Genomic DNA, 114,119 nt, shown 5'->3' with positions numbered 1-114,119 from the left:
CCATGTGCAAGAAGCAGGTTTTCCACTGGTTAAATTCAGATAGCTCCATTCACAATATTAGAGAGAGGCAGATCTATCCCAAGTGAATGCATGGTGATGGGGTCTTTCCAAACCAACCTGTCAAATTATAATACTATTCTAATGGTAATGACAGTTTTAGTCATGAGGAGAGCTTCTATATACCAGTTAAAATTCCCAAAATATCCAAAATGCACCCTTATATAGCTTTCCAATATGCTGAAGAGTCGGTGATAAGAAAGGACTAGCTTCCTTAGCCCTCAAGCCTGATACCTGCATTGGCAGTCTCAAAACCTTCAGTGTTTATAAGCAATATTAAACAACCTTTGTGTTTCCACCGAATTTCTTTTGCTACCTTTCTTCTCAAGTAACTGGTTTAATTTGTCCAGAAAGAACGTGCTCTTATCACAGAATCACAAATCCTTTAAGCACTGTAGTCCTGTTAATTATGACATAATGAGCAATAAAACTCACAGCTATCACATATGGGTAAGGTGTGGGACATTTTGATTTCTTTCATTATACACAGGTAGATAAAGCTCATGATACAGGAACAGATACAGAACAAGCAAAACAAGAAAAAAGACTACCTTCTTGCTAAGAATTTGGAGAAATTTTGTGAGCATATTTTTACTATAGCTTTCAATTTGAGTACTCTCTTTTACCACTGAAGATTAGCAACTCAAAAGGTAAGGCCTTTTACTTGGGTTTCTGAATTTTTCTCCTTTATAAAATAAAGACAGGACCAAAAAAAAAAAAAAAAAAAAAAAAGATTTTCTTCACTACCATGGACTGCAGCTGATGATATGCCTATATTAGGATGGGTAAATTTATGCAGTTACAGTTATGCCCGAGGAGAATGTACTTTGAGATACATCTACTCAGATGTAGAATTTACATCTACTCAGACCATGTTGGTCTGCCATACCCATGAATTAAAAAAAAAAAAAAAAAAAAAAAAAAGTGGGGTGAAGATAAGGGTGATAGTACAACCCTCCAGCTGTTAAAAATTTTATGTACCCTTTGGGGTTCTTATAGCTGGATGTAATTTTTTTTTAATTACTTTTGAACCCTAGTGTATCCTAAAACAAATACGTGCACTAAAAAAGAGGCATAGTGTTGGATTGCCACTAGGGTGGATTTTCCGGGGGGGGAAGGCGTAGTTGTTTGTTTTTTTTCCCAAGCACTTAAAAAGTCACAGAGATTACGTTATCCCAGACAATTACTTCCTAATGTTTATGGCTAGTTGATGGCCTGATCAAACAAAAATGCAACCCTGATTATTCAATACCGATGGCCGTTATTTAATTTCCCTTCTGGTTTCTGTAAACTGAGAGTTTTGTGCTGCCAGAAATCCTTTATTTCTTTGTAGTCTCCATTTATAGTGTATTATTAAAAGTAACGAATTATTTTATTGGCCTCATTATCTCCATAAGAGGTATGCAAATGCTGTATGCTGCTCTGACTTCATCTTTGCCAATCAGCATGTTCTGCAGAAAATGAATATCCAATCTGAAACACGAGCTCCAAATAAGGAACACAGTATCAACAAGTCTATGTACATTTCCAGAAATACATAAATACATGAGTAGATTTAATGTCTAAAAGTTGTGAAGTTCCGTTTTTCTTCATCTGCTGACACCTCTTTAATTTACCATACCTAGCATACATTTGATGCCAGAGCTAAACAGAAAACTAACAAAATGTAAACTATATATTAATACCCCTGTAAACTTCCAATGTCTGTCCAAAGTTCTCCCAAGGAATCAGGAGTTTTCTATATATTGCTCTTGAGAAAACTCTACATGTCTGAAAAGGACCAAACTGAAGAAAAATATCCTCTTCGTACTCAATGGGCAGCTACAGGAATGCGGTTGTTTAGGAACTACCAGTGGGGTTGATTCACAGAATCAGAGAAAATGTGCTGTTCAGTGTAGAATTGCTTGTGCAGATCAAGATAAACATTTTTTTTTAATATTTATACAATTGCTGTCACATGCACAACTCTAAAAATCCATTCTCCATCAAACAACAGATTTAAAAGAATATCTATAGCAGTTACTCTTTTTCCTTCTCATTTTGAATCAGCTCTGAATTAAGGTCACAGTTAGAAGCTGAGGTAAAAATAGACTTAAAACACTTGAAAATCTGTTGTTAGGACCATTTTAAAACACATAAAGTAAAACCTCTGCATTTTTTGTGCAATGCAATCCACGGGGTTCTGTACTGTCACTGTAATCTAACTGTATGGCTGTGAGGTTTTTGGTGTAATATACTTACTGTCCTGACCACAATCCTAGAATATTTTACTATGAATCCACTATAATAGACAGCAGTGGTCCAACAGTTGTAAGTTCAACCTTGCAATAGTTTCACCTCATATCTAAGTTCTATGTATGACAACAGCTTTGATGCCCTAATTTAAGTAGCAATGGAAATAAGTCCTTCATCCTCACTGATACTTTGCTGATGTTAATTTTTGTTCCTCATTAACCCATCTCAAACCTCAACAGAAATTCCAGCATCTGTTCAGCTAAAGTTTCTTCCTCACACTTTTATCAAGTGCTGTAGTAAAAAGAACACTTTTTTTTCTTTTTTTTATAATTTTATTTCCCACAGGTACATCATTTAAATTGTTCAAACATCATCTCCTTTGACCACTTGGTCCTCCTCTTCCATCACCACTTGGAACGATGTCCACAGCCCTGCTGCACGTCTCTGAAGGACTACAGATGCCTGCAGAAGTGGCCGGCTCCTAACAGAGGCTGCGGCACAGGCCTGAAGTGGAAGAAATTCCTCTTGCGAGGGTTTTTATAACTTGTGTTGCTTGTATTCAAGAAACAAGTAAAGGAACCAGATAAGGGAAGTTTTACTGCAAGGTAAGCGTTTCCAAGAAAGTAATACCTTGATTCCTTCAAAATATTTTTTTTTAAGTAACAGGGCACTTGTTTTATTGCAATTAATGTGCCTCATGTCTTTCTAATTGTTCCTCTAGTATCTCCCTATTTTCAGTAGCAGATTTTTTGTTAATTGATTACAATCAAATTTCTTCAATTTATTCCACATTCCTCAAAGTCTGCTAGTCTGAAGAATGATCCTTTTGAGCTACTACCTTTTGTATCAACCCTCAGGTGGATTTCAAATATGATGATATGATTACTAGACCCTACATACTCACCAGTTTCCATCATATTTATCATACTTGCTTCATTTCCTTAGAGAAAAGGCCTGATTCATTAAAAATTATATGCCCCATTTAAGCAGTTTTTCTGCATACTTTACTCAGGAAAAATGCTGAATGCATTTTTTTCCACATAGAAATATGTCTTTTTTTGTGATTTATCAACCTTTTATACCCTGTATATAAGTGAATGCCTCTTGGTGAGGTACCCTAGTGCTACAAGACTCCTGGAAAGGGTAATGTTAGGTGGTAACAAGCATTTCCAACTTCCAGCTCAGAAACCACAACCTATTCAGACAGAACAAGTGGCGTGTGTTTTTACTGTTGATGGTATTTAATTGTGTGTTTTTGTTCAGACACCATGACTCAACTTGAATTTCCTGGAACAGTTAAATTCACACTAAGTTTCATTTCAGTTTTGAAAGATTCCTATCCAAGTATTTGTGGGTCAGATGCAATCCACAGAATACTAGGGGATTTTTTTTGCAGAAGCACAGATTTTCATATTACTGTAATTTATCTATCTTTATTACTTTGGAGATTTAAGTGATCATTTGCTGTTAGCTATGCCACAGTTAAGCACAGGAACTTTTAATAATATCTAGGATGAAATTCACTCTTGGGCACAGAACACAAACAAGGTTCTCTGGTCCGCTTGAAGGCTTCAACACGGAGTTTACACAGTGAGGCACCTTTGCATAACCTCTGTATTATGACAAATTTCATAGCTGAGAGAGAAAGTCTTTTCAACGCTTACCTCATGAAACTGTTTCTTCCTTTTAATTCCTTTTTGGCTCAGGAGGGAGGGGTTATGGGCTGAGGAAAGGGTGTTTGAGGCAAAACAAGCATCAAGGGGCAAGTATCTCTAAAGAAACTGATAACCAGAAAGCATGAGAGAAGGTTGTTCTCTTATCAGCGTGCTGTTGTTTTGGAAATACGGAAGCTGATCACTGCAACAATACTTCAGTATCTCATACATCGGCGATCTGAGACAGAAAGTTGGGTTTATAATGAATGTCTCAATAATGACTACCAGAAAGCTTAGACATGTTAATAATGACTTTTTTTTTTAGCATATTAGTGGGTTAGAAAGCCACAATATATGTGAAAGTGTTTCCTACTTAATGACATCTTGTAGAACTCACCATTAACCAAAACACCCCGGTATTTACCAGGTCTTGCTGATATTCAGCTCACAGGAAGATGAAGGTGGCATCTGAGAAACAGCTTCTGGAAGAATTAATAAAGACTGCCTTTAAGTAGTGAGTGACCAAGACCTGAGCATTTTCATAACAGAAGCTAGTACTGACTTCAAAGAACAACCACTGATGTTACATGTAAGAGTTACCCTATCCTCTCATGGTTAGTACATTCAGGCATAAATAAAGTATAGAGAGAAGAGAGGTTCACCTGTAGTTCAAACCAAAAAAGTCCAAAACAGTTTCAGGTTTCTCAGGTCTAGATGTTTATGACATTTATGACATAAGAGAAAATACCTCAACCAAAATGTCAGGAGGAGAATAAATGCAGAGACAAAGGGCAATTTTCAACGTCACACGATTCAAACAAATCTCAACAGAGATTCCACAGACACAGCAAGAAGCTCCCACCGACCAAATTTTGAGTTGCTTCTCAAAAATACAGAAATCACAGAGGTAAAAAGTTCAGGGGAGGGAAAGGTTTTGCAATACTCTCTGGGGCTGTCGTGAGTTTATTCATATTAGTCTTCATCTATGTTAATCCAATAGGCTTCTGCAAAATCACTTTGCCTGCCATAGCAGGGAAAGTCTTGAAAGGTGACTTCCTAGGAGCAGTTAATTTCTAGTGCAGTGTGAGACAATCCCTGGGCTTCTCCAAACTGTGCTACAAGCAGCATGATAACCTGTGAGTGCTACAGCTTGTTTCCTCCTCCACATTCTGTACAGTCTTGTTGGACTCCGTTAAAAAAAAAAATGATTAGTGATGTAACGTGGTTTCCTCTCTTTTCCTTGCTCTGCCTGTATCTCATTTGGCAGAGGAGACAAGTCCGAGACTTCTGCTGCTCATATCATTTTGATAGGGCTTTAAATCAGCATCACTAAACAAACCCTTCCTTTACAGAATACCCAGGGTAAGAGTGTGTTCCAATCAGTGTGCTTTTTTCCAAAAAAGGAGATAAATTGTCTTTTTTTTCCTGCAATCTGAAGTGACAAGGTTTGTTCTGAAACACAAACAATTTGTATTTCACATGACAAACACATCTCATACATCCAAATGTGTAATTCTAAGATTATATTAAATGATAAAAAGATTACCAATCTGAGTAAAACATTGCATCTCAATCTTGCCCATTTTTAAAATGCTGTACTTTGTACAATTGTCATTTTCAATAATTTCGGCTCAGCTTGAGAAAACAGAGATCTGGTTAATACAGTACTATTTTACAGTGCTCTTCCACCAGGGGAAAAAAAAAAAAATTGCTTCCAATGCAAGGGGTATTTATCCTGTAATACACTTTTATAATATCTTGATCTTTTATACCATAGAACCAATGATAGAATCAGACAGTTTCATGGATGTTCTTGCAGAAGACATTCACTTGCTAACCTTTACTAAAACTGTAGAAATAACAATGAATCTGCAGTCTCCGTCTCTGTGGATGTCATCGAGTTTTATATGCATTAATTACTGATGAACTAGACATTGCCCAACAGAAAAGAAATGCACATACCAATAGGGAAATAAATTCTTATGTAGCTATATCAAAAACTACCAAATAGGCATGCCTGGGATGTTAGTATGGAGAATAGGTTTAGGGGCTGGCCAAATGCAGCTCCTCACAAAAGCTCACCCCTTCAGAATTTCAGTTGCTCAGAGCTGCACTATTTGCACTGTTATGTGCATGTTTTTTCAAAAGCAATCTATTTGACAGGCTGGCAAAAACAAAGCATAGTCATGACAAGCTTTTGCCTTGACAAAGGCAAAACTTTTCCACTGTATCTAGCAAAAGAGTAAAAAAGGCTGATTTTGATTTTATATGGAATAATTAGATAAACTAAACTGCAACCAAATATAGTTAAAAAATAATAATACTGGGCACAAAAATCTTCCATATGTAAGTGCCATGATAAGCTCTCATTTCCACATGCTAATTCCTTATATGGGTGGGGGTTTTTAAACAATTTATCTGGATCCTCTTTTGTTAGATCTATAAATGAATATTTGTGCAAGTGTTTTTGCAGGATTTGCCTCCTCTCACTTTAACATGCTCTTTTTGTGCATGCTTTCCACTTATTTTACTATCTAGATCACTGATGTCCCCCCTCAAAATCTTAAGATTTTGCAATTGTTCTCAGCGTCCCTACACTTTAATCTATAGTGTTTATTTTGCTAAGCATGTCATAGTATAATACATCGTTATGCAGACACCTTTTCAGTCTGTACCTACCTGATCAATCACGTTTGTTCTTTTATTTTTTTTTTTTTGTATTATTCTGTATGCATAGCTTTGCATTTGTGTATTTTGGGTTATACCCTCAAAATATTTAATTATGCTTAGATGAAAGAAAAAAGCCACTTAAATGTCTACCGTATTTTTCCCTCCCTTATGCTGAACATGACATTCATCCCAGCCAAATCATGGAGGCAAGATTAAATTGTCCAGAGTGTTTATTGGGAGAAGTGCCTCTGACAGGGAATAAGATCCTGGAAGGCACGGGTGGGAGGAACTAGAAGAGCTTTAAAGATTAGAAGGCCTAATGGAGTTTGGAGGGGACGCATTTTGAATCTATCAAACTCTGACATTTGAGGTAGCTTTATATTTTGCTTTTAGAATAGTACAGACCCCAGTGAATTATATAATGGAATATGTCTCCCCGATGTAATCAAAGTTGACCTAACAGATTTGTCTTTCTGGCGATACAATCTACCAAAAATCTTTACTGTAAGGAAATCAGAACCAGATTCTAATGACAAAGAGAAAAATCACTTTTTAAAAACATAACAGGCCTAGAGAAAGCAATTCCTACCAATTATGAATACCACAATGAAACACACCATCAGGAAACCAGCAGCTCTCCTCTCTGTGACTTTTGAGGAACATGTGAAATGCGAGACTTCTGATGTGGTTACAGCCAGCAGGGCTCGCAGAGCTCACAGCCCCGAGGCTGGGGCTGGCAGGAGGGAACGCACGGAGTTACCTGCAGGACGTTACACGCTCCGAGCTACTGCCTACCAACACACTAAAAGCAAGGACCAGTCAAATTTTAAAGTCTCCCAATACAGCACTTGAGGAATTTGCTTTAATTCACCCTCAGTATTTACTTTCAGGTTACCAGGATGGCCAGCAGCAAAAGGGTGGCTCCTGGCTCTGGCGATCTGAAGCACTGAGCGGAGAAGCCCCTTTCTTTTCACTGCCTGTATTGCTCATGCACTTCAAATAAGTCCTTGTGACAGGACACCTGATGGCACGTGTCAGGAATGATGCTGGCACTGCACTTGGAAAACCCTACAGCTCTTACCTAAACATTGCATGGGATGCTGAATTAGTACATCTGATCTCAAAAGTGTATTTGTTAGGCTTCAGAGCGTCACTGTTTTCATACAGAGGAATAAAAAGAATAAGCTTCAAGCTTGTATTGTAAATATATTTCAAGAGGCTCTTTTCTGGGTTTAAGTGAAAAGACAAGGTTCTGATGATCCCTGCAAGACAAAATTAACTTTATAAATCCCTGCATAGAAAAACATATGAATGATTCTTCCAAAAAACATGGTTTAATCATAACCAAAGTCAAGTTTACCTGCTGCTAAATAACATGGATTATAGAATTGCTGTTAACTAACAAAAGTAATACTGGTATCTAAGACGTTAAGAGCAAAGAATGAAATTCCAGAAGTGGATGCAGAATTCCAAATTTGTATTACCAAGTAACTGAGCGTGGGAACCTAAATCAAAAGACAGAGCCACTGCTAGTGTTGTGAACATGCAAAATAAAGCCAGTCAGATTATGTTTGTTAAAACATGTTATTCATTTTAATCTGCCTTCTTTACTGAAAAATGTACTTGATGAATCAATTCTTCTGGTAACCACTTCTGGATCACATCAATGTCTGTGTGAGCAAAACTAATCCTGTCCTTCTTTTGGTACTAATGGTGTTTAGTACAAAAGCAGAGGAAAAGAAAGCCAGGCTGGGTTAGTAGGTAAATTAAGGGAAACCTAAAAAAGCATCTGGCACTGACAAATTAGTAGGGACTAAGAGCCTCTTACAGTGTTCAGGGGTTTGGCTACTATGGGAAAGCAGGTAAGTAGGGTGTGCAGGATACGTGTCTTACAAGTCACAGGGAACATGGATGGATTTCTGCAGAGCGCAGACCCCAGTCCTGGACCTCTGCTGCCCCACAGAAGGCATCCTGATGGTGGGGAAGGGCATCCTGCATCGCTCTTCCACATTCCTTCATCCCTGCCGAGATGGCCACGATGGAGGTACCACCTGCCTCCACAGCGGAGGGTGTAAGCCAAGATCAGCAAATCCGCAGGGCCACAGAGCAGCCCTGCTAACTTTCAGCTGCGAGTAACCTACACTAATTTAAAGCAGCAATATGGATGATGACGCATTTGTATGTTTCCCCTAGTTTGGTTAGTTACCAAGATCCCCCTTGGATATTAAATGTGAAATGGAAACTATTAAGGCCAAATTTTTATTTACAGATAGTTACATGACTAGTGAAAAATGTTAACATTTTTAAAAACGAGGCTTTCCTGTAAGCACCATCAATTTCCTTAAAATGTTTGCTGTGAAACCATTATCTCAGATAAAAGCTAAACATAAGGATACAGAGACAGAGAGGAGATATTTCTGCATCTATTTGAAGAAATCTCATCCATAAAGAAGCAAATTGCCATGGTAATTATCACCATCTTTCTTGTAATTGTAGGAATAACCGTACATGGTTTATACATATGGACCTTTCTCATTCCGTTTGCTTTAATTCTCCCTAGAAAGAAATGATCTTTTATGGAGCAGAAGTATTAAATGTGTTCTGGCAACCAGGAAGCTGTGGCTTATTAAGGTTCTTTGCCACGAAGCAAGCCTGGTTTGCAGATTTTGAAATGTTCCTGGTCGTGCTTCAGAGCAGTATCACCAAACAGTAAAGCACTGGAGGTTCTAGGAACACCAATTCAATATTCACCAGAAAGCAGAGAACTGCCTGCCTGTTTACCAGGACAGTACTGTCAGAGGAGTAACAGACACAACATGTGTTATAGCAGAGTTAGTTTACATTAGAGCACCTTTCAAAACTAATTACTACAAAACAAGACAGGGTCTGTACCTACCTTATGAATTATTTAAATATCTAGGGGGTGAGTAGATCGGGGGTGAGTGTTGGGGTTATCCTGTTGATTTTGTTTGCTTTTATTTTTTAAAATGTGGCAAAGCACCATGTAAAACTAAAAACCAAATTTGCTTTATAAAGCTATACATGGACTAATATTTAGTTCTGCTAGCCACTGCAGATAATCCATTCTGAATGGCTTACATGTACTTGTATTCCTAGCCCAACTGGTCAGCAGAAAGAAATTGTCAAATTCTTCTAAGTGATAACCTATCAGGAACAACAACCACCCATCCATTCACATGGTCTTCAGACACAGCAGGTGATAACGCACAAGCAAAGTCCTATCTCCAGTGTAATTAAATAATGCTCAGGTTATTTATTTCCTAAATGTTTGTTAAACATTTGTAGGCAAGAGCAGGTTTAATTCAAAGAAGGACTTTTATACAATTAGCTGAAAAAAAAAAAAAAAAAAAAAAAAAAAAACAGTAATGGTCTGGCAGAGCTGTGCATGGAAGGCTGAGGCTCCTGGGCTGCCTGAGCCGAGCCAGCAGAAGCAAGGCTCAGCAGCCCTGTGAATGGGAGGACACAGTCACCACTTCCCACGAGTCAACTCCACAACCAAGCATTCAAGAGAGGAGTCACACACGTGCCAGGCAGGAATCTGACACCAACACCGATATCTGCCTCAACTCATTTCCCCCGAGTGATGCAGGCTGAGCATTTTACCAACTGAGCAGGCTAGGAGCTCCTGGGTGCTCTACAGGACACCACAAAGGAGGACAGCACAACCACAGCATCGACCTCCTGCACAGTGTCTGCACCCAGCCTTGAAATATGTACTCTAGGAATTTAAATTTCTAGTTACAGTCTAACTTTTGTGTGGTGTCTTACGTACATCCTGCCACGTAGGTACAGTTTCCTCAGTATTCTTCCATAACTCTTTGCATCCTCAAATTAGATTCTAGGCAAACAATATGCAATTTAATTTGTGCTTAAAGACAGGGAATTAAGAACTATAACTAACTTTTAAAGAGTTTCTATCAAGCCAAAACAAAAGGATGCAAGACTGTGGAAGAGTCAGCCTTTTTGCTTTTCTAGGATGCAGCTACAAATATAGCCATATATTAACTATTTAAAGGCTACTCTTTCACATTACATACATCTTTCTTGGAGGATGCTATCTCTAAATATATGGAATTTCAGTGAGTACATCTCTATTTCCAAACAGCATTAACCAGGACAGAGATTACCATAAGGAATGAGTTGTTGAAAATAAATCCACCTGCTGCTGATGGAGGACAAAAGGAGAAGCCAGGCCACTGAGGGAGGACCACTTCACCTCGTGATTGGGGTTTGTTGCAAAGGGGTACAGTTTTTCACTTGCTAAGTTATCCCTGCTAAGGGGATTGGTGTACGGAGCTGAGAGACCAACTTTAATGAGTCCTTAGAGGAGAGCTGAGTGATGAGAAAGTGCCTGTAATAATTTAGAAATAACAAGACTGATGGTTAACTACTCTGAAATTTTCAAATTTCAAGATCTGCACTAGAGAGCTGGCATTTATGTCTTAAACTTAGTGATTTTGTGCTTATAATTTGTTCTCTTAAATTTGTATTTATTAATCTCAGGTATTAATAAATTATTAATACTCCCCTGGAACAGAGCAAAATCAGACTCCAAAACTTCCACTATAATTTATTCACTGCTGATGCCCGTTCCTACTGAAGCTGAAGACCACCTGTGTTAAGAATCAAGTATGTACTCCCTAATGTAACCAAGCATGGTACAATAAACCCAGAAAAAAAAAAAAAAAATCATGTTACTAGTCACTTTCATATTACTAGTTACATCCCAGCTTTGCTTTCATTGGTTTTCATTACTCATTTCAGGTTGGCCCACAGCTTTGAACTTGATACATTCTGGAAAATAACAAGAGTATCTTGCCAAGTTAAGGGCAATATTTGCAAGGAGATTAGAGACAACAACTCCAGTCATTCATTAAGTGGAATTTTTTGATATTTTTAAAGATGGTACTGCTATATGTCTGATTTTGAGCCCACAGCTACAGCGTATACAGGACATATAGATGCGCTCATGTTATCTGTGACAACAGACAGAACAGAAAACACATTTATGTGCTTGCAGGGTAGATAGTACAAATGCTGACCATAAGGCAGGCTGCTGCGTGACTGTATCTGAAAAGTCTGCAGTTAATTTTTGGATATTCTGCGTGTACTGAGGCATTCCATCATTCCTGCAGACATCCAGGCTATGAGCAGAAACACCGTCCTCACCTACCCGCATGGACCTAGAGCCACCCGCCATAGACTCATTTAGCTGCATCCAGTCCTGGGCTTGGCTTCATTAACACAAACCCTGAACTGCTTCCCCTTAAGATTGATAGTATTAGGATTGAACAAGCCACGCCTTGAGGAGCCTGTGTACACACACACACAGGTCTAAGGAGCCACGTGTGCCCTTTAGTATCCAAAAGGCGCATTCAGCAGACTCGTGCGTGCAGTCAGCAGAATCACTCACTGCTCTCCCAGCACCAGCCTTAGCTGTCAGGATGAAGTATCAGTGGTATCAGGAGGCAACTGCTACCAGTCAGTCAGGTCCAACAAAACAAGGCCAAACTTAATACACTGGGAAACTTTACAACCAGCATAGAATATCTATACCTTAACTTTGGCTGCAGGTTTAAACAAATTGGGCATTGAAATTAAAAAAAAAAAAAAAAATCATTTTGTAATCTGTGCTTTTCTACTGAGATAAAGGAGATGGGTAGGGCAGAAATTTGCCAGTCCTACCAGGGCTTCATCTTATCTAAGGAATTCATCTTACCTATTCAATAGTTCTAACACTGAAAGTACTGCCTGGGATTCTTGTTTGTATCTGTGCAGAGTGTTTCCTGGCTTCTCAGTTCAAAACCTTAAAGCACTCAGAAGTATAGTTTGTAATTTGTGTTTAATTATTTTTGGCTCACAGATTTTTACAGCAATTGCCCTTAAGAAATCCCTATTTAGAAATCTCAGATTTTTCTCCTTCTGCATAGAAATGCAATTGTTACTGTAGTATTATTTATGAGTAGTGAAAAAAGTAATTGATTTCACCTACATCATCAAAAAAGAAAGATTGTTATAATGACTACTGCAATAGACAGCAGGTTGGAGAAAAGTGCAGGACTACGAAACATCATTGCATCTGCAGCAATAGCATGGTTTTCATTTACAGAGAGGTTCCTTGGGAATGAAACTGCATGAAATGGGGTTTCACCTGCACAATGCACCTCCAAGGGAAGCTTCCTTGCAGATGGATCTGGATGAGAGGTCTTGGTAGCAGTGTAAAACCAATCGGGCAACAGGTAACAGCAGCACTACTTGTCGGTACCTCCAGTCACTCCCAGCGTTCCCCAGCTGCAAGAAACCTCAGGCTGTGCTGCAGTTACAACCTGAAGTTTCTGCTGTCGTGGATATTATGGGCAGACAAGCAAAACATTTCACCTCCTGAGTTCGGGAAACCTTAACACCATGCCCTCCCCACCGCCATCACAGCCTGCCCCTGAAGCATCTCACTGCAGCTGCTCCCCAGGAGTACAGGGAGCAGAAGGTAAATGGACACAACCTCACAACTCCCTGAATTTACACCAGAAGCCTTGACTACCCTAGAAATGCAGGGACTACGAAGGTATAAAAAAAAAATAAAACCACACTGTGCACACACCCTACCTTGCATCCCTGATGCACATACATGCATTAGGAAAACAGAAGCAAACTTATTTTAGAAGTTTTTGCTGAGATTTTTGGTTTCATGTTTACCTTATGTGTATATATATATACGCACACATATGTATATATATGGAGCCTCTAACTGTAGTAATAAATACAATTTAACTTCAAGCTAGAAAGTTAATTTTGAGTCAGAGATATAATTAATCATAAATAATCTGCTGTTTTTTCTCCAAAGACAGGACTAAGCTGTTCCAGAGAACCTGCACACAACATGCTACAGCAGGCATCCAAAATCTAACAAATTTCATCATCATCCATGTCCTTTGTATCTTCACCTACCATAATAATTTTGAAAGCTTTTGAAGTCTTCTAATGGTGTCTCTCTCTGTAATGGGATTGGCAAATCAGAATGTTACAAGAGAGCCATAATTGCACTGCACTGTATCACTCAAGTAGTAAACGTTCATCCAGTTACCGTCCAGGTAGGGGAATCAGTAAAAGAAAAGAAAAAACGTTCTTTCTGCCCCTGAAACAAAATAGGCTTCCTTTCCTAGCATGCATACCATATGCTTCTCAGACACATTGCAACAGTGGGTAAACACAAATGACTTCAGGAGAGGCATCAGTTTTTCCCCTATAAATGCTTCAGGAACCGTGGCTTCCAATGTTTTGGGGTCCTCAGGGCACATTTCATATATTTGTTTTTAAAGCTTATTATGGACCCTAGGGAGGAAAACTTAGATCAAATAAAGTTTGACAGGTAAAGGGCATTCTGAAGACTCCATAAGCATACCTGCTACAGGGGGAATGTGTTCACAATGTAGAAAACCCTTTCTATGCCATGCAGAAAGATGTCTCCCTTGCAAATGTTTTTTTCAGGCATTCCTTACTACCTATCAGGAAAAATATCACTTCACTTACTTTAAGTATAAGCACCACCTTACTCCTTTTGTGCTGTCTTCCTCATTGTCACCTTGTTACTGTGCAGATCAGCTGCAGAAACTGCAGACTAAGGAAAACAATCAAATAAACAACAAACAGTATCACAAATATCTTCCTCATATTTGAAATAATGCACTTAAAAATAAATCCTTTTGTATAGCCATCAAGGTACTTCATAGTAGCTCCAGGAAAATCTAGAAGCATTTTAAAAAGTCTTTCTGCTTGTTCATCAATCAAGATGAAAAGTTTACATTGTCTTGAATGGTGAGCATTTTTATGCACGTAACTTCAGAACATATTATGGGGAGGATTTCCTCCAAGAAACTACTTTATCTCTAGTACATGGATGTCCAGATGCAAGTACCTAGAGTCTTTACTCACTTTCAAGAAAAAAAAAAAAAGTCTATGTCAACATGTTATATATATATATTTTGTAATTAACAATTCTCAACAAAAGACGTTTTTATTCTCTTCAAGACAATATCTGTTAGGCTAACAAGGGATCCTGCAGTAATAGCGACAGTAATGAAAACACGCTGTAAAGCAGTTAATGTTCTGAACATTATTTTTTCAGATACATGAGATTATAAAGTACATAAACCTGCTGCTGTAATAATTTCTGTTTCTACAATGCCATCTAAAAATCTCAGAACTTTCCACTCAATATTTGCGGTATTCGTGCATATGTTCCGTTTTTTTTCATGTATTCAATGACAACTGTTCTTTAACAGCAGAAGTCAGACTTTTACTGAGATATTACAGAGGACATTATTACAGGAAAAGCTGTTGAAAGCAGTACTGAAAATAATTCAGAGGTCAAATTTATGTTATATATTAGTTTTATGTAATCAAACTCTGCTCAGCTGAAGTAAGCCAAGAAAATCTAACGCGGGGAAGACAGCCACAGGCACTCAGCCTCCACAGGCACCGTCACACACCTCGACGTCAGGGGAGCTTCCCTCAGCCACGAGAGGCCTGGGGTAATGGTTTTATGCCATGTTTTACACCAGTTTACATAACCCACCCCAAACAAGCGTCCCTTCCCCAGGCCTTCTCCAGGCCCTGCCTTGCTGGCAGGCCGAGGTGCTGCAGCCAGATGCTCATCACACACCAAAAACTCATGGGGCACTACTCACATACCTCACCTCGTACTGAAAGAAACTGAAAAAGGGTGGCTAGATATATAGGGTGATGAAGGTAGAGCAGTTGCATCCCACATGTTAATTGGGCTGATTCTTCTAAACAGCTATGTGAAAAAAAAATATAAAAAAAAAAAAAGAAAGAAAGAAAGAAAGAAAGAATAACGACTGGGAAACAAATAGGAAGCAGGCAATTACACAGTGGTAACCAAGATAAATTCAATATTACCACCAACCAAATAAGCTTACTATTCAAGCCTCAGCAGTTCTTACATTCATGATCTCCAGCTTAGTAGAAACAGGACAAATAGCAGGTGTTCTTTCCCGAGACATTTTCTCAGGAGAAAAAAATAATAATAATTAAAAAAAAATAAAAATTACTCTCTTAGTTAAAGTTACACTGGCTTTACACAACCAGAACCAGTGTAGTTACAAGGTATCTCTGCAAGTATACCAGAAAACATCTGATTTCAGTAACGCTTTATAAAGAAGGCACTCAAAGCGAAAACATTCCATTTTCCCGGTTTACAAATATTTAGAACAGGAGTTATCTAAACAGACAGTTCTCCTGTTAGTTCACTATCAGGAGCCATGTGGTCCTAGTGAGGTTAATGTAAGCTACGATGTGTTTAATTCACTGAAACCCAAAGTTCAAATACTGCTATGTCTGCTTCAAGAAGTTAACAAAATTTCAAGTTTCTCAGCCATTGCTGATTTGTATTTGCTTAGCTTTATCGACAGTTGTTATTGACAGCTACGTAGCCTTACTGTAAATAACTATCTAAATATGAGAGGGACCTAGCTGGGGAGTGGAGAATGAAGCAGGTCAGCACTTCTGGTCAGCACATCCCCAGGCTGGCTCTGGCTTTGGCAAGGTGTTACTCTTGCATTGAACTGAAAATATCAAGATGAAATCATTAAAGCCAGTTTGCTTAGGTTGGTTCTCTGTTTTTCTTGTTGGTTTTTTTTTGTTTTTTTTTTGTTTGTTTGTTTGTTTTTTGGTTTTTTTTTTTTTGGTTGTTGTTGGGTTGGTTTGTTTGGTTTTGGTTTGGTTTTTGTTTTGTTTTGTTTCAAATGAGCCTTCCTTAATATTCTGAATTCACTCATGCCCGTATCAAGAGGTATTCACAGGTCATCTCAAAACTGCAGCCAAACCAGCTGGCTTTCATAAAGACTTGCTGCTGATGCTTATGTTGATGAGCATTTTTTCCTGCTCCAGCTTTCTTTTCCCTACAAAGTTGATATTTTGCACGGCTTTAACTCAGGAATTGTAAAGGATTTTTAGATATATTTGACTGATTTTTTTCCACACTGCTGTCTGTTAGGAATATATAATTTTTCCTTCAGACAGTGTGCACATCTACAGGCAATATAGGGAAATGCCAAATGGTAAACTTAAATACAGATATACTCTCCCAAAACCTGAAATTAAGCTGTTGTTATTACACCGTTCAAGGAATCGAATGACTACTAACCACAATTTAGCTAAGATCAAGTGTAAAATCTGTTTAATAATATCCGATACATCCTCTATCTAGGAGATTATATCCTGCATTTGCAGGGCATTGACTCAATAATCTAATAGGTCTTTTCCATCTCTGACTTCTATTAGCCTATGAATTATAACAAAAGGACCATTAGGCAAACCATAATTGTGGAAACAGCCTTTGACACATGAGACTAACTACTGCTGTGGTACAGGGGGGAAAAAAAATAAAATTAAAACATGGACAGACAATTGAAAGTAAAGCTTTCCCTTTATCCAAGTGTTAACTCGCTTGATTAAAATCCTGAAAAAAAGCTCAGTGAGTCACAGAGAAAACACTTTTTCTCCCCATCCTGCTGGGTAAAATGCCTTGCTTCCACAGCACAGCAAATGCTACTTCATCACTGAAGGAGGAACTGGGACAAGGGGGTTATGTGGGACATTTTCCTGAACAACTATGTCTGTCCAACCAAACTTGCCCAAGTCGAAACCAATACTGGCAGCCTGCCTTTGTTCTGTTGAGGAAAGTCACATGTCTCAGCTTTCAATGAGATTTATCTGAGAGAAAATAAGAAAAAAGGAGAAAAAAAAAAAAAAAGGTACATAGCGTAATGCCAAGTTTCGCTATCTGTGAAGGATTTTGAAAATGCAGGCATCCCTTAGCAGCAACGTCTATCACACATTTCCGTAAGGAAGGTCATCAGCTTTGCAAATATCTTAGAGAAAGAGTAGCAGATGAAGTCACATTTTAATACATTAACAGGGAGCACAAACTTTACAATAGCCCAGCAGTGTAGATACATGCAAAGAAAATAGAAAATAAATAAATAAATAAATAAAATAAAAAATAAGATTTTTAGCTCCCTTCTGCTGGGGCTCATTTAGATTTCTGAATTTAACCTGCTCGCTGTGTTAGCAGTGGCCAGTATCGCTCTCCCTGGATGTTGCAGGAGCTGCCAAAATCAACGCAAGACAGAAGGGCTGCCTACACAGAAACATTATTTCTCCTGAGCATCTGCCCTCTCCTGACAGCACGTACAATACCAGGCATTCCACTTCAGCCACTGCCAGCACATCCTCCTGCAGGGACACACGGCACCATCGGTACCAGTAAGACTGACCGAAGACCCGGGATTCGCTCCGTGTTTGGGAACAGCTGAACTAATTGCAGCAGAGATATTCACTGAGCATGAAGGCAAACAGAAGTCTGAGTTTCTGTATGAAGGCCTTGATGACAGGTGTGTGGAGGTTTAACATCACAGAAAAGGGAAAGAACACACCGTTAATTTAAGTCGCCGTGGCTCCATGCTTTCGTAGCCCACAACAGCAGGTGGGTGGCCCCTCCACTCAGAAAAAGGGCTAGAGGAGCACATCGGCACTTGGCATTACAAAGCTCCGCTGGCACTCGAAGTCAGTCATCATCAATACACTTATGACAAAAATCACAGCTTTCAGTTTTCCATAAAATTATAAGTTTAATTAATAAGCACTTTTAGCATGAACAACTGTTCCTTTTTTTCCTATTACCTTCTAGGATGCATGTTTCTGCAAAACACGTTCATTAAAGACAGTTCTACAGTATCATCTGTTTATGCTGTCGCTATTTGCAAATACTGCAAAGAAAAAGCGCTGGCCAATATCTTACCTTTATAGATTCTACTGCTTACAAAAGCAAGATGTCTAGCTGTAGGAACTGCAAACGGGAGCCAAGCCCATGCATTCATTTGTTGTACAGGCTTCCTCACACAGCTGTGCCACTGCACCATGGAGCAGACTTGCAACACATCTGCTCATCCAGTCCCAGCCCTCTGCTGTGCAGGAGCTGCCAATTGTGCCTCGCTGTGCCAAACCATGTGGCAGAGAGTTTTTATTATTATTTATGAAACAGAGGGATATCCAGTAGGGATTAGGAGGACTCTCAAGATCACTTCTGTTTGTGACTCGAGCAGGATTTGAAAACAGGTCTTTTCAAATGGCAGTGAGTAAAATTATACAGTTCTACAACAACATACTTATAGCTATATTAACACTTTCATTTAAAAATCAGTTTTCCAAGGGTTTTATGAGTTGGCAGTAAATATTCTCCATGAGCTCATAGCAGCCTCACCTGAATTATTTTTCTCATTAAAATCGGATCCTATGAAATATCCAAGCAAAGAGTCTGTTGACTGAACAGAATCCATTAAAAAAAAAAAAAAAAAATCATACAGGCAAAAAACACTTGGGTTAAACAGGAAAGTTTCACCAGCCCATGGTTATGGCAGGCTTGTTTTCCTCACCTTCTGTGCTTTATAGCCACTGGCTTCAGCAAACACAACGACAAACAGCACAGGAAACAATCCCGCAATAGCAGGAGCTTGTCAGAGTATGAGTTTAACAGAAATGTTAATATTGACTCTACCTCAAATACAACACCCACGTTTAAACGGGTTACTTGGTGTTTCATTCCGCAGCTCTGCTGGACTTCCACTCCATCATATCAGGATTCATCACACTCCGAAAGAGAGGAACGGAGTCGGCTGGTCCATCTCGCCTTTCCACCTCAAATCACACTTCCAATTTTAATTTTGCCTGTGCATCCCATGACAAATTCATTGAAGTGTTACATTTCCTTCCAGCTCTGATTTAACATTTTCTTTACAGTTGCTTCCTTCTCACCAGTAGCTGTGTTCTGTGTGATTTCCATACTAAATGGCAAAGTACGAGTTAATCCATCAGGGGAAAACAAAGTCATGCTGACCCTGGCCCCAGTTCCCAGTCCCTGCTTGTCACAGGGGGAACCCTCCCAACTTCTGCAGGGCCCTATATATGCTGGTCATCTCTAACCATCTTGATTCCTTGGAAAACATTCAGTCTAGAAGCATGATGCTTTTGCTGTTTATCTTCCAAAGCACCTTGCTCAAACCCAGGGAGCTCGATGCCAGGCACGGCAGCAGCTCGCCCCGGACACCCGACCCGAGCTCTGTGCCAAGCAGCCAGCCCCAGCACCCTGCTATCAGCCCTTCAGCTGGCCCTCGGCCATGCCAGGCTGCTGCTGGCTCCCCAGCTTTAATGAATCTTTCAGGAAAGATTTTGTGAAGCACGGCATTAAATGATCAAATGTATTGCTGTCTTCTGCTTTTTCATGCGCTGCCTTTGTAATTCAGACCACAACAATGATTGGATTTGATAGCATAGTTGCTCTTACACTAAAACCTAACTGTTCTTTTAACGTTTCATGTCTTTCTGAAAAAGGAGCACTGCTGCATTAAACCTAGCTAAATATTTGCTTAACTTTCAAGGGAATCGTGAATGTAAAAATAAAAACACCCACAAGGTTTCTTTTTGAAATTGTGCTCAAGTGCGGTAACATCTGCAGGCGTTCTCGGGGACTGTACATCCCCTGCTCACCGCTGAGAATGAACCTGGCCAAAGTTCCCACAACAGGTATTTCTCACCTTCCAGAAGTAATGGTTTCCATCCTCGCTTACTGAAGCTGAGGCTTTCTTTCCTATGATTTTAACAAAGGAATAGATAGCAGATGATCACAGTTTATTTTAGCTAACAACAACCTTGCCCTGTTGTCTCTGATACCAAATAACTATGCCATTGTTTCACATTTGTTCTGCAATTCTGCTAAAGTACAACTCTGAAACAAATGTAATGTGGAAAATGTCTATTTCTGAGTCACAGCCATATTGCTCACTTACAAAGGATTATGGAAGTAATGTGAACACATGAAAATGATTTGTTTTTGTTAGAAAATAAAGAACTAAAATTTTTACTTCAAGTTCTAAAAGTTCCATTAGAAATTACCACAAAAAAAATGATTTTTAGAAAGGTTTTTCATTAGTATGTGGCTTGAAATTAATTTGTAATACACGTAACTGTTTTATTATCCGTGCTTATGCCCTCAGTCACATAGTAGATTATTCTCACCATAAACCTCATAGGTTGCTGTTATTTGGGAGCCTCTACTATTTACTACACATACACATTATGGGATGATGCTGCTCTGACTAACAAATCCTTAGCTTTAGAAGTCTATCAGTGCTAGTATGTTCATCTGCCCAAGGTCTGCACAATCAGACTCCTGTTGTAAAGCAAAGTTTGCAGGAGGTCTTATCACAGCACTCGAGAATCTCATCCATGCTCGCCAGAAGCACCATACAGGGAAATATCCAATTTTACTTTAAAAAAGAGAAAAGGGTTACTATCGTATCTAGTCATTTGTCTTCACAAAATGCTTAATTGTAATTGCAGGGAAATATTGTTTTGAAAATGATAGTCCTGAACCTTCACTAAATGCCTGCAGTTACCAAACCAAACAGAAAGCAGCGCTTACAGGAGCAGTGAGTTCTGCTTCAGCGGACTCAGCAGATTCCCACTTTTACACTTCTCCTCTTGCTATTTCTTACGGCAGTAAAGTTGTCAGAACTACAGACCCTAGCGTACAAAACCCGCTCCGAAACACAATTACCCAGCAAGTTAATTACTGCTACTGCTGCTTACAGGGAGGATTTTTAAAACTGGATGCAGGTAGCAAAAAAAAAAAAAAAAAGAGTTCATGAGGACACTTCCCGAGTCCGTGGCGATCCCTTGATGCCAGCAGCCTGGCTCAGCCAGCAGGCAGGCAGGCAGTGCTCCTCCCCGCAGACGGCGGGTGCACCCAGGACCCCCGACCCCAGGCCACCGAAGCCGGGCACGTCATTGCGGTGATGCATCCCACCGCGGGGAGCGCGGCCGGGTGGCACGCGGAGCTCCCACTCCCGGCAGCCCCGTGAAGCAAAGCGGCCCTGACACCACCGCCGGGGAAAGCGGCTCACCTGCCCTTCCACCCGGGGGGACGGAGCTGTCACGGCGGCTGACAAGAAGTAAGAGGAGATAAAACCAGGAGAAATATCTGGGACGAAAAAATGTCAGACCTCACAAACTCGGGAGCAGTCTTAAGGAGAATAACATTTAGAAGTAATCCTAAAGAATTAGCCGTGTCAGTGTTAAGGAAGAGTGATCGCTCCGTTAAGGTACCGAATTACCTGCAGAACTTCCTGACAGGCCTCTCACAGCGACAGGCACTGGCATCTGCCCACGACGAGCCTGGCACGCTGCTTCTGTGCAGCAAAGGGACAAAGATTGCACTTTTTGTTTCAAAGTGCCAGCACATCTCGGTGGCACGCAGGCACAAGCACCAGCAGTGCACAGGCGCAGCCCCTGCACACCACAGCCGTGGTTGGGCCAAACCTGGGGGCTCGTCTGCTGGCCCCAGGCCCGATCACTGTGACCGCTGCCACATCCACCACCCGGAGGGTTCACCCCACTTCGCTTGCCAAATGTCCCGGCTCTTCTCTGCCTTCCAACTTCATGCTGAGGCTCACTGGGCTGAAACTAGGGCACTGCTAGTGATCTGAAAGGTGGGCCCTGCGTATTTCGGCAGCCGTCCCAGTCCTCCCGCCACAACCCGAGCCCATCCCAGGCTCAAGGTGACTTTCCCTCCCTGGAGTCGGGGCATTTCCAGAGGGGCTCACGGCAGCACTCGCTCTGCCCCCAGCGCAGCTTCTCCTCGGTGGCCTTTTAAGCTGTGCTGCAGAGCTTGTCGCTTCTCCTTAGTTCTTCCTGAAGAAGCTTGAGGGTTTCTTGTTGTAAGGTATGTACCTTAACCATTTAATAAGGACGGGCAATCAACATAGGCCTAACGTTTTTCCTTGCCATACGCTGCAGCATGCATCTGCAATATCTCACCTTTGGGCCAAACACAAGCGTGTTACCAAATCCAAATCAAGAACTGGGTATCTGTTTCGGTAAGTAAATACAGGCACCTTCTCAGCATTCAAGGACCACAGGTCCCGACTGTTTTTACACGTTTTGTTGGAGGATGGGAACATACAGATGAACTTTTTGCCATTTATTTTACAGCTGGATTACAGCTGCATTTTATTGTCTGTAATTCTGACTGGGTTATCAAAGTATGCCATGTAATTCACACGTGACATTAAAATGATAGAATAATTAAAATTTCAGATTGATGTCTCCGTAAAAAACTAAGTTGGCTAAGAAAAATTAGCTAAGTAATATTATTTATTATTTATTAACATGAACAAGCCCATATGCCTTTAATAAGATATGCAGCAAGCATTAAACACTATCTGAGCCAGTGCAGTAGAATGGATTCGTTCTATTAAAGCCATTACTTCCATCACCAGATCTGAAGCACTGCGATTTAGAGCATTAACCCAGCATACACATCAACAGCCTCTGCCTACAGAAAAACAACTGCAATAACCACAACTGCTGCGAGGCAGAGGAACCAGGCTTCAGTCCCACCGAGGAAATTTACATTAGAAAGCTGTGTGTATCCACACAAAAGTTGTTCAGGTATCATTTCTATTAAATAGAAACATATATCTATATTAAATTCTATCTGCATCCCGACAACCACTTAATTGTTAAAGAGGAGTAAAACGATGTGTAACCACAACACCTGCCTGTCACTGTGAAAGTTCTCCTGCCACAGAGAAGGTCCTCTCAAATTTACCAACGAGACTGGCTTTCATACAGAATACGGTGTACAGATGCAGGTAAAAAATAAAAATAATCCAAGTATGAGGCCTACTCAACAAATGAATTGTGTACATTTATCCAAAATTTGCTGTAGCATCAGTCATTCAGTAGTTTGGCACACTCTCCATCTTGCAGAAAACATTGCATAGGAAAGTCAGGCAATCACAAGTCCTCAATTTCCAGATATATAATCACCTTGCTGAATTAAGTGCCGCTGTCTTGCTAGTACTGTAATAAGCCTAATATATTTATATTGCATCTACATTAAGTCCTAGTTATGCAGAAATCCCTTGCCTTCAGATTTTTACAAATCTGTATGCCAGACGTGCCTCTTTTGAAAGAGAACACAAATCACCTGTTTTGTCAAAATGAGCTCTTCTGGTTATAGTAGCATCACATTAAAATGCAATAATCCCATTATTTACCCAGACACATACTTTGAAATCAAAAACCAAAGCTTAAGTTTCTTTGCAGACGTAGCTTTCTGCCTCCCACCCACCAACCCACACCCCAGTGATGTGGCAGAGGCTACTATTTACTGCAAAAAATTGGGGAGGGGGGAAGACAGGAGGAAATCAGAAAAACAGAGAAAGAGCACACCATATATAAAATGTCAAATATGTCAAAACATTCATGAATACCAACATCTCCCTCCGCACCATAGCCAGCTATAAAGGTTACTTAGGGCTAACGTTTCAGCAAGTGCAGATTATGCAGCAGTGGGTTTACTAATACATAAAAAATCACCTACAGGTGCGTCGGATGTGCTTTTATGTATGCAGCCAGAACAGGGATTTCTACCACTATAGAAAAGTCAGAAGGCTAAAATCACATAAAACGCGCATTTTCTAGCTTTGACTACCCCAGACATAAATTCCTGCTGGCTGTTCTCTATGCATGTGACATATGCAATGAGGATAATTAGGTAAAGGGCTAAGAAAGCAAGTGTTGCTGATTGCATTCCAAAACTAATAAAGCTCTGCGAGGGTGTCATGCCTACAGTAATTCATCTTTCCAATACTACGTTCAGAAAAGGCAGTTTCAGAATATGTCGCGACACTTCCTTGTCCCTAAGTCACCAATTGTGAATTCCATCAGAATAACTGCAGACGAGTACAGTTTTATGGAACGTGAAGCATAACACATGCGAGGCATACATTATACTAGCCAGGCCCTCAGATAAATGAAGCTTAAATTAAATGTCAGAAGATGAATACAGTGTACTGTATTAGCAAACACCTGACCTGAATTCACCCCCAGTTTGTTTGTCAAGTTTGTAAACTCTAACATGTTTTGGAAAATTATACTTTAGCCCAGTCCTCTCACCTTTCCAGATTAGACACAGGAAGGTGTCCAGCACTGGAGAAGGGAAGAACAATGAGACGCTCCGCAGTGTAACTGAGCGGGCTCCACTGGAAACAGAAATAGGTCTTTTGGATACATAAAGCGAGCAGGATCCACTCATAAGCATTGGTGCACTGAAGGAGTAGCTCCTGGAAGTCAGTGCAATTGTACGAGCAGCAAAGTTAGGTTCAAACCAACCCAGCGGCCTGACAACAAACTAGAAGAAAGGAAATGCTGAGGGAACAAAGCAAAACGGTTTTGTCTGCCTTCCCACGCAAGCCATGCAGAAAAGGCAGTAACAAATTTAATGATCAGCACGGAGCGAAAATAATTAATACAGTTCCTAATCTGGAACACTCCGCATCTAAAAGTGAAATCTTTTACTAACAAATCCTACCAACACTGCCGTTTCACAATTCCTCCTTCAGCTCCATACCCTGTGCTGAACTTCGCTCCCCTCGCCAAGCTGTTCCCCCGCTGTCCCCCAATCCTTCCCGGGAGCGCAGAGCAGCCCCCGCCGCCCTTCCCAGCCCCGGGGGCGCCCAGCCCCGAGCAGCCCCTGCCCGTGGCCGTGCCCCCACCGCGGAGCCCGTTCCTCCCGGCCGCTGCCCGGCGCAACATCGGGACCGCTGCTGCCCCTGCCCCGGCGCGGGGGGCTAAGCGGCTTAGGAAAGTTACTGCAAACCCCCCTGGGAAAGTATTTAGCGAAAGCCTGAAGACCAATTTCGAACAGGTGGAGCCTTCGCTGAGGTGTTAAAGCCTCCGCGGCCCCGGCCCCTGCAGCCGGCCGGGCAGCGCCCCGCCGCCTCCGCCCCGACGGGACCCCCGCCCCGGCTGCAGCCTGCCACGGGGCTGGGATTTCTGCCCGCGGTTACCACGAATCCATTGCCCCTCGCCTAACCGAGCCGTAACATCCCTTCCCCGACGAACCCCACGGGTCCGTTTCATCGCTCACGCCAGCACCAAACACCGCCGGCGGTCCCGGAGCAGCACGGCACAGATCGGGTCGGGGCAGGGCACACCCGGGGGTGGGCTCGGGGAAGCATCCCCGCACGGCGGGGGGCTGCGGGGCTCCGGGAGCGGGCTGCCAGCGGCGGGGAGGCAGCGGGGCCGGGCTGGGGCAGGCCGGGGGCACGGTGCCCACCTTGGTGGCCCCGGGCACGGCGGGGGGAGCCGCGAGCAGCCCCGCGGCTGACTCCGGGAGCCCCCAGCTCCCCACCGCTCCCGGGGCCGCTCCCCTGGCTGGGGCCGGTCCCCGCGGGCGCTCTCCCCGGGCCGCCCCTGCCCGCTCCCGGAGCCCCGACGGCGCGGCCGCCTCTGCCCCGGAGCCGCCCGGGGCCGGGCAGAGGCTCGGGGGCTGCTCGGGGCCGGGAGCCGCCGCCCCCCGACGGGCAGAGCGGGGTGGCCGCGGGGCCCCCTCCAGCAGCCGTGGCTCGACGGGGGCCCGGACCTGCCCCCTCCCGCTGCTCCTGCGGGGCCAGCACCGCGGCGGGCGGCTTCGGGGCGCATCTCGGAGGAGAGGTTTAGGAAAGGCTGCGGGGTGCGGCCCCGCGGGCACCTCTCGTTTCCCTGACGCAAGAGGCAGAAGTTTCCAAAATTCCCAGGCGGGCCCCCGGGGGTTTCATTTCCGCCTCCCCCCGGGGCCCGCCGCCGCCCCCCCCCCGCTCCGCGCCCCTCCGCAGCCCGCAGCGCCCCGGGGCCGACACCGCGGGGGCCGGGACGCGGCCGCCGCCCGCCCCCGGCGGTCCCCGAACCGCTCGGAAAGTTTGTAAGCACGAGCTGACCGCAGAGGATCCCTGCAAAGCCGGCTGCGAGACAAGCTGCCCTCCGCCCCGAGCAGCTTCCCCACAGCCCGAGGCCGCCCCCCCGGCCCCGCGGAGCCCCCCGAGCAGAGGCGGGCGGGGAGCCCGAGGGGCTCCGTGCAGCACGGGCAGCCCTCGGCTTCTGCAGCGCAGGGACCTGCCGCGATAAAAATCCGCGAAAGGACCGACCTTGGAGTCTCAGGCGGTCCTCTCCGTCCTCCCGCAGCCGGCGAGCTCTGCCGCACGCGGTACTGAAATGAAACCGCCCCATCCATTCTCCTCTGCAGTTTACTACTACATTGTCAGAGTCTACTCTCCTTTATTTGCAATGGATGCTGGTGTTGGCGCTTCTCACTTAGACAGAAAGAAGACGAAATTCTATTCGTTTACATGTTTTATTGTTGTAAACATTAAAATTGTCTTTCTCAAAGAAAGAGTTATCAGGAAAAAAAAAAATCAGCGTTTCTAACTGTCATACACCATAGAAAAAAAGGCAGTGACTTGTATAATGTGCCGTACTGGGAATATACAAAGAAAAATACTACAGAATATGGCAATATTAAAAATATTACTCGAACATAAAATAATATATTAACCGACAATTTTAGACATAAAAAAAAATAAATTCAAAGTGCTCAGTAATTTCCAGGGAGTTATGTATATTATAAGCACTCTGGAAACAGTCAAAAGCTGCTGCATGCAAGATTTGTTTAGCTTTAGACAACAAAATAATCAAGATATAAACTTCTTTTTTAATCAACATCAACAGTACATACAACACTTACAAACAAGGAATGTCGGACGGTGTTTACAAACACTATGTGTCCCTTTGTCGAGGATTTCGGGTTTTGTAATACTTGTGCCCACCTATTTTACAATTGAGAAAATGTTTGAAGCTTAGATAACTACCAGTCTTTATAAAAGCTAACAGACTACATAGTGTCTGAAATACTATTTATAGAATATAGACATTACTGAAATAGCAAGTGCCTATAACATTGTCACCCTAGAATCATCATGCCTTCCTTGTACGGAGTCATTTACTTTTCTTTCTCTTTATTCTCCTTTTATTTTATTTTATTTTTTGCAAATGCTTTTAGATTTTCTCTGTAATTCTTTAGAATTGTTTCCCGTATTTATTCATAAATAGGCACAGAATAATTTTTAAAAAGCCAAACTGCATCTGATAAATTTACAAGCCTTTGCCTTCTTTAATGACATGCCACCCACAGAACATTTAGGTTTTGTATATATTACAGCTTTCTTTTACAGCAGAAAACTTTAGTCTTTAGGAGGGTGAGACTTGTGGGTCACCTTAATACTTTGTCACCGTTACGAGTCTTAGCTGCGCACCTGGCGTTGCCAGATAGGGTCATCTTTTTAATCAGAAGTCCTTAATAATAAATTCATTTATAAGCTGATAATAAAAAGTTTATACCATGGTATTTGTGTAGTCCATGATCTGCATCCATGATGCCCCAGAGCCAAAATGCCCCTTCACGTTCTGCCTGCAGGAAGTTAGCAACACTTTTTGGGATGGGAATCTGGCACCCAAAGGTGCTGCCTTGTGCCCAGATGAATTCCCCTTCAGACAGGTGAAGTTTCTTTTAAGTTCAGTGTAAGTGCATGGGAAGAGTCTTAAAAAGGTAAAGTGTCCAGAAAAAGTTTGTCGATTATTGCTGGTGGTGGCACCAAATCTTCCAGTTTCAGGTAGAAAATGCGCTGCAGCCCCTGCGTGCAAAGCGTGCGAAGTTCAGGGAGCTTCCCCAAGAGTTTGGACAAATAATTGGGGCGATTCAACCCCCCGTTATTAAAAGTCACATGGTCTTTGAGACAATTTACAATCTTGTTTTGAAGTTCTTCCACCCTCTTGGGTTCTTTAAGCCCATGCCTCTCTGCAAAAGACAAGGATGCAGGACATTACAGGTCTGACACTGCGGGGAAGGCAGGAGGGGAGAGGAGCTGCCTGGTGGCGCTGAGCGAGAAAGAGAGGGCACTGACCTGTCACCATAGCCAGGGCAGCGATGCAAGAGAACGCGGAGATGTCGATGTTCATGTTTTGCAAGTTGGAGGAAAATTCAACAATGGAATCAATCCATTCCCCAAAGCCCCGGACGCACTGCAACCGGTGCAGGACCACCCCGTTGCAGAAGATAAGCTTGCCCTCCACGGGATTTGACCTGGAAGGAATATGACAACCCCAAAATGAACAGATGAATGAGTAAAAGAAAGAAACAGATAGAAAAAGAAAGGAAAGAAAAACATAAAGGCAAAGAGAAGAGAAAAAAAGAGAAAGCAAAAGGAGGTGGGGAAAGGGAGAGATAAGAGAAGAAGCATGAGAGAGAAAGGTAAAAAATAAAGAAAAAAGAAATGGACACGTTTAAAAAAAAAAGAAAAGAAAGAAAAGGGAAGATGGGGGAGAAAAGCTAAACAACTAATTACTTGAGGAGCAATAAATGAAGGATTTAGGAGGCACCTAATTACCGAGGAGTTAATAAAACGCAGATCAGTGGACCTTGAAAGGATCTGATTTCATAATCGCCCAGAAGTTCCCCCCTCGGATTTTGGCCGCTTACCTGTAAGCCAGCCGCAGCACGAACAGCTCCAGGAAGGCGGATTCAAAGAGCAGGTCTTGGTCTGTTTTGGGAAGGTCGGTGAAGCCGGGAATTTTTTCTGCCCATCCTCGGATGATCTCCATGGAGCCGGTCAAGAGATCATAGAACTGCTGGATGTGCTGAGTGTCGTCTCCGCTCATCTGGTAGTCAGGGTTAGCCTGGAACTGGAAATTCATTTTAAAAAGCACTTAATGAGGTTCTCCAAAGTATATAACCCGTGAAATTGCTAACCCCATTTCTAGTAGGGGAGCCAGATTTTTATAACAATTAAACCTCTCTCTGACCAGTAAGGAAATTAGATGTTCCAGGGCAATTAATTCAATTAGGAACGGTGCTACGAGGTCGCTGCTTTAAATATGCAAATCGCCGTTTCCGTGCAGGCTGCAGCCAGGGCCGCCCCGCGCGGGGAGACGGCCGCGGCTCTGCGCAAAGCGAGCGGCAAAGCCAGGGGCGGCGGCGGGGGCCGCGGGGAGCGGCGGCGGGGCCGGCCCGGCACGGCTCGGCCCGGCTCGGCTCGGACGGACCCGGCACGGCTCGGCCCGGCCCGGCTCCCGCCCGGCGCCCCGCGCACCCCGGCGGGCAGAGGCGCTGCCGGGCGGGGGCCGCTCCCCGGGCGGGCGCAGCGAGAGGTGGCTCCGCGAGCTCGGTCCAGCTTACCCTGGAATAGTCCAGGCTGGTCATAGCCGGGTTGGAGTCGACATGGGCTCTCACCAGCGCACTGATCAGACTCACCGGGGGAGAGGGGGGAGAGGGCTCCTGGGGGCTCTTCGGTTTGGATGGCAAGCGACCCCTCCGGCCTTTTAGGCTGTCTGTGCGAACCACTGCAAGAGAAGCGGTGCTCAGCCCCCCGCCGGGCTCGGCACGGCCCGGCCCGGCCCGGCACGGCGAGGGGGTCGCCCAGACTCACCCTCCTTGACCATGCCGACGGCGAGGCACTTCTGGAAGCGGCAGTACTGGCAGCGGTTCCGGCGGCGCTTGTCCACCGGGCAGTTCTTGTTGGCCAGGCACACGTACTTGGCGTTCTTCTGCACCGTGCGCTGCGGGACGGGACCGGGGGGACGGGGGGGACGGGACGGGACGGGACGGGACGGGACGGGACGGGGACGGCGGCGTCAGCCTCGGGGGCCGCAGGTGCCGCCGCCCCGCCGGGCTGCCCGGCCCCGCTCCCGGCCCCGCCGCTGCTTTTTTCCCTATTCCTTTATTTCCTTCTCCTTTTTTTTTTTTTTTCTCCTTTTTTTTTTTTTTTTCTCCTTTTTTTTTTTTTTTTTTTTTTTTCCAGGGCATTTAACGGGAGAAAATTGCAAGCGTTAACATCTGAGCTAACCCCGCAGCTCCTAGCAGTGTTTTATATGCCAAGAGAAGGGAAGGAGACGCTCAGTAAATACAAATCCGTGGGCATTCATATTATTTACATTCCTTGGAGACCTCCTCTATTTAAAATGATAAGATTATTCAATCAGGATGGCGAAATAAAGAGATCACTTAATTTGACCACAGGGAATTCTGTTCCACTCGGTTAGCTCACACACGGCTCCCTGTCCTGGCCAATCTCGCTCCAGCGGGCAGCAAAGCGACCCACACCCCCGGCTCCCCGCGCCCCCGGGCTCCCCGTGCCCCCGGTCCCCCGCACCCCCTGCCCTTAGCCCTTAGCCCCCCGGTCCCCTGGCGCAGCTCACCTTGAAGAAGCCCTTGCAGCCCTCGCAGGTGCGCACGCCGTAGTGCTGGCAGGCGGCGTTGTCCCCGCAGACGGCGCAGAGCCCCTCGTTGGACGGGGAGCCCCGCGAAGGTGGCGAGGGCACCTGGCTGTCCAGCAGCTGGGGAGCGTGGCCCAGCTGCAGCCCGGGGAAGGCCATGGAGGGCTGCTTGCGGATGGGGTTGGGCACGGCGAAGGCCTGCCCGTCCACGCCGTGGTGCGCCCCGGCCGGCTCGGGGTTCATGGGCACGTGCAGGGGCCCGTCGAAGCGCATCTGGCAGCTGGAGACGGGCGTGCCGGGGGGCGACTGCTTGAAGGAGAAGAGCGAGAGGCGGGAGACGGGCGTCTTCCGCTGCTCGATCATGTGCGTGGTGGCCACGTAGTTGGGGTGGAAGTTGTGCAGGGAGCCGGGGTCGTCCCACATGGGGCCGTGCTGCACCTGGAAGCCGGGCGTGGAGGGGGTCGGGGGCGACGAGGGCTTGTAGTACACGGAGCCCGAGTGGGACATCATCTCCTCGGACTGGGGGGGCAGGTGGCCGTGCTGCTGGTAGCTGTGCATCTGAATGTCTTCCACCTTAATGGAGGACTGCTGTCCGGACAGGGGCATTTGGTACAAGCAAGGTGGCTTCACGTCGTAGCTTGTGTTGTAGTTGTCCATAAAGGTACTGAAGCTGGGGAGAGAAGTGGTGGCAGTGATTTCAGTGTTGGTGAGGTCCATGCTAAACTTGACAAACTCTGGAGTTAAGAAATCGGAGCTGTATTCTCCTGAAGAGTGGTAACTGTAGCTCTGGGAGGCTGGGCTGGCTCCTTGCGGCGAAGACCCATACTGAGCCTGAACACAGGGCATGGCTGGAAACGAAACAGGGCAACACAGGCTCAGCCCGGACGACTGCGCGCCTCGTGCCCGCGCCGCGGGCCGCCCGCCGCCCCCGCCCCGCGGAGCGCGCAGCCCGCCCGGCCGGGGGGAGCCGCGGCTGCCGGCGGCCCCGCTGCGCGCCCCCGGCCCGCCCCGACGGCGCGGACCCCGGATCCCTCCCCCCCCACCCCGGGTCCCCCCGGTCCCGCTCGGCCGCGGGGCTCCCGCGGGCAGTGCCGGGCAGGGCGCTCACCAACCTTCAGCCGAGGGAGAGGCGTTTCCGAGGGAACTAAAGGCGGACAGCGTCGGAGTCCGGCGGGGAGCGAAGTTTCCGCGATTTTAGCAAACGGAGGCGGACTCCAGCCTGCCCGGTGCGCTCGCTGCAACACACACACGGGGCGCGCGGGTCAGGGCTGCGGGGGGCGGGCGGCACCGGGCTCCGACGGCACGGCCCCGGGAGGAGCCCCCAGCCCCGCACAGCGCCGGGAACGGGCTCGGGCAGCGGCGGCCGCAGCCGGGGCTTCCTCGGGGCCCCGCCGAGACTTTCCCAGCGGGAGGAAAACTTTCCGGAGGCGGGCCGCCCAGCCGCTCTGCCGCTCCTGCCCTCCCGTTCTCCGGCGGAGAGCAGCCGGTGCGGTACCGCGAGGGGCAGCCCCTTGGGGCGGGCGCGGAGCGGGGCCCGCGGCACCTTCCCGTGCCACCGCGGCGCCCCGGCGAGGCTCGCAGCCGCCGCCCGGGGAGGGCACGGCTGACAGCAAGCGCGGATTAATTCAAACCAGACGGGAGCCGCAGCCAGGCAGCCCGGGCTCTCGGCGTCACGCCGCCGGGACAGACAGGGGGACGCGCTCCCGGGGGCGGCCCGGCCCGGCCCCAGCGGGATCGGGGCTCTGCCGGGACACCGCGGAGCCCCCCCCGGGGCCGGCCCCGGCCGGGCGGGCGCCGGCCCCCGCGGCACGGTGCTCCCACGGGCGCTCCGCGGGCGGGACACGCGTGCGGGGCGCGGAGCCGCCGCCACCCCCGCGCCTCCCCCGGCCGCCCCCGACGGCGGCGGCTCCGCTCCGCGCCCCGTGCGCGGGATCCCCGCGGGCAGCGCCCGGGCGCGCGGGGCCCGTGCCGGCGGCGGGCGCGGGGCCGTGCGCGGGGCTGAGCGCCGCGGGACTCACCGGAGAGCGGAGACCTGCGCGGGCATCCAAGTGCCGGGCGGCGGTGGGCGCGGGGCGGGCGGCGCGGCGGGGCACGGCGCGGCTCGGCACGGCTCGGCACGGCCGGGCACGGCGGGACTCGGCGCGGGGCAGCGGCGGCAGCGTCGCGCCGTGCGAGCGAAGCGGTCGGAGTGGCCCTTCCCCGCAATGTGCCTTTGTTTATGTGCGCTCCGCATCGCGAGCCAACATGCACCTAAAGTCCCCGAGCGTCAGCGCGCGTCAGCGCCGCCCGCCCAATCAGCCCGCCGCGGGGCCGGCCTCCCCGCTCCGTTGGCCAGCGCTCGCTTTGGTAAATTTCCGACGTGACATCACCGCCCGCCGCCGCTTAAGGTGGGCACGGCCGCTCGCGGCGCCCCGCGGGCCGCCCCCCGACGGCACGGGCTGCCCGCCCGCCGGGCGGCGCTCCCGGGGGCCGGGAGGGGGGAGAGGGCGGCGCCCCCCGACGGTGCCACCCGCGGCGCTCCGGGCCCCGCCCGCTCGCTCCGCCGCCTCCCCCCGACGGCCGCCGCCGGGGCCGGGCGCTGCGCGGGGCGCGCGGCCGTCGAGGAGGCTCCGGGAGCGCGGCGCGGGGGGCGCCCGTCGGGGGGCGGGAGGCGGCGGGCGGGGCCCCCGGTGCGCCCCGTCGGGCCCGCGGCACCTTAAGCGGGGGCGGGGCTGGGGGCGGGGCTGGGGGCGGGGCTCATTTGCATGCGCTCGGCGGCGTCACCCGCCCGCGGCCGGGGGAAAAAGTGAGCGCGGGGCGGGGCGGGGCGGGGCGGCGCGTGACGCAGGGGGACGCCGCCATTGACGCAACCGCGCGGCGCGCCAAAAATAGCCCCGGCGGGGGGGGGGCGCGGGGGTGTCCCGGGACGCCCCGTCGGGGCTCCCCGCGCCGCGCCTGGCGGCCGCTCGCTGCCCTCCTGCCCCCGACCTCCACCCTCATCCTCATCCTCCTCCTCCTCCCGACGGGTCCCCGCTGCCCCAGGCCCGCAGCTCCCCCCCGGTGCCCCCCGGGCAGGCAGGGGGCTGCTGTCCCGTAGGAGCGCCCCGGTCGCCGCAGGCACGCAGAGCCGTGTGTCCGTTCAGCAGCGCTTTATTCAGTGCCCTCGGTACAGGCCCCTCGCGCTACGCATGCCCCGCGCCCCCGCATGTCCCCGCACCGCGGTGCCAGCTGGCGTCGGGGCTCCGTGCCCACCGCGCGCCCGCTCGTCCCACGGAACCGGCACCCCCGGAGGGGTTGGTGGGGGCCGTGAAAGGCAACAGCGATGCGGACAGGTGAGGTCCATTCAGTCCAACAACAGCACCACGCTTGCCCCCAGCCCAGCACAGCCCGGTCGTGCAGGTGGGTGCGATGGCACGCTGCGATGGCACACCCCAATGGCACACCACGATGGCACACCGCGATGGCACGGGGCTGCTCGTCAGGAGGCAACAGGAGCAGCGAGGGTGCAGAAGCACGTGGCCACGCCAGGGCACCTCGAGGTCATTGCCGCCCTTCCTCAGGCTGCATCCCCTGCTGCAGTTCTGCCTGGAAAAAAGAAAGAGCTCAATTAAGTCCGGCTCCCTCTCCACGGCTCGGGGAGGAGGCGAGTGGCTGTTACACCAGGTCCCGCCGCAGGGACTGGCAGGGGTTTTACAAAGAGCAGAAACCTGCTCCTTGTTCAGGAGACCTGAGCGTGCAAGAGCCCTGCTCCGAACTCCTTTTCCGAGGGCTGGGAGAGGCACTGCCTGCACACACAGCCTGCCAGCACCACCCCGTACACAGCTCAGGTTAGGACCTGGTGCACCTGAAGCAGCACAGCCCGGCCACACAGTGACAACATTTCAGACACAAAATTCTTCCTTACATACAGCTCTGTGAAGCACTCACACATGAATGGCTTATGCAAAACTCCAATCATTCCCTCTCAGGTAAGTCACCGTGCTCACGCTGGGGATGCTTCGCCCTTTGAGCTCAACCTACACAACCTCCGTGATGCCCCAGACCGACCGCTTTGCTCAGCACACATCCAGGAGGATCATTTGCTTGTGGTGATGCTCCTGCCCCGATAAGTGTCTGCCAAGGCGTGCCAGGAGGCAGCTGGGGTGGCACAGCCGAGCCAAGAAGCCACAGGCTGCAGGAGCCCCCAGCCTGCTGCCCGGCTGGGGGCCGGTGTCGGTGCCACCCCACGGTTAGTCCTGGCTGTAATTTCAGCACGGTGAAGGAACCTCACTGCACAGACCCTTACAGGGACAAGAAATACATCTAATTACCATATCCTTAGAATAGATGTAATATAAATTTCATTACTCACTTAAAAGTTCTAAAGTTAACAGCATAAACTTGAAGTTGAGTAATTAAGTAATCCTTATATAGACACTTATTAAAGTATTTATACATATTATCTTAAATCTACATCTATCATTTTGCCAATTAAAATTAGGACTTTAATTGCAATTAAGTAATTTAATTGCCAATTGAACAGCAAAATTGCTAAGTGACTAATTTTAATGCCTATTTTAATTACCAATCATGACTGGGGAGGGAGCTAATCAAGCGGTATCAGAGTAATGATGTGAAAAAAAACGGAGAACAAACATTCAAGACTACATGCTTTTAAAAAAGAACTCTAAATTAAATAAATGCAAACACAATTTTATACATGCGGCGAAATGCTGTATTTCGGTGTCTAAATACACGAGCACAAAGGACACATTTAATTAAAAGGAGCCGTCACTCTTCCCCTAAAGTACTGAAGGGAAGCGCCCCGCGCTCCCTGCGCTACCTGGGGCTCCCTGAAACGCAGCCCCCTGCCCATGGATGGCCCCGAGTCCTGCACAGGGCACAGGGCACCAGGCTGAGCTGTCCTGGCAAAGCGATACTTGGGGAAAAATAAAATAAAGCAAGGCACTGAAGCAGCCCCAAAATGCCTCTGATGGTTCCTGCAAGGAGAGGCGGTGGCGTTGCAGGCCAGGGGCACGTCTGCACCTCTGGGCCCCCGATGGCCCCCCCAGGGCTGCAAGAGCCTGGTACAGCAGGATCATACCACACCGCTAGCACCCCACGCTGCTGTCCCTTCCCATCCCGCTGTCCAGCTCCCTCTGCCCCACGGGGAGCGCAGGCGCACACATGCACATGCAGGCACACGCGTGCACAGATGTGCTGTCACCGTTCCTGCTCCCCCCAGCAGTGGTTCCACAACAGGTGGGTTGCAATCACTTCTGACATGCCAGGGAAGGGCCAGAACCGAGCGTGCTGCAAAAAAATAAAATCCCACGTTCCTGAAGGGATTCGCCTACCACTAACGGGGTTTTTCAGCTTGCAGCTCATCAGAACTCCCGCAGAAGGGCCACCCCAGAGCCTGCATTTTGGGACACTCCTGACAGAGGCCTGGCTCAGCCACGGGCATTTCCAATAAAGCACAACATTCCTGTCTCTGCGGTGTGTGAGCACAGACAGGAGGCAAACTGACGAGGTCTAAGGGGAAGTTACGGTGCTTGTCTAAGATGAGGAAGGGCACGAAGCGACTTGTGGGTGCTGCACTCGTGCCTCTATCAGCAGAAGGAGCGCACTGGGTCAGTCCCAGTGACGAAGCTCTGGTTGCCCTGGCTGTGACAGCAGCAGAAGTAGTGGCCAGGCCCTGCTGGCAGTGCTGCAGCTGGAGCCAGCAGCCCGCACGGCAGCACACGGTCAGCGCTGCAGGAGCACCAGCAGTGACCACAAAGCACCATAAATCCCGTGAGGTGCCTACCCCAAAAGATGCATGAATGCATAAAGAGCTCTGTTATGTGCCTGGCAGTCCTGGGCTCTGCATCATCGCAGGGATGGGTAATGCAGGAGGTGACCGCTCGTTCGGTCTGTGGGCAGCTCCACCTGCAGCTCCTCTGCCCCATGGCAGCGGGGCACAGCTTCGCTCCTTGCTTCTGGAGGCTGTGGGGCAGCACTGGGGGCCTGTGGGCATGGGGGCTGATCCTGGCAGTGACTGTGCCTCCCCTGCTCGCCAAACCACCTGCGCCCCATCCCAGCCTGTGTTTTGGGGGAGGCACCGTGCTGCCCCTCAGCAGGGCAGGAGCTCAAGACCCCCCCAAGGTACCTGCCATGGGCGGTGTGATGTGGGGCAGCAACCGCTGTGCACCGTGCCAGAACACAGCCAGGGCCAAAATCACCACCCTGCGACGGGGGCAGGTTTGTGGCAGGGCCCCCAGAGCCACCCCACACCTTGCTGCCTTTGGGGTGCACGCACCCTACAGGCACTGGGACGTGCCCTACAAGCACGGGGACACCGGGATGGGCCCCGGGCGTTCCTTGGGGGGCTCCCACAGCACAGGGCGAGGGGTCACAGGGCGAGCCCTGACGCCGGGGTGAACGCTCCGGGCTGTGTCCCACGGGCACCCCCCGGTTTCCCTGCAGGTGCTGAAGGAGCGACTCCTCCTGCCTGCCCTCGGAGCACACCTGGCACCGGGATGGGCAGCGCCGGGCGCTACGAGGCTACCACGGGGCTACCACGGGGCTACCCCCGGGTCCCACCGGCGCTCCCCCGGCGGCGCGGTCCCCCCGGCAGGGGCTGGTCCCGGCTCGGTGCCGCCGCGCACCGGCTGCGTCCCCGTCCCGCCCGTGCCCGAGCTGCCGCTGCACCGGGACGCGCCCGGTGCCGGCCCCGTCCCCCCCCCGCGTCCCCGTCCCGGTCCCGCCGCTACCTGCCTGTGCCGCCGGTTCGGTGCCGGCTCCGTGTCCGTGTCCGGGTCCGGGTCCGTGCCCGGTGCCGGTTCCGTGCCCGGTGCCGGTTCCGTGCCCGGTGCCGCCGCCCCCGCCGCGCGTCAGCGGCCGCCGGGCGCCGCGCTCCGTGACGTCACGGCACGGCCCCGCGGGGGCGGTGACGTCACGCGGGGGCTGCCCGCGCCCCGCCCCGCCCGACGCCGCCCGCGGCCCCGGGACCCGCGGGGACCCCCCCGGGGCGCGCTGCGGGGACCCGGCCCCGCGTCCCGCACACGCGTGGGACGTGCCTGGGGGGGGGCGCCGGGACCCGCAGAGCCTGGATCCGTAGCCCCGAACCGGGCGCAGGTCGCTGGAGCCCCCCCCCCCGGGCAGCTCCCCCGACGTGGGGGGCTCGGCCCCGGGCTGCAGCTCGCCCTGCGGCCATAAACCAGCCCCGTGTGGGATGCAGCACCTCGGGGGGGCCCGGTAATCCTCGGCACGGGGCCGTGCCCACACGGGGCATCACGCCTCGAAGCCAGGGAAAAGCTGAAAAAAAACTTGTGGGAGATGTGAACTTGCAAAACTCTTCGCCCGTGTGACTGTGGCTGTTATGAGAGGTAAATGGCAGGGAGAATAAGCCCATTAATGCAGACTGTTAATTGAAAACAGGACTTGTGGGGAGAATGTAGTTTGTAATTATGAACATAGTTATTAAAATATCAGTTTGCTTTTTAAAACGCCTGACTCTAATACAGAGTACGGAGCAGTTGCATTTAAAGAAGTTAATTATTTCCAGAGCTTCAAAAAAGGAAGTCTATGCTGAAAATGATTTACCAATTGTTAAGTCTGTTTTCTAATTATCAGTTTCACCAAGCTGCTGTGGAATACCAGTTTAAACTGATTCTTACTTCCAGGAGGAAACGTGTTACTTGTGTGCATGTTCTGGTCCCTCCCTGGTGGTTTGCTCTGGGTGTTTCTGTGGCACTGGCTCACACCTACAGGCATTGCTCCTGGATAACATTTCTCCCATTTCGGCCTCCCCGGGGCTGTGGCCGGCTCACCCGCAGCAGCTCCTGGTGGTCTGCCCGTGGTTCCTGGGGGCAGCCGCTCGCGTGCCCGAAGCGGTGCCAGGCGCCTTGCGAGACCCAGCAGAAAACAAAGGGGAACATTTTTGTGGGGAGCACATGCTGGTAAGAGCTGGGCATGCGTTACGCAGCCAGCAACGCCTTTGGCAAAGGACCCGCATGGCAGCGTCTGCAGCACCAGCATCTGGAGCTGTGCATGTGGACTCCCACGTGCTACCATCAGCGTGCAGCGAGGGGCTTCTGTGCCTGGGGCTTTGTGCACCGGCCCCAGCATCCCGGCAGCTTCGGCTTCCACAGCCAGTCCTGGTGGGCCCTCTGGTAGCACAGAAGCACCGTATGGAGGAGCCGGGCAGTCTGTCTGTCTGTCTGTATGTCACCAGCTGACCGTCAGAGCTCCAGCCCTCTCGCCATGCCAGCAGCGTGCCTCTGCGTGCAGCAAGGCGCTCCTCGTGTTTAGTGCGAGTGGAGCACATCACAGATCCAGCGGTACACAAAGCATCGCTCTGCCTCGCTCAGTCACTGAAATAATGATGGAGAAACGGGCACGAAATGACACGCAGGGAGTAGTGTAAGCTCCTTTGCAACACTTGAAGCACAGTAAGCAATAAGCACTGATTTGAGAAAGAATGGTATTAAATAAAAATATTTGAACTGTAGTTTAACCTGCAAACAAAACAGAGGAAAAGCTGTTTGTTTTTTCAGCTTTAACTAAATGGGATCCAGTTCTTCAAAAAAAAACCCAAAGATTAAAACTGAAGTAAAAATTGAATCCCATTAATATTCCTAGTGAATAAAAATGTGTTATTTTGTGGATGGCAGAGCTTTAATAATAAAAGGTATTATAAAAAACCTGGATTGAATATTTACCAGATGTTCAATACAAAAGCCAACAAAATCAGCCCATATCGATGCGATAAGCAGGAAGAAATATAATAGTTTCCAGATCACAACATTCCGGTACAAGAAACCATTGGAAAAATAGGTCAATTCTTATATTAGTCAAATTCCTATTAAAATAGCCCATACATTTCAGCAGGAAAATCTGCAGGAGTAGCCCTATCGACATATTGACAGGAGACGCAGACACATTGCTTTCTGGCTCACGGCAACCCAACGCCCCGCAGAGCTCGCTGAGCGCGGAGCTGCTCAGACCCTGGTGAAGTCGGGGTGGGCGAGCTGTGCACAACATTTTGTGGGATCAAAGCCTTCGTGACAATATCCCCCACTGCCACAGTCACTCAAGGTATTACCTGAGTAAGGCTACACTGTGGTAGGACAAGCTACAGGGAAGGGAACAAACCCGCTCTTGCAGAGGTAGGCTCTGGATAAGGCAGGGTTTAGGCAGGCTTTGGCACCCTTCTCACCCTGTGTCACACACGGGGCAGAATCTGCACTCTCACTGATGTAAAATCTGCACTGCTCTAAGTTGAATTAGCCTGGATCAGTAGCAGAGCAAGGCAGGGACAATTTTCTGTTCCCAAGTCTCCGGGCTGTAAGGCTCAGATGTTTCTTTGGAGTCGACGACTTCAACATAAAGGGACAAGTACCAGCCCTGCTCTTCCACAGGAACCTAAAATTGCTTTATGAAGGCTTTTGAAGAAATAGTTCTAGTCCTCCCCACTTGCTTAACATCACGTAGTGGCTTTCTAAGAATCTATTCTCTGTGTTGTAAGATCCTATTTAACGCAGGCTGTTACTGTCTTGTGTGTCTAATTATTGTTCAGCCTTCTGTCAAGATGCTTTGACACTGCAAGCTCCCAGCAAACACGACTAGCGTGTGAGAAAATGCATAGACCGGTGAAAACCTCTTTGATAAACCTGAACAATAAAGTATCTGCTAAAGTAGTAAATCTGCATGTCTGTTACACTGTCAAATTTACAGGTTAACATCTGGAAAGCGAGTTTGGGGAATTTATTCAGGGGAAATCAGAGCAGGAATGAACTGCATACGCTGGTATATCAAAAAATGCAAACAAAACAAAACTCTTGACTCTGTCACACAACATCTTTCCTGGGATGGTCAATGCCACTGGGACAGAAGCAGCCAGGAGAGAAGAAGGGTGGATTTTGGGGAGGAGAGTATGCAGGGATGCAGAGTAGTGGAAAGGAAAAAGGCAGGAGGGAATTACTGTGTGAATGTGAAGGGGAATGGTTTTTAAAAACCTTGTCAATATTTAGCAAGGTGGAACGTGCAGATCTACCCGCTTTCATTATCAATACCCCCATCAGCGACCAGAGCTTACTTTGATGAAGGAATCAGAGGAAAGCTGGAAAATACCTTCAGATCAAGGCGTGAGTCAAGTGTTGTTATTAATAGCACGCTTAATTCCAAGTGGCATCTAAATCAGGTAAGTCTGGGAAGGTAAAATGAAGGGGGAAAATTGCCGTAAGAGCCTCTGATTAATGAGTAAAATACAATTATCTATTCTCAATGAACAGGCAAAGTACTAAACATTATGACCAACATTTTTAGAGAGCTCCCTGGACACGGCTCTAGCCCAGCGCAGCTGCACAGCGGCTGGGGAGTTGCAGCGTGACAGCCGGCCCCGAGCACGGCCCCACTGCACGCACAGCAGGCACCTCTGGGCAAAGCAACAGCCACGGTGCCCTGTGCAATGCAGAGGAAGCCCAGCAGCCTCACCTGGGGGTTTGTTCTGGTAACCAAAACCCTCGGGTTAAAGCATCCGGCGCTGCCAAAGCTCCAGGCTTTGCAGATATCCTCTACATGCCTCAATCCTTTCTAAACCCCATTATTTAGCTGATGCCTGAATTCCAAGGATGTAGGGTGAGATGGTACGGGTCAGGATCTTGCTCTTTTCAAACACTGCATGTTATTACTGCTTTATCTAAGTTAAGCTCTGAAGTGAAAACCATTCCTTACTCACTGAATTCGAGGCCTGAATTAGCATTGTTTCTGTTACTCCTTCCTCGTTCTGACTAATCTTAGCATCGTACCCAATGGAAAGTTTAACTTCACGGCCCACTGGAGGAGTTACTGCAACAGATCCTGGTTTGTCTTCCATGAGATTAACATGAGCCTTAGTGTGTGATATCCCTCTTCGGAATTTGTTCACTTCAGTAACAGCAATAAACTCCTGTCCTAGGGGTTTCTCAGTTACTCACGCTCCTGGCATCCATTGCCAGCGAGGCTTTCACTTTGCTCACTTTTTTGTTAACAAAAAAATCATGTTGTCCTCTGGTGTATGATGCTTTTCAAGCTATTTTTAGGTTCGTTTGCTGTACTACGGCTGCCTGGCAGCAGAAGCGTGGCAGGGTGTGATAGATGAGTTGTAGCTGCTGCTCTAAGACAGTACTGGTGTCAAGCTATTTGCACTAGTGCACAGGAATAAAGCCGTTTTTCTGATCTTTTTTATATACTTGAACATTACTGAATTAAGATAAAAGTAAAGCTTCCAGCTCAAGAGTAACCTAAAACCAGAAATAAAATCCAACTGTATCTTTTGCAAGAGTTACTAGCAGAAATTAGAAGAAATTAACAAACTGTGGTCATTTAACTGAGGGCACAAAGGAAGATGCTTGCCAGGAAAGGTGTCTGAATTACCAAGGACAAGCAACGGTTTGGATTCTTCATCCATGCTTGAAGCAACTTGCCTCCAGCTAGCAGGAGAGCATAGACAAAAAGGGATGTCGGACAGAATTAATCAGTTTAACTTCTTTTGTCCACGCAGAAATCAAACCTTTTAGTGATATTCAGAGTCAGCATTATACATAGAGTAAATTGTTGGCTGTGGTAATCAGCAATGATGAACAAGTGTTATTAAGTGCATAAAAAGCACTTATTAATATGAGGCAGCATCTCCAGGTCAGTATGGTTGTATACAGTTTTATAAGCTACACACCTCATCCTGTACTGTAATTTATTTATTTCCAAAATATTTGCTTTTTTTTTTTTTTTTTTTTTTTTTTTTTCTGAAAAAACGTGGATGTTTTATATTCCAGACGTAACCTGAAGAACAGGAATAACCGAGAAGCAGCAGACTCTCCTTGCGGAAGACAGTGTAGCTCTGGAAACTGAAATGCTCTGTAGTAACTTGAAGTAAGAGTTATGTTTGATTTAAGATGATGAGCTTGAGCCCTGCCTTCTTGTTGTGTAATTTCAGACAACCATAAAGGATCTGAGCTAATATTTGTAATGGCACTGTGGTTCAGATTGGGGTTTTGCGCATGTCATATGATACTTAGCACCAGAAGGTGATGGGTTTCAATAGAGACACATTTGTATTTCCAAAACTTTTCCGGGAACAACAAAGAGGATTTGTTCTGAGAGAGCTCAGAATGTCTCTTCCTTAAAAATGCGATACTTAGCAAGCAAGTGGAAATAAATATATATTTTTTCTTACGTATGTTTCTGCATGCTGGGGACTGAGTGAGAACTGCAGCCATGGACTAAGGCTCACGGTGTTAAGTCAATGCTTTAACAAATAACAATACCAGTGTACTTTTGCAGGGTTGGGGTACAATATCTTACAGAGTATTGTAACCCGCCATTCTATTTACAAATATAAAGTTTCCTGTCTGTCCTTGTGAGAATGCCATGCTGGTTTCCAAATCAGCTTCTGTCTTGGCCTCACAGATAGGACTGTAAATTAAAGCCCATACAGAGAGCAGCAGCATTCAGCTGTCTGGGTGCTTCAGCTTTATAGTCTGTGTAAACCTGTATAATTGTGCTATGCTCTGTCTGTCTTCCTGAGCTTTACAACAACATTCCTATTTGCATCAAATCCTGGAACGTTAATTTTCATCTCTTATTACGCTGAAGAACAGTTGAGGTTCCTTTTATTAAGTCATCCAGACTTCCACCTGCTTCCTGAGGGCTAAATTTGGCTGAGAAACCCATTGTAACATTGTGTAATTAATTTGCCAGTCAAATAATTTCTTCAGGGCTATAATTTACTTATCCGTCTGCAACCCTAATGAATCTCCCAGTTCAGAGCTTTAATCCTGTTTTCTGCCTTTTTATCTCCTTTTTGACTCGAACTTTCATAATTCTCACTATTGAATGGGAATAACAAAAAGACAGCTAAATATTTAGATTCTGTAGTACGCATTGCATGTCTGGGAACTAATGAAACACTACCCTGCTTTACTCCTCCAGTTCTGGCGGTCCACCGCATCAAATAAGGGAGTTAACTCAATAAAAAGCAGAGTTGTGAAAATACAGGAGAAAAAGTGATTTGCATTCGGAGGACTGAGGACTGTAACTTCATTCCAACTCGGTGTAGCGCATGTGCAGAGCTTCCTCATTGTTATTCTGAGCACTGTGTTCCCTGACTAATGGGACCAGGGAAAAACTATTTGCAAAGTACAAAAGTTGGCAAATTTTTGAGTTGTTTAATTTTGCAAATCGCAACTCTGTCCTGTTTTTGTTGTTGTTGTTTTGTTTGTTTGGTTTTCTAACACATTTATTATTTAAAAACAGTTTGGTTATGTTTCGTAAGTAAGTAGTCAGTGTGTTGTTAATAAGCTCTGTAATTTGTCACTTTGGTTATGTTTTTTTCTGATCTCTGACAGGAACATTTTTTGAAGGAGGACAGGAATGCTAAATAAGGTATAAATAATGCCAGAGATCTGTGAATAGTCTGCACTGACTCACCTGGGTACTCATAAATGCATGGACAATACGGTCTTATGATAGAAGAAAAATAACTTTAGCTGCATATTTAGAAATGTCTGGTGCCATTAAAACAGGCTCTGGCAATAGGTCAAGACTTCTAAGAGACAGTATGCAGCCCTTCAGCACCAAAAAATAAAGAAAGATGGCCCACACCGAGACCAGAGATCTTGTTCAGGCCAGGCAGCTTTGTGACTGCGTAAAGCCATGGACGTGGATGGGTGAATGGGATCAATGACATGAACTATCTTCGCATATTTGTTTTATGCTGCTGTGTTTTAGTTCTGTATTGTATTGAATTAGTGTGTTTATTTTAAGAAGGAATTTTGACTGCAAACATTTAATTCTGGGAACGAGTGCAATCATAGGAAACCCTATCAGAAAAAAATGCCTCTCCCCTCACAGCTTTATTGGAATTGTTCTTCTGAAGTCTGTACGTTGGTAACTTTGAAACTGAGCTCTTTCCAGGCTGGATCCATGGAATCCATCAGCCTGGAGAAAAATTGCTGTGGAAAATAGGGAGTGAACTTAAACGTGTGTTCAATGAGAATTGATGAAAAATGCAAAAACCTGATCAGATTCAATGAAAACCATATCCTCAGGGACAATGAAGGCCTCCGTTAAATGCAAATACAGTTGGTGAGGTACCAGGAATGAGTTAATCCCACTAAGAAACGCAAGAGGAGGGACGGCCAGATAACAGAGTGACATTGTTTTTCCCTGATGTCAGCATAGAAACCCAAACACAAAGAGGTGAATGTAGTCCTATGAGAGAGCTGTTGAGAAAGCTGAATGTTGAGTTTGTGCCGAGGCATACAGCAGAATTAAAAACTACTCCGTGCAAGATGACAAAGTGTTTCCTGGAACCAGAGGCTGCCTCCAGACATCCGGACAAGACCAGGGCTGTGCGGACAGTCCGGATCATGAAATGCGTGTGCAGTATCACTGGGAACTTTATTGCTCCTACGGCAGCAACAGCTCTCGATTTCTGCTTTCTGAAGTTTTAAGAACATGCAGTGTTGGTAGGCTTGAGTTCACCACTGAGGAGATTTATAGCTATAAATGGGTCATTTTGATTTACTGTATAGTTCAGTGTAAGGCAAAATATTTCCTCCTGTAGGATCCACGTGTTGAGTCTTGCCTGAATGCCTCAGTTTATTCCTTATTTGTTAGGTGGTGGTCTATGGGATATTTAGGTCTAGCAGCGATACAGACTTTGCTTCACTATAATACAAGCTGCACATAAACTCTTGCACGGGCAACACAGGAATATTAATTAAATGCTTGCTAATATGCTTTGGATCTGTACCTGCTCTTCTCAGCAACTTGGATGAGCTCTGCTGTGCTGTGCCCTGCCTCCCAAGGAGGAAGTTTCACAGGTGGGTTGATTGCCCATCAGAGCAGCCATCCGGAAAGACACAGTAATACCTGCATTCGTACCACATTTGTTTTCTGCTATTTTAAAGGCTAAATTAAAGGAAGAAAAAAAAAAATAAGTTTTTAATGGCTTTGTGCTTTTATTTCAGGGAGTGTTGTCAACCTGCTCTGCACCTTTAACTCAGTCTTGTTATGAGGCACTGTAACTCTGTGCCCTGTGCTAAAAGACAAGGCAGAATGTGAGCTGTTGAGGTTACAGATTTCAAACTCTGTGGCACCGGAGGAGCAGTGCTCAGCGGGCAGTGCTGAAACTGCCACGGCTGCGTGTGGCAGCTTGTCGTAGTGCTAGAAATTAAACACACTCTGGTATTACGTGCCGCAGTGTGGGTGCATACTGAGGGCAGAATAGTGCTTGCTATGGGGACAGACAGCGCTCAGATCCTGAAAACAAATCTGGAAGGCGTGTGGGACCGGGCAGTTCCCAGTAAAGCTAATGGAAGTTGCTGGTTTTACTGGGAATGCACAGCCAGAAGAGCCTGGGTGGTTTTTTTGGGTGTGTTTCCTTTTAGTAGCAGGGCTCTGTTTTCACCAAGTCCACATTTAGGCAGGAACAAGCCCAGGAGAGGTGCGTTTTACGTTAGGCTGTTATCTGGTCACTCAAGCTGACGACTCAGAGGCCGCAGACTTGTTAGGGAAACCCGAGGTAACGGGAGGCGGTGCTGACACAGTGTGTGAGATAACACACGGCACCGCTGCGTGTTAGCAGCCCCCTCGGCCACCGGGCCTCGACCGACGGGGCCCTGGCGGCTGTGGCGACGCCGCCAGCGGGGGCGCTCGGGCCCCGTCAGGGCCGGGCGGGGGCTCCGGATCCGCGGCCTGGAGCCCCGGCACCGGGCCCGGGGCTGGCGGCGCCTCAGGGCCCGGCCCGGCCCCGTCAGCGCGCGGCGGGCCCGCCCCGCCCCTCTCATAGCGCGGGGCGCCGGGGCCGAGCAGCCGGGGATGTAGCTCAGTGGTAGAGCGCGCGCTTCGCATGTGTGAGGTCCCGGGTTCAATCCCCGGCATCTCCAGCGGCTTCTTTTGGCCGAACTCGCTCCAACACGGCGCGGACCCGGCCCCGCGGCTCCGCTTTTTGCCCGCCGGTAACGGGAAGCGCGGCGAGGCTGAGGGTCTGCTGGGGTTTTAAAAGCGAGCGGCTCGCGGCGACACGGAATTGAAAAGAAATAAATAAAAATAAAATCACATTGCATTGGCCGGGAATCGAACCCGGGCCTCCCGCGTGGCAGGCGAGAATTCTACCACTGAACCACCAATGCGTGCTACGAGCAGCCCCCGGGCTCCGTCCTACCGCACCCTGCTCCGTGCGTACAGCCCTGCTGCTGCTGCTGCTGCCCCTAACCTTACCCCTACCATGAGCAGTTCCAGCCCTTATCCCCACGATAAAACGCTCCCAGAAAGTTAGCCGTACTGGTATACGTTTTTCCCCTAACAGATTAAAAAAAAAAATTATAAATCTGCATAATAAACCCAGCATGCTTTACATTTAAAAGCCTGCAGAAGCAGCAGGAGGGTCAGGTTTGTTCCTCTACGTTCCTTATATTGCCAGAGGAGGCCACCAGTTACAGTAGGAGATGGTTTGCACCGTGGTGTAATGATGTCGTGTTCCACTGTGAACTATGTACAGTGTTGGCATTTAGTTTGCCTTGGACAAGTTCCCAAGAACAGCCACGCACAAGACAAAGAACTCAAGGAAAAGCAACATTAAACATTTTGCACCGGGCAAACATGAAGGTGTGTGCATGAGAACAGCTCTGTGAAAACACATGCTCCTGAGAGGATGAACTCCTACCACCAATCATCTCATGAAAGGTTGCAGGTATTTTCTTCTTGGATTAATAGCAGTTTGACACTGCAGATTACATCCTGATTTCCTGTGTGAACATATATCAATACCAAAACGGAGACTTCCCTATGCAGAGCAGTGTTTATCAATCCTGGAGTTAGTACCTAACTGTTCCAATTGCATGCTCACTTCGTGGAGAGGATGGACTTTTTTCTGCATGAATAAAGCAGAACCCGAACCAAACTTGTACACTCAGTGAGTCTGGAAACAAAAGTGAGACCAGTTTGTCTGACAGCCTGTCAGATACCAGGGGCCAGTATTTCAGTCACCCCTGACCCAGTGCACCAATGCAGGCCCGTAACAAGGCCACCGCAGCTCCCTTTTCCTCTAAGCTTCAACTTAGTTTCCGTTGTCAGAAAGCAACACAGTAAATTCTTCAAGTACTAATTATTATTTAGGTCTTTGCTTACAATTCCACCAGTCAGCCCTAAAAAACTGTTTTTCCAGAACCAGAAAAAAAAAAAAAAAAAAAAAAAAACACAAAAGTTAGGCAGATGTGAAACGTACCCATACTGAGAAGACCCTAATTTACTATTTCAATATATCTGACAGCCATGCCGAGGTAAATAGCAATAGCTGATGAAATGGTTTCCCCCCTACTTTTATTCTCTTACCTCCTTCCACTTCTGCTGAGCCGACAGGGGGTGGTCAGGCAGGGGGATGGATCTCCTTGGCCCACCAAGGCAGTGAACAGAAGAGGCTGAGTTTCTGTGGAATTACTGCTTGTTAAAGAATCATCACACAGACAGTCACCACAGTAACAAACTTAGCACGATTATCAACAACACGCCATTCCCAGAGTCAAAATGAAAGCAGTTCTTGCTCTCATAGTTAGTAATTTAGAGAACTGTTTCCCATGTCTGTTAGACAATGTTTTGCATCTGTGGACATTGGCTGAAGAGAGCTCAGTAAATCAGGACGAGTTTGGCTTTCTGGAGCTTGAATGTTGCTCCAGAACATGCTCTGCAAACCCTTTTTCAAGCAGCATGACACAGGCCCACACTTAACTTCCCTTTAAAAATGACCGTATAGTGGAGACTGCTGAATGGAGAGGATCAAGACCTGTAATATTAGAAAATGACAGTCCAGAGTCACAGAAGTGGTGAATATTTCATGAGATTGGTTCAGCTGATTAATTATCTACATCCTATTCCAATGAGACAAGGAATCCTTCAAAGTTTATTGTCTTAATCAGCACAAAGGCTTGTAGAATGTTCCCAGCAAAATCAGTGCAGAAGGGTATGTTTACAGTAAGGCTACCACAACATTACAGGAATAACAACTGAAAGTACTATCTTACCACAAATGTAAGTACAAACAGTTCATAAAAACATGTGTTCAGTAGCTTTCATCCATAAAACATACATAATTTTAGAAGTTCAGTAGATGGCTTGAATGGCATCAAGAATCCAGCTTTGTACAACATCAAGGGAGCTATTTTCAGTTGAGATTATTTTGAATATACCTTGATACATTTCTAACCAATACCTGATGAACAGATGAGGAGGATTATCTTTTCAGAGACTCGGGCCATCATTCCCTTCATTTTAGCTCAAAATCTTTCAGGTGGTTAAGGAGATGCTATAAACCTTCAGCAGGAACAAGGAAGGCAAAACTTGTTATAGGAAGAAAGAAAATGATTTTCTGAGGCCTTGTTGTCCCCCCCAAAAAGAGACAAATACACTTCCTTCCATTCCAGGTCTCCTTTAAAGGGGCTCTGATCTTGCTGCTTCTTGACACAGCATCTTCGTGTGGGGCTCTGCTGCTGCAAGGTAGAGCAGATGGGTTCCAGGCGCTGCTGCTGACCCTGCCGTGCACCTCTAAGGAGGATGCTGTAGCTCAGGGGCACTTACAGCCTCCAACAGCTCATGTTCAGGGGGTACAGTTGCATTAGGAATAAGGTAAGGATTGACGGACATGCAGTGGTAAAACAGCTCAAATCAAGCTTAATACTGTGGCTGCAAATTACCCTGGGTATGGTAAGTGGATGTCGTTCATCTCCTCCTCTCCGTCTGGTATGACCATACATTCCCATGTCACACAATGCAGTTATGGATCTGCAGCCACCCACATTTAAATTGCAGTTGCATCAATCCCTGTATTGGTATGCAAAAAAAAAAAAAAGGGGGGGGGGGGGAGATGTTACAAACATACCTCTACGATTTGCTCTGATTCACCTTTTCATGTCTCACTGTATTAAATGGAGTTCTTGTTAGAAGTAATTCTTAGGGAATAATTCAGACTGACCTGAAACATAAAATACCTCTTTGTAAGAAGAAATGGCCTGGTCACCCCTCTTTTAAGTGACCAGTACCTAATTCCTAATAGCACCAGGAAAATCCAGACAACACTTATTACTGCCCCAAAATAATGGTAAATAACTGCAGGCCTTTCAAAATGGTTTCTAAAAGCCTCCTTAAATAAAGGCTTCCAGCGTGTCCTCTTGTCTCTCTTTCCAAAGTGCAGAAAATTTACACCATCCCTTGGCAGCTCCTCTGCTGAGCACAATACGTGCATATCAACTTGATTTTAACAGGTCAGGGAGTAAGTTGGGCACTTAAATATATCTACTTACCTAAAAAGACAAATGAATCTGTATTGTAGAGCCTTCAGCAAAGACTGTTCAAACAAAACAAACAAAAGAATTGTGGTGATCTTTTAGGCAAGACTTATAATGCAGAACAACTTGTCAGGGCAGGTTACAGCTCTAAGGACTAGCAGTTTTGACAGTGTCCCTTTGAGCGCAGGGAGAGCACAGGGACTGGTAGGACAGCAAAAGGTCACTTGGTCACACGTATCTGCTGCCTCTTTTACGTTTCTCTCAAGACCCACTAGGCTTGTCCCAATTAATTATTAAAATCTGCAGGGAAAATATTTCTGTAGATAAAAGGTATGATATTAAATTATGGGGAAGGTGGAGGATAGCGAGTGTAGTCAAAGCAGTGCTAAAAAACATCTGAGCCATGATATCAAACCCACAAGCTTCACACACGAACAGAAGTCATTTACATCTAGCAATGTTTATGTGTTTCAAATGGAAGAGAAATGGAAGCTTCCAGATTTTCCCAACTCCCTTTGTTTTCAACTGAATTGTTCTGTATTACAGGAGGTCACAGAACCCAAGCTGGTAAGATAGATGTGGATACAAACAACTTTTTCCAACACTACTATTGGTGGGTTTTTTCTTCTTGTTTGTTTGTTTGTTTTTCTAGTGATCTGCGTAGGTCACTTACAATTGTGTGGACACCCTGAAAATATTTGTCCCAGATAATATGTAAATGCTGACAAACAAAAGCTATCAGCCAAGCGGTGCTAGAGAAATAGACATTAGAAAAAGAACAGGAGAGTCCAATCTTGTATTTCTTCATTAATTACTGAAATGTTAGGCTAAAGCTTTGAAAGTGATCATATATGTCTTTGGACAGGTTTTCTAAGTTTTTTTTTCATAAACAATTCAATAGTGAAAATGTCTGGATAAAAAAGCAAATGGGTGTATTCACATCAGCGGTGCTGGTTTGTCATTGTCTCCAAGAAAAAAATAATAAAGCACAAATTCCAGAAAGCTTTTTCCATTCCATATTCTGAATATAATCCCTCCCTCTGGCATATGTAAAGAGAAGATACATTTTAAAGGCTTTTTTTCACATTTTCCACCGCAATAAAAATCCTTATAAACAACAGAAAATATACACTTAAATAGCCCAAAGAGTCTTGCTTTCTAAAGATATCGCCCGTTTTTACTCTCTCTCCCCATGAAATCAGTATTCTCTATTGGACCTAGCTCAGGTTTGAGCCCCAGAAACATACTGGCACTCTGCCTGCACTCCTGCACATTGCTTCGTACCACGTCCTGGCTCTCCTGTAGTTAAGATGCCTGCGCTACCATTGCAGGGAGAGGCCAATTAATTATTGTGTTTGTTCTGCAACAAATAATGTGACCCGTGACCTTATTCTTTTAAAACTGCAATTTTTGCATTTGCTTCTGTGACTCAGCCCTGATTTGTTATCTTTATATAACAGCAAACAATAAGACATAATTATGATGATAACACATTACTTCCGTTTTAGTAGAAAAATGAGCCTCTTTCTCTTTTCAGACATGCACACAAACACGGGCACACACACAGAAACGCGGTGGGCCTTTTATCTGCTGAGTGTAGGGGGGGGAATATTTAAACACCAGCAATACAGCCCTGCTGCAGCTGGTAAACCGAGTATGTGGTATGAAGCAATGCAGTTGTATTTCCGAATGACACCCGATAGCAGCAGCCAGAGCTGGGAACACGTAAAATGTTCAATCACAGCCGTGACTAAGTACTTTTATTTTCCAGGGGTGGGACCTACCATGCATCCTGCTGTAAAAAAATCGCAGCTGAGAGATTCCATTTCTGTTTCTGTTTCTGTCACTTCTTTCAACTTCTCTACGATTATTACCCCTCGCTCCTCACAAAGACATTTTCCTAAAGACAGATTAGGAGAAAACATATTTGTGAATGTATGAACAGATTTTCCTCTTATGATACATAACTTTGGCATGCAGTCAGGAAATGATGATAATCTCTTTCTCTATCTTCCCTTGCTAATGAAGAGAAACTGCCTCTGGGGTTAAGGACAAGAGGTGAACTCTCCCTGAACACAATTTACACCTGCTGGGCACATGATTGCAGGCATCCAAAATTCTTGTCTTGGCAGGTGTCCCAGGGACCAAGCCACACGCACGCAGACCAGGGAGGTGACATTTTGATCCAGACATTAAATAAAAACCAAGAGGGATGAATTCTGTGATACATCAAGGCATTTCAGGTTTTGTTTAGCCTTGTAAAAATCTTGCACTACTCAAACTTATGACGACCTGTTTTTACCAACCAGTAACCAAGACAAAATCACAGCTGTTGGTGGGAAGCCTAATCAAGGAAGGAAAGAACCGTCCTTCCCTCATTTGTTGGTAGCTGGGTCTGGAGTGTCTGAAGAACCCATCCTTAAAGAGATGTGATCCTCATAAAAGTTTACACTGCTTCTCGGTATTTCCCTTTTATGTGGCAAGCAGCACAGGATTTTCTACCCCCCCTTCTGATTTTGTTGCTTTGGAAGAGTTCATGACATGCAGAATTTCTGGGATGTGTTATGTGCTGACCTGGAAACTGGGTGTAGACACATTTTACACCCATACACTGTCTTGTTTTGAATTGATCAAAATTTACCATAAATTGATGCTGACAAGGCAGCTACATCCAGGCAGACAACATTTAGGAGTGAAAATCCTTGTTTCCTAGCCCAATTATTCTTATTGCTTTGTCACACTTAGGGAAAGGAAGGGAAGATGAAAGGAAAAAAAAAAAAAAAGAAAACAAAACAAAACAAAAAAGGAAAGGAAAAAAAAAAAGAAGAAGAAAAAGAAAAGAAAAAGAATTAATCCATAATCTTCTGGGGCGTTTTCTTTCATTTTCTGTTCCTTCTGCTCAATTGAGGTGTTCCCATGAAATGGACTCTAAACCTGGGTATCTATGGAGCACACTAATTCCCTCTGTCACTGGAGATCTTGTTTCCTTTTAAAAGCACTACCAAGTCTCCTAATTTGTCTGGTGTAAAAACTACTTCCAGCCTGAATATCACTTACTTTGCAAAACTTCTGAAAGCCAACCCTTGCAGTTGTTTACTGACTTTAAATGCCACCTAGAGAATTGATAGCCATACATTTATTATTGCAGCGTCCAATTTAGCTCACGCAGTTATATCTGACCCCCGAGGGAGGGATTAGGTTCCTGCGGCCTCCTCGGATGGGACCTGTCGCTGACATTCAGCTGGCCAACAGGTGACTGGAGCGTGCCCCAAGGAGGCCGTGTGGGAGGGAGCTGTGCCCCGCCGCTCAGCGCGGCAGCAGGTTGTTTTTCTGTGCCTGATAGAAAACACGTCTCATGCTGCCTGTAAAGCATGTTGACTAAGCAGTGAGCACGGAAGAACGGCAATAAAAGCGCTTGCTGGGAGGCAGCCAAGAAGCACGGTTAGAGACAGCCGGTGCCCGTGTGCCTGGAAAGCAGGGACAGGCAGGCAGCGCCGTGCCCGGGGCACGCAGGGACCCTGCGTCTGTGGCACCGGCTGTGTCGGGCAGCTGAGCCAGGCTGTGCCTGGACAAAGACAGACCCACGGAGGGGCGTTCGGGGACACAGGCACGGGATCAGCCAGTGCTTTGGTCTAGCATGGAAAAGGGGATCCCGAACTCTTGTGGAACCACAGCTGCAGGGCACTACAATGTGCAGCTGCTGGGAAAAGCCCAGCCGAAAGTTCAGCAGTGAGTCTTGGAGGGCGAGGAAGATCCTGGTGTATTACTATCTATCATGTGTCTGGCCTTCTTGCTGCAAAAGCAACAGCCAGGAGTCCCCGGGTGCGTCCCAAAAACACGCAGCGGTGTTTGCTGGCAGTGTCCCTAGGAGCCTGGCACATGGGGACCACAAGGAGCAGAGAGCCATCACCAACCACAGCCTGTCACCGGTGCTCTTCCCAGGCCCGCCCCTGCTTATTGCCAAACAGAAGGCAGAGAACACCACAAAGATGCTCAGAATGTCTCCAGGTGTCACCCCCTGCTATGTCACATAACCCACTTCCAGGCCTCACAGGGCAAGTGCCTAATTTAATTGCTGGAAGTTCCAGATCGGAGATTTGCTATTTTTGAGAGCCAAGGAATCGGGAAGCTTTCAGCTCAGGAAAGCCTCAACAGGGACACACAAGCCTGCACACGGTGTCCTGCAAACCGAGAGTGTGACCCCCTGCCCCAGCGCCTGTGGGGGTGTTTCCTCACATCTCCCTGGGGTGGGCTTGGTGACCTGTGCCCCGATGCAGCACGCCCGAAGGTGGGCAGTCTGCCTTATCTGCTAAGGCTGGGGTTAACTGCTACACGGTGCTGCTGCCAGGCCCAGTAACAACCAGTACGGCACTGGGGTCTGTGAGGACTGCAGTTCCAGCAGGCGGGCAGCTGGAGCAGCTCAGCGAGGCAGCCACAGATGCAGCTCCTGCACCAGCTTCAGGGCACTGGAGAGACCTGAAAGTGACCTGAAACAAACCTGAAAATAACAAACTGTGCATCTGGCTCTGCACACCCACATGCAGCAGCTATTTTAAGAAGAACTCTGATGTTTAGCGCTGTTCAGGGCAAGAACTCCACGAATTTCTCTGTAACCCCTCCGGATCCCGGCTGCGGTGTCCCTGCCACAGCCCGGGGACCGCTCCCTGCTCCCATCTGGGAACCCACCCGGGGCCCAAGGAGAACCCCCAGCAGCTCCCCGTGCTGAGGGGCCGTGCCGGGCCGGGCAGGGCCGTGCCGGGCAGGGCGGCCCCGAGCGGCGCCATCCGGGCAGCCGCGGCCCGGCCCCGGGCGCGCCCAATATAGCCCGGGGCGGGGAGGCCGCCCTGCTCCGCTCCGCTCCGCGCCGCTCTCTTAGCGCCCGCCTCCGGGAGCAGCCGCAGCGGCGGCGGCCGAGCGGTAAGGGCCGGGGCCTAGCGACAGCCCTGAACCGGCACCGACACCGGGAAGGGAGCGGGGGGAGGCGGCTTCGCGGCGGGGCTGGGCGGCGGCCGGGGGGCTCCGCGGGGCCGGTGGCGGTGCGGGCCGGTGGCGCTGCCCGCCCTCTGCACGGAGCCCTGGGGTGGAAGGGAGGGCTGGGGGCTTCCGAGCGGGCGGTGCTTCCCGGGGGGCTGCCCGGAGCCCTCGGGCTGGGGCTCAGCGCCCTGACACTGCTCCGTGGTGTGCGCAGCCCGGGTGGGCGCTGCTGCACGGTGCGGAGCATCGGGTGGGTGGGGGGCTGCGGCCTGTCTGCGGGACCTCTTCCAGGCTGTCTGCCTCTGGGCGTCCTGCTGGAGCAGCCTGCTGTTGGGAAAGAAGCGCCTAAGGGCTGTGCTGGGTGCAGAATGGGCATGGCTGCGGTAACGTCGAGCTTTGGAGGAGGAAGGCAGGGTTACCTCCTCGCATTGGGCACCTTCATGGGAGCGTTGCTGGGTGAAAGTGCTCTGGTGAAGCAAGTAACTCTTGAGCTTCTTCTGAGTGCTTATCTCTTCTAATCAGTCACCTCAGTAAACGTTTGTAAGGCCATTACTGTGGGGAAAAGGTACAAGAGTGCATGTGGCGTCCCGGACTTTAAAACCGTCTAGCCTTGGTACCTGCTGAACTTACCGTGCTTTCAGTAGTCTGTTTGGGAGGATGCTCCAAAAGCGAGCTCCTCTCCGCCTGCTGCCGGGAGGTGGGAGCCCTTTTCTCCACCCTGGACTCGCTGTGTCGTTGTGCTGTGCCCAGCGCCGAGCTGCACTTAGTAATGTTTCCTCACTGCATTTAGTAATATTTCCTCACTGCTGTACGAGGCCCTCGCTTCAGAGAGCTGCCGCTGCGCTGAGCCCTCTCAAGGGGCAAAGGTATTGAATTCATGGGAGGAGCGGCCGCAGGAGCACATCTCCAGGCCTGCTGCTTGCAGCCAACTGGTAGATAAAAAAGGCAGGGCAGCTGCAGAGTCTGGGGCTGCCGTGCTTGGGAGACTTGGAGCGGTCTGCGTGTGGATCTGTTACCGCTGTGGACTCTTGCGTTTCTCATCTGCTGGTTCTCAGGTTGTGGCTGTGCTTCTCTGCATGTTTTATTTTCATTCTGTGTACCTGTAGTGTGCCTCTGTGCTGAGCCCTCTGCGAACCGTTACTGCTCTTCTGTATTTCCAGCCAGGGAGCTCCCTGCGTGCGAAGCTTGCTCAAGTGTAATTACACTGCCATTAGCCTGAAGACTCTGAGGTCCTTTTGTAAGATAATCTCCTAACCATGGATAAGGAACAAGCTTGGTGAGGTAGCTGTCAGGAGCACGGTATATTTTTAACTGAAGTTAATCAGGCCTTTCCTTTTGCTCATTGGGTTATAGGTACAGTTCCTCAGAAATGTTTAGGGATGGGGAGCAGTGACTGATAAGCAGCTAGTAATGACTCAGTCTGATATTTCAAGATCAGTAAGTGTTGCTGGTTAAGTAAGCTCTTCTACAGTAACCATAAAGAGAACGGATGTCCACATTGTTTTGTGTAATTGTACTCATACACAGAAGTAGAGTAAAAACAACTTCACGAGCTAGGCCCTTACTACATAACATAGTAATTTCTCTGGAGATCCATTGCTGCCTGGTAAACTGTCTCTATTAGAAGTTCAGAAAGCTGGATAGGTTCAAAGGCCATCAGCGCAAACCAGTTTTCCAAATGAAAGCCCATACAGGTTCCCTTCTGCTCCCTAGTTTGCCTTCACAATTCTCTGCAAACTTTAGCAAGTAGTTAAAAATAAATGTGTGGGTTTTTTTCCCCACAATGCCCAGTTTCCACTGTTACTTTCTGCTTTCACAGGTAAATATCTCTGTTTCTGAAACAAGGGCTCTCATTTGTGACTAGCCCTGTTAAGCAGCAGCTTGCTTCTGTCAGGTGCCTTGTTGTGGTGCGTGTTTACGTGCTGGCAAACAGGATTTAAGAGTTGTTTTACCTTTTTTAAGTACGTGGGCCTGTGCTGTGCTTTATTTAAAACAGGGCTCTGACAGAGTAGTACACCTCAGCTGAGTCCTCCTGTATGCTGCCTGGCTTGCCATCTGCAGTTTGCTGCTGTCCTGCTGGGGATTAGCTGCGTCACCGCGGGTGTGCCGCCCCGGCTGGTGGGAGCTCGTTCGTGGGAGCAGGGCTGCGTGGATCTGCCCCCAGAAGGTGGGTAACTGTGCCCGTGACCTGCCTGCCTGCAGGCTTGTCGCCTTCCCTGGGTGCGCTCAGAAGTTGGAGAGCACCGAGCAGTCGGGAGATGACTGAGACTGGGGATGGAGATGAACATGAAATAAAAATTAGAATAGAGGCTGAAAAAAAGGCAGATCAGACGAAACTGGGAAGATCTCCCTTTAAATAAGGAAGGTCTCCTGTATCTCAACTGCTTCATGGGTGTTCATGGGCCTGGACTGGAGCTGCTTGCTGACAAGCAGTGTGCACACATGTATCGTGGAGGCTGTTCTCAGCAGCAGCCCTCTGCTGTGGGGCTGTGCTGCAGCCGTGCCGCAGCTCTTGCTAATGTAGGTGTACTGGTACTCTTGCTTCCAAAAAGCACTGCTTTAGAGAACGTTTTTGTATTACATAACTAACAAACACTTTGCAATCAAAACTCTTTTACAGTATCATAGCATTGATTTGTTTTATTGGTTTTGGCAGTGCAGAAGGAGAAGCATTTTGTGTCCCTAAGTAGCTGTGTTTGAGCTAGGTTCCCCAGTGACTGTAACTCTGTCTTGGGGGTTTCCAAATGCCAGATGAGCCAACCCCGAGTTATAAATTAAAATGCCGATGGATGCTGAGTTGCTGTTTCTCTGCTGGCTGGGTACTGACTCTTGGATTGCGACTCTTCTGCTTGGCAAAGTGTTTCTCAAACCAAGTGCTAGTTCTGACTTCAAAATGATACTGAGTGCGTGCCCCTCCTGCTTGGGTTGGGTTTGCATGTGCTATCGGGTTTCTCAGTCTTCAGCCCAGTGTACAAAACTAGGCTACTTCCTTGACACGCCTAAGTAATTACCTAATTTGTAGTTATTTTTGAGCAGGTACCTGTCTGTGTATGCAGGTCTGTGCCCGATCTTGTAATAAGCAAACCACAGTTTACTAAACCTTGCTTCCTCCAGTGTCTGACTTGGGAGATGGGGAGGGAAGGAAGGAACTGTAGGTATGGGTAGGTATTGGGATTGAGCTGAACTGGTGGGCTGTCTGACCAAACCTCTATCCAAAATGCGGTGATTGAGGAATAAATATGCAAAAAGAAGGGTGAACGCCCCTCCAGTAACTGGCTGCAATGAGAGCAGTTCTGATGGCAGCAGCTGGCTGACAGTCTGTGCGAGTTAGCATTGTCTGTGCGTGGTGGATCTTATGGCTGGAATACATCCTCACTCGTGGGGAGCTAGAATGACTATTTTGAACTATTGAAGCTGGAAGACTACATCGGCAAACAAACGTACAAGAATCGTTCTGCGTAAATGTAGCCAGTAACCAGGCTGGAGACTAGGCTTCTCGTTCCCTGCGTGGCTGGGGTTTGAAGTGATGTTTCAGTGGGACTGGAGGGAATTTAAATAATTCCCTGGTAAAACTTGCAAAATCTATTGTGGCGCTTATGTGATGAGGAAGCCCAAAATACAGATGGCCTCAGTGTCTCTTAATGTTCCTGTTAATTGTGAGGTACAGTGCTTGGAATTGTCATCTGCAAGCATGTATTACCTCCTTGTCAGGAGCCTGCTGCCTTTTCTGGCATGATTATCGCTATTGGAAATCCCAAGAAGTATTTATCAATGAGACACCCTCCACACAGGAGAAAAGGTGGTTAGGTCTAAAATTATAAATACAGGAGCGAGAAGTCAAAGTTTATTCCTTGTAGGATAGTGCTTAAAGCAGTTGGGGTGTCATCTAATGCCTGGTGGGAAGATCGTGGTCACCTAAGTACAAAAAGCAAATCAAGAAGTTTGAAGCAGTGGGGACCAAAGGGAGGATGAGGGTAGTATGACTATTTTTGCCTTGTTTTTCCTTTATTTTTATGCGTGACATGCCAAGCAGCTACTTCTGGGCATGGTAGCCGTGCTGGATGCCTTACTTGCGCGTGGGAAGGCCTTTCCCCATATGCTGAACTGCTGCTTTGCTTCCACTAATTAGTGGAAGCTGGCCTCTGGGAGTTTTGGGCTTCTAAGTTTTGGGTGTGGGAATTCACAAATTTGTGTGGTCTGTGGCATAAAGGGGCTGGTAGCCCTGCGAGCTGTCCTGGTACATCACGGGTTATGTTTCTGTGCTTGGTTGGTGAGGCAGTTCTGGGGTAATTACTTTAATTAAAGTGCCACAACTTGTGTTTAAGAACTTAAAGTCTACATGAGAGGCTTTGGGAGAAGATCTGGAGGATGGGAGTCTGGAGCACTCATCTTCAGTACTGTCTCCATGACAGCTGCATTATGTATCCACTGGAAGCTTATCTTGGTGTGTGGCTCTGTTTATAGCTGTGGCTTGCAGGAATTAGGTCCAGAAGTCACGAGGACGTGTGTCAGAGCCCATGCAGCCAGTGAGGTAGATAACAAGCTCTGGTTGCCTCTCGGAGCGTGCTGCTTTGTTCTGCTTGTGTCACTGCTGGGGAGGTAACAGAGCACAGGGCGGCCCGGGAGGTGGGACCCGGGTAACCTGGGGAGAGGTACTGCTGGCTGCCCGGAGTGCTGCAGGGCAGGCTTCTTCACTGCTGGCTGATTGAAGCTCTAATTACTTGCTTCTAAGATGCTTACTTCAGTTAGCGTGGTCTGACTTGCTGTGTAATGTACTAACCACTGTGGTCTCTTAAAGCAAACAAGAGCAGCAACATGAGAGCTGGTGGATGAGCTTATCATGGGAGTGTTAATACAGTATGGTCACATCTCTTTTTTTTTTTTTTTTGTGCTCTTTGGCCATTCCTCCATTGATGCATGCTGCAGACTGTCAGCATCTCACTCTGAGCAGTACTGCTTTAAACTTGTAAACTACCCGTAGTAAGAGTGCTAATTATGGCTTGACTGGCTTGTTGCAGCTCTGCGCTCCATCACAGTGGCTACCTTTTAAGTCCTCCTGCAAGGAGGATCAAAAGCAGCATCAGAAGGAGCTGAGGATAGCGTCTCTCGCTGTTTGGAGAAGCCGAGGCAGCGCGAGATTCCCAGCTCAGCCCGGAGCTCTCATCTGAAATTCACCTGAGAAGCTTTTGGGAAAAATGAAAAACATGAGACAATGCCACTGTGCAAATGGCAAGTTATGCAAACTGTAGTGGTGATGATTATAAGTTTTCTATTTTTGAGTCTTCATTGAGTGAGTCACTTTATTAGATGTGTTCATTTAAAACGGAATGCGAAGCATCCAGATTCCATGGTAATGGCCTCGTAAAGCACTCAGATATACAACATAACAGATTGGATTTCTTCTCTTAATTTAACAGGTTTTGCGTCTCATACACCATGTCTGATGGCAGCATACAGGGCGTCACACTTATTGCAAAGCTTTACAGTTTGTATCCATCTGTCCCTGCATTTTTGCTAAAGTAGTCGTCTTTCTTTGATCTCCAACTTGCGGCGCTGCGTCTGAATCCTCCCTCACTGCCTTCGCGCCCTCCTCCTCCATTCCTCTCATTCTTCCACCAGCTTTCCCCGTGCCCTCCTTAGGTCTAGCCCAACACCTTGATAATTAGAAGGTACCTGAGCACAGAAATACCGGCTGCCTTGAGAGGGGGTGGGGGACCTGGTAGGTGCGTGTGCGTGCTGGCAGGCTGCATAGCGTTACACAACCCAAAATAAGATCCCAGCCAACAGGCAGGCTGTCTGGTAACTGCCTGGGCTGGGCATTGCGGGAAACGAAGACGAGTTCCTCCTAGGACTTCTGTCAGCCTGCTGAGAGCTGCAGGGAGGCAGATACTTGTCATATGGGGCGCCCTGTACAGAAGCTTCTGGTGGAGACGGGTGTTGAAATAATTTTTTAAAAAACAGGATGTAAGTTGCACTCTGTATGGTTTTGGTTTCTTTTTTCAAACATGGGGCTGAAAGCAGAGTAGGAGAGCTCTGCTCTGGGGGGCATGTTAATGGGGGTGAAGTGCAGCCCTGGGCCGTGGTGTGGGAGCCTGGGGGGCTGTGGGTATGGGGGCTCAGCCCGGGGGCTCGCTGGCAGCAACTCTGGGGCGGGTGCTTCTGGCAGCAGTGACTGCAGTTTGGGAAAAACCACGCATCTTGATCGTGGTGAGTGTGCCCTCTATTACTTGTTGAGAAATTTGGTGCAGGACGGAGTAGTTGTTACCATGAAGATAGTTTGTGTTGACTCCTTGGAAACTGAAAGTCTGAGTCTGCCCTGATGAACCTTTTGTGTGCTTCCCCCTTCACGTGGAGCAGCTCTTTCTCTTCCCTTAAACCTCAGCCGGTAGCACCAAGCTGCCATCAGGAGCCTTGCTGTAGCTACGAGTCTGAGCTGATGTCTCCGTGCATCTGCCAGCACTCAGCTGGCTCCCCGGGCAGGGTTCCTGTGGGTGGCTTGCTTCTGGGCAGATCACGCCGTGTGCTGCACCCGCTCCTCGTGGCGTGCCCCTGGCTGTCCCTGTGACGGCAGAGGGCTCCTTGCTCCTGCTGGAGCCTGTTCCCCAGCCTGTCAAGGACTTCAGCCAGCCCTCGAGCTGAGGGCATGGGTCTAAAGGTGCTGTTTATCAAAACCTGTATCGAAACAAAGGATAAGGCTTGCCTGACCTGGTGATCACAGCGTCAGATGGCTTAGAGCATTAAAACCCTGCATGCTGTTTGATTGCTCAGAATGCTTGTGTTATGGAAAGTGACGTATTTCTGACCGCACTGCTTCTTGTGCTGTGCTGTTACAATTTATATTGCTATAAAATCTGAAGTTTTGATCACAAGTTACTGGTATCAGCTTCAAAGAGTTTTATTACCCATTGCAATAGGCGAGCCTTTAAGTTTAGACTCCTGTCTGTGTCCTTAGCACTCATGTACAATCTTGCCATAGCTATGTGCCCTGCATTCTTTCCCATTTCCCCTTCTGCTCTCTGGTTTATCCTGTTCTGTGCTCGCAGCAGTCCTTAGCATCAATCCTGGGACATACCTTGAAGAACTCCCAGGTAGGTGCTTCGGGAGCCTGTAATTTCCCTTTGGCTGCGTTGAGGCGGGTTGGTGCCTCGGCAGAGCCCCAGCTGCCCGGAGCAGAGCCAGCTGCGTGCTGTCATGGGGCCCTGCTCACAGGAGGGGCAGGCAACAGCAAAACCACTGTGAAGAGAAAAACTCATCCGTGGCTGTTTGTCCTGGGCTCTGCTTGCCTAGAGGTGAAGCAGCCTCACCCAGATACGACTGCTCGGACACGGGCTAACGGGTTCCTGGGATGAAACTGAGATGTTTTGGGTGTGGAGGTGCTGTCTGCAGGTTTGGATGCTTGTCCAGCTTCGTGTTGGAGTGGCTTATGTTAAGCTGTGTTTCCCTTTCGGTCCCTGAAGAAGCTGTTCGTACCAACAAGGTGCACGTGGCCATTTGATTCTGTCCTCTGTGGAGCTGTGTGGGGCCTGCTCGAGGGCCAGGTCCGGCCACCCAGCGGGTGAGGGCTGGCCCCATGCTGATGGAGGCCCTAATTGCAGCCATAGTGAGGGCACCGAGCTGCTGGGCTTCTCCTGGTGTCACCAAGTAACAAAAGCATGGCAGAACTGCCCTAGTGGCACATCACACGTTGTTTTGGTGTGGTCAGTGGGATGGTGTCGGGTCCAGGTGTGGGAGCAGTGAGGCAGTCCTGAAGCACTGTGCTGGTGTGGGCTGCTTCCTGGCACCGCCTCAGCGGCTGGGAGGCGGCTGTGTGAGCGAGGAGGCTCACTGCAGCCCTCCAAATCGTGGCGTGTGTGCTGGTAGCACGCTGCTCAGCCGTGGGAGGTGGTGGGCAGCTGGATCCCACCGCACCACACCACTGTCCTGTAGGGACGGGAAGCTCAGGCAGCAGAGGTGGCTGCAGCCCGCTGCCTGGGCAGGTCCTCCTTTTACCTCAGCTTTTGAGCAGCTGCCTTGCTGCTGTGACTCGCAGCCTGGTGTATGGGTACGCTCAAACCTTTGTTTCTTGCTTTTCCCCGCCATCCTTATCTACACCCTGTGTCTGGCTCCATGCAAGGCAGCCAGCTCTGTGGCCAGGCAGGCAGCGAATTTCAGCTCCCTGGGTCTGACTTCTTGTGGCCAAGCATCACTATCCTTGGGCAGCAGTGGGGCTCTGCAGGCCTCTGCACGTGCTGTGCAACTTGGACTGGGCTCTGTAGGGTGAAAAGCTTCACCAGTACAAATCTGGAGGTGGAAAAGGTTAGTATGCCAAAAGAATGGCGTCTATTATACCACAAAGATGCTGCATTTCTCATCCAAAATTTCTAGAAACCAGTTTTGCATTGAACTTCCATTCCCTTCTGATCAGCTCCTAAAGGACAGTCAGTCTTCTGAAACTCCTTATGCATATGGAGGAGAACTTACTACACGTAATGGCAGTGGGATTTGCTGGGTTCCTAGCAGAGGTTTTTGTTTAGGAAATGGTTACACAAAAGCTATTAGCGTGTCGGTGTAGTATTGCGTTAGAGCTGATGACAGATGCTTTTCGAGTGGAAGCTTGCATTGTGGGTGGCTTCTTGTGGTCGTTGTGGGGGATTGTTTTAACTCTTATCTGGGAGAACTGGTGTTTAATCAATGGGTGAGCATGCAGTGGTTCACCTCGGGTAGGTGCATACCTGGTCTGCACGAGGGAGCCTTGGAGAAGGCTTGAGCAGGGTGGTGAGTGGGAGGCAGGAGTTAGTCTCCTGGGCTTCCTTCCCTTGCTTTGGGCTCTGTTTCTCTTCAGGCTGGTGCCGGCCCCATTGCTGGAGGCTGCTTGGCTGTTCGGTGCTTGGTGGGGAGCCTGCGGGCTGCTCTTGCCACCTCATATCAGCTGCTGAGCCAGCGCTCGCAATTAGTTTGTTCATTGTTAGCTGAACTGGGAAAGTAGGGATTTGTGTTTCAGCGATCACTCTTTGCTGCTGAACTTGATTACAAAAAGCAGCGTATGAACCTGCTTCCATTTGTTTTCTTGAAAGCCAGCGTCTTTTCAGACATGTAAGCTGGCTCATTGGAGGATGCTAATTTGTTCTTTTAAAACAATCTTGGATCGTAGAGCATATTGTGTTCCCAGAGCAGGCATTTGTAAGCTAGGGTCTCGTAGTCCTACTTGAAGTGATTCTCTGCCGCTGCGTAAGGTGTGTGAAGCTGCTTCGCGCTCGCCACCAGTTTGCATTCTGAAAGCTGAGTTATTATTCTAGCGGCTTGAAGAAACCGTCTGGTGGAAACGTATAGTACACAGAGTGCTTGGATGCTGTGTATGTGTGCAGCATCGCCATATGCTTTGTGCAGCCATAGACAGTATGCGAGCTGATGTTGATTTGATTGTGTTGTTTTTCTTATTTTGCAGGAGGTTAAAAGTGTGGTGATGGCACACCTCAACTCCTGTGAGGTGCATGCTGTGCTGTGGCTTCAGGGGTACCATAGGTACTTCCAGAGATGTAGAGAAGATGCTGTATCAGTGACAGACTGAAGGTGGTAGGGTGTGTGTTTGTGGGGTCTGTTTTATTCAGTTCTGGCACTCTATTAATTCTAGGTACCTCAGGGGAGGTGTGGGGTGGCCTCCCAGTGTTGCAGCTGCCATAGGTCGCCCCTTCATGGAGCACTGTGCTGGGGTAGCGGGCTGCTCCCTGCCTCTGGTCGCTGCTCGCCCCGTCCCTGCAGGGCTGCTGTAGCTTCTGAGGCTACGGTGAGTTTGCTTTGAGATGTTGCAGGGGGATTGTGTTGCCTTTCCCTTTGACTCGTCCAGGTCCTGGAAAGATTAAACTTGTACTTCTTAAAACTCAAGCATGAACTGAATGGACTGTGTGATACTCTACCTAGAGACTGAGAAAGGCATCTTTGTGGTGGGAACCTCTAAGAACGTACATGCTGCTCTTTCAAAAACCTTCTGGGAAGGTACAAGTCTTTGCTTTCTGTACAATAATCAGTGCATACAAGCACATGACATGTATACCCAACATATTTGCCTACAATAATTGCTTGTGCATTTGTTTTCCCCCATGGATGTGCTGCAAGCAGAGTGCACAGACAACAAAGTTAAGATTGACACCATCTAAAAATGAAGTTTTCTTATTTGGCTTGTGTTTTTAAACACGTTTGCTTTAAATTTTTTTAAGAAAGAGTAATGATTATGCAGATCGAAAGAAGAAATAGGGCCCAGAGCCACCCCTGCTGCCCTGCTGTGTGCAGGGCTGTGTGCATCACTTGCCTGCGCTCAAAGTCTTCACGGTGCTGGATGTCTTGTGTAGAGACTGCTGTATGAATCTGGGGCACAGACAAAGGTGTCCTCGTAACCTAAGGACTTGGAGCGCCGACTGAAGCTGCTCAAATCTGTTGCACGTTGTTTCTATGGGATGCGAGCTGCCTTGCTTCTGGGAAGATGGGTTAGGCTGTGCCTACTTAAGATTCAGGTCAGTTCCATGCAAATTTTTCATTCAGCATCCAAACACTGGCCCTTTCAAGAATTTGCCTGACCTACATAGGCCCAGCTTTAATACCTCTGTAGCTAGATGATAAAGTTCTGCGCTTGTTTTAAGCCACTTGGTCTTGTCCACAGTCTCCGCTGCTTCTTGCTGAGGGACCTGTTTCCTGACTAGCGTTCTGCACCGCTCTGGGTAGGACAAGCTTTGGTGTACTGCGAATGGCAGAATCGTAATTCCTGGTGGGAATCCAGGGGAGAGTGCTGTTGGGCGAACTTGGTTGTAGAAATAATTGTGATGGGATGGAGGGTAGCTGAGGATGATCTTGTCAAGCAGATCAGCTGCTCTGTTGTGATGAGGACTTGGTGGCCATCTGGCTTGATGACAGGGTGCTCTCGTTCTGCCTCTGCCATGGTATTGTAAGTACTCAGCTATGTGGCAAGTGCTTACAGCACAAACTGTGTATGTACGTACACATCCACCTGGATGTCTAAATACTCTTTTGTCAGTCAGCTTCAGTAGCAAACACCAGTGTTCTGGCTTGCCGCTCTCTACATTTTGTTTAGAAATCATTAGTATTGCAGTGAAAATCGTTAATTAATCTATTGCTACTCTAAATTTCAACTTGTCAAAACATTGTCATTAGCTTCTACAAATGGTCTATTCTGTGTAGCCTAGATTCTAACATGGCAAAACTGCCTATTAATTTTTATCTTCTTTTCTTACAGTAAAAAATGGCATTTCAGAAGGCAGTGAAAGGAACTGTTCTCATTGGAGGAGGTGCCATAGCAACAGTTTTTGGCCTCTCTCAATTTTCTCAGTATAGAAACAAACACGTAAGTATTAATTATGACTTCTGATAAAATATGAAACTTAAAATCTGTTTGAGCGTATGTTAGGCTTATACGAATAGTTTCCTTTGGAAAGGAATGCCAAGAGCTTCTCAGCTTGATCTGCTGGGTGCTATCTGGAGGATGGCATTAAATGATGTTTCGCTCTTGTAGGTCTTTCTTGTAAATCACTTCTCATGTTTAAAAAATGTTCTTTGGACACTACTAGGGGTTTCACTTAGTTGCAGGAGTGAAAAGTATTGATTGAAGTTTAAGTAGTAAATAGTTTGGAAGGTGTTTGGAAAGTAGTAAATAGTTTGGAAGGTGTTTTCAAACGTGGCAGCTTGAAGTGTCACCTCCAGGATTACCTCTGAAAAATCTCAGCTTTAGGACAGTGATTGTGGCAGCTCTTGGCCAGTTCAGAAGACTGAAAACTGTGTCAGGATGGGCTCTGTGCCAAAGAAGTCAGTTGCAAGGCTCCCGTTTCTTGTGGTGATTGGTGTCTGGGTGGGCACAACCTAGATGCTGGTATGTTCATGACACAGTTCAGCGCTGTATTTCAGGTAATTAAGGCGTGCCGATGAGATAAAAATTCCAGAGCAGTAAAGGCTGATGTTGAAAACATACTGTTAAAGTAAAATAGTGGTAGCTGAAAGATGCAGTAGATTTCAATCCAGTTTGTGGATTTGATTCTTTCTGTAGTAGAAAATAGATTCACTGTCATAACTACTTCTTCCAGCCAAATTGGAGCAGCTATGTTTTTTTCCCCTACTTCTCTATGCAGAAGCCAAGGAAAAAAATCAATAAAAGAAATCAGTAAAAGCAAAGTTGTGGATTGTTTTAAGCAGAGCTGGTGTTGATCAGCTACTATTTTTAAGCAAATAAATCTCTTATTTTTAACGCAGTTGTGCTGTGCTTTAGAGTTATGTCATAACTGTTTTCCAGGGTCAGTAGATGCATATAAAGAGACACGTCTTATCTGCTGTTAAGTGTAAGCTTTGAGGCTGGTACCTCACCCCTGGCTGACAATATTTACAATCTGTGTTCCATACAGTTTGAAGGAGGTGCAGTCAGGGCTCTGGCCTGTCCATCTGGGTTTGGAAGAAGCCTGAGCCCTGAGGAGGGGGGGTACCTTCTCCTCCCTTTCAGATGATACCAGTTTCAGCAGCTAAGTGAGCAGGTGCACATTCTGCATGGAGCTTTCTGCTTCTCACCGTAGAAATGGATCTGGTCAGCCCTTTATCAATGGCAGGCCATTACCCTGAGCTGCCCAGCTGCCACATGCTTCCTGTAGGTTCCCATTCAAAATGGGAAAACCGACAGCCAGGAATGCAAGTGATCTCAATGGTCTAATTCGGGGTAAAGCAGCGAGTGACGGTAGGCAGTCTGCACTTAGCTCGATGAAGGTGTGCATTTCTGGTCCGAATAGATAATCTGAAACTTCTGGCTGTTTCTGTGTGGAGGAGGAATAGCAGCTGAGATAATGGTAAAGCAAATGAGATGAGTCATTCCTGGGGAACCTAGCTGGAAAGTGGATAAGCCAGGATCCTTATAGCTTCAGATACTGTTGCAGAAAATAAATCCTAGCTTTTTAAGTGAGCTTCCCATTGGACTGCCTGTCTTGCGCCTAGCTGCTAATGCCATTTCTGACTCTCTCTGGAGTCTTTATCACAGGATTTTACACTCTGGCTTCATTACTGTCAGAAACGGCAGCTTCAAATATTAGGACTGTTAAATAAGCAAAGTTGGAAGGCAAGACTGATCTGGATAGCTAATTTGTCATACATGCAATGTTACAGGATTCAGAGAGTTTGCAGTTTTGTTGTTATTGGATGATTGTTACAAATTTCTAAAGGCAGTTTAAAAAGCAAAGCTTTACAGAAGGTGATCATGGTGTCAGAATGAAATATCCACTTGTTCCTTGATTCCTGAACCTATTGTGTAGTGTCTGTCTACAGAGGATCTGAAAAATTTCCAGCATATGTGTAAGCAAATGGATCTGTCAAGTGAACAGCATGTTGTTTTCATGTTGTACTAACTTGCACATTTCCCACGTGATGTCCCTTAAAGCTGCTGCCTTAAACACCTAATATAGGGCAGCAGGTGGAACATAACTGGAGGGATTGACACAAAGGAGGACAGTCCATTTGTAGTGTTGACATATCTAAGCTGTGGGCATGTCCCCCAGCCCAAGTGTCCTCTCTTTAATAATGCCTGCCAATCAAATATATGCTAGGGCAAAGATCTTCCCTTCCTGTGCCAGGGAGGGATATTGCCCCAAGGTGTGCACTAATTGGCTACACATTGTGGGAAGTCTGTTTGTTGTTTCACGAACAGAATCCATCACATAAGATAAAAATAAAATGCAAGAGCAGTGGCATGCTCCATCTTTCCCCATGTCTGTAAGTACCGCCTCACCCACTGCGTCCGGGTGCCTGTGTAGTGGCAAGCACCCCAGAATTAGGGGCACCCACTGACAGAAAAAAGACCCTGTTTAATAATTCTGCGCACACAACGTAGCTGACTTATTTTTCTTCGTTTTCCATGTTCACTCAGCTAATATTAGGTGTTTGTGAAACTCAGCTGTCCCAGGTAATTCCAAGGGAAAAAGGTAATGGGTTGCAAGCTTCTGGCCCTCGAGAAAGGCTGGGAGTTCCCTTGGATCTGTTAGTCAAGCATATCAGTGGGTGTTTGTCTACTGAAAGGGGTGAGTATTGGCAATTTCAGATGTTCCCTCTAGGTTTAAGGTTTGAAGCTGGACTGTGAGGAAGATGTCACAGTTAGCACAGTTAACCTTGCCTGTATATCAACAACTGTAGGGTGTTTACACCTTACCCTCAGAAATAAAACCCACCACTGACTCAGATCTGTCCTGGTTTTCATGTTGTTTATCCCAACTTATTTTTCTATACACACACAGATAAAAATGCTGACATTTGGGAGAATGTTTCTGCAACAGCAACTGAGGCAATATAGATATACATCCTCTGATTATGGATGGCATATGCAGGCATACAAGCGGTTCAGTCAACTCCTCGTATTGTGTGTTGTTTTTTGACAACACACAGCTCCTGCTGAGCAGGAGGAGGATGGGAACGTGTTGACATGACAGAACTGTTGTTGAATTTAACTCCTAAGCTGATAGATGAATATTGCACTTCTGTGTCTTGAATGGTAACCTGATCGCTGGGGTATTTACTGAATTAATCAGCTGGCTTAGTTTAATGCTGTGCTGTAAGGGAATAAGTAGGAATGACACTAATTCAAGCAAAATCTCTTTCAGTAAACACACGGGAGGTGTTCTTTCCTATTGAGTAACTATTAGCCTTAAGGAAGGTGGTTGAGTGTTCTGCGCAGTCTTGGTGGCTTGAGATGTTGAGGGCAAATGCCTAGGTCTGACAGGGAGGCTTTTGGTTTAGATTAAAAAAAAATAATAATCCCTTTCCAGAGAAAGGGAAACAGCTGGGGAAATCCCTGCAGATGGTAGTGCAGAGGTCTGAAGAAACTAGTCCCTCCTGAATGATTTTCACATAAGGCAAAATGTGTGTAGACTTTTAAATTTCTTTCAGTGCTACCACTGTAAATGAAATTTATCTTAAACAATGCAGACAGCTCTCCAACTTGTGTACAGTGCATTCCCTAATGATCAGGAGCTCCTGAAAAGAATCACATCACCTGCAGTGAAGTTGGACTCCTACATGAGACTTGAAACACGCAGGCTGTGTACATAATTGTGTTGGCCTCCAGTTTCAGATAGCTGAAAGGTAGGATTGGCAAGGGTGATGCGTTCTTGTAGATGCTGACAACACTGCCGTGTTCGTGCTTTGTGTGCCCTTATTGAGCCAAGTGGGCTAGTACTGGGTGTGATGTGGGTATTATTTAGTTTAGCGTGCTTGCTTTCCTTCAGGGGTTAATGGTCCTTCTTTCTGTAGTCACCGAGGAAAAGCACTGCTTTGCTCTGGAGTTGTGAGTGCTGTCCCCCTAGCGAAGCCCACCCAGCAATCCTTCTCTCCTCCCGGTGTGCAGGTGCATTGTTGGGCGGTCAGGAATTGCTTGTCACGGGGAATCCAGTGCAGGGAGCGATAATATGATAATGCATCAGGGCTTGCTTTTGGGTTTTTAATTACTTCCATTTTCTCTTTAATGAATATGGATGATGAATTTGGCTCTGTGAACCTACCTGGTGATTTGCATTAGCCAAATTAACAAGAATGCTTGCTTATGGATTACTAGATCACTTTATAACTTCTTGATTGAATTCAAACTGCCAAACTACATTTCTTCTCGCTAAGAGTGTAATCAAAACCATTCAAGGAACTCTTGCCTGAGAAATTGTAGATATAAACAGCAATTGCTTATTTCAGTAAACACACTTGTTCACTGCCAAACTAATCACGTTATTGCAGATGGAATCCCTGTATGCAGCTTTTCTTCAGTCTCACATTTAATTGACAGCAAGATGAATCATATCTCTATCAATTCCTAGTGTGCTAATCACTTTGCTTATATTTCAGTTTCTGGTGTGCTGATTTCTATGCTCTTGCTGTACCAGTGGCTATTTGCTTGGGACTCTGGTCTGTCTTTTACTATGTTGAGTGTAGATAATGTGTTTAGTTTAACTATTTTTGTTGTTTTTTAATGACAACTGCACTTCTTGGACTCTGATTTTTTTTCATGTATTCTCCTATTTTCCTGAAGTTAAGGTAAATACTTTGAAAATAGTCACCTATTTTGCTGAAGAAGGCACATCTGGACATCTAGTGCAAAACTTCATCTTGAGCTGGGGATTTTCAATTTTCTTCTAAAGCTTATAAAGTGGAACATATGTAGCTGAACTTGATCAGCCAAAATGCATGCAGAAATAAGCCACGGGTGCATCTGTCTTGAGCTTCCTTCTCAGCACTATTATCTGTTAGTCGCAGGGTGATATGGTGATATTTAGGGAAAGTAGGAAGCTGGTATCAGTGGCCTGTGTATATTCCCTGCAGTTACATGGCTCTAAAATGCGTGCTTAATGCAACAGCTTGCTGAGGAGAGCCATGGACAGCGGAGGAAGCCAAACAGCAGTGCTGGCTGTTACCCTGCCAATGCAGGCGGGAAGGCTGCAGTGGTGCAGGTACCAGCTGTACACGGGGAAAACATCTCCTGTGTCCCTCGTGCTGCTTCGGGATGGGAAGCCCAAGGAGGAGGGAGCAAAGAGAGGTGCTGGGGTGCTTCTGTGTAGCCCCAAGGCTTTGTACCCCGTTGGGTGGCCTCTGCCAGCTGCCATGGGTGTAGATGTGCAGGAGTGAGGAGGTGATACCATGGGGAGGCTGATCAGGATCCACCTCCTGCTTGCTTGTTTTAAATCTCACCCTTTTATTATAGTAAGGAAACATACCTTCCCTGAAATAAAGTTAAGCACTCTTTGTCTAGCCCAGTTTTCCTCGTTGAGCTGTAACACGCAGGGTGGAAGTAGTTGTGGCTGCCCTGATTTGCATGAGCTGTTTGCATTGTAGTCAATGTAACACATGATTACAGGATGAACGTGAGCATTAATTTTCTCTTGAGTATGCACTTCCTTTAGGCATGACTGCTACATATAGTCTTTATTTTCCTGTTGTACAGTAGCACTAAGCTTTTAGGGACGCTGAGAAATACTCTTCAATCATAACTGAACCTGAGTTTAGGCTTCATGTGCACGGCTGAACTGGCTGTTAACTTAGAGTGGATGTGTTGCAAGAATCACCTACCTTTAACTCAGCAGGTCTGCTCGCAGAGCTCTGTGACAACCAGCGAACTGCCTGCTAACGAGGAGCTGCACCACTTGGCCAGATAGCTTCTGGAAAGCCGCTCAGCTGCAGATAGGAACAGATGGCTGCAAGCGGCTGAGTTACCTTTTGTCAGTCAAGCTGTTTCACCATGGCAGGTGGATATTCCCTTCCCATCGCAAATGCCAGGGGAGGTGCTCGGAGCTATTAAAACCTGAAGGTGGCTTGTACGAGCAGGTAGCTCTCCAGAACTACAGGGGAGCTCAGCAGATCAGCTGAGCCGTGATCGAAACACGAAGGCAGGGCAAGCTGCATGTGGTGGTGTTGGTATGGTGGGACAGTGCTTAGGAGCAATTTCTGTAGGAACTGTAATTCACAGATAACAGTGCAACAAGCAATAAAATCATTTTATGACTGAGAGAGTCATCCAATTCAGCTTAAGTTTTGACTTCCAAACATTTCTTGAATAAATAAGGGAGCTTCCTTCTTTACCAGTGACAAATTAATGCTGATTGTAAGTAGCGAATGGGAAGAGATTATTTGAATAGTAGATTGCTTTAGATAATAGTAAGGAAGTAGTATTTTGTGACATAAATTTACTGTCTTCTGCAAAAGATGGATCCTTTGTGTATTCAATAAATAGTGAAGAGAGGAAGTCACAGCCTGGCTACGTGCAGAATGAGGGACAATGGTGAATGAGGAGAAGTTGTAAGGAGAAGACCTGGAGCTGAAATCAAAGAGAAAGCACATGTGACTTAGGATCTTGCATCCTATTTAACTGTTTGAATAACTGATGCCTGCCTATAGCCTGTTGTATATACAATTACTATGCTGTTACGTGAGACATTGCTGTGGGTTCATACTTTATGAAATATGTACTCAGTAATAAGGTTTGACTTTCAGTGACTGCAAAGGCTTCCAGAATTCATTTTAAATCTATATTAACTGAAGAGAGCCTTTGGAAACAAGTTAAAACCTGAGCATTTAAACCACAGCCCATGCTGGTGGACTAAGCAAGGATGTCAGCTGTTCTCACCAGGGTCACTGAACCGGGAGCAGGGGTGGCCTGCGGGAAATCAGCGGTGTGCTGGAGAGATTCCCAACCCACTTCAGAAGAATCTGAACTTCTTTGCAAACTGCCAAGCTGCTAACTCTTTGTTGCTGTAAAGAAAAGTTTTACTTTAGCATGCTGAAGGATATAGTTTTGCTTTGCTTAGAAGATTTTTAAAAAAGAATATGGAAATGGCTTCTTCAGTGTTTTAGTATACTATATTTAACAGAAAACTACGTGCTCTTATGAACTTGGTCAAACTTGAGCTTAGATTAATGCCATTGTACAAATAATCAACTTTAAAATGTAAATTAATTTTTAAGTCATTTTCTTGATGGATTTTATTGGCAAAAAGTTGAGAACCTGTGTATTTTAACTATTTCTTGTGTATCCTGTAATGTTTCACGTAAGTCTGTTCCTAGTTATAAGTAGTAGCACTTGAATACAGCGTTACATTTACTTCATCTTATCTACTTCAGTGTGTGATAACCCTTATTGTTGTTAATACTATTAGTTCCATAATGTTTTAGTACAGTATTGTCATCATATGTAGGTTAGGTGACTTGGAATATTTGAGTTTTCCTTTACGTTTATAAAAAGTGCTGTGACTTGTTGTTGCATGTACGCGTATATTTTTGTATACACAATAAATACAGATCCTTATGTTTTGTTTTCGATTGTTGTAGGGTACCTTTGTGAATGTCCAAGCTGCAGAAGCAGTGACTGTTCCAATAAAGCACGATTTTCCCACGAGAGAAGAGCAGATTTTGGCACTAAAAACCACACGTGAATTTGATGTCCTTGTTATAGGTGGAGGAGCGACAGGATGTGGCTGTGCTTTAGATGCAGTCACCAGGGGTAAGACTTGACAATAAATTGCGTATTGTTCTTGGATTACATGGTTTATGATAAATTAATCAGATTGGCTTTCCCAAAATCACTTGAAGGTTGAGGACATGTCCTCTGAATGCCTGGTTATAAAACTTCCTTCTGATCTTAGAAGTTGAAATGAACTCAAAGAAAAAAGTCATTATTTCTGTTTCAGCGGTCTTCACTGTCTAGATGCTTATGTGCAGTTCATGTTAACATGAGCCTTTTTGCTGGCCACTCCTGGAGGGACTTCTAAGTAAGAAGCAACAGAAGATGAGGTTTATCTGTAGTCACACTTGTGTCTGCAGCAAAGAGAAGACAACACTTGCACAGCACTTCTAGCAAGCACATTGAAAGGAGCAAGCGTGAATTCTGGATGAGGCATAGTGGCTTTCAAGCTCGTTTCTTGTAACGTGAGATAGCTACAGCTTCTGCTGCTTTATAGCTGGCTGTTATATTGCGGATTTAGAGAAGTCTGTTTGGATTTTCAATTAAAGATGCATCATTCAGTCTGCAGGTGCACAGAGTAGATCTGTGCTCTGATTTTTTTTCTCTTGTGGGAGGTTAGCTGTGTAACTGGTTTAAGAAGCTACTTAAAGTGGAGGAATTGAATCTTAACCTTACATGTAGCCTTAACTTATGAAAAGCTTGAAGTAAAATGAGTTGAAGATCATGCTTTTCACCTGACTTCTGCAAGAGGCTGAGAATGTGTAGTAGCATTCATCTGTTCTCTGATAGATGGTTTGATAGATGGATGGTGTGGCAGCTCCTGCAGCCTGTCAGTCCTGTGCAGAGTTCTGCTTATGGGGTGAAAATGTAGGACACCAACACCTGCTCCGTCATCCACCTTGCACGGTAACCGTAGCCAGCAGCTCCTAGTCAAACTTGACTGCTCTCAGAGATGATTGGTGATTTTACAAGTTCAGTGAAAACAGAGCTGTAGATACGGAGGTGAGAATGCACAGGTTCTGTTTCCGAAAGAGGCCGTAGCATCAACTCCTGTTCTGTTAAAATGCTATATTGTACTTTTTATTCAAAAAGCTGTGTAAAGACTAGTGAGAAAAGCTTATCTTAGCGCATTGTCTATCCATTTTTTTTAGCGGAATTGGCCAATGAAAGGAAATCAATCATTACTTCAGTGTCTGTGTGTTTTGACCTTGTTTCAGTTCTTGGAACTGAAGCGGGGAAAGAACACAGTACAAAAAGTAGTATATAGTTGTAAAATTCTTCGGGTTCTTAACATGTAGTCACATCAGAAGTAAGAGGCAACACCCGACTCCAGGAGTGTCATGTGGAGTCTGAATTAGAAAACACTTGCCCAGAAGGTGTGATTGCTTTGAGATGGATTAAGCAGTAAGGTATGCATCATGGGGAGATGAATACAAAATCAGTTTATTACCCTTTCATGTATTATTAAAGGTAACTTGGTATCTTAATTTCTGCCTTTTCTACCACAATGTAGCAAATGCAGTTGTAAATGTAAACAGAAAATATTATAGGTAACCTATATTTATACTCTGAGTAGATATTCTGGTCATATCAGTAGACTTCTGAAGTGTGAAATACTCCTAGGCATTTGGTTAATGAATTGTGTATTGTTGCTGTTCATTCATGGAACTTGCTCTTTTATTCTGTTTGCTTCACTTAACAACAAATCTTGCTTTTCATGTGTTTGATGCATTTTCACCAAATGATTTCTGATTATATCCATTAATCTTTGTCACATTTGACAAAAATAAATTACTCTGATCTTTGGAAGTTACCAGTAATAATTTAAGGATGTAAGTTTTGGGAGATCAACAGATGTTAAAATCTACTTTCAGCAACTGAAAATAGGAATCACTCCTCAAAGAGGGTGAAGGAGGGACCCGAGGGACAGCTTCTAATGCAGATAGTGCTCTCCTCCCTGGGCATCACTGTCATGTTGCTGTTGGTTTCAGAAACAGTGTCGCTGAATCTCCTTTTGCCTTGTAAGATTCCTCCAGTGCCGGAGGGGGTCTGCTATGCTAATTTCTGCAACAGATTGTCCTTCTACATATGTTTATATACGTTTTGTAAGTGAAGATTGCCATGTTCTTGTCCTGTGGTGCTGTTCTTAGTTGCATTTACTTAACGCTGGATACTGGGAGTCAGCGATAGCTGTCCTGTAGCTGTGTGCCAGATACAGGCTGTTGCCTGTATCTTATCGTTAAAAAACACCTGTTAATCACACATCTTTCATCTTTCTTTTAACTTTCATCAAATAACCTGATGCCAGTCTCCTTCATAACGAGGATATCAGCACTTTCTTCATGTGCAGGATGTACTGCAGACTATAGGGGTGTGTGGGGTCATAGTGACTGCTGTATGAGGCAGCGTGCCTTCACCCACAGAAGGCCTTTTTTCCAGTCCTTCAGTGTTACTGGGGACACAAACATGCAAACTCGCTTCTGAGTGTTTGTCAGAACAAGCCTTATAATGCTCAGTGTTCATGTAAAGCACTGTGTGTTCTGGACTCGTATGAATGTTTCGGAGCCATGTGGTTACCCCTGTTTTGTGCTCATGAAACTGTCAGCACCTGGCAGTGTCATGCATTTTGAGTATGTGTCTGAAATGCTCTGTAGTGTCTAGTAACTAACATTTTGTGTATGTGCCCTTTGCCTATACAATGTGTAAAAGGAGGATGTCTGTTGTATGAGCACTGTCATCGTAAGTACACAGCAAGCTGCAGATAAACTTAGTTCTTCACTTTCCTGCAGTTCCTAGCTCAGTTAATACGTATCTTCTATGTTAAGGAAAACCTCCCTCTTTTTTTTGTCTTTTAAACAAATAAGGTTGCATTGGAGCCCTGCCACTGCTGTTGAAGTTCACCATGCTTTTCCTTTCAAGTCTTCCTCCAATCCTTAATCTCTTATTTCAGTAGAACAGCATTAAGGCTTGGGTGGTTGGTTTGGGGTGTTACAGCTTTCTTGAGCAAACTCCTTGGGGAGCAAAATAATGGCTGTGCCAGGATTCACAGTGGTACTGCGGGGATGACTCCAAAGTGTTGATCCAGTGGGCTCTTCCTTGAGCGTGAGCACATCAGTGCCAGGAGAGCCCATCACAGGGCACCTCTTAAGCAAACCTGAAGAAAGAAGACAAAGATGCTGGTTGTTTGCCTGGCTGGGATGCTGTTGAAATTATTAGTGTGATAGATTTAGAGCGCTCTGCTGCAAAGAGTTAAGAGTATTCATGAAAATATTCTGTTCCTGCCATGAATACAAACTATAATTTGCTTGAGGGAGCATGGCCCCTATAATGTACTGTAATGCCTTTCTATTGTGAAATATCCAGGTTTTAATGTGCTTCTGTTTAAGTTCTGTTTTGACTTTTCCCTTAGGAAGAAGGCTAAAATTTTTCATTACAATATAGACAGTGCACTACACTTTGAATACAAATTTATCCATGTACAGAGTAATTTTTCTTGTGATTGTCTCTACCCTAGAGAAGTGTCTTTAATGAATTACATACAAATTGTGTAATTTAAGAAGTTAATTTGGTTTTCTGGTAACACAGGACTAAAAACAGCCCTTCTAGAAAGAGATGATTTCTCATCAGGGACCAGCAGCAGGAGTACTAAATTGATCCATGGTGGAGTGAGATATCTTCAGAAGGCCATCATGAAGTTGGATTTTGAGCAGGTAATTGTTTATGCTGGTTGTTAAGCAAAAATTGCTAGTAGACACTTCCCTTATCCCAATTATATCCAACTTCTCCTCTTTATTTTTTAATACTTGACTGAGTACAGTGGCTGTGCAGTACAAAACAGGAAAATGTATTCTCCAGTTGAACTTTCCAGAATAGGGAAACCGGTGCAGCCATCTCTGCATAAATCAACTTGTAGGCAATCAAATAGCTGTACCTTTTAGTCTGTGTGTATATATTGGGGAGGGAGGGCAGAAACAGGGTTGGCTGGAGAATAAAAAGAGCTTACTTGTCCAGACAAGAATTTGGGGTGGTAGGGGAGAGGGGAATTGTCTTGATTGATTTTTAGAATGGATAAAGAAAATACGGTAAATAAGCAATTATATGTTAATGTATATGTATTTTTGTGTTGTCTTAGTCTGGTGGAAGCATGATGTTCTTGTTTTGAGAAATGAAATTGTTGTCTTACTGAAACCTCTCTAACTTAAAATATGTTTTAATGGTCATAATATGGTCATTATAATGGTCATTAGATAGAAAAGGTGACTAATTGGGGTAAAAAAAAAAAAAAGCATACAGTTATCTGGCTATAGAAATCAGTATTCCTTTTTCTCCCAAAGAGCAACTTTATATTGATTGATACTCATTGATTTGGAGAGGAACACTTCTGCATTTGCAACTCAGAGTTAGTACAGGATTAAATCGTGGGAATCGGCATAGAAGCAATACCTTGGGATGTTTCCTAAACCTCCTTAATGGCTTCCTGCTCATAGTTAGCAGTAACATAGCTTATTGGCCTTTGTGCTCAACTGAAAAATTGTTCAGCTGATGTGCCAAGATACCAGAATGAATGTGCTCAACTTGCTTGGAAGATATTTTTAATATTTGAAATTTTCACCAAATGGTAGTGTTTCTGAAAGAACTGTAAAAATTATGTTAGATATTTGCATTGGTAAGCATTTTTTCATTAAATGTTGCATGTTAAGACAAAACTGGGTAACTTAAAATTCACCTATACACTCTTTTTACAGTACAGGATGGTGAAAGAAGCACTTCAGGAGCGTGCAAATCTGCTTGAAATTGCTCCTCACCTATCAGCTCCTTTGCCTATAATGCTACCTGTTTACAAGTAAGTTCTGCTATTGTACTTCTCCTTTACCATTTCTTTTGACAAGCAAGGTATTCCCCTAGAGAAGTTTCCACATGTCTCCTTCCAAGCATGTCTTTAAACCTGTCACAAACTTTGTGCTCCAGGAGGTGAGGTGTTGCCGTATTGCAGTAGAGGAAATTCTCTTACGGCACCAATCTGCTATCACGGCTGCCCAGTAGCACCGCTTGGACTTGAGCTCTGTGGTTCATTTTTACTGTTACAATAGGTGTGAAGGAGAGGAGTTCACAGCTGGAGTGAACTCGTAATTCCCAGGATATTACTGACTGTTCTTTCCAGTACATCCTTGCCTTCAATGCATGCTATCGCACAGTTTTCTTCACAAGGTACTGTGTAGTCCTAACAACCACCAGTGTCAGTGCAGTAAGCCAGCACACTGGCCTTCTGCTGTATGTGACTACTTCTTGTTAAGAGAACAGTTTTGTCTTATGAGAGACGCTAAGTGATCTGTGTTAGGTGTTTTTGTATCTGTGTTAGGTGTTTTTGTATCTGTGTTAGGTGTTTTTGTATCTGTGTTAGGTGTTTTTGTATCTGTAAGGACAATTATTTAGTAGAACAGGCTGCTTATAAAAGTGAGTTTTTGATTAATCGTAATTTTTGATTAACCTTAATGTATGGCCTTATTCCTGTCTTAGGGGGCTTGTAATAGTAGGAGCTCGCGTAGGTCTACAGTGTACTGTATTTAGTTGATCTTGTCTGTGGGGAGGTGTTACTGAGATGTGCATTTCAGGAACTCTTTCATCTTTTGCCAAAAGTTTGGTTCTTCCTTCAAGACAGCTTTATTTTTTCATTTTACACTGAAGTAGAAAAACAATTCATGGTCTTAATTCTAGAATGAATACAGCCTTGAATGTACTTGACTTCCTGTAGTGAGCAGATTAGTTGAAAATAGAAGTGAACAATACGTCATAACTTTTTGTGTATTTACACTATATCTTGATATTGTAAAGTTGTGTGATAATACAAAAGCAAAATGAGTGTAATATAGCGTACTGTGTTACTCAGTGTGCTCTATATTAGAACAAGTGCATGCATGCATTTCTTATTTCACTTCATTGGAACTTTTTCCCCTGCAGGTGGTGGCAATTGCCATACTACTGGGTTGGAATAAAACTGTATGACATTGTGGCAGGAAGTCAGTGTCTGAAAAGCAGTTATGTCCTTAGCAAGTCAAGGGCCTTGGAGCTCTTCCCAATGCTACGCAAAGATAAGCTTGTTGGAGCTATTGTCTACTATGACGGTACGTTCCCTTCCAGTGCTTTCATTATTACTTTGTGCTGTATTGGGGTTGGGGTGGGGGGGACAACACACCTATGCAGCTACACTGATTCTGCAAAGGGAAATTCAACAGCTCAAAGCATTTGTTTTGCATCTGAATTTTTGTCTGTCAAATGGGCGTGTACATTGCTCACTACTGTGACTTATGGAAAGTACAAGAGAATATATCTGTTTTCTTGGCTGGTGGGTACAGTGATATGTGAAAGCCTCCGTGTTCTAGTGATTCCCTACAACTATCCAGCTGTGTGTGACTTTGCTGCATTGGAGAGGCAAGATTTTTTCTGCTGCAAATCTTCTACGCATGTGGTACTTAACTTCTTAGACAAAACAGGCTGAAGAATCAAATATCCTCATGACTATACTGTAAAAACTATTCTTAGTCAGTTAATAGTTATATATCATTAGGTTTCAGAATCCTGTGTTTACTTTGGGCTTTGCCTTGTTTTAAATAGTTATGACCCTAGTATAAAGCATACTATGTAGAACACTACTTGCAAGTGTTTGTGGTTGAGCTCTTCTCAGACAGAACACTTACTCTGAGTAATTGTCTGTCAGGCAAGTGTGGTCATTCCAATAATGCCAAATGGTTTACTGTTGTGTACTTCTGGTTTGAAAATAATTTAAAACCAGATTTAGATGATCTGGCTCCTAGTTGTGCTTCTTACACAGGGTTGGATGAGGTCTGGATGAATTATTTTTTTTTTTTGTACTGGCAATACATCTCTCTGGTCTGCAAAGAGACCTTTCATTGTAGTTCTAATCAGAGACTTGAACAGAAACTGTTTGAGTCCTATAGCAACCCCTTCAAGTGAAAAGATCATAAAATCAGGAGAGGAAAAACGCTTCCAGCTTGAGTTAAGGCTATCTGATATAATAGATTAAGGTATGTGTGTGTGTAGTATTTACACAAAATTAGTGTCTTGAGAGAGAACATAAATGCTTTCTGCAAGTCTTACGATGTTCACTGAGAACAGAATAGTGATTTAATAGAACTTACTATTGTGGTTGTCTTGAAACAGCAGTTTTCATGTTCGGAAGTGTTCACACTTACTCACATCCCCACATTTTGAAGGATTGTGATTCATGTTTGTAATGCAAGAACAGATGAGCCTTTTTGTCTTGTTCTGTGAGACAGGTCTCTGGTGGTACGTCTGTAGGAAAGTTTTGTAGCAACAGGTGCTTTGGTGGATCTTCTTAAAAGAGAGTACCTTAACCCCATCTCTGCCCCTTCAGAATCTACAGATATACAAGACAGTCTGTAAACAAAATTGGTAAGGGATTAGTTGGCTTCCTTGACAAATAGCTACCTAGAAATTTTGCTTGTCGAGGATATTAGTTTGTCTGTTTATGCACAGCTGTCTTGAGCATTATCCATATTGCAGTATCTCAGTACATTGTAGTGTTATGCGAGTTTTATCCCCGAACTGTCAGAACATCAGTATTCTTAAATGCTGAATTTTGTAGAGGAAAAACAAAATGATGAATAGCGCTACTCAAGTTGGAGTACCAGGGCATACTGTTGTAACTTTCTTGATGCTTTTCATTATATTAACATTTCTGGCAGGTGCAGTATTTTGCATCAGGCTTGTATGCTGTTCTGTAGTGTGTTTTCATTGGCGTTGGATTTCTATTCCCCCTTCTCCAGTTCTCTTCCACTTACTTTCAAAAAATAAATAAATAAAATTGGTAAAACTTCCTTGATAATATCAAAATATCAAAAAGTCAAATGTGTTGAGGATAGTAGGGCAAAAAAGACGCAAATTCCTCCAAGGAATAAGTAGCTTAAAACACTGACTTCAATAGTGGAACAGATCTTAGCTTTTACCTGCATGTGTGGTTTTTGACCTTTTAGAAGCCAGAAGGGTCTTCACACAATTGATTTTAAAGGTAGTATTTTTCCCTTTTTAGCAATACACTTATACTATTCATCAGTTTATCAATAAGGGCTTTTGTACTAGGAAGAAGTAGGAGGGATTCTTGAAACACACTGGACTTGGGTAGTATTTGTATGGCTTCTGACAAACATGCATGTTGGTAATGGTAAGCTGTCTCGTACAGAGCCCAGTGGAGTAAAAACAGATCTGGATGCTTGTATAGGTTCTTATTTGGGAGTAGGTGAGACTAAAAGGATGGGCTTGCATTCTTTAGTATGAAGTAAAAATAATCTTCTCTATCTTTAAGACAGAGAGGAAAATAACAAATCTTGGTTTTTAAATAACCTCATCTGGGGTTATGTGGTGCTTCAGCTGTGCCAAACTGAAGAAATGAAAACTTTTGTGTACTGTAAGAAGAGCTGCTGTCACATAGAAGTAATTCAGATTGAGTTTTTCATTATCATAAGCTATTCCTTCCCTTAGACTGTTAAGGGATCCCAGGAGTATGTAAGAACAATGAAGTGGTTCTCTTAACTGTAATTACACTTCTCAGAAGAGCATTAGAACTTGGCAATCTATAATCTATTGAAGTTTTTTTTTTCTGATTAAATAGATGGTTTGGATATATCACAGGTATTTACTACTTCAGCATTCTAAGGATATGCATTTACAAGATAACCTTAAAGTTGATCTTCAAGTTTGTTGGATGAATAATTGTTTGAAACAGTGTTGCAATAAATCTAAAAATTCATCACTAAGATACCATGTGGTCTTTTAGTGGAAAACATCTGTGCAGCAATACAATGCAAAAGTCATTCAGGCCGAGATGTCTCTGGTTTTCTTGCATTCCCAAGCAATAGGAAACAAACTCACATTCTGCGTATGTAAAACAAAGTATGAAATAGAAGGAGAAGAAAAAAGGGGGAGAACTGGAAATGTGCAAATAGTGAAGGGCATTTTAGCATGAAGCATGCGTATTGTGTAATCACTGTTTATTCGTGCAAGTTCAATAAAGACAGGTATCAGACAGGCTCTTAATTTCCCTTCAGTGGAACAGCTGCAATGCTAGCAAGACTTTCAGAGTAATGTGGTGAGAGATCTTAAAAGCAGACTTCAAGTTTTTCTGCCAGTGGAAACTACTTGTTTATACTAGCATAACTGACCTTATTTTGCTTTTATCTGTAGTTGCCCAGAGTCTTATTACTTTATAGATTTTTTTCTCTAGAATTTAGAGAATTACAGCTTTGCAGTTCAAAAACACAACAAAATGTGTAGCTCCTTAAAACCTCATTGTGTAGAAGAAGCTTCCAAAAGGCTGAGGTATCACACTTCTGAGTTTGTGCTGCAGCTGTGAGGCTATCTGTTGTCCCAAATAAAAACTTTCTGATTATGATGTTGTGTACATTTATAACATGCCGCATTCCACGATGACATTTTGTATACAGACGTGCACCATATTATTTCCTCCATAGGTCAGCCTATGGTCTGCAGTGTAAATGGACTCACATTGGAATATAACATGTTAACTGATTTATCTTGAACAATTAACCTGTGTTCTGTTAACAGTGGGTCTGCTTTAAGTCATGTGTCAGCAAGCACATTAAATTGTAAATTTAAATTCTGATTTGAATTTGAACACTATACTTTCATACTTCTAAATCCAAAGCAATGGAGGACAAAGGGAGTAGGATTTGAACTTAAAGTGGAGAAGGGGAAGATGAGGTTGAATTACACTCCTTTTAGTTCTTTTACCAGAAATAGTCATAAACTAGAGCATTAAGTAATGGCAAAAAAAAAAAAATCAGAATGTTTGAATCTTGGAATAGGTCATCATTCTCTGTCCATTCCTTTCCCTATCTTTGCCATGTAATGAGTAGATAAACTAGTCTATCAAGAACAGTGTCCTAGCTGTTGTATAAATGCAGCTTTATCTTATTTTCTTGGTTTTCCCTATTCCTGTCTCTCTCATACTTGTATTTTTCTGTAGTTCTAAATAACATCTACTAGCAGAACCTCACTGTTGGGCATGTTGATTGCTGCCACCACCACCAAAGGGAAGAATTTAAAATGCTCATTATGTAGGTTACTTTTCAACTGGATAAAACCACCTGTCCAGCAATATACATATTGGTTGCAGTGTTCTTTTGCAAGGGAAAGATCAGAAATGCTCTTTGTTTTGTTTCGTAATTGTTGATCAAACTACTGGCATGTCAAATGATCCATTATTCATGGAAATTTTGTGTTCTGAAACATTGCTGTGGTCATCTTAATTACATTTTTTAAATTGTTTTTACAGGCAAAAAAAAAGATGGTGCATTATAAATGTTGGAAGTACCAGCAATAGCAAATCAGACTTTACCAGAGGCTATTCTTGCTCTGTCTCAGCATCAGGAAACTAAAGCATATGTTGGATGTTAGCCTGGGTGTACACAATGTGTCCTATTTATTCAAGGTTTTCTTTGAAGCCACAACTTACAAGTTTGTTTCTTAGGGGTACATGTCAGACTTAATTTAGCATTTGTTGGTATTAGGATACTCCTGAATAGCAAAAAGGCAACATTTTGGGGGAAGAATGTGGCTGCTATCTGAGCAGTGATCTGTCAGTTTCATTTATGTAGCTCAAGGAAAATTGGAAAAGCAGCACTATGCAGAACGGGGCTGCGATTTCAAGATCATACGCAGAATTATTTTAAAGCATTTTAAATGGAAGAATTAATCTCCATTTAAATCATACATAGTTCATTATGTTAAAAACTAGGGAATACATTAATATAGAAACAAAACTGCCCAGAATATTTAAAGTGTTCAGATATTCTAAGTGGCACAAGTCTTCTATCTTTAGATGCTTGCAGACTTTTTTGTTTACATATTTTGTCTTTCAAGATAAGCCTTTAGGAACGTAAGGAAAATTTGTGCTCTTGAGTCAGTCATGAATTTAAGATTTCAGGGTTTTGTTGACTCTGCTCTTTGAATTTGCTGTTACTTTTGGAAAACAGGAATTAGCATATACTACTTCTGTCACTGTTTGGCCATATCAAGGTATTTGATTGCTTAATGTCTTGCTTTACAAATTTCCAGTATACTTACTGGAATGTAAGTAGCTGTTCTTTGTATTCATGCATTCTCGGTGCTTATTCTCTCCTGAAATATTTTAATATGAAGGTTATTTAAAGATAGAAAAGAGAAGCTTTGGCAGAGGATTTAGCTCTCCTTGTTTACAGCAAACCCCATGAGAAATCCTTCCTAGGCACACATCCGTGCACGCACACACATACACACACGGACACAAAAATCAATGCAAAAGAGTAGAGCATTCATTAAACTGTCAAAAATGGAATAAATGCTTTTTTTTATTTAGGATCTTGTAGCTATTTTCCTAGTATTTGTGTGTCCTGAATTATGAAATGTTATAGCTTTATAATTCATATTTGACAAATTAATATTTTGAGAATGTTATGAGCTGTAATAGGGGTATTACCCTATTACAGATGCAGACAACTGTATGACTTTTTTTTTCCTTCCCTGGATACAGAAACTCTCTGACAGTTTGTCACTAAAAAGATTTTTCTATAGGTGAAATACACCACTAACCATATTTCTTGGTATTTCAAAATTGAAACTAGATGAATGAGAGAAGCCTTGCAGGCACACTAACTGTAGGTACAACCTGGAAAAGACTCGGTATTCTCCATATCCAGTTACTTTCAAATACATTTTGTCCCATGTTATATATAATAGAGTTGTATGTGAAATCCCGAAGAAAATCAGCAGCCTGCTATGAGAAAGCCTGTAAAGCTAATACTGGCTGCCTCTAGTGGAATACATGCAAAATGAAATGCAAGTCTTTGGCTGAACCTATAGAAGCAATGGTATTTTTCTTTACTGACGTTAGTATAAATATTAGTGGGGAAGGTAATCTGTCATAAATGGTACTTCTGAATTCTCTGATAAAATCAGCTGGGTCTCTGTTTACTTGCCTTGCATCTCCGTGCAAGGTGACTTGAATCATGTAGTGCTTTATCCATCAGAGCCCGTCCTATCCTTTTCAAAAGGAATAAAATCAATAGCTTAAAATGGCTCGCATCTTTAACCCAGTTTTCCTCTGTCAAAAGGTACAGCTGTACCTACAGGAGCGGTATTTTGCTCACAACAAAAGGCTGAGCATTCCAGAGCACTTTTTTTTTTCCGGAGGCGTCGTTCCCAAAAGCATGCAGATGATAACTGCATCTCCTGCTGTACCTGTAACAATTTAATTGTGTAAGTCAGCCCAGTCAAGCATCCCCAGCTCATGACTGGGAGACATGAAATTCATTGTCATTATTGTCCCTGTCATTTTGGATCATTATATCCCGCTGCAGAATTTTCCTCACTCCAGTGCTTTCTTACCTCCAGGAACCAGGGATTATGGCTGAGGTTGGGGTGGGGGCAGGACTGTGAACTACATTTACCTCAGGGGAGCCACAGATTAAATTGGCTTTGCTCTCTGACTTGCTGGATTCATCTGTTTGTACGCTGTGGGTTTAAGGTTGGAAATGATGAATATTCTAGTGAATTCTATGCCTCTGTTTTTTTCTTTTTTTTAATACTCGTATAAGCGAAGGATGATTTCTGCGTCCCTTAAGAAGTGAACGGGGAATAATTCTTCAGATCATCTTACCTAAAAGATTTAGGATTATTCCTGAGCAAAATGACATTATTTGCACATTGTGCCACAAACACCTCAGTATTCCCCAGTGTGCTGGGGCTTTTAGAGGGAAGACTCCGTCGAAGCATGTAACTCTGCTGTAATTTATGTGTGCGTTTTATGTGAACTTAATAGTAGGTCATTAGTTAACATGTACTCTGTTCCATATTTTAGCTAGGATTATAGGTATGTTGAGGGAAAGTGGACGGTGTGGTTCCCGTGATGCTGCACCTCGTGTGAGACGTTCTGTGTGTGGATGTTTCCGTCCTGCTGAGGAGAAGGAGCTGGCCCAGGCTGCTGGGGGGCACGGGGCCTGCTCTTGCCCTGGCTTGGAGGGTTATGAGGCCAGGATCGAGCTGTCTGCACATGGGGCAGTGCACCATTCAATGCTCCTTGTCCTCATGCTGGTGGCACTTTGTGTAGGCCAAAGGCACCTGGGCCTGTGGGGGCAGTGGGGCGGCCATAGGTGCTCCCTGCCTCACAGCTGCCCTGCATGTGTCAGCCCAGCCCCATGGCGCACTGCAGGCCCTGTCCCCACAGTTTGGGGTCTTCTTGACTTCCCATTCCCTTGGAAGGGAAGGTTTCTGTCTCAGGTTGTGCAGCAGTGGTTGTCGTCTGTCCTTTGAAAACAGCATGTGCATAACTAGCTAATTAGTCCGGAGTTGGTTCATGCCTAAAATATAGTTACTGTGGTGAGCAAAGTAGAGGTTGACTCTAAGCTTGCCTCCAGCCGAAGCTGTTAGCTGGTGCAGCGCAAGCCCTAGCTGGGTCTCGCACCGTGTGGGCAGGCAGCAGGCTGTGCTGGCATCGTGGCGTCCCTGCCCGGCATGGTGGCGTGGCCGCAGCAGACCTGCCCTGACGGTTGTTCGCTGTGACACTTTAGCACAGTTTCCACAAACTGACAGTGACAATGTTTAGTTTCATTTTAACACTGTGCTTTTACTTACACTGACACTGCAATATGATTGCAGTGACAAGTTGAAGGCTGATACAAAAGAAGTGGGAAAGAACATAATCAGAAAGCAGTAGCACAGAACAACAGTTTCAAATTTTCTCCTGCCTAGTACACCTGGTACCCTGCCTTGTTTTTTTATGCTGATACCTTAGTTTCAATTCAAGTTTTAGCTTCTGTACCATACCATGATAGTATAGTTGAAGAGATGAATGTTCTCAGGGTGTTGTCTTGTGATCTTTATTTTTAAAGCTTTTATGGACCTTCTGTTTTTATGTATTCCATTGTTTATAGCTGTACGTAAGTTGGAATGTGTTGTACTTTCATTTTCTAACCTTCATTGTGATCCTGTTTTGTTTTTATCCACATATGCAATTTTCTTGGTTACAGCTTTCTTCGTTCCTTTAAATTTGCCTTATGAAAATCTTGAATTTTATTTCTCTGAGCTTGTCTTGTAAAATAATGCTTATAGCCCTCCTTGGGTGGTCTTTGCTGTGCGCTCTCAGGCTGGGTGTTAAGGTTTAGTAAAGGTAGCCTTCATTAGTGAATGGGCATTCTGTCTTCATGCCTCTGAGGAGGGGAACCCAGCAGTCGGGTGCTGATAGTTCCTTCTATTTCTCCCTCACTCACAGGATTGAGGAAGTTTATTTTTTTTTATTGTTTAAGTTGGTACTAAATGGGGGAAGCAAGAACTTACTTAAGTGACTGTTACTGGAGTATTTAAAAACTTGATACAAATCTGAATTTGAATCTGTTTGAATAAATTTACCTGTGCAAATGCCAAACACAAGGCTTTCCTTTTCATTAATGCTGCTGTGAAGTTAGAGCTCACAAATGTATGCACCTTTGGTTAGATCTTAAATAATTAAAATAATGTCACGCATCTTTTTTTTCCTCCAGTGCAAAATACATAGCTAGATGTGTATCATCTTTCTTACTTGGTTAGGACATATTTCAGCAGCATGGATAACTAAGTGGAAAGCAGAATAAAAATTATACATGATTTGTGTAAGAAGTATTAGCAGTCTGGCCTGATATTGCTGTGTTAGATGTGGGTGTTGATGGAACTGATTTAACTGAGTCAGAACGCTCTTCCCTCTGAAGCAGTCCAAGAACAAATGCATGTATGCTATGTATCCTAGAAAGTCTGTTAGTTTTTGGTAAACGTTTGACCTGGCTTAAGTTTCATGTGATTCAGAGTTGAGAAATAGTTTGGATCTGAGGGCATTTTTAATTACTTGACTCATGAGTTAAATTTGATGTTAACATATCAACTTATTCTACATAGTTTTGGTGAAAAGAATTTACTGTGTTCTTTCTGAAAGAAGTCTGGAACAATCTTTGAGTCATTCCAGCTGATTCACAATGCCTAAACTTGGAAATAACTGGTTTCAGTATCCACAACAGATGTTGAGTTCCTGTTTTAATGCTTGTAATAAAACTGTTCATGTAATTAAGCATTTTCTATTTAAGAATTGGTGGATGCAAGCAGCTCTGATATCTTAGTTATGTACATTGATCTATAATTATAAATCAGCCTTAAGTTTAGTAAGGTTTTGATAAGACTTTTATATATACAAAAAAAAACAACAAAAACAAAGCACTTTTATGCACATAAAACATGTTGTTTGATTTCATGCACTGTTTTCTTTCCTGTATGAATGCAGTTACCTCATGCAATGTTGATGTAGGAGTATAATGTATAGCAACATAAGTATGCTTTTCAAATGGTTTTTAGAACATCATTGTGTTGAGGTACAATGGACATTAACGTTTTGATGATCCAGCAGTATCCCATCTTGATATAGATGATGCTTTTTGGGTATGTTCCAAATCTAGGGGGCTACCTTGTGAGTTGCAGGTTAAGTATTTTGTTTAAGTAAGTGGAGCTCAGTGATAACAGTAGGGGAATAACATGAAAGCATTTAGCTTGCTATTATCCCAGAAGGTTTTTAAAAGAACAGAATACAAACAACATCTTTATGTGGAGATACAAAGTTGTGGCTATACTGTGGTCTCAGTTCTCTCATGCAAATGTTTCTTTTAATGTCTTTCTCCTTTCCAAAGAAGCCTGGTAGGTGCTTCTATGGTCAGATGTGTCCTATTGAAAAACTTCATCAGGATTGTCATGTAACTTCTTGCATGGCTAATTTCCAACTCTGTATGAAGCTTGACATCCACAGCAATAACTAGATATGCCTAAATAGAGAAGACTAAATTGAGAAAAGGTGAGAAGGCTTTCACGTCCCTTGCAGGGACTAGCCTGTTCCTTAAACCAAAAAGTTTGGTTTCTACTGCAACAGCATAGTTGTAGTATGTCTTTTTGCAAAGCGTGTTTGGGGCAGTTGTTGCAGCATCTGTGCATTTACATCAATAAATGTCATGCAGCAGCTGTATTCAATAACAAAGTGTTGGTTCTTAGCTTAAAAAAGTTAGTATGAATAAAATGTTACTGGTAGGATTAATAGAGGTTCCAGCCTCCCAGTCACTGGCTACCGAGTGTTTATTTTCAACTGAATAGAGTTGCAGAGGAGAGAGCGGGAGCTGATATAAAAGTAATAGGTGTCAGAGTGACACAGTACAGAATATACCAGAACTACCGGAATGCCTTATTAATGTGGTGGTTTTCACACAATACGACTGAATCAGTCATAGACAAATTTCTACAGTCTGTGGGCTTTGTTACCACTACTGGCTGTGGTTCAGCACTGATAAAAATAAAATTGAATGTACACTATGTGCACCCTGTAGGAGGATTCTTTCAGTGCCAACGGAAGCATTGTCTGTTCTTATTTGAAGAAATACAGCATTTGCTACGAAGGAATGAAAATAGAAATTTCCTAAATTACTGAAAAATCATAAACCAAATGGCATCACTGTTGATCTTAAAATTATGTGGAACACATTGACGAAATGTCTTCAGGCACTAAATGTCTTCAAGAGCGTGCCTTCTAAGAGTAAGGTGTTTTCCTTTTTAAGAGGATTTGGTGTCACTTTGATGAAAGCAGTTAGGCCAGGGTTTTGGTAACAGCAACGTGGGCTACCCTCAGCAAAAATTGTGGTAAGTTAACTTTTGATATACAATGAGCAGATGACAATAGTAAATAACGAGAAAGGCGGTTCGTTCACTTTTTCCTAGTAGAAGTAATTCAGTGGATTTAAGCACACTCTTATTTTTGAGCGATACCTCGGGAGGAGTTATGAAGAAAACTCGGCATGTTTCAGTGGTTGGCTCTTAGATGTTTGTTCCAAAGATGCTGAAGTGTGGCTGCCATTTGCATCACCTTGAGGTGCATCCAGCTGACCACAACTGGCAGGAATACAGCAAAGTGCCTATAAAACGAGCCCTCGAGCAGCAGGACTGGGACAGCACTCACCTGTCTGGGGCAGGGTGTCTGCAAACACCTGTTGGTGGTGCATCTCGTAATTATAAATTCACTGTATCACCCTTAGGTTAGTTATGAGATTTTCAGCAGCTAACTTACTACGAAAAAGAATCCCAAATTAATTGGCCATAGCTGTTCTGTTGTTATAAAACAACTTCTTGTTCTATCTCAAAATTTGGAAGAAACCCATGGTTTAATAAAAAGGTGGGCAAGGGGAATTAATTGTCTTCTGTTATGCTTTGGAGCACCAGTGACTGATAATGAAGGACAATAGATACAAAGTTGTCCTAAGTAGATAATACAGAACCTGGCACAGGAGCCTTTGGTTACCTTGCTGTTTATCACACAACTATAACAACTATACCTTGAGTTTCCTGGTCACTTTCTGAACATGGTAGAAGCTCTAGTGTCAAGAAAACCTTCTCCAGAACAGGCATGTAAAGCTAAGCTTAGAGGCTTTTATCTTAGTTCTGGAGGACCTGAATCTTTTGGCATTTAACTAAAAAATAAATAAATAATCTTTTTTTTTTTTTTTTAACTTTTAAGATGCAGAATTTTTGCTTTTCTTTTTGTCCTCTCTCTCTCTAGAGTGGTAGGGATCATTGAAGTACCAGAACACATTCCAGCCTGTTTGGAACTGGGAATGATTACTATTTCAAACCTAGCTGTTTTCAGTCATGCTATTTTACTTTAATCAGTGAAAAATGTTTTGTCAACCATGACTGGTGCTATAGTGAGAACTGATCTGGCTACGATACCTTTGTGATAGCTGGTTTGCATGGAGGAACAGCAACCACTTCAGATATCAAGAAAAAGATAACTCTGTAGGAAGTACAGGGTTTTAATGTCATTGCCTGGGGGGGAAATGTGTGTGCATGGGAGTTGAAGGGCCCTAAAAAAAAAAAAAAAAGGACCAAAAACCCTCCAAAACAACAACAGAAAAATGCTCCTGAGTAGAAAAGCGATTGTACTGTGACCCCTTCCTACCAAACTGTTGAGGTGTTGTTCTCCACAGATGATATATTTTTGAGCTGGGTAAGTCACTCCTCATTGCTTTCAAATCTAGACCCCCACAGATCTTTGCCACGTGTACCCTGAAGTATCCAGGACTCCACACCATAGGTTACCTCAGTCTGAAGCCGGCTGGTTTTTCTAGGTGTGTAGTTAATCAGAAACTGGTTATTTCTCAGTCCTCTTCCTGCAAATACATTACATTGGCACTCAGAGTTCCTTTTGGACAGCTGAGAATTGAATAATAGCAAGGGGCTCCTTGCATCAGAATAATGATGAGGGGAAAATGGATGAGAAGCATGCAAATGCTACCTTGAAGAGAGTGGTCCAAATTGTGAAATGCACTGAGCATAATATCCTTAGCTCGCTCTGACTCTGAGAATTAGGAGTTTGGACAAAATGCTGCGTAACTCCTAGATTTTAGGCTTAACAAGTAATTATTAATTATTAATCACTTGTTCTTTTTTTGAAATTACATCCATTTTCACATTACTTATTCTGCTGAGTGGCTTCTCCAGATTGCCTTTGGTCTGCACAAACAAGTCGTGGAACTGCGAAGAGGCAAGCTTGCAGAACTTGAACAGTAAGGCTTGCCACAGACTACTAAAACAGCTACGAGCTGTTTCTGTAGCTTGTGCTGCTGTGGGGTGAATCCTCACCCTGCAGAAAACCTGTTTGTAGCAGCTACCAGCTTAGGTACTGATGGCAAAAACAAACTGATGAAGGTTCAGAAAGTAACTGAGGAAGCATTCATGGTCCTAAGTCCCTTCTAAAATAAAAGAATAAACTCTGCTGCATGAAACAGAGCCTTCAGGGTTTCGGTCGTACATAGATGGCACTCTTCTTCTAGGGTAGTGTTTCTGTTGAGCTGGATTTCTTGCTCTGTGCTGCCACGAGCTGCAGCATCCCATAGGCCAGGCAGCCCCCAAATCAAGCACCAGAGTGAAGAGGGAGGTTTCCAGATCACTGCACTTCTGAAAGCCTCTGACCCTGGGCTAGAAGAGTTTTCTGGATGCGCTGTGTTCTGCTGTACTGTAACACAGCTTCTTGCTGTTCTTTGTCTCTCTTTCATCTAGTGCTCCGCTCCCTTTGTGTATCAGACTGTACCTTCTCCACCCTTCGTTAAAACGCAAAGTTTTGAGAGACCTCATAAGGTCACTTCATCCCTTCCCTGACACTGCTGCAGCATAAATGTTGATGCATTTGTTTAATGATTTGCCTGCCACTTCTGACAGATGGCTGTTTAGTCTTATACATCTGCTGTGATGGAGCATCTGCAACTTTCCTTGACATCTCGCTAAGCTGTTTTGCTGTTCTTTTCTGCAGTTTATTCTGGGCATTGTTTGCGGCGCTGAATTGGAGTTACTGTTTGTTTCTTCATCGGTGCTTTATCATATTACTGTTTCTGTTCACTTCGCATAACTTTTCTTGTGATTGAAGACTGATGGTGCTGCACCGTCTGCGCTGGGTTAGAATGAGAAGTTTGGAGAGGGGAGGTGGCACCTTCGAGGCCATTGATCCCATCTTTATAACTTTGCCCTTTTAGTTACAAGCAGATTATTTGCAGGGTGGTTCAAGATGCACAGGCAGAATCAGAAGGACCAAACTTTGCATAAACCATTTGTACTAAACATTTGGAATGCTGGCAACATAAATCAACAACAATATCTATTACAAATTCATCACTTTACCAGTATTATCTTTGATAGAACTGGTCCAAACATGTGGGTAAGTGAACCATATCTCAGGAAGCTTAGCCCTGCTGTAAATTAATTATTCAGGACACACAGAACCTGGCCCCTTTAATGTATAGTAATTCTTTCTAGCCAGCATCCTGGACTTTAACTTCAGTGGCAATAATAAATAGGAAAAGTCTCAGGTGAAGCCAGTATTTTAAAGTAATTAATCATCTTCCCCTCACGGTCCCTCCGCCTCACTCTTGGTTTTCTTTAACGAGGAAATTTCAGTAATAAATCTTTAATGATATATGTTAAGAATTGTTCATTAGTTCTTGTCCGCTTACTTCTTTTTGATGGTTTTATGTTGTATGTTGGGAAGTTAAAATGCATATGAAACTCTAAGTTACAGAAAACTAACTTGGCACAGTCTGAGAGACTGCTTCTTGGGTTGTGCATGTAGTCTGGTACAGCTTCCAGTGGGAATTGTTGATTAATAGCAGTGGGACTGTCAAACAAATACGTGGGTTTGGCACCAGCATTACAGCATGGTCACACACAGAAGGGTAAAAAGTGATTAGCCTGCTTCTAAATTGGGGGTGAAAGTTCTAATTCTCAGTCTGATAACGTGCAGGGGTGCAGGATGTTAATTGTCCCCACTGCTGGCAGTGCCTGTGGGGGAGGAAGGCGAGGGCCTGTGCCGCGGTGGGATGTATCTGTAAATAATTCCTGTGAGGCGTGAGCAGCCATCACGCCTATTCAATGTGACAGGGACAGATGTGACAGATCGGTTCTGACACACTTCCACGCCACGAGTCCGTGGCTGGAGGTGACTCGTGTCCTTCCCCCGGCCCCGTCCCCGCTGCAGGACAGCACAACGACGCGCGGATGAACCTCGCCATCGCCCTCACTGCTGCCAGGTACGGCGCTGCCACCGCCAATTACGCTGAAGTGCTGCGCTTGCTCAAGACGACGGACCCAGGCACCGGGAAGGAGCGCGTGTGCGGGGCACGCTGCAGGGACGTCCTCACAGGTGTGTGTGTCACGGTGCTGCTGGCGGAGGTGTGGGACCGAGGGCTGGGTGCCCTGTGCCCGCTGTGCACCCGTGGTGCTGCGCAGCTGGTGAACACCACGGTGCTCTCCAGCAGGCGTTACTGTGCTTTAGCTGCTAGGAAAGGGCACTCTTAAGGGAGTTTGCTCCTCGTTAAAGAAACAGAAGTCATAAAACAAAGAGCAATGGGAAAGGCTGTTGGTAAATATCAATGAACTGACAAAGGAGCCATCTTCCCAGAGTGCAGTGGCATAGCATTAGTGTCAATCATCTTTAACTTCTGTCAGATTTTTCACTCAAATCCCAGTGTTTTGGCAGGGTAGACTGAGCTTTACATCCAAACCCTTCTGTCAAGCAAAGATGATATTGTAAAATGCTGTGTTGTACAGTAATAATACCATTTACTGAGTCTATGGGTTGAGACTGAAATCTCTCGTCTGGGAGGCAGATTTCAGCTCAACTTCTACCCTGTCTCCTACTCTGCCTTTGCAGACAAAACAGAATTTTACTGCAAAAGGTTTTCTTTCAAATCTCGTATTAAATAAAAACTTTGTTAATATTCTAAAAAAATTCCAAAACAATTCCAGCTGTTCAGACAAAGACAATATACTTTACAGTAGGTTAGGTTCATAGGCAGATTAATAATACAGAGTGTCAGTGGGCAGGAAAACAAATGGTGCACATGATTGATGCTGTTTTCTTTCACAGGGCAGGAATTTGATGTCAAAGCCAAATGTGTTATCAATGCTACAGGACCTTTCACAGACTCTGTGCGCAAAATGGATGATCAAGAAGTACCAAACATCTGTCAGCCAAGTGCAGGCGTGCATATTGTGATGCCTGGTTATTACAGGTAACGATATTCAAAACCTAACCCATTTGTAACAATCTCTGCTGGTGTCTGTAATAAACAAGCTTGTGGAGACGCAGTTGTGGTTTTTATGGTAGACTGGAATGCTTTTTTCTCCTTCCTTTTTTTTTTTTTTTCTTTAAGAGAAGGTTCTGGCACTATGCCTATTAAAATACCAATTTTATCTAGTGAAAAAAGACTGAAGTCTTACAGTTTGTAGTTGAAGCTTACCAGGGCAGACGTGCTGTTGAAGCAGAAGGACATTTAGGCAGAGTATATGCCACAGACTTGTGAAAGGAAGCTTTTCTAATAATGGGTGGGTTGAGCGTACTGACTGCTTGTTCACCACCCCCCTCAGAAAACAAGTGTATAAAGCCTTCCAGAGAGGTTGCCACCTTCATGCAAAATTTTCTTTCCTATTTGTTATCAGACTCTCTAGGCAATGTAATCAGTAAACAGTACATCTGCTGTTACTCTGCCTCTAGTATTAGTCTATATCGACTCTACTCGTAGTAAATATGAATGCAGCATGTATGCAGCATAGTGTGTAGTGCAAAGTAGCATCAAACTGTACAGGGGTGCCGGCCCTCCCATGGCTGTTTTGGTGAAAAGGAACTATATTCCTCCACTGACCTTGTTACAGAAGAGGTTCCTGTGGCATTCCGTGCCACATACATGTACATGTAAGCCTTTTCAGTTGAAGCTCAAATAATACCTTTGGTTCCTGCAGTCATTAGTTTCCTATTGGCAATTTACACTTACAGACTTCAGTTAGTTCTGTTGATAGTGCACTGAGAATGATGCCTTCCATACGATCATTGCCCTCCTCTGTGAATACCAAATTAGATTTCCAGCGTACAAAATACTGTTGTCTAAGTTGTGCCAATAGGACATGACAACACACTATAAAACTGAGGCATTTTTGGCCATGTATATAATTATTCTTGTAGTCTCTTGTGTCTTTGCACATGAAAACCAGGAAATGACCTGGTAGTTGCTTTAAAGCACTAGCAGTGACAATAAATAGCTTGTAATCCCAGCTTCTTCGTATACTATGACAAGCATATGTACAATTATATGCTTTTAGTGTAGGGCCACAAAGTCAGTTTTTAAACTTTGAATCACTTTGTAGGTTCAAAGTCAAAGATTGCTTGGTATGCATGAGAGCTCTAATTTATGTATTTTGTAATTACCTAATAATTGTAATTAGTAACGTAGAGAATTCTTGTTCTCCTTGTTCCCCTGTGTATGTCAGCATGTGGGCATTACTTTTCTTGTAAAATAGTATCTGCCCACATACTGCCTCCGCAGTACAGCTGATGAAACAAAACTGTACAGAACTTCCTTTAAGTGGGGTAGCTTAATCCAAGGAACTGTATACTAAATAGAAAATACGCATGGTATTTAATCTCATTTGTATCACGTCTATATTCATGCTTGCCTTTGTCATAAACGTGTTATAGAACTTTGTCCTGAACTTGCACAAATTATATAACAGGTAGAGTTTTTTATATCTAAACACAGCTGCCGGCTGGGTTAAACCACGACACACAGTTAAGATTTTGTAAAATTAATGTTAACATTAACACATTAACCTCCTGTGGGATTCCTGCTCATTTGTTCTTCATCAATAGTCCCAGTATTCTTCTTCTCATTGTTTTAGTGTACACATCTATTCTAGTAGCTGCAACAACTTTCTTTCACTCACTGTTGTTTAAGTGCTTTGTCTGCCAAAATGAAAGAGGATTCTGGCTACCTTTGTTTAGACTGGCACATGTAGGGCAGGAGGTCTATGTATGCAGTGTTCCCTCTCACCCAACAAATTTCAGGTATTTCCAGTCTTCCTTAAATCTTCTGATCTACTTCACATTCTAGGTTCCAAATACATTTGTGTGCTAAACTTCAGATCTACTTTACTGAAATTTCACCTGTTTTCTATTTAGATTTGTGGTGTCTTGCTCAAATATTTCTTCCACTAGAAATCTTTAATGCTTCTGTTCAGCTCTTTAAAATGCCATATTCTAACATCCAGAACCGCATACTGACTTCAAGCTCAAAAGTTCAACTTTGTCCTTCATTTAAATAGTTTTAACTAATTTAGTAGTGTCTTACATTTTTATACTTATGTATAATTTAATAATCTGTTCTAAATATTGCCTCATTTGTCATGTACTCTGCATATTGTCCAATAAAGCTGCTGTTCTTTTTGAAAATGAAGCTTATATAAAGTAGTCATGCTCCAAACTCCTTCAGTTGTTTTAAGTCAACAGTTTTACTATTGCTCTGTCATTATTCACAAAGGGCTGAGTATTTTGATGCTTGGTCTGCTGTCAGAAACACTTCAGATCTGCCTGCGTTATACTCCTAGGCAGTGTCTATTTGCCACTATCGCTCTATATAAAGGTATTGCTTTCAATTTCATCTTAAAGTTTGCAGTCCTAATATTAGTAGTCTTAGTGGTCTTTAAAGAGCACTAGAGAAATTTTACAGTGGGTGATATTGTTATAGCTTGTACCATGTGGTCACATCAATTCCATAATTGTAGGAGTGTAAAAAAGTGTAGATTCAGAAGGTTTCAGTAGGTTCCTGGTATACAGCAGCATGATTCTGGACCAGGCAGTTTGTGGAATCTTTTTTTGGTGGCTCATTGGTTATTTAGCTAAGATGGAATACACATAGCAAAGGGAGATTGAGAGAGAACTTACTAGGATAGCCATTAAATCGGTAAGTGAATTGGCATATGGAAGACTGCTTCATCCTCTCTCATCGTTTGCTGTGTTACCCAACTGTAAATGCTTCAGTCCATAGGTGTTATGGTGAAACTTATTTTTAAGTCTTTACTGGTTTCTCTTTCATGGTTCTTACTTAAATCATATTAAAAAAAAAATCATACTTTTGAAAATGTCTAAAGCTATCTGAATATTCTGATACTGTATATTAAACCTCTAGTTTCCTGTCTCTAAATCAATAGCTTTTTCATTTTAAAAAGTAATCATTTGTCTGACGTGATTTACCTTTCACAAATCTGTGTTGACTTCCCCTATTAAATTGTACTTTTCCAACTGTATGCCTAAGCTGTCTATAAATATCATCTAAAAAATGTTCTAATATACATGCTATATATGAAATTTTCAGCTTCTCCTAGCCTTTCCAGATATTGAAAACTTACCTTCAGTAATCAGTTTAGATTTCCTAAAAATGAAATATTCAATGATTCAGCTTGTAGCTCTCTTAAATAGGTAATTCATATCCAACTGGGTCTCTGTCTACCTTCAGCTTATTGTGTGAGTAGTTATTTGAGTCCACTGAATTATTCCCCACCGGTGCTCCTTATCACTTAGATATGCTTCCTAAATCATCCATCCACTATCAGGAGTAGGTGCAGAGCCTGAAGATTGCTAAAACTGCAGATGTTTTTATGAGGACTTCAGCACCTAGAATCAAAATCAGCATCTTTCCTTTAAACAAAAACAAATAGAAAAAAAGGCAGCTTGAATATTCTCCTATATAGAAACTACTTTTGAAGTGTTTGTAGATGCCTTTTGTTTCCTGAAATATAACCAGTGCTATATAAGTGATGAAGATGATTTTCTTCATACATGTGGATTTTTGTGCTCTATCAGAAAACACTGATACATAAGTTAAAATCTCCTGCACAAAGAACTACTGTCTTTCATTAAACTGAAATGTTCTGTAGCATTGGTGGAAATGAGTGAAAAATCTCTGAATATTAGCATCCAATTAGCCTTTATGGAGGTGGTATCTTTTGCCTTTTTTCCACTCCAACCATGGTTCCTACTTCAGGAACACTATAGTGAGAGCTAGAGCTGGAACTACTTGGAATTTATTTCTTGCTCTGAATCCCTTGTGAGTCTGAGCTTCAGTTCCTGGTTGGTAAACTCAGAATGTAGAATCATAAGTTTACTGTTTTAATGTACTTGTAATGCTTATGACTTCAGTATTTCTGTTCTCATTTTTTTCTGCTTCTTGCTATTAATGTTGCCCTCCTACACCAATCTTTACTGCAAATATAGGTTATAAAAATCATTGGATTTTTGCACGTCTTATCTTCTCCCTAAATAGGTGACAAAAATTAATTGATAAATTGGGTTACTAATACGTGGTCTTAGACTTTTCTTGTTGCATACTTAGACCCATTGAAACTGAGCCAGAGTTCTGTTCTTCCATTTTAATGCATGCACTGTTTCAGCTTTAGCTTTCCTCTGTGGCGTTATATGTTGTCTTTTTTTGTTATTTATTTTAAAAGTAGCTATTCATTCCATAATATGAGTCTCAAGTAAATGCTATTTTGAAGTTTCCAGATCCTTCTATTTGAAGTTGGAGTAGCAAGATTTTCAAGAATAATTGGATATGGGAGGTGCCAGAGGTCTGATTGCTCTAAGGATGTGGCCTGCTAATTGCCTTAGGAAATCAGATTCCAGTGATCACATTAAAGGGCCTTATTTCTCACGTCTTCTGGGATTACCTTTTAAAGTTGGGTCACGGTGGCATACAAGATCTGATTTGACTTTTTAATCTTCTGATCCAAGAGCAAAGATAATGTTCTAATACTTAAAGGTGTACAGGAACAGATCTCTGGTGATGCCTGACTTGTTCATGTCCCTTCTTTATTTCAGCCCTGACAACATGGGGCTGCTTGACCCAGCCACCAGCGATGGTAGAGTGATTTTCTTCCTGCCGTGGGAGAAGATGACTATTGCAGGCACCACGGACAGCCCAACTGATGTTACGTCCCATCCGATACCAACAGAAGAAGATATAAACTTCATTTTGAACGAAGTGCGCAACTACCTTAGTGTTGATGTTGAAGGTAGGGCCTTGAGTTCTGGGTTTGCAGTGGGAGGGCTGGACCTGCAGTATTTCAGTTTGAATCAGTGCTGTCTGTCTAAAGCTTTGGTTCTTGTACATCTGATTCTGGTGGGACATAAGTGTCATCTTGATCTGTTTCAGAGCTATCAACGAGGCTTTTCCAGATATACTTGCTTTTCTTGGACTATTTAAATGGAAAGCAGTTGATATCTGCACATTCAGATTTCACATACCTCTCATCTAACTGGCAGTAGCTGTCCAGCTGTGCAGTCAAGTCATTCGGGGCTTTTTGTGTGGCAGATGAAAAGTTCTGTTGACATGGGTCAGTTCAGTCATACATCAATACAAGTGCATTGAATTAATACGCTTTTTGAATTAATACACTTTTCTTGAAGGACAAGTTGTTCTGACTTTGTCTTGCACCTTTGTCTTTATCTCCATTTTGTAGGCATCTTTTCTTAATTGCTCTTAATGATATGATAAATACCTAATAGTTTTTCAGTTGGAGGGGGAAGTATAATGGGCAGAAATGGGAATTTTTTTAAAAAAATCAGTTGGTGGTGGTGGTTCACCTCAGTAGCTGAGCTGAGAGCGTTTTTGTTGTAAGATGCTGGCTCATTTGGATGCAGAGTGCTTGTTTAAAGTGAGAGGCTTCTTTACTTTGTAGCGAGACTTTTTATACCAGTTCTGTGAAAGCATTTGTGCTGCTGTATTTCTGTTGTAATAGCAGCACTAAAAAAAAATAAATCTGAACAACACTATTTTCCAGGAATACTGCAATATCTTAGATTTAGGAAATTTGCTATCCAGCAGTTGGAAATGTTGGATTACTTGATTCCTGAAATGGATAATTGGTGGCTCTGTACTTTACAAAATTCACAAAAAAACGGTTTTCAGGAAATGTACCTTTAGGTTTCTTAAGCAGAAGTAGGTGTAAGCGTGGTAGGCCAGACAGGTAGCTGGTAACATTAAGACTGAATAAAGCAGAAATTTTGCACAGTATTTTACAGAAGTGCATTATGAAGTGTTTAATTTTTTTTGAATGAAACCTACCTAGGTGCATGCTGTTTTTCACATATGCAATTAGCAGTGTTTATAGATTGCCTGTTATTGAATTAACAACTGTGCTGGCCATATCAACTCACTGCAGACCTGCCTTTTTGCTGCCAGAGACAGTGCCAGGGTTATCAACTTACACAGGCTTGGATGTGTTCCAACTGTTTAATTATAGTGTCACGCATGCTGCTTTTTCTAGTTTCATTAGTTTATAAATGTAATATGGTATCTTATTTCTGTGATTAACACTTCATTTTGGCAGGTTAAACATGCTGGCAGAGCACCATTGATTTCTGAAATCTATTTTGTGTTCTTTGGGGGATATTTTTACACCCTGTTAATAAAAAAAATCAGTATTATTATTTTTATTATTACTTAATTATCAGTTATTTGAAAGTTTATTTCAAAAATGTTCTGGAGCTTCAATATAAAGTAAATTGTTGAATTTTTTACATCTTAAATTTAATAATCAAGAAAATTCCATTAAATTCTTAGTTACATGCTTTTATATATGTATATATAATAAAAAAAAAAAGTTGCTTTCAGAGGCTAGATTGCTTTCCTAAAATTGTTAAGGACTCTTTTTAACCACTTGTTGCCCTGAGGTTTTGTTCCTCCAAGTTCTCTGAAAAGTCAGGTTTGGCTTTAGGGATTGTAACTTGTAACTGGCAGGAAGCAGAGGGGTATGACTGAGAAGGGCAGGCTGTAAATGGCCATTTAGTCAGGTTTCTTGTGAAGAGTGAAAGTGCATCTGAAACAATAAGGTTGGGAAGGTAGCACTGGAAGAGGTGGCTGAGTGAGGACAGCGAGGGCTTCTGGATGGTTTGTGGCAAGTTAGCTGGGCCATTTGGGGTTGCTGTGCAGTAGCAAATGTCAAAGGTCTGGGTGAGGCAGAAGCTTAGGGGATGTGCTATAGCCTACCAGGTGCATATGTGCAATTGGACTTCTGACAGAGGCTCTAAATAAGAGATCACCTATCAAGAGGAAAATCTGGGAAAATAACTTACCTGCTATAGAAAAACCTTTAAAGTCCTAAAAGCAAATGTTATGTCCATGTGGAATGAGCATTATTTTGGTTTTTAAAATGCAACATAAGGACTATTCTGTTAGCAAAAGCAAGGACAAGATGTGGTGATAAGGTGGGGTTGGGTTGGGTTGGGTTTGGTGAGCTGATGAGAGAATTTGACAGCTGAATGTCTTGGCTGATCAGATCCCAGAATTTCCCTGTTCAGGTGAATTTTTAATCAGTGTGAAAAATGAACTTCTCTCTGACTGATTAGTCTGATAATGGTGTTGATACAGATTGGTGCAGTCCTTAGGAAAGCAATACACATCTGTTCATGACTGATTTTGGCTGATCTTTCCTCTGGACAGTGAGAAGAGGAGACGTGTTGGCAGCGTGGAGTGGCATTCGTCCTCTGGTCACAGACCCCAACTCCAAAGACACTCAGTCGATATCCCGGAATCACGTTGTTACTGTCAGTGACAGTGGCCTTGTCACAATAGCAGGTACTTGAAGATCATTTCAAGTATGGCTTTGGGCTTCCCCACTGTATTTTATGCAAAACTCTGTTCCAACAGGGTAATTCTTTGCATTCCTACAATCAGGTAATGATTGATCTGTGGCAGCGTGACTCTCTTGTTAGAATGAGTCTGGTAAGAATAATGTGGTATGCAAAATGTGTAGTACATTGCAACTTCATGATTTCCTTTGCTTTCCCTAAATAAAGAAGCAAATGTGTGATTACAGGTGGGAAGTGGACAACCTACCGAGCCATGGCACAGGATACCATTGATGCTGCTATTCAGGCACATGATCTGAATGCAGGTTCCAGCAAGACTATTGGGCTTCAATTACAAGGGGCTGAGGACTGGAGTCCCACTCTCTACATTAGGTTGGTACAGGACTACGGGCTTGAAAGTGAGGTAAGTCCTTGTTATTGCTTATGCTCTGATACTTCTGTGTTAGAGGGTTTTGTCTTTTCACTAAACACAGTACCTTCATAGTGTGTACTATGTGTCAGTGTGTATACTGTGTGTCTAAAATCTCTTAAGACCAGTAAGAGCTTTTCATCTGACTAGGGGAAGGATAGCTTTTCAAATAAATCAAAAAATAAATAAAAAGCCACCACACACACACATAAAAACCCACCTACTAATTGCTTGTCTTTTCTCTTAAACTGTCAAACACAATTTTTTCTTTCCCTTCCTCCTAATCTTCACTTTTTTCTGCTTTAAAATATTATGACACACTAGTGCTTATCTTCCTTAAGCCCAACAAAATCTATACTTTACATACAATCAGATTGTAGCAGAAGAGTTGAAGTATTGCTAGTCGTTTATATTACCTATGTAGTAGTATTAGTGCTGGTTTTACCCATTGACAGCATTAGCTGTTTCCTCCCACATGATCAAAATCTAATACTCTCTACAGCTTCTTTGTTATTAGTGATGAGAGAATTGACAAGAAAAAAAGGTATATATTTTATGTGCTTACAAAAGCATAATGAATTTTTCAATTCCACAGGTGGCTCAGCATCTAGCTTCTACCTATGGTGACAAGGCTTTTGAGGTAGCCAAAATAGCCCAAGTTACAGGAAAGAGATGGCCTATTGTTGGAAAACGCCTTGTGTCTGAATTTCCTTACATTGAAGCTGAGGTATGTAGGAAAAACTACCTAATACTCTGAGTGATTTCTTTGGAAACAAGCAGGTTCTACTGCAGGTCCATCTCACTCTGAAAAGCACTTTTGTAAGTCCTTTCCTTTAAGGTCCAGATTTTTTTCTTTTTTTTCACTTCCCCTGAGCATGCTTATTTCTATATAGATAGACAGATAAATGGTTAAATATATTAAATACATTGCATATTACATTATACATTTATATTCAATATATGCTCATCTGTGTTTTTTCCCCCTTGTCTTACTATTTAGGTCATCTATGGTGTAAAAGAATATGCCCGCACTGCTGTGGATATGATTTCCCGACGGACTCGCTTGGCCTTCCTGAATGTTCAGGCTGCTGAGGAAGCTCTACCAAGAATTGTAGATATAATGGGCAAAGAACTTAACTGGAGTGAACAGAAAAAAAAGGTACAAAGGGCCTTTTTCATCTAGAAGTCTTATTTTTTCTTCAGTAGTTTCCATGTTGACAGTCTAAATTAGTTGAATAGAAAACTTCAATGATGCTTTCTTCCTGAGAGAATGATTCACTTGGTGTATTTCATTCTAAAGTCTTCATAAAAATAGCTGTGAAATGCATTGGTATCGGCCAAGGGGTGGAGAGAAAGTGAAGATCTGTATCCTGTTGTTCTTCTAAAAATGAAGCAGCCTTGGTGTTAATATTTCAACATGAATAGGATAGTATGTTCAGTGACACTTCTCAACAGGTCCATCGTAGAAGAGGAGAATTTTGCAATTCGTATCACTCCTTTCTGTCTGCTGTGTCTTTTGAAAAGTGCTGATACTGAGTTTACTACCATTCTCTGGCCTAAATTATTTTTAAGGCCACTGTTTGCTTCCTTTGTCCCAGTAGTTCAGTGCTCGAGCATACTGTAGGACTGGCTCATCTCATTTTACTTGCTGTGCTGATAACGTGGCTGTCTATTTGAGATAGCCTTTGTGTGCCTGCTCTGTAGTTAATGAGCTTAGTTCAGATGTCTTACCTTAAATGAAGGCACCCGATACCCATGCATTGAGTCACACCCTACATCCCTACTTAGAATTCCACAAACCATCAAAATCTTTGTCTCCAATCCTAGATGTAGACATCCTGTTGCTTTGGGGCTGAAGGGTAACTTGCGTGTTTATACTGAAGTATGTAAGATCAGAAGATCAACTAAACTATTCCAGACTGTCTTCAAGAGCAAGTCTCTGCTAGATGAAGCAGTTCATATTCATGTGCCTAGGAGTCTTTCCCTGTTACTGCAGCCATTACTCAGTATGCTTACACTTGTTTGTAATCTGTGCTGTGGCTTTTCACGGTGATGTTCTTTGTGGCAGATGCTTGCATTACTATCTTAGAACACTGTTTGGTGTACCCATAGCTGTAGAAAAGAACCATGCTCTACAGTACTTCATGAGATATAATTTGGTTTAAAAACCTTGCATGGAACTCCCAGGTAACAGATTAATATTATTACCATGAAAAACTGAAACAAAGAACATGCCTGATGTTGAGACTCGTGGTTTTTGAAAGATAAGTGAAATATTGTGATATCAGCTGTGTTAAATGGCATTTTGTTGGCCTCATCTGCAAGTACTGTTCTTAATGAATTAAATAGATACTCCATATGTGACTGAAGGCATGCCATGATCCTAAAAGCATTTACACCGTAATTAGAAGCCTTTTTTAGGCTTGATACTTCTTTGAAAGACTAAAAGTTGACAAAGATGAACTTCTTTTAATACTTTTCAGCTACCATCTGCTTAATTGTTGGACCTTAGGTAAACTGTTGTTACGTGGAAAGAGCAAATAAAGTACTAAGTTTTAAAAATAACTGTGTAGGGACTTACTATTCCTCAGATATAAAGACAGTTTTTTCTCATTTGTCATAGGAAGAACTTGAAGCTGCTAAAAAGTTTCTGTATTACGAAATGGGCTACAAAGTAAAATCAGATCAATTAACAGACAGCTCTGAAATCACTCTAGTGCCTTCAGATATTGAAAGGTAAGTAAAATAAGAGTTCCCTATGTTGCTAGGAGTTAATACCATCGAACATAGTTTTTGCCCGCTGATAATCGTTATCTTGCAGGTACAAGAAGCGATTCCATATGTTTGACAAGGACAAGAAAGGTTTTATTACTATACTGGATGTGCAGCGTGTCTTGGAGGTAAACTTTCCTTGTGTTCTTTTGGTTTCCTTCTTAAGCCTCTTACCTGCGTTGCAGTGTGGTATAAGTCATACTGAGCAATGCAATTGATGCTTCTGTGTTTTGTTTTGTGTTTTTTTTTGACTAGAGCATCAGTGTACAAATTGATGAAAAAACACTTCATGATATTCTAAATGAAGTAGATCTGAACAAAAATGGACAGGTTGAGCTCATTGAGTTTCTCCAGGTAGGTATTTCTTTGAAAAAAGTTGTAGATTTAACAAACAAAGGCATAGGTATTTTTCCCCTCTATTCTGAAGAGCTGGGTTGGAGAGGAGGTAAATGATGCTTGGGTAACATGATAGTATTGATGCTGTTTGCCAGATTGCAAGACAAAAATGACACACAGCCAGTTCCAGGCAACTGTAAAATCCTTGTATTTTATTCCTGTGCAGAAACAATTAGACCCAAAGAACAGGTCCAATTTTCCAAGTATACCGCAATACAGGTCTGATTTTGGTTTTCAATACAGAAATGATACTTAAGTATACTGAAAGTAAGACAGTTGTCTATCAGAGGGTACGTTGTGGTTATGCACCCTGACGTTTAACTAAGCCAGTTAAAATGATTAAAGTATTCAAAATAGCTTAGAAAGTACTAAAGAAGTTTACGGTTAAGGTACATCCAGTCCATATTACTCCATTTCAGCTCCTGGGTTGATAAACAATACCTTCATTTGTATGAAAGATATTACATTGACAACCTGTACATCTGCTTTTTGCAGGGATTTAAAATAAGAAAATTAAAGGTGCTACTGAAATGTTTGTTCACCCAGCTCCTCTAGCATATGCAGGATGCCAGTTAGCTTTGTTTTTGTAGAGTTTTTCTTGGTGTGGTATTTCAAGTGACTGCCATGTCTTTCCTACATGGTGGCAATGATGAATGCCGAACATGAGATAAATTAATGCTGGGGATTTTGGTCAATGTCAGCCCTTTCTTCACTGTGTCAAGTTAAACAAACAAGATCAAGGCAAAGGAAATGGTAATTGTCTCTCTTGAGATGAGCTGTAGATAAGACGAGCATTGTTGAATCTAAATGCAGAAAATTTTCACAGGTTGTGTCCAGCATTAGAAAAAAAAGACTGTTTATTTGCTTAAAATGTGACAATTCAGCTGGGTAACTGGAATGTACTTTTAAAAATGGATATATATATATATTTATATATATATATAATATCCCAGAACCGTCTTATTGAAATATAAGAGAGAATCATAGCTGATTGTCTGGCTATTGAGAAGGGTCTCCCTCTTACATTGCTTTGCATAAGAAAACTTACAATTAGAGTGGGGAAAAACCTACACCACTGACTGTAATGACTGTGTTAAACTATAATTTGGTTAGTTTGGATACACTGTGGTTAAGTCAAAGCAACCAGCAATTAATGTCTGCTGTGGATTTGTCTGTGGTGGCTTTGTTTTTTTTGCTTTACTCTGATAACAGTCTCATTAGGGGTTGCCTATCCAAAGTCATAATACCTCTAAAATACAAATGACAAGTCACTGTTTTGTTGTAGTTTCGAAGTTAGTTTTTTTTTTTTAATTGTGCAATTATTTGGCTACTGGCTTCTCTTTGAGAAGAAAATGTTCCTAAACATTTCCTAATGTAAGCTGTATTTAAAGCTGATGACTGGCACCGCAGTAAGGGTCACTTGCGCCCATGCGCTCCCTTCCTGCAGGGGCAGGGAGCAGCACGCAGGGAGCTGCTGAGCAGGAGTGAGCTAGGAAGTGCGGTGACAACGTTAGCAGGAGGTTGCCATGGAAGGAACAAAATACGCTAAATGTTTGTTTAATTTTTTAATGGATCTGTTAAGTCAGCTCCCAATACTTTTGTGTTTGCTCTCTGAAAACTTTCAAGTAATTACATTGTACTGCCAGAATGCTTGTGGAAAGCAGTGTGCAAATATTTGTGGACGTTCATATTAGAGTATGGGAACATGTTGTCCCGGGGTGGCGGCGTTGCTTTCCAGGTGGTGAGCAGAGCAATGCCAAGTGGTCTCCTTGGCCCAGCTGCAAGCTGCCAGTGTGCTGGTCGTGGGGAACCGCTCTCAGCAGCCACTGGTGTTTGGAGGGGTCTCACAAATAGAAAGCAGGCCAAATTGATCAGTGTCTAACAGGTCATTCCAATTTACAGTTTTAGCAATGAATTTTCTCCTGCTGGCATCTATTTATTTTTTGACCATTGTACCACCTGTCTTACCACAATGGTTGCTTTTCGGAAGGCTTGCATACCAAGTTTTCATGGCAGTGCCAGAGGGATCAGAGATATTTTTGTCCAGTCTCCTCCCTGAAGAGCATGCAGTATAGCTGGACAAGCCACCCCCGAGGCTGGTCATGGAGTGTCTGTGAAGCAGAGCGGATTAGGTGTAACAGCAACGCCACTCCTAGAGCCTTGTTAGCGTCTGCAGGGACCTCTTCGGAAGCAGGAAGGGAGGCAGGGGAGAATAATGCTAAGTCTGAGCGATGCTGGACTGCCCTTGCTGCCTGTAGCTGCTCTCTTGCAGCAGGTCTGTGCTGCCCATCCTCCTACCTCTGCCTTTCCTCAGGCTGCACGGGGTAACCAAAAGGCCTCCAAAAGGCATGGAAGTTCTTCCAGCCTGGCTGTGCCTCCCCTTCCTGAGTAATCATTCCTGTTTTGACAGTGTTGATAGCACTTTTCAATAGGTCCAGCTGCAGATATAATACTTCCCTATAGAAGGGAAGAAATCTGAAGGAGTCCAAGCACTCAATGGGAGTAAGAAATTGCATTTTGTAAGTGCCAATTGCTTTCCACAGTAGTCTTTGACAAGCTGACTGCATGTAATTTCAAGTCTAATGCTCACTTTATCCATGGGATAAAAAAGAATTAACTAAAATCTTAGCACTAGTGTGTGTTCGGTAAGGTAGAGCTGAGTCCAGTTTCAAGGACTTAAAGGCAAATTAGTTTTAAAAGTCTATAAAAATTTGGATTTGAAAGAACTGTGGAAGTCAAGTACGCTACCTCTACAAAGAAGAGCATGTGAGTGAAAGGGTATAGTCCAGGGTCAGGAGCGGATCAGGAACTGTGTTCTTCTGTAAGTTTCCATCAGATTTTTTTTAAAAAAAGGGAAAGAAAAAAAAAAGGTGGTGGGAGGAGCCTGTGAAATAGATGGGTTATCCTACCTTTTTTAAATGCCACTGGAAAAAAAATGGTGTTAATGGACACCTGCACTATTACTTCAAATTGGATCACAACTGGTGTTTCTGTTTCCACTCAGTCCTGGCCAAAACTTTATTTACATTTTCCAGAAATATCAACTGAGCTTTGAGGGGGGTCTTTGAAACTATGCAGCAGTTCTGCTTTATATGTGGAAGAATCAGTTTTGTATCTACATTGACACTTGCCCCTGGCTCTTGGGCAAACTGATCAGCTCAGCCATGGTTTACCCGGGAGCTGTGCTGGTGCCCAAGGGGCAGGACATCCCGTGATGTTTGCACATCTCTCATGTGGAGGAGGTGGTAGCACGGCTGGGGCTGCACCATCTGCCTCTGCTCTTTGTCTTGCAGATAAGTTAACAGGATGCTCTCCGTGTTGTTTCTTTCAGCTCATGAGTGCCATTCAGAAGGGCCATGTGTCTGGAAGCCGGCTGGCTGTCCTCATGAAGACTGCCGAAGAGAACTTGGGCCAGAGAGTGGTGATCCCTGTGGACCGCAGCGGTGGAGGGCTGTAGCTCGAGCACAGCCTCTGCTCGCGGCCGCGGCTAACGGGTATGCGTGGCTGCATCTCTGCTGAAAACATTCCAGTGCTTTCGACTGTCCTTGCTTGTTCAAGGTGACTGGTATTTGTCCATTGGTGTAGCATTTACAAAAATACACTGGTGCACTTGTTTTACTAATGATTTTCTGTACAGCTCTTAACACTCCAACATGTGGCCTTTCGGATTGGGTATGCTTTAGACGTAGAAGTTTATTAACAAGAAGCTGGAATGCAGTCCAGAAAGATCTGGGTGCACACAAACACGTGTGCACGTGCTGCCTTGTTCATTAACTTCTATACCACCTTTACCTTTAAAGAAAAAGTGAATCCTGCCTTTAAGGAAAGCATTGCGTTGAGATTTGCAAATATGCTTTTAATACTTAAAAGCTGCAGGGCTGTCCACTTCAACAAAGATCAGTAGAGGGAAAGCTGATGTTCTGGCTTCGAGACAATATCACAAAAGGAACAGAACAATTCAGTAAAGAACTGTCAGGAGTATTTATACTGCCTTCCATTGACGGTAGGTTTTGCTCTTTTTGAGTGTTTTGTTATTTCTGTGGTATCTATACTTAGCAAGACACAAGTATCAGCAGTATGAAGCTGGAAAACTACAACACACCTCAGTTGATCATCCAAACTAATAATTCAGTTAACACTAGAGGATGGCTTTCCTTTCTCCCATCTTAATAAGAATAAGCTTCCTTTAATAAATAGCATTGTCTAACAGGTGGCATTTTATGCTGTGAAGTGCTTTGTACTGTTTCCAGTTTGGGACAAACATTGGTCCTATGTAGAACATGGCAGTTTTGATAACTCAAGTTTTTATTTAAAAACTCAAAGTCACGCAGTAAAATTTGTTTTGCATTCCACTAAATTTTCTGCAAAAGTGAAAGGGCTATTTTTCTACAGATTAATGTAAAGATAAGAAAAATAAATAAAAAATTAGGACTACTCACTTGATCTGTTTTCAACAGCGTTGCAACTGGCTGTTTGCCTTTCTGCTAGGTCGACTAAATTCAAGATCAAATGGAAGATTCTTGCCTGATGTAGAACAAGGAAGGAAAAACAAGAGTGGTTTATTGATCAACTTATTCTGTTATGTTTGAGTATAAATACCAGTTCACAACTCAAAAACCTCCGTTCTAAGGGGTCAGAATTTCTGCTTATGTGAAATCTGATATTTGAACTGCTGTCACCACTTTTACTAATGAAAAACATCAGCACAGTAACACAGCAAAGATTATTTCTGTATTTAAAAGGGAAAATGATTGTCCAAATGAAATGGAGAGGCTGAGGAATATTAGTATATAGTATAATAAGCACAGATGTTTGCAGCTGTAGAGGCAGAGTCCTTTTAATAAAATAATTTAAAAAAAGTCAAATGTTTTTGAAACCTTCAAAAAAAAAAAGTGAGGGCAAGCCTCATCTGTAATTCTGTAAATTAGTATATTTCTTTTAGTCCAAGCAATTGGTAAAATCTCTCCAGGTTTATTTCTGGAAATATTGGGTAAAATGCCTTTAACTGATTTTTTGCATGTTAAATTAAATTTAACTGAAATTTCAGCTGCCTGAAAATGCAGATGTTGTTAAGGGGTTCTGACTCTTGCTTTGAGTCCTGTACAAGCTAGGCACAGTCTATGTGAATGACGAGTTAGCACATTTGACAGCATAAGAAACATTTTTATGAATGAAAGGGTTTGTTTCTGTGGTACTGTAAACTTTCTTGAAATATATTCTAGTTTATTCAAGTAAGTATGCTAATGTTTGGCACAGCTTCACATTACCAAAACCCTTCTCAAATAAGAACACAATAAGATTTTACATACGTTGCAGGCTTGGATGGAAATGGATATACAATACACAGGTTATTTTGGTTCAGTGAGTAGGAGCCAGGTAAGGAGGGAAGTGGTTTAGGATACTGTTGTTAATTTAAAATAAAAATAAAAATTGTAATGAGACCTTTTCTAGGCCACAAAAAGAAAAATATTTAATCTTCATCATCCCTTGTATTGTATAAAGAAAACTCCTCTCCCACTCCTCTGTAAGTGGCACTGTTAAGAATTAATAATATGAGTTTCCCTGTGAAGCCAGGATTTTCTGCTTTGTACCCAAAGTATATTTTGTTCTATTGTTTCAGTAATACTGCATACAGAACGTGACTTTGGGATTTTCTTGGCTATATGTGTGTCCTCCGATATGAATGTGCTTTGCATCTTAGGCACTTTACTGTCATGGATCTCTTTGTATGGCACAGCAAGATCTTGTATGACTGCCTTGTGTAAAGAGAAGATTGTGTGTGTTGCTTAAAACAACTGAATATATACATGGAAAAAAAAATCTAGAACCGTTTATTTCATCACTTTGCATTTGTTTTTGGGAAAGCTTTTCTTGTTCGTTGGCTTTTCTGTTTTTTTCTCTTTTTTTTTTTTTCCATGTGAATGTACTGCTGAAACAGTTGTTGTAGATGTCACTGTCATGCATTGTTTGGATCCCAGGTGGAAAAATAGTGTTGTGACTTCTGAGGAGGGAGCTGGGTTTCTGGAAGGGGGCGTTTTGTTTATGCAATAAGCTGCATGACGGGGGGAGCGCGGGTACATGCGCGTGTGTATAAATACACATACGCACACTGCATGTTTTACATGTGGCACTTAACGTATTTTGTTAAGTTATTGTTCTAGACTGAACTGTTAAATACTGTGTTTGAGGCTGGGTTGTCATTTTTATAACTGTCTTGGTGTTTTACTGCCATTATTTATTACTTTTGATATACAGAATGAGCCGCATGCATTTATAGAGCAATAAGAGGATGTATTTAATGTGCCTTGTTTTTAACTGAGTAAGAACTGAAAGCATGAATCAATAAAACTGAATAAAAATGGTCCGTTCACTGGCAGTTTATGGCAGTTACAGAAACAACTTCTGCTAGCCTTGAAAAAGTTTATTTTTAAAAGACAGACATTCAAATAGATGCTTCTTAGGAAACATGACATGATTGTGTTCGTGTTTTCCCATTTTAGCTCAGAATTTAGCACTTTGTAGTTTAAAAATGAAAATGAGGAGTTAACACAGCACTTTAGCATTCTCGGGACGTAGAAGCTGTGTGCGTTTGCTGATGACACGCAGGGTAAGGAATTCTGCACGGCCGTCTTGTGCTAAAATTACAGCCAGCCAATTGTGTCTGGCTTTTTTTTTTTCTGCAACAAAATCCAAGGCAAGTGTTCCTTTGCACACTGATGAATTTTATCATAACTAAAATCAATAGAAATGAATGGAAGAGATTTCATAATCCATTTTGATCATTTCATGTGTCAAGTTAGTCCAGGGTTGCCATGTGTTGATAAATGTTCCAGCAGAAAAAATGCTATATATTTTCATTGTCAGTAAATCAGTAAAGCTGTTATCAGTTTTAACACAAATTTTATAATCTCCATATTATTTTATAGGTTTTAATTTATACTTCTAATAGGGATATTCCACGATTGCAGTAGCTGTGCTGAGCAGAGGGGGTTTTGTATGTGCAGCCAGAATAGCTCCCCTCCATATCCCCCCCCCCCCCCCCCCCGAAATAAACAGGGCTGATACCTCTGGAGCGTAATTACAAAGATTATGAATTTTAGCTCATCTGTGGTGTGTAATATGTCAGAAAATGATGGCTGTAGTCATCTTTATCTCAAATATTTTGCAGCGCTTGGGTCATGCTCCTGAATTTTGCTACTCAACACCAAACTTGTACTGAAATGGAGCCTCTCTAGAGCAGTATTTTGGGACTGGGCTCCCTGTCTTTGCATCACTTCATTCAGTGTTTAAAAATCCTGATCTATTGCAACTTATGCTCACTTGTGCACTGCAGCCCGTTTTAGAAATACAATACAGAATATCATAGCGACATTAATATTAAAGCGTTGATGCTTGAACTGGGTGTTTCCCGTGTCAAATATGAACTGATTGCATCTGTTGAGGAGAGAAAACAGTCTTCTGTAAGGATGACTCTTGGCTGCTAAGTGTTGTTCCTCCTCAC

The 114,119-nt window shown here is 44.2% G+C and overlaps 2 protein-coding genes, 1 long non-coding RNA gene and 2 other non-coding genes across 12 annotated transcripts; 2 read left to right on the top strand and 3 right to left on the bottom strand.

Moving 5' to 3' along the window:
* Positions 1-27,226: 27,226 nt before the first annotated feature.
* Positions 27,227-33,253, bottom strand: NR4A2 (nuclear receptor subfamily 4 group A member 2). 3 transcript variants are annotated; one of them, XM_038182387.2, is made up of 8 exons: positions 32,822-33,253; positions 31,916-32,038; positions 30,786-31,651; positions 30,017-30,146; positions 29,842-29,930; positions 29,071-29,273; positions 28,496-28,674; positions 27,227-28,389 (listed from the first exon to the last, which is right to left on the bottom strand). In XM_038182387.2, exons 3-8 carry the CDS (start codon positions 31,647-31,649, stop codon positions 28,133-28,135), a joined length of 1,722 nt encoding a protein of 573 aa, XP_038038315.1. In that variant the 5' UTR covers positions 31,650-31,651; positions 31,916-32,038; positions 32,822-33,253; the 3' UTR covers positions 27,227-28,132. The 3 variants fall into 3 exon arrangements, with proteins under 3 accessions (XP_038038315.1, XP_038038314.1, XP_071896479.1); XM_038182386.2 differs by having other exon boundaries at positions 29,767-29,930; positions 32,822-33,251; XM_072040378.1 differs by lacking the exon at positions 31,916-32,038 and having other exon boundaries at positions 29,767-29,930.
* Positions 33,254-46,603: 13,350 nt separating this feature from the next.
* Positions 46,604-46,675, top strand: TRNAA-CGC (transfer RNA alanine (anticodon CGC)). Its single transcript has one exon. It is a non-coding gene; the product is annotated as a tRNA-Ala (tRNA).
* Positions 46,676-46,850: 175 nt separating this feature from the next.
* Positions 46,851-46,921, bottom strand: TRNAG-GCC (transfer RNA glycine (anticodon GCC)). Its single transcript has one exon. It is a non-coding gene; the product is annotated as a tRNA-Gly (tRNA).
* Positions 46,922-48,674: 1,753 nt separating this feature from the next.
* Positions 48,675-56,096, bottom strand: LOC106020121 (uncharacterized). Its single transcript, XR_005267009.2, has 4 exons — positions 55,673-56,096; positions 51,853-51,968; positions 50,084-50,127; positions 48,675-49,604 (listed from the first exon to the last, which is right to left on the bottom strand). It is a non-coding gene; the product is annotated as an uncharacterized lncRNA (long non-coding RNA).
* Positions 54,828-112,980, top strand: GPD2 (glycerol-3-phosphate dehydrogenase 2). 6 transcript variants are annotated; one of them, XM_027457842.3, is made up of 19 exons: positions 54,842-54,985; positions 57,039-57,209; positions 66,267-66,374; positions 73,856-74,027; positions 77,574-77,698; positions 78,734-78,831; positions 79,947-80,110; positions 94,600-94,764; positions 95,491-95,635; positions 100,270-100,463; positions 102,893-103,027; positions 103,269-103,444; positions 104,046-104,177; positions 104,451-104,609; positions 106,074-106,186; positions 106,272-106,350; positions 106,478-106,576; positions 109,950-110,112; positions 111,107-112,980. In XM_027457842.3, the coding sequence occupies exons 3-18, from the start codon at positions 66,273-66,275 to the stop codon at positions 110,073-110,075; spliced, it is 2,184 nt and encodes a 727-aa protein (XP_027313643.1). In that variant the 5' UTR covers positions 54,842-54,985; positions 57,039-57,209; positions 66,267-66,272; the 3' UTR covers positions 110,076-110,112; positions 111,107-112,980. The 6 variants fall into 6 exon arrangements, with proteins under 6 accessions (XP_027313637.1, XP_027313643.1, XP_027313641.1 ...); XM_027457840.3 differs by having other exon boundaries at positions 111,076-112,980; XM_027457834.3 differs by having other exon boundaries at positions 54,843-54,985; positions 109,950-112,980.
* Positions 112,981-114,119: the final 1,139 nt, after the last annotated feature.

Source organism: Anas platyrhynchos, chromosome 7, assembly GCF_047663525.1.
Source record: "Anas platyrhynchos isolate ZD024472 breed Pekin duck chromosome 7, IASCAAS_PekinDuck_T2T, whole genome shotgun sequence".
Classification (NCBI taxonomy): Eukaryota; Metazoa; Chordata; class Aves; order Anseriformes; family Anatidae; genus Anas; species Anas platyrhynchos.
Note: the sequence above shows the minus strand (reverse complement) of the source record. Positions and strands in the feature narration are given on the sequence as shown.

Excerpts from the sequence above, each read along its gene's own strand:
- GPD2 (XM_027457836.3), top strand. The coding sequence starts at position 66,273 with ATGGCATTTCAGAAGGCAGTGAAAGGAACTGTTCTCATTGGAGGAGGT. Across the intron at positions 104,178-104,450 it reads TTCCTTACATTGAAGCTGAG|GTCATCTATGGTGTAAAAGA; the intron begins GTATGTAGGAAA and ends CTTACTATTTAG. Across the intron at positions 106,351-106,477 it reads ATGTGCAGCGTGTCTTGGAG|AGCATCAGTGTACAAATTGA; the intron begins GTAAACTTTCCT and ends TTTTTTGACTAG.
- NR4A2 (XM_072040378.1), bottom strand. The coding sequence starts at position 31,649 with ATGCCCTGTGTTCAGGCTCAGTATGGGTCTTCGCCGCAAGGAGCCAGC. Across the intron at positions 30,147-30,785 it reads GCTGCAAGGGCTTCTTCAAG|CGCACGGTGCAGAAGAACGC; the intron begins GTGAGCTGCGCC and ends CCCGTCCCGCAG. Across the intron at positions 29,274-29,766 it reads CCAGCCTGGACTATTCCAGG|TTCCAGGCTAACCCTGACTA; the intron begins GTAAGCTGGACC and ends ATGAATTTCCAG.